Source organism: Salvelinus alpinus, chromosome 36 (genome assembly GCF_045679555.1).
Source record: "Salvelinus alpinus chromosome 36, SLU_Salpinus.1, whole genome shotgun sequence".
Lineage (NCBI taxonomy): Eukaryota > Metazoa > Chordata > Actinopteri > Salmoniformes > Salmonidae > Salvelinus > Salvelinus alpinus.
Genome location: NC_092121.1, coordinates 18175876 through 18320054, shown reverse-complemented (window position 1 = coordinate 18320054; position 144179 = coordinate 18175876). Strand labels below are relative to the sequence as shown.

Below are 144179 nucleotides of genomic sequence, written 5' to 3'. Positions count from 1 at the left end.
GCAGAACACACCTCACTTATCTGGTTCACTGTCTGTGCATGGCCTTCGTATCATCATTATCTGGTTCACTGTCTGTGCTAGGCCTAGTATCATTATTATCTGGTTCACTGTCTGTGCTAGGCCTAGTATCATTATTATCTGGTTCACTGTCTGTGCTAGGCCTAGTATCATTATTATCTGGTTCACTGTCTGTGCTAGGTCTAGTATCATTATTATCTGGTTCACTGTCTGTGCTAGGTCTAGTATCATCATTATCCGCTTCACTGTCTGTGCTAGGCCAAGTATCATACCTTTATTTAACTAGGGAAGTCAGTTAAGAACAAATTCTTATTTTCAATGACGGCCTAAGAACAGTGGGCCTTGTTCAGGGGCAGAACGACAGATATTTACCTTGTCAGCTCAGGGATTCGATCTAGCAACCTTTAGGTTATTAGTCCAACACTCTAACCACTAGGCTACCTGCCGTCCCAGCATCATCCTAGTATCATCCACTCGTCCGTGAACTGTCTCTGCTAAGCATAATTTCTCACAGCACTGGTACCAGAAGACCAGGGGACCACACTGCCTGTACTGAGCCCAGCAACATCCTAGTTGTGAAAGAATAAATACATTAATTAGATTTTTTAAATGCCTTACAGATCAGGTGTTCTCAAAGTGTGGGTCGCAAGGTTTTGGAGGGTCAGTGTACAACTGAAACAATTTAAAAATCACAATTATTTGTATAATTTTTTTTTCATACATATTTTAAGAGGCTACATATATCCTACAATTTGTATTTTATAGTTACACCTTTGCCTATTCAATCTGGTCACTAACATAGGCCTACGGCATTGCACCCTATTCTTGTCTCCAAAACACCTAATCTGTGCTTCAGAACCAAAACATTGTGCAACCTAACTGTTAACCAATGACCAGTCATCAGTATTGGTGTGCAAAGGCAGCTGTACATATACAGATTCGTGACCAGAAAGCACTTGTTTAATTTTCTCCTGTTTTGCCTGCTTAACTGAGGGACATTACAGATAAATGTATGTGTGGGGTACAGAGATGATGTAGTCATTCAAAAAATCATGTTATACACTATTATTGCACAAGTCCATAACTTATTATGTGACTTGTTAATTAAATTTTTACTCCTGAACTTATTTAGGCTTGCCATAACAAAGGGGTTGAATTCTTGTTGACTCAAACCGTTTCACCTTTTCTATTTTAATTCATTTGTAAACATTTCTAAAACCATGATTACACTTTGACATTATGGGGTATTGTGTGTCGGCCAGTTGCACAAAATCTCAATTTAATCCATTTTAAATTCAGGCTGTAACACAACAAAATGTAGAAAAAGTCAAGGGCTGTGAATACTTTCTGAGTGTGCTGCATACACTGAAGGACACGTGTATACAACCACTCGATCTAACAAGTATGACAGTAATGGTGTCTTGCTTGTTCACTTAATGCTTCATAGTTACAGTATAATGATTCATGCTTCCTGTACAGGTTAGCCTACAAAGAATAGCCATTGTATTAGCCCTGCATATTCAGCCCATGCTTTTCATGCTCCTAATTAAAGTGCATATCTCTATAAGTTCCACTGCATTGTCTTCTATTGTCTTCCATTACTTTTACATTCATGGTTTTTCTTCCTTTCTGATTCAATACTAGTTTGAGTGACAGTTTCTTGAAAGTATCAGAAACTTGGGATGTATTTTGTAGCAAGAGAGAGAGAGAGAGAGAGAGATGAAATAGAAAGGGTCAAAGCTAAATGAGTAATTCGTTATGAAATGTTGCTCCTCATGAAAGGATCTCAGTCTTCCGGTGTCCACTGGATGTGTGGTGTCATGAAGTAGACTCAAAGGAAAATCCCATTGTTAATATAGTGTTTGGCGCTGGAGGATTCCCCTTTATTTCTGTATACTTAAACATTTATCTCTGTGTCTTTGTGTCTGCTCCAAGCTGGATAGACTTTGCTCAGCATCGCAACTGGCGAGATAACAGTCTAGCTCTACACATGAATGTAAAACTGGAATAGAGGTAAATCCCAAGTTTCTGCTGCCTTCAAGAAACTGTCAATCAAACTAGTATTGAATCAGAAAGGAAGAAAAACCATGAATGTAAAAGTAATGGAAGACAATAGAAGACAATGCAGTGGAACTTATAGAGATATGCACTTTAATTAGGAGCATGAAAAGCATGGGCTGAATATGCAGGGCTAATACAATGGCTATTCTTTGCAGGCTAACCTGTACAGGAAGCATGAATCATTATACTGTAACTATGAAGCATTAAGTGAACAAGCAAGACAGCATTACTTTCATACTTGTTAGATCGAGTGGTTGTATAAATCAAATCACATTTTATTGGTCACATACACATGGTTAGCAGATGTTAATGCGAGTGTAGCGAAATGCTAGTGCTTCTAGTTGCGACAGTCCAGTAATATCTAACAAGTAATCTAACACATTCACAACAACTACCTTATACACACAAATGTAAAGGGATGGAATAAGAATATGTACATATAAATATATGGATGAGCGATGGCCATGCGGCATAGGCAAGATGCAATATATAGTATGAAATACAGTATATTTACACATATTGTCACGTTCTGACCATAGTTATTTTGTGTTTTCTTTGTTTTAGTGTTGGTCAGGACGTGAGCTGAGTGGGCATTCTATGTTGTGTGTCTAGTTTTCCCGTTTCTGTGTTTGGCCTGATATGGTTCTCAATCAGAGGCAGGTGTTAGTCATTGTCTCTGATTGGGAACCATATTTAGGTAGCCTGTTTTCTGTTGGGGTTTGTGGGTGGTTATTTTCAGTCTTTGTGTGTCTGCACCAGACAGAACTGTTTCGTTTCGTGTTATTCTCGTTTATCGTTATTTTGTTTGTTTGTTACGTATTCTATTAAAATTGATACTTTTCACGCTGCGCCTTGGTCCTCCTCTCTTCCTCCATACGACGAACGTTACAGAACCACCCACCACAATAGGACCAAGCAGCGTGGTAACGGGCAGCATCAGCAGCGGCCAAAAACACAAGACTCCTGGACTTGGGAGGAAATACTGGACGGCAAGGGACCATGGAAACAGGCTGGTGAGTATCGCCGCCCCAAAAGCTGAGCTGGAGGCAGCGAAAGCGGAGAGGCAGTGGTATGAGGAAGCTGCACGTAAGCGCGGCTGGAAGCCAGAGAGGCAGCCCCAAACATTTCTTGGGGGGGCACACGGGGAGTGGTGTTAAGCCAGGAAGAAGACCTGAGCGAACTCCCCGTGCTTACCATGGAGAGAGAGCGACCGGGCAGGCACCGTGTTATGCAGAGATGCGCACGGTGTCCCCAGTGCGTGTGCATAGCCCGGTGCGGTGCGTTCCAGCACCTCGTATCGGCCGGGCTAGGGTGGGCTTCGAGCCAGGTGCCATGAAACCGGCTCTACGCATCTGGTCACCAGTGCGTCTCCTTGGGCCAGGGTACATGGCACCAGCCCTACGTATGGTGTCTCCCATACGTGTACATAGCCCAGTGCAGCTTATTCCACCTCGCCGCACTGGCATGGCCACGGGGAGTATTCAGCCAGGTAGGGTTGGGCAGGCTCGGTGCTCGAGACCTGTAGTGCGCCTCCACGGTCCGGTCTATCCGGTGCCTTCTCCACGCACTAGTCCGCCTGTGGTAGCCCCTCGCACCAGCCCAGTACCACCAGTGCCAACACCACGCACCAGGCTTCCTGTGCATCTCCAGAGCCCTGTGGGTCCTGTTCCTCCTCCCCACACTCGCCCAGTGGTGTGTGTTCCCAGCCCGGTACCACCAGTTCCGGCACCACGCACCAGGCCTACTGTGCGCCTCAGCAGGCCAGAGTCTTCCGTCTGCCCAGCGCCGCCTGAGCTGCCCGTCTGTCCAGCGCCATCTGAGCCGCCCGTCTGTCCAGCGCCATCTGAGCCGCCCGTCTGTCCTGAGCCGTCAGAGCCGCCCGTCTGTCCTGAGCCGCTAGAGCTGTCCATCAGTCAGGAGCCGCTAGAGCCGTCCGTCAGTCAGGAGCCGCTAGAGCTATCCGTCAGTCAGGAGCTGCCAGAGCCGTCCGTCAGTCAGGAGCTGCCAGAGCCGTCCGTCAGTCAGGAGCCGCCAGAGCCACCCGCCAGTCAGGAGCCGCCAGAGCCGCCTGCCAGTTAGGAGCCGCCAGAGCCGCCCACCAGTCAGGAGCCCGCCAGTCAGGAGCCGCCAGAGCCGCCAGTCAGGAGCCACCAGAGCCGTCCGCCAGTCAGGAGCCGCCAGAGCCGCCCGCCATGCAGGAGCCGCCAGAGCCGCCCGCCAGTCAGGAGCCGCCAGAGCCGCCCGCCAGTCAGGAGCCGCGAGAGCCGCCCGCCAATCAGGAGCCGCCAGAGCCGCCCGCCAGTCAGGAGCTGCCAGAGCCGCCCGCCAGTCAGGAGCCGCCCGCCAGTCAGGAGCCGCCCGCCAGTCAGGAGCCGCCCGCCAGTCCGGAGCCGCCCTCCAGTCCGGAGCAGCCCTTCAGTCCTGAGCTACCTCTCAGTCCTGAGCTCCCTCTCAATCCTGAGCTACCTCTCAGTCCTGAGCTACCTCTCAGTCCTGAGCTACCCCTCAGTCATGAGCTACCTCTCAGTCATGAGCTACCCCTCAGTCATGAGCTACCCCTCAGTCATGAGCTACCCCTCAGTCATGAGCTGCCCCTCAGTCCTGAGCTGCCCCTCAGTCCGGAGCTGCCCCTCAGTCCGGAGGAGTTTCTTCAGTCCAGAGGCGTCCTTCAGTTCAGAAGCGTCTTTCAGTCCAGAGGTGTCCCTCAGTCCAGGCCAGGGTCGGCGGCGAGGGTCACCGCTCAAAGGATGTCACTGAAGCGGACAAAGACTATGGTGGAGTGGGGTCCACGTCCAGCGCCAGAGCCGCCACCGCGGACAGATGCCCACCCAGACCCTCCCCTATAGGTTCAGATTTTGCGGCCAGAGTCCGCACCTTGGGGGGGGGGGGGGGGGGGTACTGTCACGTTCTGACCATAGTTCTTTTGTGTTTTCTTTGTTTTAGTGTTGGTCAGGACGTGAGCTGAGTGGGCATTCTATGTTGTGTGTTTAGTTTTCGCGTTTCTGTGTTTGGCCTGATATGGTTCTCAATCAGAGGCAGGTGTTAGTCATTGTCTCTGATTGGGAACCATATTTAGGTAGCCTGTTTTCTGTTGGGGTTTGTGGGTGGTTATTTTCAGTCTTTGTGTGTCTGCACCAGACAGAACTGTTTCGTTTCGTGTTATTCTCGTTTATCATTATTTTGTTTGTTACGTATTCTATTAAAATTGATACTTTTCACGCTGCGCCTTGGTCCTCCTCTCTTCCTCCATACGACGAACGTTACACATAGGAGATGAGTAATGTAGGATATGTAAACATTATTAAAGTGGCATTATTTAAAGTGACTAGTGATACCTTTATTAAATCCATTCATTATGTATGCACGTGTCCTTCAGTGTAAATGTATTGCAATCATTTTTTTGATGTAGAGTATGTGCATACAGGATTACATTCCTTATAGATTTATACAGTATCTCACATTTGTAAATGTATCGAATGCTCCCTTAGCTCTGTTCCACCATTTATGAGTTCAGTCTATGGGAAGTTGCCATTCAAAGTTCTCCTTGGGTAAAGCTGAGAATGTATGCAATTGATAAAGACAGTCGGCCTATTGCACTTGTCCACCATCACAGCAGTGCTTCTTGTTGCAGAGATAAGGAGGCGGTTGCCTTGTGGGATCAGACGCCGTCAAATCACAGATCAGGACGAGGCTGTCGAGCAGGAAGAGAAGGACAGGAGGCAGGGAGTCTGTTAACCTATAAAGCGTTACATGGGCTTGCTCCTACCTATCTTTCCGAGTTGGTCCTGCCGTACATACCTATACGTACGCTACGGTCACAAGACGCAGGCCTCCTAATTGTCCCTAGATTTTCTAAGCAAACAGCGGGAGGCAGGGCTTTCTCCTATAGATCTCCATTTTTATGGAACGGTCTGCCTACTCATGTGAGAGACGCAGACTCGGTCTCAACCTTTAAGTCTTTACTGAAGACTTATCTCTTCAGTAGGTCATATGATTGAGTGTAGTCTGGCCCAGGAGTGTGAAGGTGAACGGAAAGGCTCTGGAGCAACGAACCGCCCTTGCTGTCTCTGCCTGGCCGGTTCCCCTCTCTCCACTGGGATTCTCTGCCTCTAACCCTATTACAGGGGCTGAGTCACTGGCTTACTGGTGCTCTTTCATGCCGTCCCTAGGAGGGGTGCGTCACTTGAGTGGGTTGAGTTACTGACGTGATCTTCCTGTCTGGGTTGGCGCCACCCCTTGGTTTGTGCTGTGGTGGAGATCTTTGTGGGCTATACTCGGCCTTGTCTCAGGATTGTAAGTTGGTGGTTGAAGATATCCCTCTAGTGGTGCGGGGGCTGTGCTTTGGCAAAGTGGGTAGGGTTATATCCTTCCTGTTTGGCCCTGTCCGGGGGTATCATCGGATGGGGCCACAGTGTCTCCTGACCCCTCCTGTCTCAGCCTCCAGTATTTATGCTGCAGTAGTTTATGTGTCGGGGGGCTAGGGTCAGTTGGTTATACCTGGAGTACTTCTCCTGTCTTATCCAGTGTCCTGTGTGAATTTAAGTATGCTCTCTCTAATTCTCTCGTTCTCTCTTTCTTTCTCTCTCTCGGAGAACCTGAGCCCTAGGACCATACGTCACGGCAAACCGGGCATGATGACTCCTTGCTGTCCCCAGTCCACCTGGCCTTGCTGCTGTTCCAGTTTCAACTGTTCTGCCTGCGGTTATGGAACCCCTACCTGTCCAAAACCTGCTGCTTTCAACTCTTAATGATCGGCTATGAAAAGCCAACTGACATTTATTCCTGATTTATTATTTGACCATGCTTGTCATTTATGAACATTTTGAAAATCTTGGCTCTCTCTAATTCTCTCTTTCTTTCTCTCTCTCGGAGGACCTGAGCCCTAGGACCATACGTCAGGACTACCGGGCATGATGACTCCTTGCTGTCCCCAGTCCACCTGGCCTTGCTGCTATTCCAGTTTCAACTGTTCTGCCTGCGGTTATGGAACCGCCACCTGTCCCAGACCTGCTGTTTTCAACTCTTAATGATCGGCTATGAAAAGCCACCTGAAAATTATTCATGATTATTATTTGACCATGCTTGTCACTTATGAACATTTTGAACATCTTGGCATAGTTCTGTTATAATCTCCACCCGGCACAGCCAGAAGAGGACTGGCCACCCCTCATAGCCTGGTTCCTCTCTAGGTTTCTTCCTAGGTTTTGGCCTTTCTAGGGAGTTTTTCCTAGCCACCGTGCTTCTACACCTGCATTGCTTGCTGTTTGGGGTTTTAGGCTGGGTTTCTGTACAGCACTTCGAGATATTAGCTGATGTATGAAGGGCTATATAAAATAAACTTGATTTGATTTGATTTGATTTGTGTGTGGTGTGTGTGTGTCTGTGAGTATTCACTCTTGTAATCATGAAGCGACACACTTATTGATAAGCTGCTGTCCTTGTCCACTGACACTGAACATCTGGCCTGACCTAGTATCCCCCAGCTAAGTGAACAGGGCTGAATGATAATCATATTTTAACAGCCTCCCCACCCACATTAACCTTTATGAACAGGTGCTTGTACAGACCTCTGTTTGTTTGTCTACCCTTCTGCATTTTCGCTAACATTGTTCTACGAGGTCTAACTGCTGCCTGGGGGCATTTTTTAGTACGTACTGTGACTATTAAACTCTCATACTTAGTGAGGATGAATGGAATTGTAGCACTTAAATAGGATTATACAAGTAAAGAGGAAATAGCTGTAAAATATGATCTTGCCTGTTGTTTTTCATGGTGCAGCATGTTGAAACCGACAGAATGGGCCAGAACAGGAGCACCTGTAACTTAGCAGCCGTGGAGGAGAGGTTTAAAAGAGGATGGACTGGATGTGCCTGTCCTGGTTCTGCCAGCCTAACAGTGACGAACAGCTACATTAATCAACCCCGTCCAGCAGACAAGGGGTGAGTCTAAAATGAACACTTCACCAAATTTAGCCGCTACTGAAAGGTTGCTTCCGCCTCCCCAGGAATACCCTGGCCCACTTCTCCCTCTCCCTCCATATGTCTCCCCCTGCACTCTCCCTCTCCATTCTCTCCCCCTGTATCTTTATTCAAGAGAATCTTCCCTTTGTTGATATTAAGGTTCACTTCCCTGAACAGTTACTATGCGAAAATATGAAGTTGGTTTTGGCAGACTGAAGCACTATATGGTATTGTTATGCTGATGACTTTGTGGTTGGATTGATTACACAATCTAGGCTACTTTGCATTGCTGCTTGTCATATCGAAATAATAGAGGCTACATTGTCAGGGTCAAAACCTATAACCTGTAAACAAGTGTATAGAAGAAGAGGATCTGATGCACCAATAGGATACCATTTATGGTGTAAACACAGAGTCTCCCTTTAGGGAAACTGGCTCCAGAGTGACCAATAGGATACCATTTACAGTGTAAACACACTGCACCACCAAACCTACCCAGAGCCTGGCTCCAGAGTGATGGGCCTGATTGTTCTGGGGAGATAAGACTCAGGCCTCTCTGATGTAGACAGCTTCCTTTCACACAAAGACACAAAGAAGCGGACTGCATTGATTTAGTATCGATTCAAGGGCCCAGACTTTGGAGATCTCTCCAGTTAGTTCTCGTCTAGCTGGGAGTGTGTTGAAGGAAGCAGATAATATTGTGAGAGAGGTGAGACAGCCAGATAACACAGTTAGAAAGCAATAGAGAGGAATTATATTATTGTGGAGCTATGATTTTCTCGCCCATCTGAAGGCTCCTGGTAGCGTCCCAATGGCCAATGAGATGTAATTTTGTCACGGTAGAATGAGCATCTGTCTGTTGAGCCTACAGGCTGCTGGTGGCCCGTTAGTTATGGTGAGAAAGAGTATGGCCATTTATCAGCTTGGGCGATTTCTTAAATGAGGACATATTGGGGCAGGTGACAGAGCAGCACGAGAGGAGATTAGGCCTGTAAATCGTCTGTAGCCAGAGAGCCGAAGTGACAGCAGGCATCTCCCCTGGATCTAATAGGAGCTCGGCTGTCTGTCTGTGGGCTCCTACTGCACAGGGTCTGTTGCACTATTCATAGTCAATTCCGGGGGCACTGGAGAGCAAGGAGCTGGTATCACGTTTTGAGGTATGACCCAGGTGCAGACAGTGTTGAAGAAACAAAAGCTTATTCTTTAAACAGGGGCAGGCAAACGACAGGTCAAGGCAGGCAGGGGTCAATAATCCAGAAAGGGTGTAAGGCACCGGAACAGCAGGCGGGCTCAGGGTCAGGTCAGGCAGAGGTCAGTAATCCAGAGTAGTGGGGCAAAGGTACAGGACGACAGGCAGGCTCAGGGTCAGGGCAGGCAGAAGAGTCAGAACCGAGAAAATAAAAAACAGGAGCAAGGAACAGGCAGGAGCAGGGAAACAAAACGCTGGTAGGTTCAACAAAACAAAACGAATTGGCAACAGACAAACAGAGAACACAGGTATAAATACACAGGGGATAATGGGGAAGATGGGCGACACCTGGAGTGGGGGGAGACGAGCACAAAGACAGGTGAAACAGATCAGGGCGTGACAGCTGGAGTACCTACAGTATCCACGATAGGGAACAACTGGGGACAGAAAGAAGGGAGTTGTCGCTGTTGTAATAATGGCATGCATGAAGGGGCCCTGGCAGAGTTTTTGTCATGGTTTCTAATGCTAAATCAGAACAAGGGAAACAGACAGTCCATCATGACAATGACCCAAATGTAGAGACTTTAATTCCACACAAATGTGAACTTGGAATTCAGAGAACTGTGTATCCCTAAAAACAAATGCAAAAACAGGAACCTCATTGTACAATGGATGTTTTCATTTTGCCAGATTTGTAACTGTGTCTGTTTACAGATGATAAATCCCACACTTGTATTTTGAGTATGACTGCAGTCGGCCTGTTATTAATTGGCGTAGGTTTTGCTAAATGGGGATACTTGAAGAACAGCACAACCTTGGCCATGCAGAGCATGAGAGATGTGACAAGGCCACTGATGAATTTAAAACAATAGAGTCGACCAAGGAAAGAGGATCATATATTAAGTCATACAGACAAGATAAGTATGGGGGATCAATTATATTTGCCGCAGATACAAAGGTTGATGGATTATGGCTGTTCCCAAACAATAAATTAAAATGCAGTATATTTACCTCTCCAAGTGCCTCTTCTGCAAAAACATGTGATTGGGGCAGTCAGCAGAATGGAATTATAAGTGTCATTGGCGGTTGGTTAAGACTCATTAAAGAGTTCTATAGTTGGGACCCTACTGAGTCTGTGTGCTTCTGAATAGCCCAGAAAATAAATATTGTGTTTCACCCATAATTTGTTCTCTCCCAGGGATTTATATTAAAGAGAAAGTGGGCGTGCGGCAATCAGCTAATGGCTAGGCTGGCCGCAAGCTGAAGGCTATTAGCTGTGGTGTTGCACGGCAATTAGCTTGTGATTGCAAGAGACAGCTGAGACATGGCTGGTTTTCTCTGTGGACGATCTACTGTAGCGTTCGACTTAATGGAATGCTACTTAAAATGTTGTTCTTTATTTTTACGAGTAAAACTTTACCAAACGCCATAACATGGACAAAATGTGTATTCCTTCACAGCTCAAAGGGACATTTGCAGATCTCTTTCACAAAACAGCTATGAATTGGCAGTACTCATTTAGAACTGAAAAAACATTCCCAGATAATAGTATGCTGTTGACCTCCAATGGATCATCATGACTCTGTCATCCATATGGGTCATTCATGTTCACTACTCTCCATTCTTCCCCCCTCTCCTTCTCTATGCCTCTGAACATAACATGTTCTCTGCCATCGAGCTGTCACCACTCAACTGTAACCATGAAACATTGCAATTTCTGCCTTTTAGAAACATGTGCAAGCTGTTTAAAAAAAATATATATATATGTGTATGTATGTATATGTATTCATATGTATGTATGTGTATATGTATGTATTTATATGTGTATGTATATGTGTGTATGAATGTATGTTTGTGTCTGTATGTACAGTTGAAGTCGGAAGTTTACATACACCTTAGCCAAATACATTTAAACTCAGTTTTTCACAATTCCTGACATTTAATCCTAGTAAAAATTCCCTGTCTTAGGTAAGTTAGGATCACCACTTTATTTTAAGAATGTGAAATGTCAGAATAATAGTAGCGAGAAGGATTTATTTCAGCTTTTATTTCTTTCATCACATTCCCAGTGGGTCAGAAGTTTACATACACTCAATTAGAATTTGGTAGCATTGCCTTTAAATTGTTTAACTTGGGTATAAACGTTTCAGGTAGCCTTCCACAAGCTTCCCGCAATAAGTTGGGTAAATTTTGGCCACTTCCTCCTGACAGCGCTGGTGTAACTGAGTCAGGTTTGTAGGCCTCCTTACTCGCACACACTTTTTCAGTTCTGCCATTTTGCCACAACTTTGGAAGTATGCTTGGGGTCATTGTCCATTTGGAAGACCCATTTGTGACCAAGCTTTAACTTCCTGACTGAGGTCTTGAGATGTTGCTTCAATATATCCACAGAATATTCCATCCTCATGATGCCATCTATTTTGTGAAGTGCACCAGTCCCTCCTGCAGCAAAGCACCCCCACAACATGATGCTGCCACCCCCGTGCTTCACGGTTGTGATGGTGTTCTTCGGCTTGCAAGCCTCCCCCTTCTTCCTCCAAACATAGCGATGGTCATTATGGCCAAACAGTTCTATTTTTGTTTCATCAGACCAGAGGACATTTCTCCAAAAAGTATGATCTTTGTCCCCATGTGCAGTTGCAAACTGTAATCTGGCTTTTTTATGGCGGTTTTGGAGCAGTGGCTTCCTCCTTGCTGAGTGGCCTTTCAGGTTATGTTATGTTACTGGATATAGATACTTTTGTACCTGTTTCCTCCAGCATCTTCACAAGGTCCTTTGCTGTTGTTCTGGTATTGATTTGCACTTTTCGCACCAAGGTACGTTAATCTCTAGGAGACAGAACGCGTCTCCTTCCTGAGCGGTATGACGGCTGCGTGGTCCCATGGTGTTTATACTTGCATACTATTGTTTGTACAGATGAACGTGGCACCTTCAGGCGTTTGCAAATTGCTCCCAAGGATGAACCAGACTTGTGGAGGTCTACAATTTCTTTTCTGAGGTCTTGGCTGATTTCTTTTGATTTTCTCATGATGTCAAGCAAAGAGTCACTTAGTTTGAAGATTGGATGTATTTCAAGGCCTCAGGTACACCTCCAATTGACTCAAATGATGTCAATTAGCCTATCAGAAGCTTCTAAAGCCATGACATCATTTTCTGGAATTTTCCAAGCTGTTTGAAGGCACAGTCAACTTAGTGTATGTAAACTTCTGACCCACTGGAATTGTGATACAGTGAATTATAAGTGAAATAATCTGTCTGTAAACAATTGTTGGAAAAATGACTTGTGTCATGCACAAAGTAGATGTCCTAACCGAGTTGCCAAAACTATAGTTTGTGAACAAGAAATTTGTGGAGTGGTTGAAAAACGAGTTTTAATGACTCCAACATAAGTGTATGTAAACTTTCGACTTCAACTGTACATACAGACACAAACATACATATACATACAGTACCAGTCAAAGGTTTGGACACACCTACTCATTCAAGGGTTTTTATTTATATTTACTATTTTATTTTTTTCCTTTTACTAGGATTAAATGTCAGGAATTGTGAAAAACTGAGTTTAAATGTATTTGGCTAAATTGTATGTAAACTTCCAACTTCAACTGTATATATATTTGCAAATAAATATATGGGGGATTGGAAGTGACGCAGACATTGATGGAAGCTACAATCTATCTGCAATATTGAAGCTGATATACCCCCTAAAAAAAAAAAAAAACATGCAAGCTGTTAGACTTTCCAGGAACCATTTTTTCTATGCGCAACACCAGTGTGTATGTGTGTGTGTGTGTGTGTGTGTGTGTGTGTGTGTGTGTGTGTGTGTGTGTGTGTGTGTGTGTGTGTGTGTGTGTGTGTGTGTGTGTGTGTGTGTGTGTGTGTGTGTGTGTGTGTGTGTGTGTGTGTGTGTGTGTGTGTGTGTGTGTGCTTGTGTGTGTGTGCTTGTGTGTGCGTGTGTCTTTGTGTGTGTGTGTCTGTGTGTGTGCGTTTGTGCGCATGTGTCTGTGTGTGCGTGTGTGTGTTTGATTGCTATATTTCTCCTTTCTCTTGTAACAGTAACACAATATGAAAGCCACAGCACAGATGTAGAGAAAGAGGGTCATAGTCGTGCTGATTTCTGTCTGGTGCATGCTGTCAGGAAGGAGGACAAGGGGAAAGCTCCAATGTACCAACAGAACTGTAGTGGAGGGACCAGGGCTCTGATGTACCAACAGAACTGCAGTGAAGGGACCAGGGCTCTGATGTACCAACAGAACTGTAGTGAAGGGACCAGGGCTCTGATGTACCAACAGTACTGTAGTGAAGGGACCAGGGCTCTGATGTACCAACAGTACTGTAGTGAAGGGACCAGGGCTCTGATGTACCAACAGTACTGTAGTGAAGGGACCATTGAATTTAAGGCTTCCTGTTTTATCTCCAACAACTAACTTGGCTTCAAAGATAATCTTGAGCTGAATGCAAAGAGACCAAATTAATACTCTTCTTCAAGCTATTGTATAAAGCCCTCAAAGCATTAAGTCCTGGTTTGATTAAGTCATTTAGATATTAGAAGTACATGAGATTTTGTCTTGATGATAATCCGTGGTCTCTGTGTAAATGCATTTTTCTTGTTATAAAAGTTTACCTCTTCCCGGTGACTAGAAAATGACCACCTCTACCTGAACTTTCTCTTAATCTATATTCCAATTTCACAGTGACTGGTGATACCTCAATATTGTATTATAAATCATGCTATATAGGCTTAATCTTTTATGGGTACCACACATTCACTAACACAAGCACACAAATATACGTGTATGTACTGATTACCGAACCAGTAGCACTCACGTCTGTAGCCATGAAATGCTTTGAAAGGCTGGTCATGGCTCACATCAACACCATTATCCCAGAAACACTAGACCCACTCCAATTTGCATACCGCACCAACAGATCCACAGATGATGCATCTCTATTGCACTCCACACTGCCCTTGCCCACCTGGACAAAGGAACACCTATGTGAGAATGCTATTCATTGACTACAGCTCAGCATTCACCACCATAGTGTCCTCAAAGCTCATCACTAAGCTAAGGACCTTGGGACTGAACACCTCCCTCTGCAACTGGATACTGGACTTCCTGACAGGCCGCCCCCAGGTGGTAAGGGTAGGTAACAACACATCCGCCACGCGGGCCACTCAGGGGTGCGTGCTCAGCCCCCTCCTCTACTCCCTGTTCACTCATGACTGCACGGCCAGGCACGACTCCAACACCATCATTAAGTTTGCTGATAGTGGTAGGCCTGATCACCGACAACGATGAGACAGCCTATAGGGAGGAGGTCAGAGACCTGACCGTGTGGTGCCAGGACAACAACCTCTCCCTCAACGTGATCAAGACAAAGGAGATGATTGTGGACTACAGGAAAAGGAGGACCGAGCACGCCCCCATTCTCATCGACGGGGCTGTCGTGGAGCAGGTTGAGAGCTTCAAGTTCCTTGGTGTCCATATCACCAACAAACTAACATGGTCCAAACACACCAACACAGTCGTGAAAAGGACACAACAAAACGTATTCTCCCTCAGGAGACTGAAAAGATTTTGCATGGGTCCTCAGATCCTCAAAAGGTTTTACAGCTACACCATCGAGAGCATCCTGAGGGGTTGCATCACAGAGGGTAGTGCGGACGGCCCAGTGCATATACCGGGGCCAAGCTTCCTGCCATCCAGGACCTCTATACCAGGCGGTGTCAGAGGAAGGCCCTAAAAATTGTCAAAGACTCCAGCCACCCTAGTCATGTACTTTTCTCTCTGCTACCACACGGTAAGCGGTACCGGAGTGCCAAGTCTAGGTCCAAGAGGCTTCTAAAAAGCTTCTACCCCCAAGCCATAAGATTCCTGAACAGCTAATCCAATGGCTACCCAGACTATTTGCATTGCCCCCCCCCCCCCCCCCCCCCCACAATGCTGCTACTCTCTGTTATTATCTATGCATAGACACTTTAATAACTCTACCTAAATGTACATGATTACCTCAATTACCTCGACACGGGTGCCCCCGCACATTGACACATTGACTCTGTACCGGTACCCCTGTATATAGCCCCGCTATTGTTATTTACTGCTGCTCTTTAATTATTTGTTATTCTTATCTGTTGCTTTTTTCGGGATTTTCTTAAAACTGCATTGTTGGTTAAGGGCTTGTAAGTAAGCATTTCACTGTAAAGTCTACACCTGTTGTATTCGGCACATGTGATAAATACAATTTGATTTGATTTGATTTAAAAGAATCTCCAACAACTAACTTGGCTTCAAAGATAATCTTGAGCTGAATGCAAAGAGACCAAATTAATACTCTTCTTGAAGCTATTGTATAAAGCCCTCAAAGCATTAAGTCCTGGTTTGATTAAGTCATTTAGATATTAGAAGTACATGAGATTTTGTCTTGATGATAATCCGTGGTCTCTGTGTAAATACATTTTTCTTGTTATAAAAGTTTACCTCTTCCCGGTGACTAGAAAATGACCACCGCTACCTGAACTTTCTCTTAATCTATATTCCAATTTCACAGTGACTGGTGATACCTCAATATTGTATTATAAATCATGCTATATAGGCTTAATCTTTTATGGGTACCACACATTCACTAACACGTGTGTGTACTGTGTACGGTAGCTCATTATTCATTTAACTGCCTTGTTACATCTTTCCCCTCACGGCTGCCCCACGCCATTCTGTTCTTAATGTAACCTAAAAGGTACACTTAGAGAAAAGGCTGTCCCCTTAGGAGAACCCTTTTTGGTTCCATGGAGAACCCTATCTGGTTACACATAAACCCTTTGGGGTTCCATTCCATCCAAAATGGTTCTTCAAAGGGTTCTCCTACGGGGACAGCCGCAGAACCATTTTAGGCTCTAGGTAGCATATTTTCTTCGAAGAATGTACAAGCCCTTTGATGTTACATGGTCTGATTGATTGAGTCATGTAGGCTGCGTTTAGACAGGAAGCCCAATTTTGCTATTTTCTTCACTAATTGGTCTTTTGACCAATCCGGTCAGCTCTGAAAAAGATCTGATGTTAAAATATTTGATGTGATTTATGAAAAGACCAGTTGGTGGAAACAAGATCAGAATTGGGCTGCCTGTCTAAACGCAGCCGTATAGACCTGTTTCTTTATCTGCATTGTCTTCTCAGTAAATATTGTAGTTGTAGTAAGTAGAAGAAACCCACAGCGTCTTTACTCTAAATGCGAATCATCAGTGAGAGCCATCCATCTGGGGCTTCTCAGTGACAGAGGCAGGGGTGTGAGTGACTTTCTTCAATAGGATCCACAATATTCCTGTCTCTGTTGATGATTCCTGGGGATGTTCCTGGGGAACTTACCCACGATGCAGCCCTTATCCTTGGGCCAATTCCTAGAACAGCGGAGGAGCCTAGTGAAGAAACCAAGATATTGTGTGATTTATTTATTTATAGTTTTTTGTCTACATTCTTTTTCGGCCCTCCCTCTTCTTCCAGTGTGCCATGTCGAGGTGCCTGGGAGAACAGCTTCAGTGCCATCAGCTTCATTGTGTACCTTACATGAAAAGAGAGTGAGATGCCTCCCCTACGGTGGATTAATGATTTATTGCACAGCCTTCTTGCTCTTCTCATCTCACTTGTAAGGGGGGGAAGAGAGAGTTTAACAAGCACGCTTGTTTTCACCCAGCCCTCAGATAGTCCCCATTTAGAGCTATGAGAAATGTGCCATGGTGCCACTCTGTGCAGCTGTGACCCAGTTCATAGACTCTCACCAGCACAGTGTCAGTGTGGAGGACACCAGATCCAGAGTGGGCACACACATTTGATTTTCTGGGGCACACACACCATCCCCCCACACTGGCACTGCCACAGCTTTCTATGGTGCCAACCTTCTAATGACAGACGAAGGCAAAAACGGCATTTGTTGACTTCTGATGTGGCCATCATATCTTATAAAAAAATTGTGAACTTAGTTATTTGTAATTTCTTAGCTTGTCAAGAGACTTTCTGTATTTAACAGCAGTTAATTCTGTATAAGACTAGTCATGGAATCCATTTTGGCAGAGGACCTACAACCTGGCAGAAGAACACTGCCCTTTAGAGAAAGACTGTATTCATGGTATCTGTGCCCAGGTACTCCAAGTTGGAGAAAGGAAGCGACTGCACCTGCTGAAACAGAAAACCCCATTGGGATTCTCACTAGCTGACAAGATTTAGCACTTAAAATACTGCATATTGACTTCATACAAAGTCTAAGGGATTAGGGCAACCCAATTTCACATTTTGAAAGGAACATCAAATAAAATGAGCTTATTAAATAGAAAAAATACTTTAAAAATAAAGTTTTAAATAGATTTTAACAGTAAGAGAGATGAATAGGGCAAAATAGCACCTTGCTGCTATGTCTGTGAACTCATATCTACCTTGTTAAAATGTTAACAATTAAGTCCATATTTTCCCTTTGAAAGTTTAAGAACTTGAAGTTGAATGCAGTCTTGACCATTCACTCTGTTCTATCTTGTCTCATCCTGTCCTCAACTTCAACTATTCTGAATAATAGTTGCTAGTGAAATATTGAAAATTATTTCCTTACCAGCATCTGATAACCATCCATTCTAATCCTTTAGTGTGATTAGATCCAAATTCAATTAGTTTCAAATGAACCCCCCTCTCTTCCTTTTTACTTTTCTGGCTAATTATCTTTCATTCATTGTGGGAACATCATATCTTTCATCAGTAGTTTAGAGAGTCTCCATTATTAGAGCCTTAGAAACAGCTGGCCATGGGGTTGGTTTACTATGGGCCTTCTGCATTTAAACTGGGGGATAACTTTACTGACTGTCTGGCACAGGTTGATTCTGTGTCAATACACTATTACACTTGCGTGGATGTACTCAGTCACAACCGTGTTGGAGCCAAAACCTCTCAGCATTTTATGGTTTAACCAATGATGCAATACAGTGCTCTCTACATGCCAAATTAATTCCTAGATCTATTTTTAGCTTCTTTAAAAAATCCTTTCCTACAGTAGCAATACAGTGATCTTCCTCATCTCTATATGAACTATGACCACACCATTCAACAGATTCAACAGTGCATTGGATATAGGAACAGCTTGTGTGTAGAGCTCAGTCATCCATGGGGATAGAGTTGTTGATGCACCTGTCAGTTCTGTGTCCTGTGCCTGGAGCTGTCTGAGTGGAGATACCTGCCCTTATTAAGACTCATGTACAATCACTGCATCTGGCTGTTGGGCCTGTGTGTTTTGATGTAATTTCTCCATTCCATACAACACAGGACTCCCCCTTGATGATCTTTTTCATATGACATTGATTTATAAGGAGGTTATTACAACTGACAATGATGGATAATGCTCCTGTATTTATGATAATTATATTGAGATTAAACATGTTTCAGAAATTTCAAATGTCAAAAACTATTAAAAAGTAAAAGAAGTGAAAGAAAGACCTGTTGCTATGGTTCCTTGATCAGTAATTTATTTGAAAGTAAACATTTGAAGAATGTGAGGTTTACTCTCAGGATATTTCCTCTTTACACAGACATAATTTTCTTCTATTTTGTCTTGCCTGTAGTTGACAACCTTCCAACAACTTCCATATAGCATAGCCAGCAAAACCTATCCAACAACATATCGTTTGTAAACACATTGCAACTACATGAAAATGACTCCTTAGTTTGCCTTGCCTGTCATGTGAAAACACAGTTTGTCACGCAGTTCAAGTTTCGCAATCAGAAAATATATAGCTCTCGAAAGGTCTCACAGGTTTCAAACAGGCTGTGTGATTGAAGTCTGTCAGAGCTTCAATTACCAGTGTAGATAAATGGAGAAAGCAGTGACATGGGAGCAAAGAAAAGACTGAAGTGGATCAAGCCAAGACCGCTGGGCTTCAGTGAGCCTGTCAATGAACTACATACTTCAAGAGAAAGCTTGAAAGTTTCCCGGGCTGAGAAACCATCCCCTAGAATGGCATGGTCTTAGTGCCTAATTGGGCTGATTAAAGGAACTCCTAAGCCGGCACTTTTGATTAAGTGGAGTGATGGGGGTGATAAAATACAGTTCCCGCTCAGCCCAGTCAAAACTGTTCGCTGCTCTGGCACCCCAATGGTGGAACAAACTCCCTCACGACGCCAGGTCAGCGGAGTCAATCACCACCTTCCGGAGACACCTGAAACCCCACCTCTTTAAGGGATACCTAGGATAGGATAAAGTAATCCTTCTAACCCCCCCCCCCCCCCCTTAAAAGAGTTAGATGCACTATTGTAAAGTGGTTGTTCCACTGGATATCATAAGGTGAATGCACCAATTTGTAAGTCGCTCTGGATAAGAGCGTCTGCTAAATGACTTAAATGTAAATGTAAATAAAGCCTGCCTGTCAGGTGGGCCAGGCCCATTAGATGGACAGAATGAAGGGGAGTTCACATTTTCCTCCATCACCACATCACAGGGAGAGAAGGAAATGAACACATCAATCGTTATGAAATCATTATGGGCTGTAGCCATCAAATGTACAGTTACATCTACAGTATAAACATCTACAGTATTTACTTCTACAAATATAAAGTTACATCTACAGTATCTACATCTACAACTATAAAGTCACATCTACAGTATCTATACCTACAAATATAAGTCACATCTACAGTATCTACACCTACAAATATAAAGTCACATCTACAGTATCTACATCTACAAATATAAAGTCACATCTACAGTATCTACATTTACATATATAAAGTCACATCTACAGTATCTACATCTACAAATATAAAGTCACATCTACAGTATCTACACCTACAAATATAAGTCACATCTACAGTATCTACACCTACAAATATAGTTACATCTACGGTATCTACAAATATAAAGTCACATCTACAGTATATACATCTACAAATATGAAGTCACATCTACATCTACAAATATAAAGTTATATCTACAGTATCTACTTCTACAAATATAAAGTCACATCTATAGTATCTAAATTTACAAATATAAGTCACATCTACAGTATCTACATCTACAAATATAAAGTCACATCTACAACTATAAAGTTACATCTACAGTATCTACATTTACAAATATAAAGTCACATCTACAGTATCTACATTTACATATATAAAGTCACATCTACAGTATCTACATTTACATATATAAAGTCACATCTACAGTATCTACATCTACAAATATAAAGTCACATCTACAGTATCTACACCTACAAATATAAGTCACATCTACAGTATCTACACCTACAAATATAAAGTTACATCTACGGTATCTACAAATATAAAGTCACATCTACAGTATATACATCTACAAATATGAAGTCACATCTACATCTACAAATATAAAGTTATATCTACAGTATCTACTTCTACAAATATAAAGTCACATCTACAGTATCTAAATTTACAAATATAAGTCACATCTACAGTATCTACATCTACAAATATAAAGTCACATCTACAAATATAAAGTTATATCTACAGTATCTACACCTACAAATATAAGTCACATCTACAGTATCTACATCTACAAATATAAGTCACATCTACAGTATCTACAAATATAAAGTTACATCTACGGTATCTACAACTATAAAGTTACATCTACAGTATCTACATTTACAAATATAAAGTCATATCTACACCTACAAATAAAAAGTCACATCTACAGTATCTACATCTACAAATATAAAGTCACATCTACAGTATCTACATCTACAAATATAAAGTCACATCTACAGTATCTACATCTACAAATATAAAGTCACTTCTACATTATCTACATCTACAAATATAAAGTCACATCTACAGTATCTACATCTACAAATATAAAGTCACATCTACAGTATCTACATCTACAAATATAAAGTCACATCTACAATATCTACATCTACAAATATAAAGTCACATCTACAGTATCTACATCTACAAATATAAAGTCACTTCTACAGTATCTACATCTACAAATGTAAAGTCACATCTACATCTACAAATAAAGAGTCACATCTACAATATCTACATATACAAATATAAAGTCACATCTACAGTATCTACATCTACAAATATAAAGTCACATCTACATATACAAATATAAAGTCACATCTACAATATCTACATCTACAAATATAAAGTCACATCTACAGTATCTACATCCACAAATATAAAGTCACATCTACAGTATCTACATCTACAAATATAAAGTCACTTCTACAGTATCTACATATACAAATATAAAGTCACATCTACAGTATCTACATCTACAAATATAAAGTTGTGTCTACAGTACAGTATGTAGCCTGCTGTATCTGTTTCTCTAGGAGCTTCTCGGAACTGACAAACCACATTTCATTCCTGATCTGACGCTAGAAGGTATCATTCATATAATATGCATAATCTAACAGCTCTCTAGTACATCTTGTTTTGGTCAACTCTTCATTATTCGCCGTATTTTTCTTTGAGAATAGTTTTCTTTAAACCAACGTTTTTCATGGCACAATACAGCACTTGTAGTTGGCAGATAGCATACCATTATCTTTAAAAGATATTGGAACAAAAGTATGATTCAATTTAAAAACAATAACAAGAAAAGGAGAGGAAGAGGCTTCTATGAGATCCTGAGGGCATGTGCCATAATTAAATTTGGATGCCACAAAAACAGTTTGTTACTTGGCTCTATTCCAATGACTTACTGTATGTGCTGTGTACTCTGCGACTTTGTCAGTGTGCCCCTGCACCCCTGCTGGGTCCGCCTGGTCCCTGTAGGCCAGAGCCTGCATGATCTTCTGGCCATCTTGATAGGACATTTTACATTGCCAACACACAGCAGGGCACACACAGACAAACACACACTAAACACAAGGGGCAGGTTTCTCTCGAAGGGCCGGGATGAAACAGAGCCTCTCAGTATAATTTAGGAACAGCAGTCTCTGAAAGAAATTGGGTAGTTGGAAACTTGGCATTGACAGGTTGGGGTGGGATGAAGACTTGACATGTGTGGAGAGAGTCACATTGAGGCTGTGGGTCTAAGGTATCTCTCACACCTGGTTTAATTGGTTGAGTCATTTCAGATCAGATTTACCCTTAAAAATGTGCCTCCTAGTTTTTACACATTTTGTAATGTGGAACTAATGCAGGCAAGTTGGGTAAAAATATCTTGCAAATGACTTCTGATCTGATCAGGACTTCAAATCAAATCAAATCAAACTCAGCAAATGGTATGTGTGAAAGCTACATTAGACCAGAGAGGATGTGCTCTCTCTCTCTCCTTCCCTACTATTCACCTCATCCACTGTCTGTCTTAAGTAGCACTCTGAAAACTCAGCCAGATGCATTTTGCAGAAGCTACTTAATAATGCCTTGTGATCTGAGGGAGAGGGAGCGAAAGAGTTAGAGGAAGAGAGAGAGAGACTGGGATATAAGAATAGCTGGTAGTTCAGGATTAACAGATAACTACTCTTTCATATGAACCATGTCATGACAAGATGCCCATTACATGAATCATTGAAGTTTCAATGATCTGTTTTGCTACTGCCGCAGACGTTGAAAAAAAACTGTCAGTTAAAAATCCAGAGCCCAAGAACAATCTATTGAGAAGACATGAGAGGGTATGGCCACTATGGGAACAGGCCTATTCCTAGTCATACTACTGTAGCTGCTTGGTTAAAGCTGTACAACCCTCTAAACTATCCCACTTCAACACCTCCTTACAATAACCATTGGCATTTCAATCAGTTAACTTCATTTTCTTCAATTCACTGACAATCGCGTATCTTATGAAATTCCCTTTGGCCCTAATTTTTATAAAAACATTTATTTGAAGAAAAAAAAAGTTTCATGCATGTTAAACTGTGTGCAAATTCCCCCAGAGACTCTCTTTCCACCAAGCATTGGTTTCCTCTCAATCCTGGTCCAGCGACAGTTTGTGATGTAATTCCAAAGCTGTGACATTTACGTCCAAATGGTAATTGATTCAGAGGAAGCTGTTGGTATGCAGCTACAATTTAACAACCCGTCTCAGGGGGTGTCAAGCTGTGGGAAGGAGAAACAGGAAATGAGTTGTACTGAATGTTAACCGAATGCCAATTTGAGACTGCCCACGTTCCACACCACAGAGAGGGCAGCCAAGCCCGGGCAACTGTGTAAGAGGAGATTGGAACAGATTTCTTGTTCTCCACGTCTTGCTTAGTGGCTTACCTTACCCTACAAACATCCAGGCCCAGCACAACCCTGGTAGTGAGACAACCCTGGTTGTGAGGCTACTATTGATTGGCTGCTGCAGGAATAAAGGAACCTAGTGCATGCTATCCAAGCTCTGTGCTGTGTTTACTGGTGCGGCATAGTCTCCACCACTGCAAAGCCACAACAGGGACAGACAAGCAACAGTAATCCTCCAACTTCCACTGACGCTGTCAAGCTTTTCCCAAGGAAAGTCTGGCATCAACCTCCGTACAAACCACCCAAGATTCCAAAAAATACTAAAAGAGTACCTCACAATTACTTCTCAACAGTATTGACCACGGTCATTTATAAAGATGACATCGTAAAGACGAATGCCGTAATGACGGGCATTAAACATGACCCGTGGCGATCATCAGCAGTGGTCATTTCGTGCTATTGTCCTCATTACACTTTTCTATAACAGCTGTGTATACCAATGTGCTTATAGCTACTCATTTATCATGAACCACATTAAGCGGCAATTAAGGAAACATAATGTTATCACGGCAGAAGAAAATTGTATATCTGTTCTCTTAATGTTGTTCAGAATGATAATAAGAGAACACTCATAATGGTCCTGTATACATTTTCACTGTGTCCGTGTGTCTGTAGCCTACTTGTGCTGGAGGTAATGGAATGTCAGTCTCAGTTAGTGAAGGACCAGGTTAGTGTAGAATTGTCTTTCCCTACAGTGGGGGAGTTATTAAAACAGTGTTTTCCTCCATACAACAACCAATCTTAGCTGCCATGATGCCTTCCCAGAAATGCATGTTTGTTCATCCAAAAGCAACTGTGACACACAGTGCTGCCTGTCCTCTGTCCCCCCACCCTCCCCTATTACTGTCTGGGGGTTTCTTTCTGTTTTACTAGTGCCTTTTACACTCACATATTTTGTTTCCTTTCAGTGTGTTTTGCTGCACTGAGATTCCACCATGTGTGAAGATAAACTCGTATAATGTGTTTTACCAATACAGAAATAAAATTAACCCCCAAGGTCGACAATATGTCCACATCCAATATGTCCACTTCGATTGTGCAATGATGTTGTTATGTCTCCATTAACTGTGTCCTGGACTTATCATGATGTTCAATACCCAAATAGTGAACTACATCACACAGTGTCACGTCAAGTAAGTAACAAATCAGTCCACATGGAAGTTTAACCGACCCTTCTACTATGCCCTTCCTCTGAATCACAGAGCACTGACGTGTTGGAGGGAGATAAGGTTTTGCTGGCGTTAACCGCTAACAGCACACCACACAGACAGCCACTCCTTTCATGGTCTGAGCGTGCCAGCAGCAGCAGCAGTTGCCTCAGTCAGTGCTGGCTGTGCAGCTTTGCTGGGGCTGATAAAGCGAAAGAGGGAGAGAGAGGCAGTGCTGCTACAGCTTTGCTCTAATTTTCCCCAGATTGGCTGCTGTTTCTCTTTACTCTGTCTCTCTCTGATAGCATGGTGTGGTGGAACAGACACAGGCCAGAACCGCCTCCGCCTCCTCCTCCTTCTCCCTCTAACCATAACACTCTCCCTCCGTCCCTCCATGCTCACTTTCTCTCCACATGCCACATGGGTCCAAACTTTCTTTGACACATCCCACTGGACCATGTTGTGGTTCTTTACTATGTGCCGGTGCATTTCCCGAAAAACGGCATGAAAGCAACCATATAGATACGGCAAAAGTGTTTGAAGTCAGTAACAACTATGCCGTTCTGGCTTCACTCTGAAATTGGAGATAAGGATTAGGCCACACAGAAGCTGCCTAGTATGCCCCAAATGACTAACTTTGATAACATCAGCTTTGATAACATCGGCTAATTTCCCCATGCCTATCTGCTCTTGAGAGGAGATGGCTTGGGCCTGTCAAAATGAGGGAGATAGTGTGCCATTACATATGTTCTCATTAAATTGAAAGGTGTATTGGTAGTTTGAAGTGGGTTTACTTCTACATCTCAGAGGACATTCATGTAGATCTAGCATAACCCTTCCAGACTCAATGATTTTGGGACTTTGGAATACATGGATGTGGGCTGATGGTACTTCTAGGAATTCAAATCTTATAAAATCTTATACAAATGTCTTAAACAATTTTATTTTGTTTAAGTATTTTTTTTATTTTTTTTTATTTTTGACAGTTCCATTATCTCAAAAATACCCAAACATTTCAACATTACACACTACTCTGTTTTGCATAAGAACTGGGGCAGACATTTTGGTTATGCTCTGAGCTGAAGCCCAAACAAGATCCACATACAGTCCCTGATTGAAAGAGCAGGTTTTTAGACACAGCAAACAGATGTGGTAAAGTAGGTGGGGCATATTCATGATGTCATAACAATGACACCTCATTATTGTCACTTAGTCTTCTGTTTGGAGAAAATATAACATTAGACAGTATTGTTTCCAATTAGTTGTTGTTTCAAGATGTTGCTCATTCCACTTAATTGGGAGAAAACAAGGGAGCAGAATTCCCAGGTTGGAACCCTAATGATTCCATTCTTCTGAGGAATGGTCTCATTATTCCTGAGCCAATGTCGACCCAGTCGTTACCTGTCAATGCTTTTTGCTGAGGCTAGCTTTCTCCGCCCTAAGCTGTTAAACATTAATGGACAATCCTTCTTCCCTTTGTGCTCGATATGACATCTGATGTGTCATTTTGACTGACAGAGAGTCGGGGGGCTAATTTGCAAATGCTGCCATCCATAGCATCCAGTGAAGAAACACATTTATCAAAAGCCCTGTGCCCTTTTCTTGTCTCCTTGTCATATTAGCTTCTGAACACTGTCAGGGCAGCGTGAAGTTTATGGATTTCATTTCAAAGGCCTCGCTGTTTTCATCATGCAACTCAACGTGTGGACAAGGTTAAAAAAGGCTACCTCATTCAACCATGGGCCACAAAGTAACTTACTGTGCTTGGAGAGTAACAGTAGCTCATCATAGCCTTATACTCATACTGTAATATGGGTCAAACACAACTGAAAGTACACAAACCTGTAAGATGAAAAATGAGGGGGGAAAGTACATCAAATATGTAGAGTTGTCTGAAACGATAGGGATTGTTAGATTTAGATTGCACAAGGTCTCCCAGGAAACTCCACTGAACTAGGGGCTGAAGTCAATTATGTAGGCCATTGTTCTTTTTCAGTCTCCACTGCCTCATCCAAAATTACATGGAGGTTGAACATGATGCAGTGCCTTTCATTGAAAATTAGGCTACTGCGGTTTCTGGAGCCTCCTATAAGTAAGTGTGTTAGCTTTAATGCAGCTTTTTCACTGAATATTAACCAACTGCTTTCCGTTGTAATGTGTGTTGTCTCTCTTTCCAACGAGCCACATTCCAGATTAGATATCAATGTCTTAGAAAATATAGTCACTTTTCTGAACACCAGAATGGAACATTCCAATAGCCTGGAGACAAACTCTGCTATCATGGCATGTTAAACTGTGTATTACCAGCATATTGTGGCATGTTATTGTATTACCTAAAGCAGATCATTCCCAATCTCTTGCATAATAGGGCATAATACAAGCCAACTATATAGAACCACCAACAATTGCAACACGCTGCTGTTACATGGTATGAGTGAACGCAGCGTTGTGCAGTAGAGCGAAGATTTACACCACCAACGTCGTACTCTTTAAAGAGAAAGCTCTAATGCAGTTCTAGAATGGTCCAGATTATTGAGTGCAGCCTGTAGGCATGACCGAGCACACTGCTGTCAGGGGCCGATTTCTAATTAACTGAGGTACCTGTATTGGTGACGTAGACGCGCTCATGTGGAGGGAGGAGTGGGGGATGGAGTCGGGTCGGAGCAGAGCGGGGTCTCACGCGGAGCTGAGGTACTTTGGTTCAGTCTGTGGCAGAGTCGAGATACCCAGTTGCCGGACACCATCAACGGGTAAGTGCTTTTCTGTTTCGTTGCTGTGTGATTTTGGTTGTCTTGTTTGTACAAAAGTTTCGTTAGATTCGTCTCCTTCTCTCCATGAATAGAGCTGGAGGAAAGTAAACTTCGTACAAGAAAAGATGGGGGAAACTACCAGCATTGAATATGTTAGGCTATTTCTCAGGAAAATTAGTTAAGACTTTTTATTTGTCTGCGTTATAACTTTGAAATGGACATTCAAAAATAGAAAGCATAGCACCAAGAACTACTCAAAGATATATCCGCATAGTGTCCGCGCTGGGTTGTGCTGTCCATGGTGCTGAAACAGTTCGCGCGTCTGCGAGGGAACGTTTGTTTGACTGAGCAGAATTGTTTTACGCGCGTTCATATGCGTCTGTTTAGTTGGCATTGATACGCAATTCATAAAATTAGATTTAATTTGGTGCAGATGGATATGTTATTTTTCTTATGCAAAATGTTTGGTCCTTTTTTTTCTTTTAACAAAGTATTTTTTTACAGTAGGAATTTACTGAACCCTCTGTCTTTCTCTCCTGCTTTCTCTACAGAAAACAATCAGCGTTCAACTGTGCAAGATTTAGAGCTTTGCTAATAAAGATATACTTATGGTAGATGGCATTGTCGGAGACAGCCGGAGGGGATTCTTCAGCCCATTTCTCAAGCTGAATCCAAATGACACTTCCTCCACCCAAAAGTCCCCTGATGACCACAGAACTCCACTTATATTCGGAGGATGCTGCACAATGTGTGACACGGTCGTCCGACTGCAATTGATTGGTGCAAGAAGCGTCCTTCCCTCAACCAGAGCATGACACTCTCAGCAGTGGACAGTTGGAAAAGGGCTTCGGAAATGAACCCCTGTGGACAGCCGCAAGACTGGGTCAGTGGCAGGAGCACGGCTAGGTAAAGAAGCAGAGCTCTTCGTGTGAGGAGAGAAAGCATACAACTAAAAAAAGTGGGGGGCAAACGATCGCATCAGAAAAGACATACAACCTCAAATCATGGGGATACAGCATCTTCTGCTTCTTTTGATTTACTTGGACCCGCTGAATGTACTGTGCGCGGCTACAGCCAACAAGAAGAAAAACGCTCCAAAGCGGAATCAGAAGATGAAGGAGGTGAACGGCACGGAGGCGCCTACTGCGGTTCCGCGGCGAAACACTCAGGTCCAGGCACCTTCGATCGCTACCCATGACACGTGCCTGGGCTACTATGACGTGAGCGGAGCGTACGATAAAGTGTTCGAGTGCAACAACACCGAGCACCGCTACTGTTGTGGAAGTTGTTTCCTGCGCTATTGCTGTGCAGAAAAAGGGAAACGCATAGAACAGAAAACTTGCACAAATTATAACACCCCAGATTGGATCAAAACGCAGCCTCCCTCCCCGGCACCAACAGGTGACACTTACGACCCTGACTTGGATCAGACTAACACAACGGTATACATAACCTGTGGTGTCATAGCCTTTATCATACTCATCGGAGTTTCTGCAAAAGTTGCCTATGACAAGGCAACCAAGCCCCCTCAGGAAATGAATGTCCATAGGTAAGTCACCCTGACATTCAGGTTAAGAAATAGTAATTTATTATGGGGGCCACTTTTTTCCTCTGTGTGTGTGTGTGTGTGTGTGTGTGTGTGTGTGTGTGTGTGTGTGTGTGTGTGTGTGTGTGTGTGTGTGTGTGTGTGTGTGTGTGTGTGTGTGTGTGTGTGTGTGTGTGTGTGTGTGTGTGTGTGTGTGTGTGTATGATTGTGCGTGCAATCACTGTTATGAAACACCAGCTTCAGTTTTCAAAGACATGAAAAGTCTGCTGATGACAGTAAACATGTGTACAGTGGGTATAGAAAGCTACATTAGATTTGTGAATAGACTAAATCATGAGCACTTCATGACCACATGTGTGACATGTGTGCAGCTATATGCTCAACTTTTGAATAGGGATGAAGACATAATTCACAATGATGCTCAATTTAATTCCTCTCTGGAAAATAATGTTACACCACCTGCAAGCCATTATGCAAAGGGAAACTGATCATTACAATCAACTCCTTTTCAAATACCTCTCTTATGCAGATATACACAATCCCTCAACTGACAGTCAACCCGATTCACCACTACCACCACCACTACTACCACTACCACTACCAACACCACCACAACCACCACCATACATTGGAACATTAAATGTCTCTTGTCAACTAAATTATTGCTCCGTTTTCATCAGCAGCACAAACAAACCTCCATGAGGCAGGTGTGGAATTGAATGTCTCTGTCAAAGAAAAGGCATCACATTCATGGTCACAGTATAACATTCAGGCTAGGAGCAAGGTTGGGTTGCTTCACTGCTAACAACCCAGAGGACATACTGTACAGATGTCACTCTCCCTTCTTTTGATTGACATTGTATCTTACGGGATAATGGCCCATGGATGGACTGCTGTTGGGAAAGTATGAGCTAAACACATTATAGTGGAATACATCTAACTGCTGAGGAATCAATGTCTCAATGTATTCATTATATTATGTCCCTATGAAAGGAATGAATGCATACTGTACCACTAATCCTTATAATCAAGCACTCTGAAGTCCAACAATTTCTAAGTATTTGGATTAGGTGCTGAAAATAGCATATCGCCTCCAAAATGATTGAAGCTGGTGATTTTTTCCATGACACATTAGAAGCCTTGACTATATTGTTAAGCACTTCCTAGAGCTAGGAGAGTAACTAATGTACTGTAGACTGAATTAAAAGACAGTTAACCTTCTGAAGTGGAGGAGTATGTTAGGGATTTTGTGCTCTGACATAAACCCGCCATGATGAATTTTGCAGATTAAGCCAGCAGCTATCTCATTCACTCACGGTGTTGTATGTGAGTAGTATACCTATGCTTTGCAAGAAAGCTATAACAAGACAGTACCCAAATAGATGGTTTGGGTGGAGAAACCACATGTGGTTAGCCAATCATTGTGGTTGTCTAATGGTGGTCTGGTGTCTATTAGCCCATAGCAGAGGGGGTTGTCTACCTGTTCAGCCAAAGCTAAGATCTTGATTAAAGCCCATGTGAGGCTAATTGTGCCTTGCTAGGACTGGCTTCTGTACCCTCGTTACCTGCTGGCTCCATAAAATCAAGGCAGTGATTGTTCTCAGAGTCCATGCAGCATTAATTTGTACCCATTCTTAAGCAAGCCCCTCCCATGGCATCAACCCTAGATAGAAAATGTATGTTTCTCCACTAGAGATCATTTGTACCACAATCCTAATGGATATAGTGGCTGGTCTAGCAGACTGGAAGACCTTTGTCCGGAGTTAAATGCAGCTTAAACTGTAGCGGTGGACAGATGTTCAGTATGGGGTAAGCTCCAAGGATGACACTGTCATCTTCTCATGACAGGGCTCTACAACCCTAGATCTGTCTCTCTTCCACAACATCCATTAACCCCAGCAACTGTTTTTCTGCATTAATACTTCTGCTGATAGATGAGTCACACTCACACTGTTGTTAGAAGTCCATACTTCAGCCTGTCAAATGTCATTGACTCCTAGCTGAACAATTCATATCAAAGCATTAGAAAGGAAACCTTTTTGTTCTGGTTCTGAAGAGAAATCTTTCAGGTGGACAGTTCTGTTGACAAAATATAGATACGAGAACAAGGCTTGGATAAGTGCCCCCCATTCATTTTTCCTTTCGAAAATTCATGGTTATGTCTACAACCTCAATAGCTATTGATTTAATAGTCACACCAAAAGATGGTGTCAAGCACAGGTCTTTGGTTTAAGAGATAATGTTCTCAGACACATTTTTCTGCTCGTAGTGACATTCAAATATACAATCCTTAAATGCAAGCCAAGCCATTACCTTGACAGTTTCAACGATGACAGTACAAGTAGAAAATATGATACCAATATCTGTCTGTCTCTAGTGTATTCCTACAGTTCTAGTCAAAGCTATTTCATGCAACCTACCAAACTTCTGAGGCTGTAGCAGTGCCTCCATCTCAGTACTCAGAACTGAGGAGACTGTGAGGATTTCTGGCCCCTTAATGCTCTCCTATCCTAGCCATGGGGCGTACTTTCAAATGGAGATGCTTACTGCCACCACCACATCAGTATGAGTGGTGGTGAGAGAGATGAGACAGATGCTGCCCAATTCAGATTTTTTTCTTTACTAATTGGTCTTTTGACCATTCAGATCAGCTCAAAAAATATATAATGTGAAAATATCTCATGTGACTGGTCAAAAGACCAATTAGTGTAAAATCAGAATTGGGCTGCCTGTGTAAATGCAGCCAGAGTAGGGATGACTAAACGAGGTGACATTGCATAGTGGACATTCAATAGCTTTTTAATGATTTATTTCCAACAATCATTTGGCACATTTGGTAATAATGATCTCTGCCGGGGGGAAAAATGAACTTCTGTGGCTGGCTTGAGACATCCATGCTGATAACCATGTCTAGAAAGCTGTATTGGAACATGGGATTAACTATATACTAGGCAATGGTTTAAATGTATTTAGCCCTGTGAAGTGATTCAGAGTTTTATCTCAGTGACTGTGGATGGATTGTGAGGGGAATGCTAAGGCATTGGCAGACCTTTTTTGTTTCTTCTGTGACCTTCACGGAGGCACAATAAATGTCGAGTGAAAGCCAAAGCCAGTGATTTGAGTGGTCTATATTGATCGCTTTCTCGAAAGCAAACCTGGATGCAATTTAAGATGGATCTGTTGCAAAAAAAGTATCTACTCTTAGATTGAGTACATATTAGGTTTTGTTATGCCAGTGAGAGTCAGTTCCAATACATTCAAAAGGGATTTCTAAATTGACCTGCATGCAGTGAGATTGAATATGTCATTTTTGAGCAATTTTACCCTAATATTGGGCAGAGAAAGCAGATTGGGTGAGGTAGGTGAGATAGTATGACTTTGCAATGTCTCTTGTATAACTTTAATGCATGTAAAGCACACCTACATGGATGTATTTCCTCTCCAGTGTCTGCTTCTACTCCATTAGTGGTTGGCATGTAAGTGATATCCTTCTCTCTGCTCACATTGGGAATATTCATTTCTTTGGTGTTCCTGACAACCTAATCTCTCATGGACAGACTATGTAAACCTAATTGATACTGGTACTGGTCCTCAAGCATCTGACCAAATTACAAAAGATTTTAGTTCTGCGTTAACCGAGATTACTGACAACCTGATAGGCAGGGTCAATGCTGCAATACTTTTCTAACATATTCATTCAGCCATGAATCATGGCTTGACAAACATTTTGTGGAGTTCAGGATCCAAGGGGAGTAGAAATTCACATTGGTTTCCATTTTCTTCTCCCCAATGCTTTTGAACCTATTTTAATTGGTAAATGGTCCGGTGCAGCAAAGAAAGACCTAGTAAAGCTGCAGCTGGCTCAAAACAAAGCAGCACGCCTTGCCCTTAACTGTACACACAGAACTAACATCAATAGCATGCATGAGTCTTTCATGGTTGAGGGTTGAGGAGAAATGTGTTACTTCTCTTCTAGTCTTTTTAAGAAATGTGTGTGTTGAAAATGCCTAACCACTTGTATAATCTATATGCATACACTTCAAACAGACATACTGTACATACTCCACCAGATACGCCACCAAGGGTTTCTTCACAGTACCCAAACCAGAGACAGATTTAATGCATCGCTCAGTTACTGTATGTTTAGAGCCATGTCATTGTGGAATGCTCTGCCACAAGACCTTACTCAGGCAAAAAGTAAGTTTAGCTTTAAAAAACGGACGAAAGAATGTATGTTGTATCACATCATTTCTCCTATTTCTAAAGATGTAATCTATTGTATATAAGAATGTGAATATGTATATATGAATAGTGTGTAAATACTGTTGTCTCGGTCCCTTTCAAATATATAACTCTTATTTTTATGTGCATTTTTAATTTGGATTTAATGTAATATCTTGTGTTTTTCTTGTCTATAACTGTTCTGTACTTTGTCATGTATTTGTACATTGTATGTGTACCCCAGGAAGAGTAGCTGCTGCATGTGCAGTAGCTAATGGGATCCTAATAAACTAAACTAATCCGTTTAGAATGCAGATGATAGACTTGTTGAACATCTACACCACATGCTCATAATAATTCAATCTCTGTCTCAGTCTGAAAATAATTGCAAACATGTCGCCATATCTGTAAACACATTCTAGGCTTCCTTATCTCTTTTGACAATGTAGAAATGTGTTAAAATAGAAAAAAAGAGAAGAAAAAAATCCCATTTCACTGCGGAGGCAAGTCCCTCTGATAACCAACAAGACTGAACTACATCCTCTGTCATGTGCTGCAAGTGCAGTGTAAAGGGAATTACAATTTATTTTCACTTCTCTTCTTTACAATATTTACTTTACTCCCTCGATGGATGATGGGTGTATCGTTTGAAGATTATTTTATACGTTCCCATTTCTTGTAGATGTTTTTCCCCTTCCCATACATAGGAATGTACTGGTGCTATTGAAACATGATTTACCTAAGAGATTTTGTAGGGGAGGAAACTGTGACAGGTCTAGACTTTGGGGCTTTCAAATACAATATTTTTTTTAAAGAACCTCTATTCCTCCACTGTGTGGGACTGGTTGAACGTGTTCCTGCTATACAAGACACAAAGTAGTCAACTGGGGCGATGAAAACCAGGTCGCCTCAGTCTGTGAAAAGGATATGGTTAAAGTGTGCCCATCCTAGAAGGGAAAGGCTATTAATACATAGCTCCCAAAGTCACAGAGAGTTATGGAAAGAAGTTGACTCAGGTCGACTTTGACACAGTTACATTACCCTTTCAGCTCTTTGAAGAAACCAATATGTCCACCATCCTCACCACTATACTTCAATGGGGACCAATGTTGAAAATGGTGATAGCAAGATGCTTTGTGCAGAGCCCTTAAAAATTGGTAACTTGGTAGTTAGATTCCCATTTGAACCTTAGTAGTGGGGGCGTATAGCTCTAGCAGAACGTTCTTCAAGGAACATTGATGAATGGTTTTAGCTGTTTTCCCTTGGCCTGAAGGGAAAGGCCCATCTGTACTCAGTGTGGCTCAGTATTGAAACCTGGCCTATTGGCCACCTTGGGTGTAATTACACTTTACACTGTGCCTTGTTCTGGAGCTCCACCAACACAATTGGAGCTGTATGTAACAAAATAAATTAAGTAGACCTTCTGGGGATGTTGAGAATAATGGTTGTCGGTGATTGAAAACAGGAAAGTATTTCTGGTTCTGTTTGTATAGTCTGAAAACGATAAAATTACATCTGTGTTTTTACATTTCTTTTGCAGAGCCCTTGCAGACATTTTGAGGCAACAAGGACTAAATAAGGAGAATGAAAATATTGCAGCGTTGGAGGGTTCACCCAAAGACATAGACACACCTCTCCGAACGTCCAAGAACCATTACACCCCAGTTCACACCATGCTAGCAAACCACGGTGGGTACCTGCACTGTTTTTACTTCACATATCCAAGAATATCTTGATTCAAACTGTATTTGTCCTAAGCATAGGTTCTGAAATGGTCTTTACCTCTAGTACGCTGCATGGTGCACTATGAGTTGAATCAAAGTCCTTTCTCTGTATAAAATCGATACCCAAGATGACAGAGTTACTATGGAAACAGAGGTTATGTTAAATAGTTAGATAAAATGAAAAGAGGTTCAATGTAAATGTCATGAGAACATAATAGAGAAGGTGTTATTAAAGCCATATTCTTTGCCCTCAGTTACATTCTCTGAGTGGTGGAGATCCAGTCTGAATTTCAAATATACAGTAGCGATTGGTAGGAATTATGGAGGTAGATCTATAGAAATCTCATAGAAACGAGACAAGCAGGGATGACTGAATAAGGAGACATTCTATTATGGACTTTCAATAGCTTTTTATGACTACACAGTAATCTCCATTGTACACACTTCTATGTAACAGTATATATAACTACTGTCATTATACTTGGCTGACATGTGTACAACAATGTTATTTCTATGGTATGCGACCTTTGCATTGTAAAGTGGGACCTTATTGCTTTCATTATTGGTCAAAATGGTCTTTGACACACGCACTGAAATAGATGATGGGCAGTGTTGGGGAAGCTACTCTGAAAATATAATTAACGAGCTACCAGTTACTTCACACTATTGTAAGTTAAACTACACTAAAGCTAACCTTCAAGTTACTTCTAAAAAGTAGTTCACTACAACCAAACTACTTAGCGAAAAATTATCATACCTGAATCTGAAATGTCACAGACTACAAATTGCAAGAACATATCACTCTGGAGTCAGATGTTAACAGAATGTGTATTCTGGCCTATTAAACTCAAACATGTGGAATTAGGCACACAAAAAGTGTTTCAAGTGAGAATTAGGCAGGTTTGATGCTGAAAAATAAAGGCAATTCTTGCCTACTTCACCAATATTTTATTTTTGCAAAAAAAAAGTAGTGTGTAGTTCCAGTAGTAAGCTACACCACTACATGGCAACAAAGTTGCCTACAAAGTTGCCTACAACATGAAAACACTACCAAGATTTGAATTTAGGTCAACTACCACAAAGCTACTGCAAAAATGTATTTAAATTGCTAGTTGAACCACATATAGTTCACTACTCCCACAAACTGATGATGGGGCCCTGCTACTTAAGTATATTTTTTAAAGACTGAAAACAATATATAGCAGTTTAGACAAAGGGCCTCGGCTGAGTCTATTTTCATGCTGGGGTTCCATAAGCCTACTCAGCATTGGCTCAAAATGGAGATGCAAATGAACATGTTCTTCGGGAGACACATGGCTTTTGTCCTGAGATAATTCTGTCTTGCATCGCTGTTCCTCCTTCTTTTATCCGGTCTCCAGATCCCTGCTCCGGGGATCGCTTGCTAAGTGCCCTAGTATGGTGTCCCAGATTCAGTATTATATTTCACTCTCGTGTCAAAGTAGACACTCCTCCTCATCCAGGGATTGTGTCAGAGGAGAACTGTTACGTGCTACACCATGGGATGTGAGCCGCTTTTCTCAGACTTGACTCGAGCCACAAAAGCCACAGCTGCTGGTATGTGCAGTTTATTAAATGAAACCACTGTAAGGGCTAGCCAACAGAGGTAGTTACAGTTATGTTTGCCTGAATTACAGCACTTAACACTTCAATAATTCTCATTGGAATCAATAACCACTTTGACTGCCATTTTACAGTTGCCCAAAATTAGGATTGTCTAACCCCTTATCGGCTTTCATCCCCTCTAACAGCTCTCACTGTGCTTCATTAATCCATAATGTTAACCCTAAAGTGACCTCAAGACTACCATGACACCCCAGTGTTTTACATCAAGATAGTGTGGGCAATGCTGGATACTTCCCTGGTGTTTTACATTAAGATAGTGTGGGCAATGCTGGATACTTCCCCAGTGTTTTACATTAAGATAGTGTGGGCAATGCTGGATACTTCCCCAGTGTTTTACAATAAGAGATTGTGGACTATGGTGGATACTTCCCCAGTGTTTTACATTAAGATATTGTGGACTATAGTGGATACTTCCCCAGTGTTTTACATTAAGAGATTGTGGACTGTGCTGGATACTTCCCCAGTGTTTTACATTAAGAGATTGTGGACTATGGTGGATACTTCCCCAGTGTTTTACATTAAGATATTGTGGACTATAGTGGATACTTCCCCAGTGTTTTACATTAAGATATTATGGACTGTGCTGTATACTTCCCCAGTGTTTTACATTAAGAGATTGTGGACTATGCAGGATACTTCCCCAGTGTTTTACATTAAGAGATTGTGGACTATGCAGGATACTTCCCCAGTGTTTTACATTAAGAGATTGTGGACTATAGTGGATACTTCCCCAGTGTTTTACATTAAGATATTGTGGACTATAGTGGATACTTCCCCAGTGTTTTACATTAAGAGATTGTGGACTATGCAGGATACTTCCCTAGAGGCTGACTATTTTGTTTGGGTTCATGTCAGTCCTGCAAGTGGTCTTCATCCCTTGTGGCCTCCTTTCTAACACGACTCATCTTTCTGTTGTGAAATACTGTACGGGTCTCTCTCAAGTCTGGCATCAGCTGTACTATATTGGGTTAAACTGGCCTTGACTGAACTAGCCTCAACATATACAGTATGAAGTTTCATTACATACTGTATTACAATGCTAGTTGGTGTCTTTGGTGGCTCATGTAGATTATATGTGGATATACCTGGGAATCTGCAGTAATACATGAGATCCTCATATGAATATATCTGTTTTTCACAATTCAGATTGTATTCTATGTTGTTTTATTTTCACACTTGGAAATATATTATGTTCTTACATCATTTTCTCATTGATGTTGGTTGGTCTCTGCTTGGACCCTAAAGTCTTCTGCTAAAGGAAAACCAGTTCAATTACCCTTTCGAGATAATGTATCAGTGTATTTCAGCATAAGAACACAATGTATCATAGTCAACGTCTCCTACAGTAGAACCTGAATTCAGCCCTTAGGCGCTGTCCTTAGAGTAGACCAAGGTTAGAAAGCTGATTATCCCCATCACAGCTTGTCAAACACTGGCGGAGATACAGTGCATTCGAAAGTATTCAGACCCCTTCACTTTTTCCAAATTTTGTTACGTTACAGCCTTATTCTAAAATTGATTAGTTCACCTCTGGCTGGGCCACTAAAGGGTATTCAGAGACTTGTTCCGAAGCCAATCCTGCATTGTCTTGGCTGTGTGCTTAGGGTCATTGTCCTGTTGGAAGGTGAACCTTCGCATCAGTCTGAGGTCCTGAGCACTGTGGAGCAAGTTTTCATTAAGGATCTTTCTGTACTTTGCTCTGTTCATCTTTCCCTCGATCCTGAATGGTCTCCCAGTCCCTGCCGCTGAAAAACATCCCCACAGCATGATGCTGCCACCACCATGCTTCACCATAGGGATGGTGCCAGGTTTCCTCCAGACGTGACGCTTGGCATTCAGGCCAAAGAGTTCCACCTTTGTTCTCATGGTCTGAGAATCATTTAGGTGCCTTTTGGCAAACTCTAAGCGGGCTGTCATGTGCCTTTTACTGAGGAGTGGCTTCCGTCTGGCCACTCTACCATAAAGGCCTGATTGGTGGAGGGTTTCAGAGATGGTTGTCCTTCTGGATGGTTGTCCCATCTCCACAGAGGAACTCTATGCGCTTTCAGAGTGACCATCAGTTTCTTGGTCACCTCCCTGACCAAGGCCCTTCTCCCCCAATTGCTCAGTTTGGCTGATCGGCCAGATTTAGGAAGAGTCTTGGTGATTCCAAACTTCTTCCATTTAAGAATGATGGAGGCCACTGTGTTTTTGGGGACCTTCGATGATGCAGAAATGTTTTGGTACCCTTCCCCAGATCTGTGCCTCGACACAATCCTGTCTCGTAGCTCTACGAACAATTCCTTTGACCTCATGGCTATGTTTTTTCTCTGACATGCACTGTCAACTGTGGGACCTTATATAGACAGGTGTGTCACGCCTTTCCAAATCATGTCCAATCAATTGAATTTACCACAGGTGGACTCCAATCAAGTTGTAGAAACAACTCAAGGATGATCAATGGAAATAGGATGCACCTGAGCTCAATTTCGAAGTCTAATAGCAAAGGGTCTGAATACTTATAAGGTATTATAAGGTATTTCTGTTTTTTTATGGGGTATTCTGTGTAGACTGTGTAAATGATTTCATCCATTTTAGAATAAGGCTGTAATGTGGAAAAAGGGAAGAGGTCTGAATACTTTCAGAATGCATTGTATGTGTTGTAGTTGTTTTCCCCTTATTATTCTAAGCCAAGAACACTTCATGAAGGCATACTTCGAACAGATTTAAAAAAAACTTGCACGTAAAAGCCTCTTTTTATTCAGCATAAATTGGACACAGTCAACTTCTTAAATCCTGAGAGTCATTAAGTATTTACTAGTTTCTTAGTATGAAAATCCCAAAGTAACAGTGATGGATAAAATGTTTCAGCAATCAGTTTACAGTATCCGTTGGGCTTGAAAACAGAACCAAACAGGCTTTAGAGAGCTCAGGCCTGTGTCAAACGTCAGTGTAATGAAGACCAGGGCTAATGGTCCCAGGTGTTCCTTCTCATTATGATCATTTGAAATGCGGTTCGATCTCTGCCTCTATGCCCCAAAGGTCTGAGTGACACTATTGACTTTGAAGTTGCTCTATTGAGATGAGGCTCTTGAACTATTTGCCAGCTAATGCAGACTGGCACTAACAGGAAGGAAGAGAGCTAGGGGAGGGGAACTCAATAGGCCTTTGTAAGACAGACCGTCATGTTGTTTCTCCTCTATTTTCAGTTTAAGCTGTCACTGTCTGATACACACTCACTTTCTCAGCCTACCTGCATCTTTTTGTGCACAACATTTTGGTGTTCGATTGGCAGGACAAATGGAGGTTGTCAGACTGCTGGCCGGCACTTTGACGGTCCATTGTGGACCTCTGCACTCTCAATTACAGGACTTGTTCCAGCCAGACACAATATATAATCTTGGAACAAATTATGTTACATAGTGATCTTTAAGACCAAGGAAATCCAGGATGAAATGTTTTGTTGCAAGGCACATTTTTTATAAACTGACATTTTATAGATACAGTACTACAATGCAGCTGTCATGATTATGAAGATAGATCCAATTACACCGTTTATGAATCAATTATATAAGGTCCCTCCATATTGCAGGTCTATGTGGGGTAAAAGTGTTCTACTGTATAAGTTGAGGATGGAATGAATCAGTTTTAAAACACAGGAGAGTGTCTCGGTTAGAAGGGTTCTGTAGAATCTCTCCACATCTTCAGGGTCAAGTGCCCAAGCCTGAAAGACATTTTGCCATCCAATTAAAGTTTGAATATTTTACCTGCTTTGGCAAAAGGGCAGGGCTTTTGACCCTGAATGAGCATCTTTGTTTAATTTGTGAACAATATGAGAAGGGAAGTTCTTCACTAGCTCCCCCAGCTCGCAGCTTTGGGGAGACCTTTTGCGGTGGTGATGATCCTGAGTTTAATGTGAGACCCTTCTTTCCCTCTGCGTCCCTGTTCCTTTACCAGTTGGCTGAGTCAAAGAGGGAGTGAAATACAGAGGCCTCCTCACTATCTTTCAGAGTACTGGCTGAACTGAACTAAGACTCCATAAAAGACAAACTCCCGTGAACACAGCTATTCAGCTAACTAAAGAATGAGGCTAATGCATCATACAATACGTTCATTAACTAGGGTGGTTGGAGTTATTAAGAGTGTCCCAAACTCTGACATGTGTACACAGTTGTTTGTGATTTCGTGTGTGAGGGTTGGAACGAAAATCAGCAACGAATATGCTTAGTGAATTGTCTCGGTCAGATAAATGGTGTTGGTCATCTCATGCTATCTTAACTCTGCATTTCTCCCACAGGGCACTACGGGAAAGAGAACTTCCGCCAAGGCCAACTTGATCATAACTTCATCTCCTCTGGATTCGTGACACTGGGACGACCGCACCTAAAAGGTATTGTCTGTTGGTCTGATGACAGTTACTATGTCTTCAAGAGTAAAGACAGCGTTGACGTACAAACTTCTAACACAAATCTCACTCTCATTTTGACCTTGCCTCTCACCTCCACACATTTCCTCCAGTCTTCGTCCAAAAAGACTTCTTCCGTTTTTCGAACCACTGTTTGAGTAGATCAGGGGGAAACAGCCCATGCAATTATTTGACTTGCTCACTTCTCAGCTGGCAGTCACCTTGGGAAATGGGACTGAAGCTTTTAGCAGAACAATAACGGCATTTCTCAAAGCTAATTGAAAAGAGAAAAGCCTCAGTGAGTTACTGCTTTGTTCAGATGTGAAAAGTACTCTCTCCTTTTTGTTATGTTTTTCCCCTTGACTGACTCATATAGGCATTTACACAATGGCCATGTGTGGATGAAATAACACTCAGCATTATCAGCACTGCATGCTGTACTTGTCACATCCTCCAACTCTTCTTCGTGCCAGATCACTGTGTACAGAACTGTCTACTGTACGAGAACAATGGAGTCAGTTAAGCTGAGAGAGTCTTGTCTCCGCTCTCTAAGGAGGCTTAAAATTATTGATGATAGTTGTACATAAGTGACTTCCTGTCAAATGCCAAGAAAACTACATTATGATATACACCTATTGAATTTATCAGTCGAAATATAAATAGACTGAATTGCAACATAGAAAACTAAATGTTCTTAATCTGGTAGTATAAGATGGTAATAGCTAGAGTTGGTGCATAAAGCTAAGTAGTAAACAAGTGGCTGTTCTCTGTCTTTGCAGCGCAGCACTCTGTAGACGATTTAGGGCAGCTGTCCTGGCAGGGAGATCTGGACGTTCCTAATATCTCCTACAGTATGTAACTCATTCTCACTATGGAGACCCCTGCTTCCTGCCGGAAAACAGCCACACACCTGCTTTCTGCTCCCGCCAGATAAGACCACTCTCACACACTTCACACACCTAGACCCTGTGCCCATAGAGTGGGTTTGACGGCTAATCGCACCAGCTCCTCATAATGCAGGGCATCAGAGCAGACGCCCTGCCACTATCATTAACCAGCCCAGTACAGCTTTCAGAAAGCATGGCTGTCTGGTGTACCTAATGCTGAACATAGACAAACAACTCCACAAGGAGGAGTGGAAAGCAGGCTTCAATGTCTGTGCTGGTCTGTTCTCCAAAGTATGAAGCAGTCATGGGTTCTGTAGATGATTAGGATAGACAAGGAGGGTGACAAGCATTAAAATGGTTGCTATGTCATGATTAACAGTGTGTGTGTGTGTGTGTGTGTGTGTGTGTGTGTGTGTGTGTGTGTGTGTGTGTGTGTGTGTGTGTGTGTGTGTGTGTGTGTGTGTGTGTGTGTGTGTGTGTGTGTGCGTGTGCGTGTGCGCGTGTGTGTGACGAGACACATTCTGATAGTGTTATTGTGTCTGCAATTTCATAACCACTTCTTGTAAATTTTAGGTGTCTGCAAGGTAAGTGGTATTTTACCAAGTGACAAAAACAAATACTGTTTTACATTTGCTTCTAATTCAAATTCAAATATTTCCTTGCAAATCCATAAGGTTTGTTCAATATGTTCATATCTTTATACAACGAATGTATGTGAAAATTAGGTAGGCTAATTGGGGTTTGAACAGCAATCCTCTGCCTTCCTGTTAGGCCACATCACTGCTGCCTGGTGTTACAGTAACTGTCATTACAAAGACGAGGACCTTTCCACCTCAAACAGCTGGCTGTCAACAGGCTCTCTGTCTGCTCCCTGTACCTCCTATTACTATCACCAGTTTTACCGCCGGTATTGGCACTGACCCAGTATATAGCTTACTCTCTTACTCTCTTATTTCTTATTTGTCGTGTTTTCTTTATTATATTTATATATATTGTTGTGACCTGCACAGACAGCTGTGTGTTATGTGTTATGCTGTTCGTTGGTTGTGTTGTACTTACCAGTACCCAGTGTTCACGGGGTCCGACATGCCAGTCAAACTGCTATCTGCCAACCACGGGAATGCCTGGAATGTTCTGGTACCGGGCATCCTGATGGTTGGTGGAGCGGCGGGTGGGCGGTGTGGGGGGGTTTGGCTGGGGGGTGGAGCATCACCAGTTTAAGACCATGCTTAGCCATTGTTCTCTCTCTCACGTCTGGTCTTAACAAGAGACAGTCACGGTTGATTTATACGGGTATCCTTATTTGGCGTGGGTTATGGCCAAACAGTAGCCTGTGTTCAGTTTGGTTATTAAATTTGGAATTTGTAAACTAAATTCTTTGTCTGGACAATTGTTCATTTATGATCTAGCCAGGTCATTACGATATATACAGTGCCTTGCAAAAGAATTCACCCCTCTTGGCATTTTTCCTATTTTGTTGCATTACAACTTGTAATTTAAATGGATTTTTATTTGGATTTCATGTAATGGACATAAACAAAATAGTCAAAATTTGTGAAGTGAAAAAAATAATAATAATAAAGAACGGAAAAGTGGTACGTGTATATGTATTCACCCCCTATGCTATGAAGCCCCTAAATAAGATCTGGTGCAACCAATTACCTTCAGAAGTCACATGATTTGTTAAATAAAGTCCACCTGTGTGCAATCTAAGTGTCACGTGATTTGTCACATCATCTCAGTATATATACACCTGTTCTGAAAGGCCCCAGAGTCTGCAACACCACTAAGCAATGGGCATTACCAAGCAAGAGGCACCATGAAGACCAAGGAGCTCTCCAAACAGGTCAGGGACAAAGTTGTGGAGAAGTACAGATCAGGGTTGGGTTATAAAAAAATATCAGTAACTTTGAACATCCCACAGAGCACCATTAAATCCATTATAAAAAAATTGAAAGAATATGGCGCCTCAACAAACCTGCCAAGAGAGGGCCGCCACCCAAAACTCACGGAACTGGCAAGGAGGGCATTAATCAGAGGCAACAAAGAGACCAAAGATAACCCTGAAGGTGCTGCAAAGCTCCACAGCGGAGATTGGAGTATCTGTCCATAGGACCACTTTAAGCCGTACACTGCACAGAGCTGGGCTTTACGGAAGAGTGGCCAGAAAAAATCCATTGCTTAAAGAAAGAATTAAGAAAATACATTTGGTGTTCACCAAAAGGTATGTGGGAGACTCCCCAAACATATGGAAGAAGGTACTCTGGTCAGATGAGACTAAAATGTAGCTTTTGGCCATTAAGAAAAACGCTATGTCTGGTGCAAACCCAACACCTCTCATCACCCCGAGAACGCCATCCCCAAAATGAAGCATGGTGGTGGCAGCATCGTACCGTGGGGATGTTTTTCATTGGCAGGGACTGGGAAACTGGTCAGAATTGAAGGAATGATGGATGGCGCTAAATACAGAGAAATTCTTGAGGGAAACCTGTTTCAGTCTTCCAGAGATTTGAGACTGGGACACAGGTTCACCTTCCAGCAGGACAATGACCCTAAAGCAACACTCAAGTGGTTTAAGGGAAAACATTTAAATGTCTTGGAATGGCCTAGTCAAAGCCCAGACCTCAATCCAATTGATAATCTGAGGTATAACTTCAAGATTAGTGAATAGTTATGCATGCTCAAGTTTTCAGCTTTTTGTCTTATTTCTTGTTTGTTTCACAATGAAACATATTCTGCATCTTCAAAGTGGTAGGCATGTTGTGTAAATCAAATAATACAGCCCCCCCAAAAAATCTATTTTAATTCCAGGTTGTAAGGAAACAAAATAGGAAAAATGCCAAGGGGGGTGACCCTGCTACAATACACCATACTGTAACCCTGCTACAATACACCATACTGTAACCCTGCTACAATACACCATACTGTAACCCTGCTACAATACACCATACTGTAACCCTGCTACAATACGCCATACTGTAACCTTGCTACAATACACCATACTGTCACCCTGCTACAATACACCATACTGTAACCCTGCTACAATACACCATACTGTAACCCTGCTACAATACACCATACTGTAACCCTGCTACAATACGCCATACTGTAACCTTGCTACAATACACCATACTGTAACCCTGCTACAATACACCATACTGTAACCCTGCTACAATACACCATACTGTAACCCTGCTACAATACACCATACTGTAACCCTGCTACAATACACCATACTGTAACCCTGCTACAATACACCATACTGTAACCCTGCTACAATACACCATACTGTAACCCTGCTACAATACACCATACTGTAACCCTGCTACAATACACCATACTGTAACCCTGCTACAATACACCATACTGTAACCCTGCTACAGTACACCATACTGTAACCCTGCTACAATACACCATACTGTAACCCTGCTACAATACACCATACTGTAACCTTGCTACAATACACCATACTGTAACCCTGCTACAATACACCATAATGTAACCCTGCTACAGTACACCATACTGTAACCCTGCTACAACACACCATACTGTAACCCTGCTACAGTACACCATACTGTAACCCTGCTACAATACACCATACTGTAACCCTGCTACAATACACCTAACTGTAACCTTGCTACAATACACCATACTGTAACCCTGCTACAATACACCATACTGTAACCCTGCTACAATACACCATACTGTAACCCTGCTACAATACACCATACTGTAACCCTGCTACAATACACCATACTGTAACCCTGCTACAATACACCATACTGTAACCCTGCTACAATACACCATACTGTAACCCTGCTACAGTACACCATACTGTAACCCTGCTACAATACACCATACTGTAACCCTGCTACAATACACCATACTGTAACCCTGCTACAATACACCATACTGTAACCCTGCTACAATACACCATACTGTAACCCTGCTACAATACACCATACTGTAACCCTGCTACAGTACACCATACTGTAACCCTGCTACAATACACCATACTGTAACCCTGCTACAATACACCATACGGTAACCCTGCTACAATACACCATACTGTAACCCTGCTACAATACACCATACTGTAACCCTGCTACAATACACCATACTGTAACCCTGCTACAGTACACCATACTGTAACCCTGCTACAATACACCATACTGTAACCCTGCTACAATACACCATACTGTAACCCTGCTACAATACACCATACTGTAACCCTGCTACAATACACCATACTGTAACCCTGCTACAATACACCATACTGTAACCCTGCTACAGTACACCATACTGTAACCCTGCTACAATACACCATACTGTAACCCTGCTACAATACACCATACTGTAACCCTGCTACAATACACCATACTGTAACCCTGCTACAATACACCATACTGTAACCCTGCTACAATACACCATACTGTAACCCTGCTACAGTACACCATACTGTAACCCTGCTACAATACACCATACTGTAACCCTGCTACAATACACCATACTGTAACCCTGCTACAATACACCATACTGTAACCCTGCTACAATACACCATACTGTAACCCTGCTACAATACACCATACTGTAACCCTGCTACAGTACACCATACTGTAACCCTGCTACAATACACCATACTGTAACCTTGCTACAATACACCATACTGTAACCCTGCTACAATACACCATACTGTAACCCTGCTACAGTACACCATACTGTAACCCTGCTACAATACACCATACTGTAACCCTGCTACAATACACCATACTGTAACCCTGCTACAATACACCATACTGTAACCCTGCTACAATACACCATTCTGTAATCCTGCTACAATACACCATTCTGTAACCCTGCTACAATACACCATACTGTAACCCTGCTACAATACACCATACTGTAACCCTGCTACAATACACCATACTGTAACCCTGCTACAATACACCATACTGTAACCCTGCTACAATACACCATACTGTAACCCTGCTACAATACACCATACTGTAACCCTGCTACAATACACCATACTGTAACCCTGCTACAATACACCATACTGTAACCCTGCTACAGTACACCATACTGTATCTCTAGCATCTCTCTTCAGTCCCTAAATTCCTTTCAAGTTAATTTCAAGTGTGTGTTATGATATTCTGATATTCTTTTCCCCATGCATTCACGTGGTACTGTAAATATGTATTCATGAATATCCATATGCGAATAGGGAGATATAACGGAGTCTACAATCAAGATAGTTACAAGAAAAACAACTGCTTAGTACAATAGGAATGACCTCAAATTTTATTGAGCAAAATCCTTTAGTTCTCTGTGGGGGCGTACACTCTACTGATACAGGCACTATGGGGCTGCATGCTAACGTAAAGTAGCAAGCTCATATAGCTCACAGGAGATAGTTTTTGTGGCTGGCTAGTGAAGTGTCTGTTGGAAGGCTTGTGCAGTGAGTGTGATTTATAAATGATATCAGTGAGTGGTTTGAATTGGCAATGTCTATCCATCTCCACTCTTCCATGATGGATTGGCCAGGCAGACGTGTCCATTTAGCCACTGTGGACCACAACAGATTTATTAGACACAGCTAAAGGCCAAGCAGCTGCCACAGAGGAAATCCTTCAGGAGATTCCACTTCATTCATCTAAATGACAAACATTGAATTGATAAAAGGTGTTTTTGAAGCTGGTGAAGATATATCTGCCAGCTGATATAAGTATCTCCACTTGGAGGAGTTTCTGAAGAGGGATGGGCTTCTTCCTGCATTGTTTGGAGGTCATTGCAAGGTTGTTGGAGAATTTGAGATAGAAAATCTTATTGTTACAATAAAACTATCCAAGATGTTTGACAGATTAGAGGTATATTGGAGTGGAACTGTCACACCCTGACCTAAGAGAGCCTTTTTATGTCTCTATTTGGTTTGGTCAGGGTGTGATTTGGGGTGGGTATTCTATGTTCTTTAGTTCTATTATTTGTATTTCTATGTTTTGGCCGGGTAGGGTTCTCAATCAGCTGTCTATCGTTGTCTCTGATTGAGAACCATACTTAGGTAGCCCTTTTTCCCACCTGTCTTTGTGGGAGGTTGTCTTTGTTTGTGGCACTATAGCCTTAAGCATCACGGTTGTTTTTGTATTGTTCATTGTTTTTGTCGGCATCATCCTAATAAAGAGGAATATGTACGCTCACCACGCTGCACCTTGGTCTACTTCTGTTGACGGCCGTGACAGAATCTCCCACCACAAAAGGACCAAGCAGCGTGGTAAGGGGGACTCATGGACTTGGGAGGAAATCCTGGACGGTAAAGGACCCTGGAGGCAGGCTGGGGAATATCGTCGTCCCAAGGAGGAGCTGGAGGCAGCAAAGGTGGAACGGCATCGTTACGAGAGAACACGGCTAGCAAGGAAGCCCGAGAGGCAGCCCCCCAAAAAATGTTTTGGGGGGGGAACACGAGGAGATTGGCTGAGTCAGGTTGGAGACCTGAGCCAACTCCTCGTGCTTACCGTGGCGAGCGTCGTACTGGTCAGGCACCGTGTTATGCGGTGGAGCGCACGGTGTCTCCAATGCGTGTTCCCAGCCCAGTGCGATACATCCCAGCTCCCCGCATCTACCGGGCTAGGGTGAGCATCCAGCCAGGAGGGGTTGTGCCAGCCCTGCTCTCCAGACCTCCAGTGCGCCTCCTCGGCCCAGTATATCCTGCGCCGGCTCTGCGCACTGTGTCTCCGGTACGTCTGCACAGCCCAGTGTGTCCTGTGCCAGCGCCCCGCATTTGCAGGGTGAAGATAACCACCCAGCCAGGACGGGTTGTGCAGGCTCTAAGCTCGAGACCTCCAGTGCGCCTCCACAGCCCAGTGTATCCGGTGCCTCTGTCAAGGACAAGGCCTCCTGTATGTCTCTCCAGCCTGGTGAGTCCTGTGCCTGCGCCCAGAACTAAGCCTCCTGTATGTCTCCCCAGCCTGGTGAGCCCTGTGGCAGCTCCACGTACCAGACTGCCCATACGTCTCCTCACTCCAATGATGATCCATGGCAAGAAGCCTCCAGTGATGATCCATGGCAAGAAGCCTCCAGTGATGATCCATGGCAAGAAGCCTCCAGTGATGATCCATGGCACGAAGCCTCCAGTGATGATCCATGGCAAGAAGCCTCCAGTGATGATCCATGGCACAAAGCCTCCAGTGATGATTCATGGCAAGAAGCCTCCAGTGATGATCCATGGCACGAAGCCTCCAGTGATGATCCATGGCACGAAGCCTCCAGTGATGATCCATGGCAAGAAGCCTCCAGTGATGATCCATAGCACGAAGCCTCCAGCGACGGTCTCCGGTCTGGAGCCTCCAGCGACAGTGCCCGGTCCAGGGTCCCCAGCGACGGTGCCCGGTCCGGGGTCGGCGACGAGGGTCCCCGCACCAGAGGTGCCACCAAAGTGGGGTGAGCCAGTGGTGGAGCGGGTTCTGCGTCCCGCACCTGAGCCACTACCGTGGATAGATGCCCACCCAGACCCTCCCCTATAGGTTCAGGTTTTGCGGCCGGAGTCCGCACCTTTGGGGGGGGGGGCGGTACTGTCACGCCCTGACCTTAGAGAGCCTTTTTATGTCTCTATTTGGTTTGGTCAGGGTGTGGTTTGGGGTGGGTATTATATGTTCTTTAGTTCTATTATTTGTATTTCTATGTTTTGGCCGGGTAGGGTTCTCAATCAACTGTCTATCGTTGTCTCTGATTGAGAACCATACTTAGGTAGCCCTTTTTCCCACCTGTCTTTGTGGGAGGTTGTCTTTGTTTGTGGCACTATAGCCTTAAGCTTCACGGTTGTTTTTGTATTGTTTATTGTTTTTGTCGGCGTCATCCTAATAAAGAGGAATATGTACGCTCACTATGCTGCGCTTTGGTCTACTTCATTTGGCGGCTGTGACAGGAACAGCCATAAATCAGAGTTAGAAATGATTTGTCCTCAAATGAGACATTAACCTTGCAAATTACTAATTGGTTGTGAAAATAAAAATCTTACCAAAGCTAAGTTATGTTACGAATGTAATAAATGCTAATCTGTTTGTCCTAACTGACTTAAGACAAAAATGGGAGGGCATTGGGCGTAGACTAATGTCGGTCGAATATTTCATAATATTGTTTCAAATGTAATTTCGTCATTCTGAACTCCAGGCCTTTTTCCTTCAAAAGTAACTCCTTTCACAAAACCAAACTGTTTTTGAGGTTAAAAAAATTATCCTTTGTCCATCGCGACAATTTCAGATATCAAGTGAACAAACATTACCCTTGTCTTAAGGATTTTTTGTGTCCCCCCCTCACCCCTACCCCTCTGGCTGTGACATCCACTGATGTGCATCCTGCTTAATTATTTTTTCATAAGTTGCTCCCTGATTTTGTCCCAGGGGGAATTGGTTTCTCCTCATCCCAATCCATTTAAGGTGACCTTGTCTCATAGGGACAGTGCTGCAGCCCTCCCACTCCCTTTTTCTCTAATCCCTGAGGCTCCACATTGGTAGGGGAAGTCATTTATGAACAAATTCTTATTTACAAAGATGGCCTAGGAATAGTGGGTTAATTAACTGCCTTGTTCAGGGGCAGAACAACAGATTTTTTCCTTGGCAGCTCAGGGATTCGATCTAGCAACCTTTCGGTTCCTGGCCCAACGGTCTAACCACTAGGCTACCTGCCGCCCCACTATATCACTAAGAGGCACAGTCAGAGGAGTAAAGGTGTACCACGCCCTGTAGTTAAGTGTTACGGTTCCAAGACAAGTGGAAAAGGAAATGGCTGGGCAGAGTGTCTTAGCTGTGACCTCTACTGTTCACGCCAGACTGGGAGGGTGTTAAAAGCTTGACCCCTGAGTAACCTCCCAGTAGCGCGAGCCGCCCAGGACTCCATCGCCCCTCCTGACCAGTCTACTGTGACCACTTCACTGTGCCCTTCGGCTGTGTGACAGCCAGGGGAGGAGGAGAGGCATGCCACGCATGGCCCTGCCAGCTTGATCCTAATGGACAGGCCTGAGCACCAAGACGGACTGTAATATTGGGCCATTGTGACGGAGGCACAGAACTCTCTACCTTCACACGCATACGACTCTCTCCCCACTATTATGAGTTTTCTGTCTAAAAAAAGACAGGTAGAAATTCTAAAGGATTTATTCATGGTGATATAGTTGATGGGAGAATATTCTCTTTGTTGCCTGTCTTTGGAAAGAGGCGCAATCCATTTTTATTTTAAGAACCAGGGTACTATTCAGAGTTAGCGCTCTTGCAAGACATCTAAAGTGCTTCTTGTTAAGGTCATGTCTGTTGTGACATAACAGTTTGTGTCATAGTGTGCCAAATGTTGCGTTACATATGAATATGTGAACAAATTGTTTGCAACTGGTATTTTAGATAATCTTGACATTCTTTTCGATCGTAATCCAAAATCAATCAGTCAATCAATGCAGCAGGGTGAAGGTAAATCATAGATGAATTCAGATGTATAAAAGATCCTTGTGAATAGTTCACAAACCCATAAAGGCTATCGAGCGACACTGCTCTCACTGACCTTGTTCCTTTCTGTTCTCAGCAAGAGCCACATTGGCACAAGCTGTGTTTTCCTTCTCTCTCCTGATGAGCATGTCTCTGAGCAGTGTACAGCCTCTGCTCTGTGCTGTAGGAATCTGGAACAGCCAAATGCACAATATGAATTGATTATAATCCTTATTCAGCCTGTCTATTAAAGAAGCAGGCTAAAGGAAGTGATTAGGTTGGCTTCATGAGTCTCATGCTCCCTTAGTCCCACATGCCTTTAACAGTGGCCTGGGTGGCTGTGGGCTGGGACTCAGCTCTCTATCCGCTAGCCTTCTGATTTTTCTTATTTATTTTATTTGTTTTATTTTACGTTTATTTAACTAGGCAAGTCAGTTAAGAACAAATTCATGTTTCTTTCTGATAAACACACTGATACCCTCACATCACCTCTAGTGATCCATGGTCATTTCATGCATTATGCACTGCTGTTGTGTGTGTTTGTCCAGTGAAATCACATTTGAAGTGCCTGAGATGGATCAGCATGTATGGTGTGTGTGCGCGTGCAAGAGCAATATGCATATTGATGCCATCTGAGTTTTGATGGTACTCTGCATTATGAATTGGCATGGAAACACCTAGATATGCATTCATTCATTGCTTACTTATCCCAAAGTGTCTTTATCTCAAATTGGAAATATAATTATCTTTCTCCCATCTCCATATCAGGAGTTGGTGCATTTATTCTTGAGGACGTACCACTTCAGAATAGAATCGCAGAGCCTCCTTGAATTCCAATGTGCCTGTTGAGCTTGAGTTAGGATTCAGTGTGTGCGACAGTGTTTACTATTCAGTTAAATGATTTTCACATTTGTATCATGTTGTATGAATGTGCTTTGTGAAAATGATACACCAACTTGCACAGCAATACAAACATAACTGTATAGCCTTTTGTAGGGAATTTGTATTTGTGATCTCACACATTAAAGCACACGTTAAGTGTGATGCAGGTAAAAGTCCTTGGGAGGCTGGTATACCTTATTATAGTTCTCCTCAGGTTTAAGAGACTCCTATTCATTCTATCCTTTACATAGCATTCCATTCATAACTGTCTGTATCTCTTACTATGTTGAAAAGCAAGGGCACTGTACGCTATAACGTTGTGATTATCTCTGTGTGACTTAATGTTATGAGCTCCTGAAGTGGCGGATGGTAGCCTAGTGGTTAAGTCAAATCAAATCAAAATCAAATCAAATGTATTGATAAAGCCCTTATTACATCAGCTGATATCTCAAAGTGCTGTACAGAAACCCAGCCTAAAACCCCAAACAGCAAGCAATGCAGGTGTAGAAGCACGGTGGCTAGGAAAAACTCCCTAGAAAGGCCAGAACCTAGGAAGAGACCTAGATAGGAAAAAGGCTATGAGGGGTGGCCAGTCCTCTTCTGGCTATGCCGGGTGGAGATTATAACAGAACATGGCCAAGATGTTCAAATGTTCATAGATGACCAGCAGGGTCAAATAATAATAATCACAGTGGTTTTCAAGGGTGCAACAGGTCAGCACCTCAGGAGTAAATGTCAGTTGGCTTTTCATAGCCAATCATTCAGAGTATCTCTACCGCTCCTGCTGTCTCTAGAGAGTTAAAAACAGCAGGTCTGGGACAGGTAGCACGCCCGGTGAACAGGTCAGGGTTCCATAGCCGCAGGCAGGACAGTTGAAACTGGAGCAGCAGTACGGCCAGGTGGACTGGGGACAGCAAGGAGTCATCAGGCCAGGTAGTCCTGAGGCATGGTCCTAGGGCTCAGGTCCTCCGAGAGAGCGAAAGAAAGAAAGAAAGAAAGAAAGAAAGAAAGAAAGAAAGCGAGTGAGAAAGAGAGAAAGAAAAAGAGAGAGAGAATCAGAGAGAGAGAATCAGAGAGAGAGAATCAGAGAGAGCATAGTAGCATAATTCACACAGGACACCAGATAAGACAGGAGAAATACTCCAGATATAACAAACTGACCCTAGCCCCCGACACATAAACTACTGCAGCATAAATACTGGAGGCTGAGACAGGAGGGGTCGGGAGACACTGTGCGTTGGGCCAGTAACTGAAAGGTCGCTGGGTCAAATTCCCGAGCCGAGTAGGTGAAAAATCTGTCGGTATGCCCTTGAGCAAGGCACTTAACCCTAATTGCTCCTGTAAGTCACTCTGGATAAGAGCATCTGCTAAAATGTAAAACATTCCCCCTGTCTTTATATTTCATTAGTTTGCTCATACAGTTGGAAACATCACACCATATTAAAGACAATGTCAGGCAGGTTATTTGAAGGATTAATTTACATCTATATATTGTATATACAGTGGGGCAAAAAAGTATTTAGTCAGCCACCAATTGTGCAAGTTCTCCCACTTAAAAAGATGAGAGAGGCCTGTAATTTTCATCATAGGTACACTTCAACTATGACAGACAAAATGAGAAAAAAAAATCCAGAAAATCACATTGTAGGATTTTTTATGAATTTATTTGCAAATTATGGTGGAAAATAAGTATTTGGTCACCTACAAACAAGCAAGATTTCTGGCTCTCACAGACCTGTAACTTCTTCTTTAAGAGGCTCCTCTGTCCTCCACTCGTTACCTGTATTAATGGCACCTGTTTGAACTTGTTATCAGTATAAAAGACACCTGTCCACAACCTCAAACAGTCACACTCCAAACTCCACTATGGCCAAGACCAAAGAGCTGTCAAAGGACAGCAGAAACAAAATTGTAGACCTGCACCAGGCTGGGAAGACTGAATCTGCAATAGGTAAGCAGCTTGGTTTGAAGAAATCAACTGTGGGAGCAATTATTAGGAAATGGAAGACATACAAGACCACTGATAATCTCCCTCGATCTGGGGCTCCACGCAAGATCTCACCCCGTGGGGTCAAAATGATCACAAGAACGGTGAGCAAAAATCCCAGAACCACACGGGGGGGACCTAGTGAATGACCTGCAGAGAGCTGGGACCAAAGTAACAAAGCCTACCATCAGTAACACACTACGCCGCCAGGGACTCAAATCCTGCAGTGCCAGACGTGTCCCCCTGCTTAAGCCAGTACATGTCCAGGCCCGTCTGAAGTTTGCTAGAGAGCATTTGGATGATCCAGAAGAAGATTGGGAGAATGTCATATGGTCAGATGAAACCAAAATAGAACTTTTTGGTAAAAACTCAATTCGTCGTGTTTGGAGGACAAAGAATGCTGAGTTGCATCCAAAGAACACCATACCTACTGTGAAGCATGGGGGTGGAAACATCATGCTTTGGGGCTGTTTTTCTGCAAAGGGACCGGGACGACTGATCCGTGTAAAGGAAAGAATGAATGGGGCCATGTATCGTGAGATTTTGAGTGAAAACCTCCTTCCATCAGCAAGGGCATTGAAGATGAAACGTGGCTGGGTCTTTCAGCATGACAATGATCCCAAACACACCGCCCGGGCAACGAAGGAGTGGCTTCGTAAGAAGCATTTCAAGGTCCTGGAGTGGCCTAGCCAGTCTCCAGATCTCAACCCCATAGAAAATCTTTGGAGGGAGTTGAAAGTCCGTGTTGCCCAGCAAACAGCCCCAAAACATCACTGCTCTAGAGGAGATCTGCATGGAGGAATGGGCCAAAATACCAGCAACAGTGTGTGAAAACCTTGTGAAGACTTACAGAAAACGTTTGACCTCTGTCATTGCCAACAAAGGGTATATAACAAAGTATTGAGATAAACTTTTGTTATTGACCAAATACTTATTTTCCACCATAATTTGCAAATAAATTCATAAAAAATCCTACAATGTGATTTTCTGGATTTTTTTTCTCATTTTGTCTGTCATAGTTGAAGTGTACCTATGATGAAAATTACAGGCCTCTCTCATCTTTTTAAGTGGGAGAACTTGCACAATTGGTGGCTGACTAAATACTTTTTTGCCCCACTGTAGATACACAACCTTTTATTAGGGCAGGGATATATGCTGTCTCTATCTGTATTAGGGTTGCGTGCTCCATAAGCTCATTAATAAGAGACATGCATTATTCATCAACTGCATTTTGATGGCAAGTTATAAAACAGCATTTTTTATGTAAACAGGGAAACAGTCGGACACTAGCGAGAGATGAGGAAACCACGCAGCCTTCAGCTTGGGGGTTGAAGTAAAGATGAAGTATAAGATCACTGGCAGGGCTTATTACCTGCTGGGCTGGAGCACGAGGAACCAGAGAAGAGAGGAAGGGTGACAATTACACAGCCATTCAGCTACAGGGCACGGCGTATGCTAGCATGAAATGCTATTAGCGGGCCGACAAAGTTGTGAATTGAATGCTATAATGATGAAAAAGCCCTCTATGACATATCCAATCATGTTAGGATGGAGATTAGTGTTATCTGCACTCCACCTGTCAATATCTATTATGAGGAGAGAGCAGCACAGGGCAGTGGTGGACATGGAATTGCTTCTGTCAGCATGACGCCAACAAGCTAGCCGACACCAGAAGAGCAGCAGTGACCATACCACACCTGTCTGAATACTAATACCAGGGAGAGCAGATCTAGCATGCATAGCAGGACAGCTACAGTACTGTGCTGTATGTGGCCCAGACACTCAGTGCTGCTATTGAAGAAAGGCTGTTGTTCTGTAAAGGGAGGTTCTGCCATTACGTTGAAGGGATAGCTCATTCAAAGCTGGACCAAAGCTGACACAAATGGAGCAAATGGCTGAGAGATACAAACCATCTGACACCCAAATGCCAAAACACTGCAAGAAGCCCAGGCGAGGCTGTGTAATTGGGGGTTTGTTGGCTGTGATGTGTACAGGGAGGGACAATCTCTTAGCTGATGTGGAAAGCCGATGGCGTGTCTACATTTTTCAGAATGTATTTACTCATAAATAGAGACACAGGTGCACACAAACACACACACACACACACACACACACACACACACACACACACACACACACACACACACACACACACACACACACACACACACACACACACACACACACACACACACACACACACACACACACACACACACACACACACACACACACACGCACACACACACATACACACACACAGGAATATCCACAATCAGCTCATCAGAGAGAGAGAAAACTGCAGTGAGTGCAAATCAGAACGAGCAATGAGATGTGTGTTTTGTTATGCACATCAAATCCTTTAGCTTTTCGGCATAATGGTGGTGGTGGAACATTGAGCTGCAAGCGACAAGCTCTCATTCCAGCCACAAATGGCTGGTAATTGCAGCTCGGTGGAATGGCGTCCCAAAATCACAATTGCGGCTGATCCATAATCATCATACACTCTCCGCTGGCTGCTTCATTAGACAACGCCTCAGAGTAGATTTAGAGTGACAAGAGGAAGAAGGACAGGTCCATACACTAGAGCAGTACATTTTCCCTCACATGTATACAGTATATATATATATATATATATATATATATATATATATATATATATATATATACACACTGAGTGTTCAAAACATTAGGAACACCTTCCTAATATTGATTTGCAAACCCTTTTGCTCTCAGAACAGCCTCAATTCGTCGGGCATGGACTCTATAATGTGTCGAAAGCGTTCCACAGGGATGCAGGCCCATGTTGACTCTAATACTTCCCACAGTTGTGTCAAGTTGTCTGGATGTCCTTTGGGTGGTGGACCATTCTTGATACACATGAGAAACTGTTGAGCGTGAAAACCCAGCAGCGTTGCAGGGAAGCACAGCGTGTTAACTCTCTCTCAGACCTGTAACACGAACATAGTATTGACATCCTAAACAAATCCATAACCCATTCAGAAACACAGCTCTGTGTTGTTCACATTGAAGACACCCTGATGAAGGGAGTTGTTGCTTAGGGATATGAAAAATCTAATATTTGTGGCATGAAGGAAAACGCGGGTTGACTTCAGAACTGTGCTATTGAATAAAATAGAGGTGTGAGAGCCGAGAGTGGGCCGGTATGACAGGCCTGTTATCACTAGACTGTCCCTTGGGTGTTGTCCTGGAAAGGAAGGAACCAGGCTTCAGCAGCAGGCAGTACTGACAGAGAGAATGAGAGAGAAGAAGAGAGAGATGGAGAGAGAAGGAGAGGGATAGAGAGAGAGGGCAGGAGAACCAGGCAGAACACAAGGTTTTTGGAGTTCTGAGGGGTGCAATCCCCAATAATGTGAGACATCAATCAGGACCATTTCCTCATGCTGTGTGGCCACTTTTTATTAAAGCTCATTAAGAGAATGCAAGGAGTCTTTTATGCTAATTTCCCGTTCATCATGTTGCAGTGTGATATCGGCAAGAGGCTGGTCCCATTAATCTGGCCATGGAGAACAGTGGCTTTGAAGGCCATATCTTATAATAGCAGCTATTTGTCTTCAAACAAATCATTGTGGTGCACGTTCTCATGAACTGTCGACACCGCCCATCAGTAATGGCATTTTCTAACACCAAAATCTTGAGAATCTTTATTTTTTATATAGCCAAGTTGATTACAACGGCAAACTATGATTTACTGGCAAAAAATGTTACCTTTCAACTATAAATGTTACCTTTCAACTATAATTAACTAAGTCAAATTAGAGTCTTATGCATCGGCTTGGGTTTAGATTATCACATATCAGAATATTTTTGGTGTGATGGGGTTCAATAATATAGAGTAAAATACAGAAACATGACTAAATAACATCTAAGATGTTTTATAGGAAAGGAAAATAAATAATTTGCCTTTATGGAGCAGTAATGATGCATTTAGCACTCTCATCTCCTCTTGTATCCTTATCATTTCAGGTGTCTGGACACTCTCATCTCCTCTTGTATCCTTATCATTTCAGGTGTCTGGACACTCTCATCTCCTCTTGTATCCTTATCATTTCAGGTGTCTGGACACTCTCATCTCCTCTTGTATCCTTATCATTTCAGGTGTCTGGACACTCTCATCTCCTCTTGTATCCTTATCATTTCAGGTGTCTTGATACTCTCATCTCCTCTTGTATCCTTATCATTTCAGGTGTCTGGACACTCATCTCCTCTGGTATCCTTATCATTTCAGGTGTCTGGACACTCATCTCCTCTTGTATCCTTATCATTTCAGGTGTCTGGACACTCATCTCCTCTTGTATCCTTATCATTTCAGGTGTCTAGACACTCATCTACTCTTGTATCCTTATCATTTCAGGTGTCTGGACACTCTCATCTCCTCTTGTATCCTTATCATTTCAGGTGTCTGGACACTCATCTCCTCTTGTAGCCTTATCATTTCAGGTGTCTTGATACTCTCATCTCCTCTTGTATCCTTATCATTTCAAGTGTCTTGATACTCTCATCTCCTCTTGTATCCTTATCATTTCAGGTGTCTGGACACTCATCTCCTCTTGTATCCTTATCATTTCAGGTGTCTGGACACTCTCATCTCCTCTTGTATCCTTATCATTTCAGGTGTCTTGATACTCTCATCTCCTCTTGTATCCTTATCATTTCAGGTGTCTAGACACTCTCATCTCCTCTTGTATCCTTATCATTTCAGGTGTCTTGATACTCTCATCTCCTCTTGTATCCTTATCATTTCAGGTGTCTGGACACTCTCATCTCCTCTTGTATCCTTATCATTTCAGGTGTCTGGACACTCATCTCCTCTTGTATCCTTATCATTTCAGGTGTCTGGACATTTTTTTTCTCTGTGTCTGGACACTTGTAATATGTGGCAGGCATGCAGGCAGACAGGCCGCCAGGCAGGCAGGCATGCAGGCAGGCGAGTGCAGACAGACAGTCAGCCAGGCAGGCGGGCAGGCAGGCAGACAGGGAAGCAGGCAGGCAGCACAGCGGTTCTATCAGACCAGATCTGTCCCTGGGCGAGTTGAGTCTTCATGGGGGGAGAGACTGCAGCTCGAGGCACATCATATTCTTCCATCTCTCTCCAGCCCCAGACAACAGGCTGGGCAAAAGGACTGTGGGTGCTGCCAACTGTGAAATTAATTGAACTTGTGATCCGAGGGGTAGGGACTAGTATTCACCCTGAGGAGGCATGTGTGTGTCCACGCAAACATTAGCCCATGACAAAGGAACAACAGAGCCCAGAGGCAATGCATCCCAGGTCAGTTTCTTTCCATACCAAGATGTCTATGGACATGGCTGGATTACTGCTCCAGTTGAATTGGGTGACATTGCAGCTTTTTCATTTGGCTCTTGTGAGGGATAACATTTTTGGGAAAAAAGTAGTGTTAAAATCTGTAGTGTTTAACATGTCAGATATTTTTCAATCATTAATATTCTTTCAATGATAATCTTTCAAAGAGCCACATTATTGTTGTAGGAATAGACTTTCAACCAGTAAATCAAGGGGACCAGAAGGTTAAGAACACCGCCTGAACACACGCTCACCATTTTGGGGATATAATAGAATTTTATCAGTGGACTCAATAATTCAATTACAGTACAGCCTGCTTCTGGTCACACTGATACATATTTGTAGGGGGCTGTTACATTTTAGTGGAAAATATATTTTTATTGTCTGCCCACCTGACACAGAGGGGATGGATGGAGCCTTGAAACAGACTGCTGATGCATGCAATGCGGAGAGTGGCCATCACAAGTGCATTGCTTTAAGCAGTTTGTGTCCCTCCAAAGGTTCCCAGAAATGCAGTCTCTGGCAGGCCCCATGGATACAATGCAATCTCTGCTGCCCCACATTAGATTACCCTGAAACCTACATTGAGGTCAAATTGCACCAGTCACACAGCAGCAGCACTGAAAGACTCTGCCTTAAGGTGGATGGTTGTGGTTTGAGTTTAGAAGTGACAAAAGGCTCTCTTCGGTCAAAAAAGTGTCTCAAATTGCAACCAATAGAGCATGATTTCAAGTATATATTTACATCCACTAATTCAGCTCAGTGTAAAGGACTTTAATGCAAGGATACATGGTGAGAGGAGCAATAATATAACAGCTATCTAGAACCTGGAAGGGTTCTTCGGCTGTCCCCATAGGAAATCCCTTTGAAGAACCCTTTTTGGTTCCAGGTAAAAAAACTTTTGGTCCCAGGTAAAAACCTATTGGGTTCCATGTAGAACTTGTCATGACTTTACCTTCATTAATCTGATAACTGTTATTTATTTAATCCACTAAATATGTTTAATTGTTACCCGATTAAATGAATCAACTAACTCAATAGGATTTGGGGCACCACGGAAGAAGTTGTTAAACGAGTTACCATCTCCCGAATTAAACTCTAGAAGATATATAAGTTATATATGGATAACAGTCATTTATTAAGCACTCTGGTCGAAAAGGGCGGTTCCATCACATTGACACGCTTTTCTGACCTCACTCGGGGTGTGGCTAGTTACTGTGCAAAGGATATGATTAGAAGTTATCCCCTATGACTCCTAAAATCCCATTCCTATCTTAACACAAATATCTTCATAATTTTTTATATCCTATGCACAACGTATTGGATGGAAACTTGACATATAAAGGGGGTATTCATTCCAAGTTACAGTATTTGGTCCATACAGTTTTTTATAACATCACAAAATGAAAAGCAATATCACATTCGTTTTCTACATCTCCCCACTGACCATTTCCCACATTCTTTATGATAGAATTTTTGTTCCATTATCCACTTTTTGGACGTCAGAGTTTTTGGCGGGTAAAAGTCTTCTGGAGACAAAAGACATCTCAATCCCAATACTAGAGAGACAGAAAGAGAGTTCTCTCCTGCTTAAATTTTACGACCGGGTGTGAAGGTGTCAAAACCCCCACCGTTCCCTCCTCCCCCCCCTTTGCGGGTGGGAGAGGGTCTGGTGATTGTCAGTCTTTGCCAAGCTGATCTGATCCATTGTGATCCTCACGTGTAGAAATGACAAAAGCCTTTCCCAAAAAGTGTTTCACCTGGAACCAAAAATGGTTATCTAATGGGGAGAGAATAACTCTTTTGAAACCCTTTTTTAAAAGAGTGCATAATGAAGGGTAACATTTTGTTGAAAACTGTCAAACCTGGCAAGTAAGAGCATCCTGATAAAAAAGGGTAATGCAAAGATAATGAGACAAGCCTTTAACAACTCTAAGTACAGTGGATTTGCAACATAATTAAGACAAACTAACAAGAGTGATATAAAAAGCTGTGACATTAGACTGGAGAATGAGTGGTAAAATACCCCTCTACTGCAAGAGTCTGTACTCCAGGCTAGTCTACAAGTCATGATTAACAACCTTAGTGCTTCTCCCTGATCTGAACAGTATTTCAGTTCAAAACTGACCACAGATCATTTGTCAAGGAGAGATTTTTACCTCCAAAAATGGCTTGTGCATACATTAAATATTAATACCTCTCCAGAATACATTGTTATGGAAAATTTTCAGGAAGGTAGTGAATGAGTTGCTTTACTAGGAATATGATGTTCATGTCTCAAGGCGATGCTGATCGAATATCATCTTGGTGTTGCTTTCCTGGACTAAGGAAAGGCAGCATGACATTCACTTATATACAGTGCATTCGGAAAGTATTCAGACCCCTTGACTTTTTCCACATTTTGTTACGTTACAGCCTCATTCTAAAATGGATTCAAAAAATAAAATCAATCTACACACAATACCCCATAATGACAAAGCGAAAACAGAAACTCGAAATTGAGCTCAGGTGCATCCTGTTTTCATTGATCATCCTTGAGACTGTTCTAAAATTTGATTGGAGTCCACCTGTGGTAAATTCAATTGATTGGACATGATTTGGAAAGACACACACCTGTCTATATAAGGTCCCACAGTTGACAGTGCATGTCAGAGCAAAAACCAAGCCATGATGTCGAAGGAATTGTCCGTAGAGCTGAGAGACAGGATTGTGTCTGCAGCATTGAAGGTCCCCAAGAAAACAGTGGCCTCCATAATTCTTGAATGGAAGAAGTTTGGAACCACCAAGACTCTTCCTCGAGCTGGCTGCCCAGCCAAACTGAGCAATCTGGGGAGAAGGGCCTTGGTCAGGGAGGTGACCAGGAACCCGATGGTCACGCTGACAGAGCTCCAGAGATGTGGAGAGCTCTCTGTGGAGATGTGAGAACTTCCAGAAGGACAACCATCTCTGCAGCAGCACCAATCAGGCCTTTACGGTAAAGTGGCCAGACGGAAGACGCTCCTCAGTAAAAGGCACATGACAGCCCGCTTGGAGCTTCCCAAAAGGCAACTAAAGGTTACTTTCAGACCATGAGAAATAAGATTCTCTGGTCTGATGAAACCAAAATTGAACTCTTTGGCCTGAATGTCAAGCATCACGTCTGGAGAAAACCAGGCACCGCTCACCACCTGGCCAATACCCTCCCTCCGGTGAAACATGGTGGTGGCAGCATCATGCTATGGGGATGTTTTTCAGTGGCAGGGACTGGGAGACTAGTCAGAATTAAGGGAAAGATGAACTAAGCAAAGTACAAAGGGATCCTTGATGAAAACCTGCTCCAGAGCACTCAGGACCTCAGATTGGGGCGAAGGTTCACCTTCTAACAGGACAATGACCCTAAGCACACAGCCAAGACAGCACAAGAGTGGCTTCGGGAGAAGTATCTGAATGTCTTTGAGTTGCCCAGCCAGAGCCCGGACTTGAACATCTCTGGACAGACCTGAAAATAGGTGTGTCCTGCGACGCTCCCCATCCAATCTGACAGAGCTTGAGAGGATCTGCAGAGAAGAATAGGAGAAATTCCCCAAATACAGGTGTGCCAAGCTTGTAGCGTCAAGCTTGTAGCATCATACCCAAGAAGACTCGATGCTGTAATCGATGCCAAATGTGCTTCAACAAAGTACTGAGTAAAGGGTCTGAATACTTATGTGAATGTAAGATTTCATTTTATTTAAATTATTTTTTGAAAACATTTCTTAAAACCTGTTTTTGCTTGTCATTATGGGGTGTTGTGTGTAGATTGATGAAGGGGGAAACGATTTAAGGGGGAAACGATTTAATCCATTTAAGAATAAGGCTGTAATGTAACAAAATGTGGAAAAAGTGAAGGGTCTGAATACTTTCCGAATGCGCTGTATAGCATTCAGAATATAGCGATATTTAATTAGAATGCTTGAATATGGCGTTCAAATATTATGACCTTCATGAACACAACCATCTGTGTTGCAAATGGAGGCTGCTTTACTTAATCAATTAAAACGTCTAAGCTTTTAAGCCGCATTCCTCCAAATATCTGAGATATGCATAATAATGACCTCATTAGAGAAGGCATGGCAGAGTGCTTGGGCATTGTGTTGGGGAGATTGGATGCAAAACCCACTTTTATCATTTGTAATCTATCCTTCAGAGGACCCCGAAGAAAATGAAGAAGAAAATGGAGGAAGGCAGATTGTAGGGGAACAAGAAAGCGTCAGGCTTTTCTTTGAGAAACCAGCCAGTCAGTTCAAAATTGAAACCAGACTGATTCATTCTAGGCACGAATGCAGCTCCAGCCATCTACGGTATTTGTGATGCAGTCTATTGCAAGGTTCATGAAAAGACACTTTATCAAGGACATGGGCTACAGCATCTACAAATAAATTGTATCAACTGTTACCAATTTTGAAAAAGCAGCTAGGCAAATAAATCAGAAGAAAATAGTGGTGTTCACTGAGAATATCTTAGATATTTCCCCTTTCACCCTAGACTTCTCCCAGATCTTTAATTTCTCTAACTTTAAATGTTTTGCAGCTGTGTTTTGGTCTTAAACATTTAAACCATTCATTGACATGTGCACATTTGATTTGACATCACACTTGTATTACTCAAACAACAACAAATATTATTTGACCTATTTTTTGTGATATCCAATTGGTAGTTAGAGTCTTGTTCCATCGTTGCAGCTCCTGTACGGACTCGGGAGAGACAAAGGTTGAGAGCCATGCGTCCAAACGTGACCCTGCCAAGCTGCACTGCTTCTTGACACACTGCTTATTTAACCTGGAAGCCAGATGCACCAATGTGTCAGAGGAAACACCGTACAACCAAAGTCACTAGAGCATGATGGGACAAAGACATCGCGGCCGGCTAAACCATCCCCTAACCCGGACGACGCTGAGACAATTGGGCGCCGCCTCATGGGTCTGCTGGTCGCGGCCAGCTGCAACACAGCCTGGGATCAAACCCGGGTCTGTAGTGATGCCTCAAGCACTGCAATGCAGTGCCTTAGACCGTTGCGCCACTCGGAAGGCCTAATATCAACAAATATCATTGTACCACAGTAACTATAGTTTGTGGATAGACATGCTCTCTGACCTGAGATCAGCCAGGTGACATTTAAACATTGATACATAGAAGAGTACTGTAAAGGAGACTTAGCTCTCATGTATTCCCCCATCATGTGTCACCCTCAGTGGGAGGTTTTCCCATTAACACTCAGATTACAGCACTCCATCATCTGAGATAATATTTCAAATAAATTGCATACAGCGTAATGCTGTGTTATATTCGGGAGGAGATAATCCTCTCAACAGCTCTCTGGTCTTACGGAGCATGATGCCCGATTTCCACTTACAAGTCTGTGTGTTCTTCATATGTGCAGTGTGGTAATGCAATATATAAAAAAAGATGTATCAAAAGTTCCTGCTTTACTTCGAGGCTGAAGCATCTCCATGAGCCAAACTAACAAATTCTCTCTCCTCTTCTTCAATGCCCTCTGACTCCAATCAACTCTTCACCACATCTATCTCCATAACATTATTTCACCCAGTGTTCCACAGAATACCAGGTATGGTCAACTTATTCCATTTCAAAATCGTGTTACTTGTGGTGCGTAGTGTATGGTGCTCAATGACCACTTTAAAGTCGTTCATACACAGCAGGAGATTGACAATTGCCAGACGTGCTAGACAAAAAGTGATCATCATAAGCCCTATTCTGCACCAGAGAATAATCAGGTGATGGAAAGGCCTATTCATTGTGGTGGAGGGAAGTGAATAAGAGTATCTTTCTTCAGTCATCTCAACATCTCAGTACTTAAGACAATCACCCCACTCCTACTCCACTTCTAAAGCTTAATCGTCATTTCATCTGATCCATTAGCTCCAGTCAGCAGATGAAAAGTCAACCTGAGGCCTGATCCAGTTGACCATGCCTTAACATGTCTCCTAATGGGATCTCAAACATGAATCACTTTCACATTCATCCCAAAAAATGACATTTACACTATTATAGCTTAAAGGCCCAATGCAGTTATTTTTAGCTCAATATCAAATAATTTCTGGGTAGAAATTAAGTCCATTACTGTGATTGTTTTCAATCAAAAAGTCAAAAAGAAACAAAAACAACTTCTTACCAAGAGTGGTCTGGGAGTGTTCTGAGTGGGGAGGGGAAACTCATTTACCACCTGGTGATGTCACCAGGCAGGAAGACATCACCATTCTCTATTGGACTTGATATCATAACCTTAAAAGGCCTCAGACTGTGGCCAAAGTTAGCTGTTAGCCCAAAAAGTCAGGCAGAGCGTACAGAATTTCATTAGCTTCTGTCTGTTCACGTCTTCTGAAGTTGTATGCATTGAGGCACTGTGCTGTAGTCGTATAGTCGTGTGGGCATCTCTTCTCTGAGCCTGGCATTGCATGCACAGTTAATTAAATGTGTTCACACTCTGGTTTGATAAATCTGTTATGTTATTTATGATAACCAAAATAATGCAGTTCAGCTCTACACATCCATGTTGGGATGTAAGAAAGCAGAAACAAACTCCAAATTGTAAATGTTTTTTTCACAGAAAAAAAACGTTTGAATATTGCCTAGCATTTTAAATGCATAACATTTTCTATACAACAAGAAAAAAGCCTCCCTCAAATTGTATAGACGTACTGATTACTGCATGTTAAATCAATGCGGTGTTGGTCTTTAGCAAATTAAAGCCATTTAGAATACGATTACACACATCACGATTTAAATGACTTCATCGGGATGCATAGGTGTCTGACATTTTGCCTTGGCAATGCCAGTACTCAGTGGAAGTGACTAGACAGACAATTAAAATGTCCTAGCCAAGGAAAAGGCTTAAAAACGCAGACTGACAATAAGACGCAATGAAGCCCAAGCCAGATAACGAGATCAGGGAGAGGAAATGAAATCTACAGTGAGTGCTGGCACTTGACCCCATTATTCAGAGTGAGCGGGGAGTTGTGTCTCGGCTTTATTGCCCTTTGCTCTGACTGCGTTCATTTGAGAAAATGATATGATCTTTGTTGCTGCTCATGGCCTAGTTTCAACACTGAAACGAATGAAGTTATGATTAGACACCTCATTGGAGATTTTTATTTGAAATTACCTCCGATTGGATTGTTTTAGACTGTTCAAAGTTGTTCTGTTTTACCACTAGAATCTACCAAACTTTCTGATTCATGTGTTTTTGAGGAAAGTTTTAAACCTAACAATTACCAACAATGACGTAACTTGTTTATTTAGGTGTGTGCATAGAGATCATACAATTTATAACATGTTTTTATTTATTTCTGTGGGTGTGTGTTTTTCAGGGTGCAGACTATCACAGCAGCTGTCGTTCTTATATCAACACCTCTATCAGAGGCTGTCACCATATATGAGGTTACCATAGAAACACGGACCAGGAAATTGTGTTTTCATACTGTTTGCAATAGATTGATGTTTGATATACCGTACTTGGGGTTGGGTGTGGACCTGAAGTTTACACTCAATATGCATGGTAATATCCCTCTGGTCCTGCCTGGGTTGTGTGCCGAGAGGCTCCAAGACATGTTCTCACAGCTGCAGCCAGCCTGTTGACATACTGTGTGGAATGGCTGGATTCTAATGAAACCAGGGGATCCACAGGCTTAATGAGGTGGAGAAATTATCGAGTTTTCCCACCACGCTCCCTGGGAAGACAGATGCTCAGTAGGCAGCGGTTTAGCTTTTCATGTAGGGAATGCAGAACACATTTCAATGCACACTACGTTGTCTGGAGTGGTTATTGCATGAAACATATTCTCATTACCAGGCCTTAATGGAAGATAGAGTGATCTAATGATAATTGACATTCACGTTGGCTGTGTTGCATCGGCTGAACAGTGGTACATTTTTGGCAAGGTTTGGTTACTGAGGGACCACAAATCCATTAAACTCTTCAATTGGTTGAGAGCAGTTATTTTTATAGCCTGCCACAAGAGATAATTCAGCCAACCATCTTGTGTGTTTCAATAACGTTGAATATGAGAGATCTCCGGATTTTCCACATTTGAAGGTTCTTATTATTATGTGGTCAAATAATTATCCTAAAACAAATGTTTTTAATATCTATTTACAAACGTATTATACAAGTAAACGCGTTAAATGATTATTTATATTAAACTTTATATTCTTAGTGTTACCAGCACCATGCTGCTACCAGCGGAATAATTTTGACCTAGTTGATCTTTGAAAAGGACTGATAAGAATTGGGTGGGTGTTTTTGTGAATCTTAGGTAATCTAGCAGAGGCCAGGACCAGCCCATGGCTGGCACTGTGTGGAAGACAAGTCAACAGAGTTTTGTGGAGTGTAATGCCAGGCCATTACCTGGAGCTGGGGAAAGCATGACTCACATTAGATTAGAGCAGTCCTCTTTCATGGTTCCCAAAGGAACACATTTGTCTTGTGGCACTCACAAAATATTGGCTAATTGTGACAAATGCGTCCTGCACAGCACAACACTTTACAATTTATACTGTACTCTCCTGTACAGCGCCCGTTCATTACTAGAATTCATTATGCACTGTGGACAGGCCTGGCGGACAGGCCTGGCGATTGAAAGGTACCAATTTACTTTAACAATATGCAGGGCATCCTTAATCCCTTGCTAGACCTCATCAATGAAATGGATGGCTGTGAATGCGGAGCCCATGCATCTTCAAACACCCTACTATATCAGCTGGGTTTAGAGGCCTGATTACAGAACTTGCTTAGTTGGCAACCTAAACTTTAAAATGGAAGTGCCAGACTTTATCTTTGGCTCTGCCTGGTCACTTTGGGGGCAGCTCACTTGTATATGGGTTCCAAAGTCATGACATCTGTGAGTGACTCGTGGCACTCACCCCTCCCCTTGCACCTTTCTATGGACCACAAGGTCCTGAGACGTGTTGTGTGTTATATAAGTGCTGTCCTGGCTCCAGACAAATCTTGAAATGAGCTGGTGAGATCAAGTTGCTGGGTCTGTGGACAGGTTGTTGGCACTGCGGGTCGATGCGGGTAGTGGTAGTGCAAATCGACCCCAAGCCTCCTCGCGCTGCACAGGCTGCCCTAGTTAAAGGGGTATTTTAAGACTTCCCAGACGGGTTTATTTGCCCTCTAACGGCGGTCTGTCTCTTTCTTAAGTTCAGCCTCTTCTTCATTCTGAAGCATCCATCTCCTACAGATTGAAGGAATCAGCGTAAGAAAGTCAGCCTCGTTGTACATATTGTGGCACCATGTACCTGTCTTCTCTCAGTGAATTGTACGCTATAAATACTGCTACCAAAACAGAAGGTCTCCCACTGGGCACACACTGGTTGAATCAACGTTGTTTTCACATCTTTTGAATGAAATAACATTGAACCAACGTGGACTAGACACTGTATAGACGTCTGTGCCCAGGGAGCTGTCACTGTCAGTGATTATCTGTTCTACTCAATAATATTGCTGTCTGCTAAACAAAGAATTCAAATGAAGTGCGTATTACAAGAGTGAGATTGGGAAGGCGACATTGTCTTGCAATGTTGAAGTTCTTGTATGATTAATGGTATGAAAAGTAATTGAATGACTTGCAAAAACTGCATGATACATCAATAACTGAATCCGAATCAGAAGGAAAATGTTTGATGCTGTGAAACATGTGCACATTTGTTGTTGAATACTGAATACTACATTAAGTATCCTGATGAAAAAGAGGAAAAAGTGAATTGATGATCGTCATGACCCAACACAGCAGTGGCTTTCAGTTAAAGTACACTGCTCCAAAAAATAAAGGGAACACTTAAACAACACAATGTAACTCCAAGTCAATCACACTTCTGTGAAATCAAACTGTCCACTTAGGAAGCAACACTGATTGACAATAAATTTCACATGCTGTTGTGCAAATGGAATAGACAAAAGGTGGAAATTATAGGCAATTAGCAAGACACCCCCAATAAAGGAGTGATTCTGCAGGTGGTGACCACAGACCACTTCTCAGTTCCTATGCTTCCTGGCTGATGTTTTGGTCACTTTTGAATGCTGGCGGTGCTCTCACTCTAGTGGTAGCATGAGACGGAGTCTACAACCCACACAAGTGGCTCAGGTAGTGCAGCTCATCCAGGATGGCACATCAATGCGAGCTATGGCAAGAAGGTTTGCTGTGTCTGTCAGCGTAGTGTCCAGAGCATGGAGGCGCTACCAGGAGACAGGCCAGTACATCAGGAGACGTGGAGAAGGCCGTAGGAGGGCAACAACCCAGCAGCAGGACCGCTACCTCCGCCTTTGTGCAAGGAGGAGCACTGCCAGAGCCCTGCAAAATGACCTCCAGCAGGCCACAAATGTGCATCAGCCAGGAAGCATAGGAACTGAGAAGTGGTCTGTGGTCACCACCTGCAGAATCACTCCTTTATTGGGGGTGTCTTGCTAATTGCCTATAATTTCCACCTTTTGTCTATTCCATTTGCACAACAGCATGTGAAATTTATTGTCAATCAGTGTTGCTTCCTAAGTGGACAGTTTGATTTCACAGAAGTGTGATTGACTTGGAGTTACATTGTGTTGTTTAAGTGTTCCCTTTATTTTTTTGAGCAGTGTATTTCACATAGCACCATTTTGTCTTCTGATGAGTTTCAGACAAATGTGATTTCAAAATCAAATCAAATTGTATTAGTCACATGCGCCGAATACAACAGGTGTAGACCTTACAGTGAAATGCTTACTTATAAGCCCCTAACCAACAATTCAGTTTAAAAATAAGAATAAGAATAAGAAATAAAAGGAACAAGTAATTAAAGAGCAGCAGTAAAATAACAATAGCGAGACTATATACAGGGGGGTACCGGTACAGAGTCAATGTGCGGGGGCACCGGTTCCATAACGCCACGGGTCCATATTGCACGGGTCCATATTGGTGTCCTTTTGAATAGCCTTTACCAGACTTACATATGAGAACATTTCATTAGCAGGGCGTTGTTAGAAATGGTCTCTCCCATTGTGCCCTGTTATTTGTGTCTGTTTCCATGCTCAACGCTCTCTCCTCTGACTGCCTCTGTGAATGCAGTTTTTTTTCCTTAAAATATCCCAAACAGGGATGTAAATGATGAATTTCCATATCTACCGTTGATTGTTTAATCTGACAGACTGATAATAGATGTTTAATGGAGTCAGCAGAGAGGGCGGTGTCAGCCAGTTCACTTCTTAAAGAGACCCATTATCTCTAACACACTTATGATCAGCGTTTCCGGAATGTTGCTGAAGACCTTTTGTAATTGGATTTACATTGCCTTCTTTGACTATTTGGAAGTCCTGACAGGTGTGGAGTGTCAGCTATGTAATTTTCAACACTGGTGGGTGGAGTGGTGTATACTGTACCCTATGAGACATGCTGTGTGTAAGACTGACTCAACAGGCAGTTCTTTGTTTTCCCCCAAGTTCCCCTTGGTACATTGTGTTCTGAGTTCTAAGGCAAAAGCAGACAGTACAGCTATGAGATTGAATGACCAGATAGATCATAGTCCTTTTATGCCTGTTGACTATTCATCTCCGAGGAGTCAAAACCCACAAAACCAATGGATAGATGTGCCTTACATCACAAAATGTGCAAAAAGGAGTGTGGTGGAAATATGAGACTTTGAGGAGTACCTGTAAAATCATCCCACTCATAGTCATAGGGGTGCTTTCGCCTCCAAAACCCCATGCCCTCAAGCCATTTTAGCCCATACAGTCTGTGTTCAAAGTCATCTTTGAACACAGCTTGATGTGGTGTCATTTTCTATTAACACAAATTTGCAGCACCCTCTATCTGATCAAACATATTAGCTACAGACCTATACTTTCTGTAAACAGTCTGAAAAGTACCTTGCTGAGCATGGTCTCTTTCAGTGGAAATGGGGTTTTCAGGGACATCTTGAAACAGGCAGCCTTGAAAAGGCACAGTGAAATGATCTCTTTCTGTTGTCTAATTAAAGAGCTGAGCTGTCTGGCTGGAGGAAGAGAGAGAGGGAAAGAGAGAGAGAACAAAAGAGAGACATAAAAGAGAAGAGCAACATTTGACCTGTGCAGGCATATTGACAGCAGAAGTCTTCAGACGGAAGACAACAAGAGCAGTGTAGAGATAGCAAGTACTTCAATTACCCTGCAGTTTGATGCCTTCCTAAACACGTCACAGCTCAAAACAAACCGTTCCCTGAAATTGTTGTTTGATTTCTTCTATATGTGTGGTTATCCCTTTACACTCGTGGAAATTAGCCCATGTGGACATGGACTAATTAAAACGTTTCTAACAGAAAAACTACACAAAGCATATAAACGACCATGGTAGCAATTGAAAGAGAACACTTTGGAGATTATGGGAAATTATCAGACCGAAGATTAGGACACAACAGTTCACCTGACACAAGACTGAATCAAAACGTTACACTGTTGATTTTATGTGCATTTTACATTAACTATACTTTTCACAGCATTTGTCAATAACGAAATCTGAAAATTCTCTAAAATACCAAGATCAGAAAAAAACTATTACAAGGGTTTGAGTGAGAGGTCTAAATGGTGGTCCCAGTGCCCACACACCTCTCCAAACTCCACATTTCCTGAGTAATTCTAACTCACTTTTATGACAAGGAAAGAGCCTTCAACTATAAGGTGCATTTCTGTGCTCTCCTAGTTTTCCCATTGAGGAACTGAAGCAAGCATCCTTGTAACTGCCCACACGCACTGGTTGAATCAACTTTGTTTCATCGTCATTTCAATTAAATGTGTAGTGGTTGGTAGAAAAAATAATGTCAAATTAGGTTATATCTACAGTAGCTTTGATTGGACTGATACATTCAAAATCTTAGCTAGCAGTCATCATGAATCAAGTCGACAATCTACTGGCAAATCCTTTTTAATCCTTGTCATATGAAGATAAATAATGGAGAGAAATTATAGATAAAATGTATCGGTGCTCATCGGCCATTGAACATAAACATTACACAACAAGTTTGAAATCGCAAATTCAACGATGAGTGGTTTGGAAGGAATCAGTGGCTAACTGCAAGCATTGCAAAGCAACCACTAGTCTGATATTTAGTGGAGTGTTTGTGTGGGACCCAAGTCTTGTTTTAAGGGTGTCTTTTCCAAGCTTAAAATTATAAACATTCAACATTGGTCATGCTGTCAATCCAGCATGACTTCTGCCGTGCTCAAAACAACTGGAAACTGGGAACTGGGAAATCTGACTTCAGTGAGATCAAGACAACTGGGAAATCTGAAAAAAACTAGCTCCGACAGAGAAAACGCTGCTTTGAACGGCATCCAACTCGGAATTGTAAGTCGGGAACTTGGGCCTCTTTCAAGAGCTACGACCTGAAGATCACTGGCGTCATCATGATTCAAGTTCGTTTTTTTCTGAGTTCCTAGTTGTCTTATAAGCACCATAAATCCAGAGAATGCCAGACTTTGATGACAAAATTTGATTACAAAAGTTGCCCACGAAGTACCGCCGCTCCACCTTCCTGTTCAAGTGAGCACAGCACAACAAGATGAGTCCAAAAATGTATTGTATGCTGCTGCATAATTTATGTAATATGCCAGGGAGATATGTATACTGTAACTAAGAAAGTAATAATAAGTGTATGTTGTGTAGTAAGCTGTTAGTAGTCCATGTGCCTCACCATAATAATTTGCCTATTGTTCTGACTTGGTGGTGCACATGTAGCCTATAACCTGTTTTAGAGAAACGTAATCATGGAATTTTGTAAGAGCTTTCATTCGCTGCTTATATGCCCCCTTTGTTTATCCTACAGTTCTAACTTGGTGTACAGGGAGAATACTGTAAGAACGGCCCATGTTCTGAATTCTGTTGCTGTACATTTCAAAATTGCTGAACAAATAGATTTACACACTAAAATCGCCAATGGCGGGAGGGATGGGGGCATCATCTTGTCGTGCGCAGTGCTCAAATTTATAACTTGGGACGGCAGGGAGCCTAGCGATTAGAGTGGTGGGACAGTAACCGGTTGCTTGTTCAAATCCCTGAGCCGACAATATGCTAAATCTGCCGTTCTGCCCTTGACCAAGGCAGTTAACCCCCACAACAGCTGATCCCCGGTTGCTGATGATGTCGATTAAGGCAGCCCCCTGCAACTCTCTGATGCCTAGGGGTTGGGTTAAATGCGGAAGTTGTGCAACTGACTAGGTATCCCCCTTCCCTTTCCCTAATGGCTGTCAGTCAAAACCAGATGAGCAGAGAACCTGAGCTCTGATGTCAGAACAGGAAGAACAGGGCTCCGGGCAGCCGAGCGGAAATGGAGGAAAACTCGCCTCCCTGCGGACCTGGCATCCTTTCACTCCCTCCTCTCTACATTCTCCTCTTCTGTCTCTGCTGCTAAAGCCAATTTCTACCACTCTAAATTCCAAGCATCTGCCTCTAACCCTAGGAAGCTCTTTGCCACCTTCTCCTCCCTCCTGAATCCTCCTCCCCCTCCTCCCCCCTCCTCCCTCTCTGCTGATGACTTCGTCAACCATTTTGAAAAGAAGGTCGACGACATCCGATCCTCGTTTGCTAAGTCAAACGACACCGCTGGTTCTGCTCACACTGCCCTACCCTGTGCTTTGACCTCTTTCTCCCCTCTCTCTCCAGATGAAATCTTGCGTCTTGTGACGGCCGGCCGCCCAACAACCTGCCCGCTTGACCCTATCCCCTCCTCTCTTCTCCAGACCATTTCCGGAGACCTTCTCCCTTACCTCACCTCGCTCATCAACTCATCCTTGACCGCTGGCTACGTCCCTTCCGTCTTCAAGAGAGCGAGAGTTGCACCCCTTCTGAAAAAACCTACACTCGATCCCTCCGATGTCAACAACTACAGACCAGTATCCCTTCTTTCTTTTCTCTCCAAAACTCTTGAACGTGCCGTCCTTGGCCAGCTCTCCTGCTATCTCTCTCAGAATGACCTTCTTGATCCAAATCAGTCAGGTTTCAAGACTAGTCATTCAACTGAGACTGCTCTTCTCTGTGTCACGGAGGCGCTCCGCACTGCTAAAGCTAACTCTCTCTCCTCTGCTCTCATCCTTCTAGACCTATCGGCTGCCTTTGATACTGTGAACCATCAGATCCTCCTCTCCACCCTCTCCGAGCTGGGCATCTCCGGCGCGGCCCACGCTTGGATTGCGTCCTACCTGACAGGTCGCTCCTACCAGGTGGCGTGGCGAGAATCTGTCTCCGCACCACGTGCTCTCACCACTGGTGTCCCCCAGGGCTCTGTTCTAGGCCCTCTCCTATTCTCGCTATACACCAAGTCACTTGGCTCTGTCATATCCTCACATGGTCTCTCCTATCATTGCTATGCAGACGACACACAATTAATCTTCTCCTTTCCCCCCTCTGATAACCAGGTGGTGAATCGCATCTCTGCATGTCTGGCAGACATATCAGTGTGGATGACGGATCACCACCTCAAGCTGAACCTCGGCAAGACGGAGCTGCTCTTCCTCCCGGGGAAGGACTGCCCGTTCCATGATCTCGCCATCACGGTTGACAACTCCATTGTGTCCTCCTCCCAGAGTGCTAAGAACCTTGGCGTGATCCTGGACAACACCCTGTCGTTCTCAACTAACATCAAGGCGGTGACCCGTTCCTGTAGGTTCATGCTCTACAACATTCGCAGAGTACGACCCTGCCTCACGCAGGAAGCGGCGCAGGTCCTAATCCAGGCACTTGTCATCTCCCGTCTGGATTACTGCAACTCGCTGTTGGCTGGGCTCCCTGCCTGTGCCATTAAACCCCTACAACTCATCCAGAACGCCGCAGCCCGTCTGGTGTTCAACTTTCCCAAGTTCTCTCACGTCACCCCGCTCCTCCGCTCTCTCCACTGGCTTCCAGTTGAAGCTCGCATCCGCTACAAGACCATGGTGCTTGCCTACGGAGCTGTGAGGGGAACGGCACCTCCGTACCTTCAGGCTCTGATCAGGCCCTACACCCAAACAAGGGCACTGCGTTCATCCACCTCTGGCCTGCTCGCCTCCCTACCTCTGAGGAAGTACAGTTCCCGCTCAGCCCAGTCAAAACTGTTCGCTGCTCTGGCACCCCAATGGTGGAACAAACTCCCTCACGACGCCAGGTCAGCGGAGTCAATCACCACCTTCCGGAGACACCTGAAACCCCACCTCTTTAAGGAATACCTAGGATAGGATAAAGTAATCCTTCTAACCCCCCCCCCTTAAAAGAGTTAGATGCACTATTGTAAAGTGGTTGTTCCACTGGATATCATAAGGTGAATGCACCAATTTGTAAGTCGCTCTGGATAAGAGCGTCTGCTAAATGACTTAAATGTAAATGTAAATGTAACGTCATGTATATCATTTTACTGTACAGCCACTGCGTTCCAATTAAAGCGCCTATTAATGACAAAATCTGCCATTTTCAACCCGTATAAAGGATGACAAGGGCTGTGAGTGGAAAGGGCTACTGAGTACTTTGGGGTCTCCCAGTGTAAGTAATGTGTACCTGTAACGGATGTGAAATGGCTAGCTAGTTAGCGGGTACGCGCTACTAGCATTTCAATCAGTTACGTCACTTGCTCTGAAACCTAGAAGTAGTGTTGCCCCTTGCTCTGCAAGGGCCGCAGCTTTTGTGGAGCGATGGGTAACGACGCTTCGTGGGTGTCAGTTGTTGATGTGTGCAGAGGGTCCCCGGTTCGCGCCCGAGGTCGGGGCGAGGGGACGGTTTAAAATTATACTGTTACATTGATGCTGTTGACCCGGATCACTGGTTGCTGCGGAAAAGGAGGAGGTTGAAAGGGGGGTGAGTGTAACGTATGTGAAATGGCTAGCTAGTTAGCGGGTACGCGCTACTAGCATTTCAATCAGTTACGTCACTTGCTCTGAAACCTAGAAGTAGTGTTGCCCCTTGCTCTGCAAGGGCCGCGGCTTTTGTGGAGCGATGGGTAACGACGCTTCGTGGGTGGCTGTTGTTGATGTGTGCAGAGGGTACCTGGTTCGCGCCCGGGTCGGGGCGAGGGGACGTACTAAAGTTATACTGTTACATACCTTTCAGGTAGAGACTGGGATGCAGATAATTATGTGCGATGAGTAAGCATGGTTTGTCGTAGCTCATAGGCATTGCTGAAAATGGTGTACCGCCACATTTATAAGTTTAATTTAACGCATAAACTTACGCTCATCATAGAGGTACCTTTATACGTATATTCAAGAACATTATTTAAATAGCTGTAATCACACAGAACATCACACAGATTTCTTTTGTGATGGATGTCTGGCTCAATCTGGAGGTGAAAAAAGCCTCTCAGAAATGCTTTTAGGGACACTTTGCTCTTTGATTTTCCCATTGAGTCGCCACATCAGGTATCTGACTCAGGCTCTCCTGAAGAAGAAGAGAAGGTTGCAGGGGGGATATGGTGATCAGGGAAATGCCATTACTAGAGGAGACCATAACAGAGAATGCTCGTTTCACTGATACTCACAAAGAGATGTGGCTTCTCTGGGGTTTTCTTGTGAGACATATTGTTCCTTTTCAGACAATGTTTAAGTAATATGATCAAGAACAGAGCTAAGCAATAATGGAGACTGACTGCTAATCATTGATGTCAATCTCATGAACTTCTGTTTGTGATTGACATAAGCATAATATAGATCATGACTATAGCTAGAGGGTTGTGGTCTTATCAGTAAATTACAAGGTTTCACAGAATTTTGTGTGTGTGATTACTTCATTCAGAGACATGTAGACATGAGTATTTCTGCTTCCTTCACAATCAGATCACATTTCATCCTCTCCTCTCTTCATCCCCCATAGCAGACAGCAAGCATATGCTCAATGTATCAACCTAAATTGTCTTTAGCTTCTCTATGAATGTCCCCTTATACTGCTGATTGACTTGGCTGCCCTTATCTGCCCACAAATATTCCTGATTCTCTTTGTTTAGTCATTTCCTGCTCCCTTCACCATATGTCTTTGGTAAATTTCACCCTTCTGACTGCCCTCATCCCCTTCACCTCTCTCCTCTCTGATCCTGTCAAACTCTCCTCTGCTGCGATGCACAGCCGTCCACCCACATCAGCCTCTTTCATGCACTCCGCCCTCCTTCTCATCATTTCTCTAGCCTCTCTCTCTCTCTCTCTCCTATCCCTCATCTCCCTCATTTCCTCTTGTCCCTTTTCTCATCTCAGCTTCTCTGATTGAACCTTTCACATTTCAGAATAAAAGTGTTCTCATGATACGCTCTCCCATATCATGAAAGCTAATAGTTTTTACCCCCCTCCCTCGACTCACCCTCAACCTGGCAGGACCTGTCTTTTCCTGTTTCCCTTGGAAATATTGTCTGTCCATCAACATCTCGGCTTCAACATGTATACATTTAATAAGCCTCAACCTGAGCACCTCACCTCTCTTCCCTGACCTCCATCACATGTTCAATGTCTTCTAATACTTCACTTGCTTCTTGACGTACCACTTTCTCTGATGTTATGCTCGTTATATTTTAGACTAATGCAGTCCTACTACGAAAACAAAAAGGACAATGTTCCAATGACAATGTTCTATGTGGATGGAATCAGTCCGTATCCTACCAGTCTGCTGTGAAAGCCTCTAAAAACATTATTGCATTTATCTATGTTCGATCAATATCTCCCAGTGCCATCTATCAATGTTTCTCCCTTGAATATAATCCACCACTGGTTCAATCACTTCCATCTCCATCTCATCAATACCATATTTTGAGATACAGATTCTCCCTTTCTGTCTCTCTGCCTCCCCATTGGTAAGGAGATCAGGTGATTATAAGAACTGTTATGAGGAGAGGAGTGGTTAGATATTTGAACAGTTATCAGGCCTGTGTTTCTCAGAGCTACTCCGCTGTTATTTAATTAGTTGTCACTCCTAAACACAGCATCAGAGAAGGGGTTACTGGGTAGAACACTGGACACCCAAACAAACACTCCTCCACCAAACAAGTCAATTAATGAGCCGCCTCTACGAGCCGACAGTAGCACATAGTTATCACCTTGATGTATGCACACTAATAAGTGCCTCTTGATGCCAAGTTTCTGTGGTTGTACATTTAGAAAGCATGGGGATAGAAGGGTGACACAACCCTCACCATGGGATGTGGAATGCCAGACGAGCTGCGGCGCATTGTGCCACCACCCGCTACGGTAGCATGGGGGACAGGCATATGGCGTCAATTATTTCCCTAGTATGCTAATTAAAGGGAGACCCACCACTTTCCAAAGAAGCCTCTCCAATCCTGCCAGTGTGCAGGATCTGTAATTAATATGGGCATAACTGCGCTGGAGTGCAGATTGCAGACACTGTTTATCTGAGATACTTAGAAGTGCGCTCATCATTATGGGCGAAGGCACATGAAAAGGCGACTAATCAACGTGGTCCATATTTTCTCGGGCGGCGCTCAAGTGTGGCCTTCTCTCCATCACTCGAAGTCTGGGGCTGCAGCTCTGGCTCTCACCCTATCAGAGGACAGCTCACCATTAATCACGAGTGTCTTAATAAACGCTAGCAGACGAATGTCATCCAGTGCAACACGTCACACGTAGCGCCTCACTGCGTTCAACGACTATTAATTAGCGGCATCATCGTCCCCAAATGTTTGCGGGCTGTGAGCGATCATTTCATTAGCGAACTTTAGATGGGAGATACGAGGTAAATATTTTGAAGACGGGATAACAAGATGAACAGCAAACAATTCATGCAGATACTTGGCCACGATAAACAAGTTTAAGTCTGTAGGACTAGTATCTATCACAGTCATTATGTAAATAGATACAATCACCTCGTCTACTCATCTTGTGGATTGATTGTTGCAGGATTGGTTACTCGCAGGAGGGCTGGGTAAGAAATTTGGTTGGGTAGGAAAAGAGGCCAGCCATCATCTGAAAGGCTGGGATAAAAAAAAAGTGAGATGAAGCAACTGATAAACAAAGGAATACTGAGCCAAGTCATCTTTCACTCCCTGAAAAAGTTGTAAAATAACACGAAGCATCCTGCTGATAGTTTCTATAAGTAATTGTCAAACGGTTGGGCATTGATGGCATATCACTATCCTTTATCGTGGAGTGTCAAGGTGAGTGAAGACTATTTTTACTAAGGGGGCTAAAACTTTCACATTGCTCTTAAAGTGCAGTTTAAAAGCTATCCTGTCCAGGGCTCAGTGTCAGATGTGATTCCCTCCAGTCCAGGGCTCAGTGTTAGATGTGATTCCCTCCAGTCCAGGGCTCAGTGTTAGATGTGATTCCCTCCAGTCCAGGGCTCGGTGTCAGATGTGATTCCCTCCAGTCCAGGGCTCGGTGTCAGATGTGATTCCCTCCAGTCCAGTGATCAGTGTCAGATGTGATTCCCTCCAGTCCAGTGATCAGTGTTAGATGTGATTCCCTCCAGTCCAGGGCTCAGTGTTAGATGTGATTCCCATAGTCCAGGGCTCGGTGTTAGATGTGATTCCCTCCAGTCCAGGGCTCAGTGTCAGATGTGATTCCCTCCAGTCCAGGGCTCAGTGTTAGATGTGATTCCCTCCAGTCCAGGGCTCAGTGTCAGATGTGATTCCCTCCAGTCCAGGGCTCAGTGTCAGATGTGATTCCCTCCAGTCCAGGGCTCAGTGTCAGATGTGATTCCCTCCAGTCCAGGGATCAGTGTCAGATGTGATTCCCTCCAGTCCAGGGCTCAGTGTCAGATGTGATTCCCTCCAGTCCAGTGATCAGTGTCAGATGTGATTCCCTCCAGTCCAGGGCTCAGTGTTAGATGTGATTCCCTCCAGTCCAGGGCTCAGTGTTAGATGTGATTCCCTCCAGTCCAGGGATCAGTGTCAGATGTGATTCCCTCCAGTCCAGGGCTCAGCGTTAGATGTGATTCCCTCCAGTCCAGTGCTCAGTGTCAGATGTGATTCCCTCCAGTCCAGGGCTCAGTGTTAGATGTGATTCCCTCCAGTCCAGGGCTCAGTGTTAGATGTTATTCCCTCCAGTCCAGGGCTCAGTGTTAGATGTGATTCCCTCCAGTCCAGGGCTCAGTGTTAGATGTGATTCCCTCCTGTCCAGGGCTCAGTGTTAGATGTGATTCCCTCCAGTCCAGGGCTCAGTGTTAGATGTGATTCCCTCCAGTCCAGGGCTCAGCGTTAGATGTGATTCCCTCCAGTCCAGGGCTCAGTGTTAGATGTGATTCCCTCCAGTCCAGGGCTCAGTGTTAGATGTGATTCCCTCCAGTCCAGTGCTCAGTGTCAGATGTGATTCCCTCCAGTCCAGGGCTCAGTGTCAGATGTGATTCCCTCCAGTCCAGGGCTCAGCGTTAGATGTGATTCCCTCCAGTCCAGTGCTCATTGTCAGATGTGATTCCCTCCAGTCCAGGGCTCAGTGTCAGATGTGATTCCCTCCAGTCCGGGGCTCAGCGTTAGATGTGATTCCCTCCAGTCCAGTGATCAGCGTTAGATGTGATTCCCTCCAGTCCAGTGCTCAGTGTTAGATGTGATTCCCTCCAGTCCAGGGCTCAGTGTTAGATGTGATTCCCTCCAGTCCAGGGCTCAGTGTTAGATGTGATTCCCTCCAGTCCAGGGCTCAGCTTTAGATGTGATTCCCTCCAGTCCAGGGCTCAGTGTTAGATGTGATTCCCTCCAGTCCAGGGCTCAGTGTTAGATGTGATTCCCTCCAGTCCAGGGCTCGGTGTTAGATGTGATTCCCTCCAGTCCAGTGCTCAGTGTTAGATGTGATTCCCTCCAGTCCAGGGCCCAGTGTTAGATGTGATTCCCTCCAGTCCAGGGCTCAGTGTTAGATGTGATTCCCTCCAGTCCAGGGCTCAGTGTCAGATGTGATTCCCTCCAGTCCAGGGCTCGGTGTTAGATGTGATTCCCTCCAGTCCAGGGCTCAGTGTCAGATGTGATTCCCTCCAGTCCAGGGCTCAGTGTTAGATGGGATTTCCTGTACATGAGTCACAAGGTCAGGCTGAAGGGGAGAGGAAGGCTTTAGCCTCCAGTTGACTGGAAGCAGTATGCCACCAGAGCATGATTCACCTCAGCCTAAGACAGTCAGGAGGCGATAGGGAAGGCGATACAGAATCGATTGAAATGGATCAAAGAGCCTCATTCCCGGGGGCCCATAATGGGACGACGTCATGTGAAACGCTAGACCAGCACTCTCAACCCGCTGTCATTGGCCTCTCTGAGGGAAGGGAGGATTGACAGAGAGATTCAGAGCCTCACACAGTCAGAAACACACTGATCTGTCATTGTAATAGATGGACCTCACAGCACAAAGCTGCAGTAGAGGTGCTCAGAGATCTCAATACTCACACTCAAGGTTGCTGACCGGTCTACCTAGGTACACAACTGACGTTATCTCTTCAAAACGTGGGTGAAAACAAATTAGCAGAGCTAAATGAAAGCAAATTTAACTGAAACGTGTAAATGTTTACACTTTGCATTCCATACCTTTGTGATTAAATGCCAGTGTGCAGTCAACCCAAGCTCATAATTGCAAAGTCATTTCAGTTGTTATTTTTCCACCTTGTTGTGTCTTCACAAAGCCTGGCATTTCTCCTTCATTAAAATGTTTTCTCACCTCCCCCATTAACAATTGCCTTATGCTGAAAATACAAATATAATTGCGGGAAAACATAGAAAGTAATTATTCAAACAAAAACATAAAGAAAGGGAAATGAAAAGGGAAATTAATTGATCATTTGTATTCGGTGGGATTTTTGCATCTCTTTCATGAAAAACCGACTCCTTTTATTTTTAATCAGCGTCACTGAAAATTAAATGAATTTGGTTGTTGAGCATTCTTGATTGTGGCTTATTCAATGAATATGAGAGCTCTTTAGTATAGACATCTGTTAGTAATAGAAAAGGCCATAGAAAGGGTGTGCAAAAGGCTGATATTAGTCTGTGATCCTCAAATCTTATCTAGGGAAGGTTATGGGAGAAATGTTCCTGTATGCCAAACATTTGGTCGGTTCTGGATTACCACTTAATACGTAGAGCTCAATGGCAAATTCTGTGTCTTTGAGCTTCATGCATTTCTTTTCAGAGTCAGAAAATAACCTTTCCATTAGAACTGATCCAATCCCATCAATTCATATCATATGACTCTGTTGTTTAGCCATTATAATTGCAGTTTTTTAAATGTTTTTTTTTTTTTTTTTTACACATCCAATCTATAGAGTGCTGTTTTTGCAAGTGGATACTGTATGCTTCTCTCCTATGACTCCTACATGATTCCAGGTGTTGCTGTTCTATTCAACTTGGATCCTTCAAGAAGATGATAAGATGCTAAGGCAGGGATAAAGGCAGCTTTGAATGATGTTACTTCTTTCAAATTGAAGGAGACATCAGATAAATCTGTGCTTATCCTTGCTAGCAACTCACGAGATCAACAAACTTCAGGCCACCAGAGGAGGTTTGGTAAAGTTGCAACATGTTTTTGGTTTATGTCATGTAACTGTTGATTTTTATGCCTCTCCCAATATGGTTGTTACTTTTTTACACTATGCAATTGTTGTATCACTGGGATCTCTTTGCAGTATGTGATGCAGAAAACTAACAGACGTTGTGATGGCATTGGCAGATGAGCTGGATGAAAAATGTCCTGACCCCCTAAAGATTTGTCAATGTAGGGCAGATACAGTTATAGACCAGCATTAGTTCAAGCTCATGTGGCTCAGTGTTTCTTAAAGCAACAGTGATGTATCCAGACATGCCTTGCAACCTGTTCAAAGTGTATCCAGACATGCCTTGCAACCTGTTCAAAGTGTATCCAGACATGCCTTGCAACCTGTTCACAATCTTTCATTGTGCCTCATGACGTGTGACACATGAAGTGAGGTTTACTCTCACAATACTGTTTTGTCTTCTCTTCCGAGCTTTATTGTTGTTTTGTCTGTAGAGTGACTAATATTCTTTCTTTGAAGCACAGGGATTCAGTTAGTCATCTTGAACTTAACAATTAGAAGTCCTGGATTTCTTCTGAATGTGTGAAGAGCTAGGATATTCACTTATTCAGAATTGTAGCAACAACTACACTGCTGTACACTGAAACAAAGCAGCACCTGCAAACCATAATCACACCCCAAAAACATCCTGCAAGCGTTGTGCACAATAGAACCTCTGGTCTCAGCGCATATCGATACAAAGCCCACATCCATGCAGAACCTGTCTGTGTTGATGGTAGGTTCTTGCAGTGCATCTGCCCCAGCAGGCTCCTGTCCCTCCCTCTACCACCGCAGGGTGTAAGGGGGAGAGATGAGGTGAGGTGAGCCTCAGCCCCAGCCAGCCACCCTGCAGGGCCCACATGACACTAAAGTTTACACACTGCCAGGGTAATGACACGGCGTGGGCTCTCATCGTTACAGGCAGTCCATCAGGTTTCACTGACAGGGGCAGAGTGAGGCTTTCAAAATGGATCTGGGTAACAGTGGGATCCCTTCTGTCTTGTCCAGCCGCTGAAACCTGGAAGGGTTTCACTCAGTGGTGCCCAAAATGCCTGCATTATGTTCAACCAAGCATGTTTGACATGTTGAGGTGATGTTAAACCATTAGATATGTAGTATGTATGTAGTTCCTATGTAATAAAGTTTGTTCATTATAATAACCAGAGATATCGGTTTGAGGGTTATGACAAAGTACAATGTGGACTCATAATAGTTAATGCGAACAATTGTTGGTATCAAGTAAAGCATTGACCTGTCACGTCTGGATGAAGACTTTCACACAACAAAGCCATTCCAAATGAGCTCTATTACAGTAGATAGACTACACCTGAAGTGCAGATGTGTATAACTCCAACAATACTGTTTTATGGCATTCATTATTTCAAATTCTCACAAAGCCCCTCCACTGACAGGCTCCAGAGCATAGAAATAAGAATGAATAGAACGGGCTTTCCCATTCAAGCCAATGATGGCATTATAGGGTGGGCATGGCGGTCTTTGCGAGTGTAGCCAGGAGTTTACCAGTAAAATTGCCAGATTTAGAGGTACCAAGCCTGTTCTATTCATTCTTATTTTTATGATCCAGAGCCCTGCAGGCAGTATAGCTGTTCGTCCAAACATTCCTGTATGTCACGCCCTGACCTTAGAGATCCTTTTTATGTCTCTATTTTGGTTTGGTGAGGGCGTGAGTTGGGGTGGGTATTCTATGTTCTATGTTGTGTATTTCTTTGTGTTTGGCCGGGTGTGGTTCTCAATCAGAGGCAGCTGTCTATCGTTGTCTCTGCTTGAGAACCATACTTAGGTAGCCCTTTTTTTCCACCTCTCTTGGTGGGAAGTTGACTTTTGTTTAGGGCACATAGCCTTTAGCTTCACGGTTTGTTTTTGTAGTGTTTGTTGTTTTGTTCGGCGTCTTTTTCCAAATAAAGATAAAATGTACGCTCAGCACGCTGCACCTTGGTCCTCATCTTTCAACGGCTGTGACAGAACTTCCCACCACCAACGGACCAAGCAGCGTGGTTAAAAGGAGGAATGGACATGGGAGGACATCCTGAACGGCAAGGGATCCTGGACATGGGAGGAGATCCTGGCCGGAAGGGATCGCCTTCCATGGGAACAGGTGGAAGCATTAAGGAAGGCGGAGGCAGCGACGAAAGCAGAGCGGCAGCATTACGAGGGAACACGGCTGGCAAGGAAGCTCGAGAGGCAGCCCCCCAATTTTTTGGGGGGGTGGCACACAGGGAGTGTGGCTGAGTCAGGGTGGAGACCTGAGCCAACTCCCCGTGCTTACCGTGCTGAGCGTCGTACTGGTCAGGCACCGTGTTATGCGGTGGAACGCACGGTGTCTCCAGTGCGCGTTTATAGCCCGGTGCGCTACATTCCAGTTCCCCGCATCTGCCGGGCTAGGGTGAGCATCCAGCCAGGAAGGGTTGTGCCAGCCCTGCTCTCCCGACCTCCAGTGCGTCTCCTCGGTCCAGGATATCCTGCGCCGGCTCTGCGCACTGTGTCTCCGGTGCGTCTGCACAGCCCAGTGCGTCCTGTGCCTGCGCCCTGCATCTGCAGGGTGAAAGTAACCATCCAGCCAGGACGGGTTGTGCAGGCTCCTAGCTCGAGACCTCCAGTGCGCCTCCACGGCCCAGTGTATCCGGTGCCTCTGCCTAGGACAGGTCCTCCTGTATGTCTCTCCAGCCTGGTGAGCCCTGTGGCAGCTCATACGTCTCCTCCCTCCAGTGATGATCCATGGCACGAAGCCTCCAGTGATGATCCATGGCAGGAAGCCTCCAGTGATGATCCATGGCAAGAAGCCTCCAGTGATGCTCCATGGAAAGAAGCCTCCAGTGATGATCCATGGCACGAAGCCTCCAGTGATGATCCATGGCACGAAGCCTCCAGTGATGATCCATGGCACGAAGCCTCCAGTGATGATCCATGGCACGAAGCCTCCAGTGATGATCCATGGCACGAAGCCTCCAGTGATGATCCATGGCATGAAGCCTCCAGTGATGATCCATGGCACGAAGCCTCCAGTGATGATCCATGGCAAGAAGCCTCCAGTGATGATCCATGGCACGAAGCCTCCAGGGAGGAGTCATGGCACGAACCCTCCAACGAAGGCCTCCAGTCCGGAGCCTCCAGCGACGTTCCCCAGTCCGGAGCCTCCAGCAACGTTCTCCAGTCCGGGGCCCCCAGCGACGTTCTCCAGTCCGGGGCTCGCAGCGAGGGTGCCCAGTCCGGGGCCCGCAGCGAGGGTGCCCAGTCCGGAGCCTCCAGCGACGTTCTCCAGTCCGGGTCCCCAAGCGACGTTCTCCAGTCCGGGGCCCGCAGCGAGGGTGCCCAGTCCGGAGCCCGCAGCGAGGATGCCCAGTCCAGGGCCCGCAGCGAGGGTGCCCAGTCCGGGGCCCACCTTTGGGGGGGGGGTACTGTCACGCCCTGACCTTAGAGATCCTTTTTATGTCTATTTTGGTTTGGTCAGGGCGTGAGTTGAGGTGGGTATTCTATGTTGTGTATTTCTTTGTGTTTGGCCGGGAGTGGTTCTCAATCAGAGGCAGCTGTCTATCGTTGTCTCTGCTTGAGAACCATACTTAGGTAGCCCTTTTTTCCACCTGTCTTGGTGGGAAGTTGACTTTTGTATAGGGCACATAGCCTTTAGCTTCACGGTTTGTTTTTGTAGTGTTTGTTGTTTTGTTCAGCGTCTTTTTCCAAATAAAGATAAAATGTACGCTCAGCACGCTGCACCTTGGTCCTCATCTTTCAACGGCCGTGACACTGTACCTGTTTCTGGACACGTTACAGACTGGAATGAAATGACTGGACACCTCTGAATTTCTGAGAGTCGTGTGACTTATCTACTGTACATCTGATTCATGAGTTGATGCATTTACATAGTGGTGGTGAGATATGGGAGTCCTGGGGCATGACATCTTCCCACTTCCTTACACACAACAGACAGGATGTGGGTGTTCTTCAGCAAACAACATCATCTGCGGTTGTTCACATTTGCTTAACTTTTTAAGACGTGCAACTGTAGGAGGTCCACTCTGAAGATAATCAATGGTGATGCAATACAAAATGGATGCACATACTGTATAAGAAAAACGGAATGTTACCAACGTTTATGAAAAGCCAAAGAAAAGCCAATACAACAGGAAGGCAGATATAGGAGTAGTCACTCCAATCAGTTTTGTAACAACCTTTAGAAACCTGAAGTATTCCAACACGTTTTTTGGGGACGGCCTGATTGTTAGACAGTTTGTAGATAGCAGGGAACCTCTTCTTTTCAGTGTAAAACTTTTTCCTTGGCAAGCTCAAAGCAGGTTAGTTTAGCTCAGCCATCTGAAGATCGTGTAATTGGTCCCTTGATCAAACAGGGTGATTGAACAGGGCAATACAGCTATAGTGTGAAGGGACATTGGGCACAAATCTTGTTTTATGTTCGTAAAGGATATTGGGATTTGGAATACCGGTACATTGCCATTTAATTGGATGATTTTGTCTATTGGTTGTTGTTCTACTCCGTTGTATTGTTTCTAAAAAAGCTATTCCTTTAGAACTGTGGAAAAATCCAGTTTAACAAGGTACTTTACCCTACTGTGCTGATTGCTTTGACATAAATCTCTCCAACAGGAAGCACTTTTCCCTGCAAAATGTATGTTATGCGCAGTTCCAGCTACTTATCCGAAACCAGAAGATGAAATGAAGGCTTGTGTTGCCACACATCTTTTTTGTAACTGTCACAACTCTCCATTAGCAACGGAAAGAAAGCAACTGTTGTTCTAACGCCACGGAGATGCTCTCCTGTCACTTCACGTTAAACATTCTAAAGAGTTCACATTTTATTTGAGTTTCTTTTGTGTTTAGGGTTCTAATGGGATGATCAATGAATTTGTTGAAATGCAAATAAGGTACAGTGTCCTGCATCTGCTGCTGTAGTAGAAGAGAAGCTGTGAACAACATTGACCAAATAAACCTCATCGAATAAAGGGAACATATTCACTCCCTTACATGACATGAAGTCCCACAGATGTCAGGAAGTTGAGGATTCTGATGAAATCTGTCTTCCCTCGTTCTTCGTTGCGCAAAAGGGAATAGCACAAAATGCCTGCCTTAAAATGTGAAAACTGTGTAGTAGAGTAAAGATGCACAAAATCCCATAGATCATCAGTCAGATATCAAAGCACACCACTGCTATCTCTGGACAGATCTCATACTTTGAATTTAGTAACGCAAAGACAATTTACTAAAATGTCTGTCAATGGGACATAGGTTTATGTGATCATTCACAGTGGAGTCCAGTCAGCCTGCATTAAAAGAGTCAGTGATCACAAAAATGAGGGAAAAGTTGATAATATTGTCATGTATTAACAGCCATTTATTTGACATGAAATGCACATAATGTGAATCTATGGTAATGTTTAATTTGATTTCCAAACCTAACCTTTTCATTGTTTTCCCAATAGGCAACCACCAACATGATTATCAACATAGTCACCTGGATCTTACCCAGGCCCACACACCTAAAATTGGTAAGGATATTTAAGGTTTGCATGTTCACATAAGTACAGTATATATAATATGACTGTGGTTGGTTGCTAATATTTCACTCTTTCCAATGAGTAATAAAAATGTTTAGATAGTAACTAACCGTCTGTAGAGATATATGGTAGATGGAAAGTACATTATGGATACTAACCATGCCCTTTTAAGTGTGAGATTATACTGCCACACAACACACAGTGGCTCTTGGGTATGCTACAAAGATGTTTTCATTTACCCCAATAAAGTTGAGGGAGGATTAGGTCATATTGATTTCCTGAATGCATGGTTTTATCAGCTCCAGTACGACACATGAACTTTGACTAAATTCAAAATAAGTCAAAATATGCTTTTTTTTTAAATTCAAGCGAGGGCAAAACAATTTTTCTTGACGGGAAATGAATAGCTTGGATAGCAAATGAAACGGGGTCTTGTGGAAAATGAATTATAATGGCATCTGTATGGCTTAAGTTATTGAAAAACTTCAATTACTTAAATTGTGCCTTATCTATTTTCCTAAATGAGATTTTCTATGAAAAGAGAGGTGCTTTTTAGCATGAAATTATTGAGTGGTCACAGCTCTAACACTGCAGTGAAACACCATGAGTTCAGAGAGAAAAGCTATTTGTGTATTGTTGCTAGATACCTCTCCATCTATCCTACATAATTGTCTGAGAACAAGAGGACTGCACTGAAACTCTATACCATGCTACACTGTCTGTTTCAACATCAGTGGAGCTGTGGACTCCAACCTCATGGCAGGATAGTTTTTGTATGTTTTGAGGCCAATATTTTCAAATTCAAAGGGACTTTTGAAAGTACTCATAAGTAGATAGATCTCTCCAACATAGACAACAAAGGATAGTTTTCAAGGTGGATCAAACCAGAGCTGATTATAAATAATTACTATTGAGAATGGCCACAATACATAGGAATCTGATTACTTTATTTGACTAGTACGATCATTATAAATAGCATAGACTTTCAACAACTAATTTGAAACAGAAAATGTCAGACACATTGGTTTGGTTATTAATACATACTATGAATAATGTTTGTTATTGTACTGATTCATTTTCTCTTACTTGGATTTGTTATGTAGGCCACAGACAAATGAGACATGGTAAGTAATACGCATATACACCTGCTGTACATGTGTATTCCCTTTCTCTTTTATGTACTGTATATGTCGACCTCTTGTTGTGACAGTGACGTCTTGTATATTGCTGGGGTCAAGGCGGGGGGTCACTCTTCCTTTTTGTTCAGACTGAATGAACCAGAGTTGACACACCAAACTCTCACTTACCTTCTCACTCTGCTCTGCTCTCTTTCTCTCTCTCTCTCCAGTATCTCTCTTTGTTGGGTTATCTGCCACACACTGTTTGCAATGGTAGAGTCTCATTAAGATCTGTGGTAACGCTTCAGAACCGGACCTTTGTTACACAAAATACACATTCTACTCCCTTCCATCTTTTCTTGCTCACACTCACATTCTCTTTCACTCTGTCTCTCTCTCTCTCACGGAATGCCTCACTTCTGTTCCACATGGTCCTTGGTGTTGTGGGTCCCTGTCCTCTCTATCACAGTAGTCACCCAATCCTATTCTTAATTCTTAAACCTGCCACTGCTGACCAGCACCTCAGAGGACTGGCAACGCCCCACCCCACCCTACTGCTGCTAACGCTCCAGCTGCCTGCGCCATGACCACTTGTCCCACATAACCATGGCCACAGCAGCCAGGCAGGCAGCATAGCTACCCGCAATGGCGCCACGCATACTAGTGACAGCCAGCGTGGCGAGTGTACTTGCAGTCGCAACCAATCCCAGCACACCAGAATTGCACTCTGAAATAACGTTTTTTTTTAAACCACAACAAATCATGTTAAATCCAGGTTAGAAGAGTCGAACATAACAGTCCCCACTTCATCTATCCTCACCCACATACCCCCACTGCACCCACACACCCTCCTCACACCCACACTCTGTATCCCCCTGTCTCCTCCAGTGAAGACCCCCTGTGTACGCGCCCCTCTCTGTGGCATCCTCCAGACTGTCTGATTGTAGCCTGATTGCACTGCGTCAATCTCTCCTGTCTCCCATGCAGACAAGCCCCAGCGCATGAACAACATCCTAACCTCGCAGACAGAGCCGTACGACCTGGACATGTCCTTCTCACGCTCCTTCCAGAACCTCACCCACCTGCCTCCCAACTACGAGCTGGCGGCAATGAGCAAAGCTGACTTAAGTAAATACTCCTCTCTCCACAAATTAAGTAGGTGGTCTTTCATTACATACACCATCATGTTTGCTTGATCTCCTGCCTGGACCCCGCCAGTCCACAGGGGGGAGAAAAGGTTGATCTTAACAAATTGTGTTGAAGTCCACATTGCATTCAAGAACTGTGATGCAATAGTAACCCTGTATGGATGCCTATTACAGGGATGCAAACATAAGTCATGAGCACAAAGTCATTGGGGTTATGAGCTGAATCCATAGGAAGACATCTCTGTGTGTGAGATGGGTTTCTTGAAATGCACAAGCACATTTTAAAGTCACTGGATTCAGCCCCATTGTCCCCATCTACCGACCCATTGACTGACATCTAATTGTCGTGTAATTTGGCTCCATCTGTGGCCCATGTCATGTAGCTAATGTCTGGTAATGACATATTAACAGCCATTTCTCCATACCCACATGAGTCTAGACGCCAACAAGATGGGACTAATGTCTCTGAGATGAGATCTGGGTCAGCCCGATTATTATCATTATACTTCCTCTGCATGATGGCTTGACTTTCACCATTCTCCATATCCCCTATGACAGCTGCATGATCTACAGTATGCTCCTCCTCTAGTATCCTGTGGTTGGTTGCATTGCATGTGTCATGCAAAAGCATTAGTTCCTTTCTGCTCGAATGTTCAATAGTACTGTATTAAAATAAGTAGGGTGTGGTGTTCTAGTGCAGGCTTGTATGTTATGCTCAGTGTGGACACAGATAATCAATGTGATGAAACCTTTGATGTGGACAACATTGATAACATCTGAATTGTCTATACTCAGCAATGCGTTGTACTGCTTCTTCATGTAGTACTGCTCAATAGAAACATTACCCACTGGGCACACACTGGCTGAATCAACATTGATTCCTCCTCAATTCAATGTAATTACGTTGAACCAACGTGGAACAGACGTTGAATTGATGTCTGTGCCCAGTGGGTAGATAGAAGACCATAAAATAATCCAAGGATTTCATAACCTTGATGAAAAAATTAATAATCTCATACATGTTATGCACCAATTTAAACTCCCTTCATAGTATGTTAGATCGTAGACTGTGTCTCTCCCTTATCAAACAAAAGGGGTCTTCTCTTAATGTCATAGGGCGTTGTAAACACACTGACATCACAGAGATGAATCAAATTAAACAAAAAACTGTTTGAGCTGGGACCCATAAACCCTAAAGTATTTGTCAGAAAAGGGAATATTTCAGTTCTCTACCTACCTACAGTACAGTGACAGCTCTTCTGAGAGGAGAGGTCCCTCATACCTTTGATAGATGCTGTGGCTTTGTGCAAGGAGAGAGGCTTTGGAAAAACGCCAAAACGTATATAATGAGTTGCTTTTTTAATGAAACCATCTGGAGAGATGACAACAAATCAAATTAATATGGTTCATTTGTGATTCTAAATGCACATACTGTAGTCTGTCTGGGATTCCTCCTCTTCCTCCTCCTCCTTCGTTCTCCCCTGTCCATCAGACAGGACTGGAGGGAGCCGGGGATGGAGATGGAGGACACTACTCTAACATAACCTGCTCAGACCCTCCAAGGAGCTAGCGGGTGGAGGGAAGGGAGGAGGCAGCAGGAATCTTATCTGGCTCGGTCTTCTCCTTCTTTCTGTAATCAACTTAAAAGGCATTAGAACACTCGTCAGAACAACAGAGTCCCTTTAATCCCCATGCCAAGCAAAAAGCTAAATGATATTATTGTGGGCCCCTTTCTCTTACCACGCCTTATCTTAATCCCCTCTAAAGATCCCTTTATAATTGATGTTTCACAAGTTATTTACAAGTGTATGTGCATTATGTGATTACTGCTCCGTCTGGGCCGGATGATGGCGTATTGGGATCAATAGCTACCACAGATGAATATACTCACCATATTGAATTTAATCTGGGAGAGTGGAGACTTTAGTTTAATTAAGGGTAAGGAAAGGGAAAGGGGATACCTAGTCAGTTAGCCACAGCTAGCAGGTTTGTGGTTTCACCTCACCTTTGAGACCTCATGCCCTCTCAAAATCGAATGCAAGTTAAAGTGCAACGTCTTATTCGAAGCAGCAAAGAAATGAATCCAGCATATATTTCTTTAACATAAAAGTAAAAAGGAAGGAAATACATTTGTTCTTTGTAACATCATGAGCATGGACACAAAACACACAAGGTTGACCTGCCTACGGATTGCCTAGTTTAGTGAGCTGTCAGACTCCATGCTCACCGTGATAAGAGTTACAAAGTTGCATCTTTCATACTAATAATGTGGCCTAATGCCCTATGTGAATTATTTACGAAAGGCCTAACATTTTTAACAGCAGTTAAAATGTCAAATTTAAATTGATTTTGAAATGTCAAAACTAAAACATCTGAGGAGAGTGGAATTGTCTCTGAGTACAACATGAAATCAACCCCTATTTCAACATGGCATAGTATTTTCAATGCAATGATGTCAATTCTAATGATTTGATCTATAGGCTTAGGATAAACTGAACCCTAATCCTTATAACTCTTGGCAACGAAGAGGAACTTAAATGAAGCTAAGGGACATGTCCTGTCTACTGTGGGCAAGCTATAGCCTCTGGGTCAGTGTTGTTGACATTTCTTACCATAATGTCACACCTAAAGGGACCCCTGGAGAAAAATACAAAACGCTATTGCCAGAAGCCTAACCCAGGTCTTCTTCATTAGTGATGCATGGCTGGGGAAAATAAATCCCTTATGGAGAGAAAAAAAGGTGATATTCTCTATTAAGGGCTTACTTGGTACATCTATCTCATCATGCCCATCTAGTTTTATTTATATATATTTCTTATTTTTTTTATTTAACCAGGTAGGCTAGTTGAGAACAAGTTCTCATTTACAACTGCGACCTGGCCAAGATAGAGCATAGCAGTGTGAACAGACAACAACACAGAGTTACACATGGAGTAAACAATAAACAAGTCAATAACACAGTAGGAAAGAAGAGTCTATATACATTGTGTGCAAAAGGCATGAGGAGGAAGGCAATAAATAGGCCATAGGAGCGAATAATTACAATTTAGCAGATTAACACGAGTGATAAATCATCAGATGATCATGTGCAAGTAGAGATACTGGTGTGCAAAAGAGCAGAAAAGTAAATAAATATAAACAGTATGGGGATGAGGTAGGTAAATTGGGTGGGCTATTTACAGATGGACTATGTACAGCTGCAGCGATCGGTTAGCTGCTCAGATAGCAGATGTTTAAAGTTGGTGAGGGAAATAAAAGTCTCCAACTTCAGCGATTTTTGCAATTCGTTCCAGTCACAGGCAGCAGAGAACTGGAAGGAAAGGCGGCCAAATGAGGTGTTGGCTTTGGGGATGATCAGTGAGATATACCTGCTGGAGCGCGTGCTACGGGTGGGTGTTGTTATCGTGACCAGTGAACTGAGATAAGGCGGAGCTTTACCTAGCATGGACTTATAGATGACCTGGAGCTAATGGGTCTGGCGACGAATATGTAGCGAGGGCCAGCCGACTAGAGCATACAGGTTGCAGTGGTGGGTGGTATAAGGTGTTTTAGTAACAAAACGGATGGCACTATGATAAACTGCATCTAGTTTGCTGAGTAGAGTATTGGAAGCTATTTTGTAGATGACATCGCCGAAGTCGAGGATCGGTAAGATAGTCAGTTTTACAAGGGTAAGTTTGGCGGCGTGAGTGAAGGAGGCTTTGTTGCGAAATAGAAAGCCGATTCTAGATTTGATTTTGGATTGGAGATGTTTAATATGAGTCTGGAAGGAGAGTTTACAGTCTAGCCAGACACCTAGGTATTTATAGATGTCCACATATTCTAGGTCGGAACCGTCCAGGGTGGTGATACTAGTCGGGCGGGCGGGTGCAGGCAGCGAACGGTTGAAAAGCATGCATTTTTTACTAGCGTTTAAGAGCAGTTGGAGGCCACGGAAGGAGTGTTGTATGGCATTGAAGCTCGTTTGGAGGTTAGATAGCACAGTGTCCAAGGAAGGGCCAGAAGTATACAGAATGGTGTCGTCTGCGTAGAGGTGGATCAGGGAATCGCACGCAGCAAGAGCAACATCATTGATGTATACAGAGAAAAGAGTCGGCCCGAGAATTGAACCCTGTGGTACCCCCATAGAGACTGCCAGAGGACCAGACAACATGCCCTCCGATTTGACACACTGAACTCTGTCTGCAAAGTAGTTGGTGAACCAGGCAAGGCAGTCATCAGAAAAACCGAGGCTACTGAGTCTGCTGATAAGAATATGGTGATTGACAGAGTCGAAAGCCTTGGCCAGGTCGATGAAGACGGCTGCACAGTACTGTCTTTTATCGATGGCGGTTATGATATTGTTTAGTACCTTGAGCTTGGCTGAAGTGCACCCGTGACCGGCTCGGAAACCGTATTGCACTGCGTAGAAGGTACGGTGGGATTCGAGATGGTCAGTGATCTGTTTATTAACTTGGCTTTCGAAGACCTTAGATAGGCAGGGCAGGATGGATATAGGTCTGTAACAGTTTGGGCCCAGGGTGTCTCCCCCTTTGAAGAGGGGGATGACCGCGGCAGCATTCCATTCCTTGGGGATCTCAGACGATATGAAAGAGAGGTTGAACAGGCTGGTAATAGGGGTTGCGACAATGGCGGCGGATAGTTTCAGAAATAGAGGGTCCAGATTGCCAAGCCCAGCTGATTTGTATGGGTCCAGGTTTTGCAGCTCTTTCAGAACATCTGCTGTCTGGATGGGGCGGAGCTGTTGGCCGAGGTTGGAGTAGCCAGGAGAAAGGCATGGCCAGCCGTTGAGAAATGCTTGTTGACGTTTTCGATTATCATGGATTTATCGGTGGTGATCGTGTTACCTAGTCTCAGTGCAGTGGGCAGCTGGGAGGAGGTGCTCCCAGGTTGACGGGAGCATAATGTGGAGTGTGGAGGTTGACAGGAGAATAATAACAAAACCAATTGATATTGCCAATCATTTTGCAGATTTTTTTACAAAGAAAATGTATTTACTGAGCAACAATGTAAACATACATTCTTCCAAACAAGCTATTGTCCAATGGATTGATGATCATATTATGAGCAACAAGATCTGCTCTTTTAGTCTGCAAACGGTGTCAGTGGAGGAGGTGTTAAACCTATTGAAATCATTACCTGATGGTAAATCTACAGGTTATGGTCTTATGGACAATTTTTTTGCTTCGCTGTGCTGCTCCCCAGATTGCAGTTCCACTGAGATACATATTTAATTGGTCACTGGAAAAGGGGATGTTTGCAAATGTATGGAAGCATGCGAAACTGTGTCTTATTCCGAAAGACTGCAAAGAACCCATTATTCCTGCCAATAGTCGACCAATTAGTCTACTCCCTACACCCAGTAAGATATTGAAGGGTATTGTGAGTAGACAAATATGGGAGTACATGGAAAAGAATGATCTGATTACAGCCAATCAGCATGCTTATCGCAAAAACCATTCCACTACCACTGCATTGGTTGACATGACTGACCAGTGGCTCAATGCTATGGATAATGGCAAGTTTGTGGGTGTACTATTTTTAGATTTCAGTGCAGCATTTGATTTAGTGGATCATGAAATAATTTTGACAAAATTAATGCATTATGGTTTTAAGGAGGTAGCATTGAATTGGGTACAGTCATATCTAACTGACAGGAAACAGACCACCTATATCAATGGTTAATTTTCTTCCCCTCATGTGTTAAACTGTGGAATACCGCAGGGCAGCTGCCTTGGGTCACTTCTCTATTTAATATATACCAACGACCTTCCCTATGCCTTAGCTGAAACTCAAGCTACTATATTTGCAGATGATACTACAATTTATGCAGCAAGACAATCGGTTCAACAGGCACAGCAGGCTTTACAAGGAGATTTGGAGAATATCAGGGAGTGGGTTTGCCAAAACAAACTTGTTTTAAACACCAAGAAAACCAAAGTTATGTTGGTCTGTTCCACTAGGAAAAGGCCAAAACAGCATGGGATACAATTAAGTATGGAAGGAGTACAAATTGAAGAAGTGGCAGAAACCAAACTATTGGGAGTGCAGCTAGACAACTGCTTATCATAGTCGTCACAAATAACTAATCTATGTAAAAAAAAATATTAAAACAGCATGCATAATCAGAAGGATAGCTAAATATTTACCAGGAAAAATTCTTCAGCAAATAACACAAGCATTAATTGAGAGTCAGGTGAACTACTGTCCTGTGGTCTGGGGAAATGCATCATCAAGTGAAGTTAGGAGGCTGCAGAATGCCCAGAACAAAGCAGCAAGGATTGTTTTAAGGTGGAGATATGGTTCTTCTGTTGCAGTCATGCGCAATGTTCTTGGTTGGTCATCAATCGATAAGATAATTGAAAGGAACATGCTTATTTTATTTCATAATATACATAATTTAAAACGGCCATGTTCTATTCACAAAGGTATTCAGTTGGTAAGAGACAGACATTCCGTAAATACTAGGAATAGATTGTCCACCATCTATGCGTTGTCCAGACAGAAAAGAGAAATAGGCAAAAGAACATTTCGATTTAGAGCAATAAAGAAATGGAATAAATTAACTGAGCAAACCAGAAACCTTTCAATATATAAATTAAACATTATTTTAAAACGATTTAAATATAATACATAGAAATGTTGTGGGACTATAGTAGATGAGTAATCAATATTTTTTAGATTGAGTATTTATTGGGTCATTATGTTAGTATATTATGTATATTTGTAATAGTGTGTTATATGTGGAAATGTGTTCGTATTATACATTTTATTTTAATGTTTAAGGACTCTTGGAAGATTAGTCCAAATGGGGACTAAAAGAGATCCAAATCAAATCAAATCTATCCAGGCGTGGCATCTATCTAAGGAGGAGGGTTTAAATATCCATACCAAAACAAAATCCTTATCATCCAAATCTTAGTCAAGCACAGTCTTGTCCTGACATTTTTAGACCACCTCTGTGTGTTCTTGAGGCCTTGGGAAATTAGCTTCCGCTGAGGTATCTAACCCCCAGAGATGACAGTTAGTCACAGTAGTTTCAGGGTGCCATCAATCTGATGTTGCCAGGCCCAGCCGGTCTAAAAGCCTGTTTAAAAGTCATTTGAGAGGAGCCCGCCGCTTTCCTCATGCAGATGTAATGACTTTAACATCAGGAGAGTGTTGGCACTCGCTGTAGAGCCCCTCTGTCAAACCACTGGCTACCCTGCAGTGCAACACTCGCATCACTGACAGTTTGATTGTTTTGCCTCGCGGCAGGCGTATAGTCCTTTCCACACCAGAACAGGAGTGGAATTATTGTGATGCGAGAGAGCCCCTGCCTTCTCCCATGAAAGCAGAAGGACAGAAAATGCAATCATAATCAAAGGGGAATTGTAGGAGTTGTCACAGTAGAACTGCTGAGCTGATCCAGCCAGGAGGAGGTATAGAATCATTCTTTATATAGAGTGTAATGTTTCTCCTGTCCTTCTCCCTCTCTCCTCCCCTCACTCCTTTCCCACTCAGGTGATAAGGACATAGATGAGTACTACATGCGGAAGCGACACCAAGACTTGGCAGGTCGGCAGATTCTGCAGCCGCCCCACATGGTGAAGCTGAACACAGAGCCCCACCAGCAGCACCGTCAGCGGCCTCACCGTGTCCAGAGGGCCATGTCCCAGGACCATGTGCTGTCCCCAGAGAGGACCCCACGTCATGGCTACGGCCTCTCGGCCTACAACATGGGCGTCTCTTCCTACGGCAGCCGCATTCTCTCAGAGGAGCAGCTGCTCTCCGCAGACCGCCTGCAGTCCCAGGACCCCCTGCTCTCGCCGGACAAGATGCTGTCGCTGCGGCGCTCCAACTTCCGGGAGAAGGCCATGTCGCGGGCCATGTCCCATGTAGACATCAACTTTGTGCCCACCACACCTGTCATGGACCGCAGTGAGCGCTACGCTAAGATGCAAAAGATGCACTCCCATCCCACTACCATCAACGACTCATACAACACGCTCACCGTCAACCACCCGACCACCAACAAGAGGCAGCAGTTTGCCTCACGACGGACACACACGGTGGACCATCTACAGTACATCCCAGGCCACCAGCACAACAACCAGTACCGCACGGCCAGTAAGAACGAGGTAACTGTTTAACGAGAGGGTGGCTGGCCAAGGATTCCTGTGTCAACAGACTGTCAACAGATGAAAACAGCAGATACTTCCAGAGGTGTGCAACCTCACCATAGGTCTTCTTTTCAAAGTAGCCAACAACTAACCCTTCTTGCTTTCAGCTCAAGCTCTCTGTTTCATTCAGATTTGGATTATCACAACTAGAATCAACAACCACAAAGACATCTGTACTTTCTCTATAGGGCAACATAAGGGCTTTGCACGTTGACACATAAGGAATGCTTTATGTGAGGTTATTCGTAAGACGACAATATTTTTTAAAAAGGGGAATTGGAAAGGAACTGGATCAACTTTATAAATATATACATATATTTACTATTTGTATTTTCAGTCCTTGTTATAGCTTTAGAGATTCTTATTGAACTTAACTGGTGTTAGAACTTCAAGAGGTGCCTCTCGAAATTGTTCCCATTTCAATGATGAAGTGGATTTGTGGGTTAAAAAGCACAATTAATGGTTTTTTTCTCTGTTGATTTATTCTTGTTTTTTGGTAACGGCCAGCACATATCAGCTTATTAGTGCATATAGTGGCAATTTCCGTTGCATAAATGATTGTAAATAGGCTATATTAGCAGAAGTATACACTAAATGAGAAGAGCTGGACAAGTGGAATTGTTGAGTTTCTACCCAAGAGTCTACAGTCTTTTCACAATTAAAGATCACAATTTCAGATTAGTCCAACCCCTCAACAAATACTTGATACTAACAAACATGTACAATAATGTGTGTGCGTATGTGTGTATATTTTTGTAACTGTGCTTGTAGGATGATTGTGTATGGCTAGGGTTGAATCAACCTCTTGCCACTGTTAATTGGCAGCTTTAGACTGTAGGCACACTACTCCACAGGTGACCATGTAAACTAATGCTTCTTTCAATAGCTTCATTTTCTGCACTCATTCCCTCGCTATATAATCCAAGTGTATGACATCCATTTTGTTTTGAGTTGGGAAAAGCTGCTTTCATTTTGATATACAGTATTGTTGTATATTTGACTCCATCAGAGTTGAATAATAGTAGTTGTTGTTATGTGTTTACAATTGTTACATTGTTGCAGGTGTGTTGACGTACCTGAAACAATCAACAAAGAGGACATCAATATAATCACTAGCTAAGCAAGGATTAAAACTGTGATTTTTATGTCCAGATGTTTTCATTAAAGCAATGCCTTATTGTGTGGAAGCCCATACTCATGTTCTTAATTGTACAATCACGCTTGTGTTTTTATGTCTTGTGTCTAACGTGTTGATCCGTAACCAGCTTTGTATGTCATTTTTTATCATGAATGATTTACCAGCAAAGGACAGAATCAGTTTCGGTGATATACCTCAGAATCTATAGGACACAAATTTTACAAGGATGAAATTCTTAAATTAACTAAATGTTCTTTGAAAAGAAGCAAAGGAAGTGATTATTTTAAGCAAAAAACATAAGAAACTAGATTTTTTTTTTCACATGATAAAAAAAAATGTCTTCCACATTATCGAATTCATCCAGACTTCCTTGTGGACTCCCGCCGTGTCCTCTTATACTTACAGAGTAACAGACACATCAAGTACATGATTTGTCGTTGTTTTTACTTTTCAACTATCTCTTCAGTTAACAAGAAAGTCCAAATATTATCGTAAAATCCTGGGTCATGGAAATGGGTATATAGACATTTACTGTAGAGATGTTGTTATATAAATTTGCTGGTCATTGACAATTTCAAACATTGTCACTGGTGTGCTACCTTAAATGTTAGGAGCTTGCATAATATTGTTACAACTTGTGCAGTGTGTCCATATTTAAGACTTAATTTTGCTTAGAATTTGTCATTACAACAGAGGCTAACATTGCAATTTTTCTTAGCAAATGATATGCGTATATCATTATATGACTAGCTATATTATACTGTATGTTCACATGCAATGTAGACACAGTAGAAATTGATGCACTTGAAATATTAAGAGCAATTATTACACTAGTTTCAAGCCCCTGTATCAGCTAAGATACTGAGAGGATAGCAACTCAAATGTCATTTATTTTGAGGTTCAAGTTAAGGCCAGAGTACCAAAAAAAAACATGATAGTTCAGTATGGAGTTTCATAGTCCTTGTCAAGCTCCAATGATAGTTTTATAGCCATTTTTTGTTGTTGTAGCTATGTCAGAGCAACAAAAAAAATGAGCAACGAAAAAATGACATTTGATGGCCCTGACTCTGACATGGTGGACCTGCAACACTGTGTTGTACTGATGTTACACCACCGGAATCTTACAGACATGTCTCTAAGCAACCATCTGTCTGGCTCAAATACATCCACCCCATTGCAGAGCTCCGGTTTTACTTTCCAGTCAGTCAATGATATTGCCCACAAGAAGCTTTTCCCACACACATGAGGCTAGAGCTCAGTTTTGGCAGTAGGTTCTGAGACTAACGTGCTGCTAAGTTGTTGCGTCCCAAGATCTGTCTGCTGTAAAAGCACTGTTTACTTTTGTTGCAAATATTCCTTGCCATTTATTAAGCTTGTATTTTTATGTGTCAATGTGGTATGAATGAAAATTCCTTTGTGTCTTTGTTGCACAAACAATGGAGGACTAATTTAAAAAGCTTCAAAGCAAGCAGTATACGACTGTTCCTGTGCAAATGTTTTTGTTTACAAATGAATTATTAAAGCACATCCCATGTGTATTGTACAAAACAATAATCAGTTTAGTAAATATGGAGTCTGGGGGAATTTTTTCACATATTCATTTAAACAATATTCACGAATTAAATTGGTAAGTGAATTGGTAATATTGGTATTATGTTTTGTTCATGGCTGAGGTATAAACATATAACTAACTGTAAAGAATGACAGAGAACCATAACCCACATCTACTGTATATATGGAATTATACAACTTGTTTGACAGTCTAATAAATGTAGAAACCTAAACATTTCAACATCAAATGTGCATATACCCCATAGTATAATATAATACTATGGACCTCCAGGTTAAGTTACAAATCGTTGTTATCCTGTCACCTATATTAACTAGACTAAATGCTACTCTGAGATTTCTGCAAGAAGTTGCCCAAATTGCAACCTCACCCACAAGGTCTTACACGCCACACATTTGGAATACACATGAAACAAGATAAAGAAACAACATCTTTATCCAATGCAGTGCATTGATGACAAGACCTGCTATAGTATATCCCTTTGTCCTTTGTCATTAAATAACGTTTCCAGTGCTCTTCCACTGCTGCAGTTTGTATAATTCTATTGGTAGGTAAAGTTGTTAACTACACATTAATGATTAAATTCAATAGGGGAGCATTATCAACTCTTTTTTCCCCTCCTCTTCCCCTGAGAGTTTTAATCTATTGTATTGTACTATCGACAGAGGTCATTGACCTAATGGCACTCACAGTAACAACAGAACACATTATGACTGCCATTACTCTGATGACACACATATTAATACCCACTGTTTCCAGAACAGCCAGTGCAATTTCAAAGCCTCTTTAAATTCATAGAGTCAGAAGAAAACATTTCGTCGCAACATGAAAACAAAAGCCTTGTGGTTACAATTGTGTACAGATAAATGGGAAACAGCTATGGTTTTCACTTTGTGTAGGACCCTCCCATTTGCATTTAGATGGGAAAAGGTCATGGCTATTGGAACATGTGAGGTAAGAAGGAAACAGCAGTGGTCAGACACATTAACAGACAGAAAGGAAAATGAATATGCGCAAATTGGTCCATGGCAGAGTACATTAATAACCAACTGAACTTGTTTTCCACTAATAGTTTTTAAAATGAAAAAAATAGTCCTGCCAAAAACGAACTTACAGATGTAGGATCAATTTGATTAATCTTTTGTTGCTGAGAATTTTCCTGCACCGCTTTACGATTTACATATATTCACTGAAAACCCACACTAACAGTATTGCATTTTCATGTAGTCTACTTTTGGCCAGCTAATAGCCTAACCACCAATCAAGCAACATTATAGAATAAATGTTCAACTCCTGTTGCTGCAAGATTATTTTGCTCTGACAATATAGGTCAAACATCTGTATATTCTAAGCAATACAACTCAAGGGAGTTCTCTGATATCAGAGAAGTTGTGGCTTTACCTCATGGTAAACAGTTCAAAGGAAATGCCACAGCCAACAGGAAAACGGCCATGTTGTTTCTGCCATGGCACTTTCATTCACTGCACATTTCGCCAGACTACTGCTTTTAGGCCAGGTTTTTTATGGAGTGACCTTTCTATCCTTCTGGGAAGAATTTGAGCAACATGACAACTTAAGAGTATGACAGACTTCTCGCTGTATTTCATTCCTCTGTATTACAGTTGGCATTTGTTGGTTAAGCTGACTTGTGAGGTGAAGGAATTCAGAGAACTGGGGTTGACCTTCTGTCTCACCACCTACGTACCTGATCAGATCAGAATCCACAACACCATGGAGAATAGGTTGTCTAGGATTGATAGCACAGTACAGGGTAGGAATACTGTGAGGAATGGAGACGGGGGTAGCACACTGCCCTGTCACTTACAGTAAAAACTCAAATGACAGGTGTTGACCAACCAGAACGGATATAGTAGCCATTTCCTCTACAGCAATTACACTTTAATAACCTATTCAGAAACATAGCAAAGATTGGACGACATTGATTGGATGTGTGTAATGTATGGGTCACCACTGCAGCTCCAGGGCTCATGGGTGCAATATAGGCTATGAATGTGGGTAACATGTAAATGCAGAGAGTAAATGTCGGTGCTAAGGGAGGCCTGTGTGTGAGGAGTGTCAACAGCATGACATTCAGCGCTGACCAGCCGACCATGGGTGTCAGATGATGAATGCACCTAATGGGGCCCGGCACTGCTCCCAGCACTGAATCCCCAAAGCTCACACATAGCCCCACACAGCCCCCACAGGCTGAAAGTATTGATCCCCCCAACACTGCCTCGCCACCACTTAAATGAGAGCAGTCAATTGGATACCGTGCAGGCTCGTAGGCGGCCAAGGTATTCTCTCTTGGGAATGGTGTGGTTGGGTGGAGGAAGAAGAGGGGAGAACGAGTGTAACTACAGTTGGTGAGGTTTGGTGTTGTAAAAGCCTGTAGGCGTCTATGATGATGTTCGACTTTCAGTTAAACCAATAATGAACCTTCAGTCAACTCAAGTCACCGGCCACTCAGCTGCTTAGCCAACCAGAACTTCCCCTCATCGAGTGGTAAATTAATGGACGATCATGAGAAGTGGCTGTATGCAGGTAATGATACATAATGGATATACTATTAGGGTCATTTCATAATGAGGTTTGACGAAGTGCCACCAGACCACGGGCGGCCAATCATGTTCTCTCATATCGTTGATCTGGGACCTCATCACCTTGGCTGCTTTCAGCCACAGTGTGAGGTTAAGAGCCTACTGTGAGAGAGGACTAAGTGGGAAAGGGCATCTGCCCAGCAAATTATGATGATGATTACTGTAATAACCCTAATTACAACAATCAAGGGAGTAATTATGGAAAACCTTTCTACTGTACAGCTCATGAGAATAGCTGTTCAATGTAGCACTGCAGTAAGAGAGAGGGGCTTAGGAGAAATCACATTACATAGACCATAATAATAAATAAAGAGTCATCACATTAACATTACAGCCGTGGGTTTCATCTTTGTAGCTATGCTGGTTAATATATTAAAATGTTTGCCTTGGGGTAAATTGAGCCAATGGCCATAGGGTGTAAGGTGAGCCAATGTTTGAGCCAATGGCAAGCTGAGCAAATGTAAGTGTTTTCTTCCCAGGCGTAATGTAAGGCATTATCGCTGGGATATGAGGTAACAACTGGGCCTGGCCTATGTGAAAAGTGTTTTGAAAAAGTACAATGTCTTTGTTAGGTGTTAATCCTGTGTTAATCCTGTGTTAGAAGATGCTTAAAATGATTAAAAGACAAAAAAGTGATTGTGGTCGTGTTGAATTGTGTTTGGGAAATAAAGATAGACATGGTTTTAAAAAGGTTGATTTAAAATTTAATTCAGTACAGAAATTTGTAGGCGACTCAACTCACCTTGTCCTAGGCTCAATTTACCCCGTACCCAGAGTAAGTTGTGCCAATAGACCTGTCACGCCCTGGCCTTAGTTATCTTTGTTTTCTTTATTATTTTAGTTAGGTCAGGGTGTGACATGGGGGATGTTTGTGTGTTTTTGTCTCGTCTAGGGTGTTTGTATTGTCTAGGTTTTTTTTGTAGAGTTCATGTGGTTGTGTTCATTGTAGGTGTTTATGTAAGTCTATGGTTGCCTAGATTGGTTCTCAATTAGAGGCAGGTGTTCAACGTTGTCTCTGATTGGGAACCATATTTAGGCAGCCATGTTCTTTGGGTATTTGGTGGGTGATTCTGTAACGCTCGTCGTAATCCTCCTCGTCTGAGGAGGAGCAAGGATCGGACCAAAGCGCAGCGTGGTTTGAATACATACTTTAATATATTAAACGAACACGAAGAACACTTGACAACTACAAAACAATAAACGACGTGAACAAACGAACGAAAACAGTACCGTGTGGCGAACAAACACAGACACGGCAACAATCACCCACAAACAAACAGTGAAAACAGTCAACCTTAATATGGTTCCCAATCAGAGACAATGAACAAACACCTGCCTCTAATTGAGAACCATATTAGGCCAAACAATAAACCCAACATAGAAACACATAACATAGAATGCCCACCCAGCTCACGTCCTGACCAACTAAACAAGACTAAACAAAGGAAATAAGGTCAGGAACGTGACAAGACCACTTTTTGTGAATATGCTATGTTTTCAAAACTGTAATGTTTCCATGAAATCTGATTATTTCCAGCGATACACAACATCCTAAAATATATATAGATATTGCTTTTAGAAAGAATATAATATTTCCCTTGACGGAGTGATGCTGAATGTAAAAGATGGTTAAACTTACCCCACTCCACCCCTACCTATTTCTTTGGCATTGCACACAACAGACTGCTATTGCCTAGTAATCATATTACATAGGCTATATTACATAGAAGTGTACACCTAAATGTGGGCCTACAACGTTTTGTATGCATTTTAATAATTATCTGCTTAGTCACATATGCTTTATTTGGCACGAGGTGGATGAGCATTACAAGGTGTACGTATAGTAGGATTGTAGTTTGCACTCTAGTTATCATCCTACAGATGGCAGTATTGCAGATATTTTAAAGAAGTTTATCGCAAATCCATAGGACTTGAATCGACAGTCTTAATGTAGGAAAACACTTCCTATTAGTAGCAAGTAGCCTAGTCAAAGACGCATCATTGCAATGTTGGCCCACAAAATTTTGTTACAGACCAATTGAACAAAAGTAAACCTTGAATTTGTAGATTTAAAATGTTCCTCTAGTGGCCAGAGTTGACCTATTTTAAGAAATTCCATTGGTTGGTTGATATAAAACCTCAGATCTTTGATAGGCTGATGAAGAATTTGCATATGTCATGTTATCTGATGGGACCAGCTACAATTTAGCGTTCTGTCACATGCAAGTAAATCAAGTCTGCTATGCATTTTGTGCAGGAGAACCTGTTTAAATGTAAATGTTTTCTTATGTTCGCAAGTAGGCCTATGGACCTCATGCATTTAGGTCAGAACACTCATAGAGATATATTACATCATATGGTGTTACATTATATTAGCACCTTTCTGACACGATGACTATATAAATACAGTGGAGGGGGAGGTTTTTGTCGATGTGCCCTTGGGCAGGGTGCTTGACCCTAGTTGCTCCTGTGGGTCGCTCTGGATGGGAGTGTCTGCTAGATTACTGAATGTAATGTAAATGTTGAGTGGCTTCACTGCAGATAGATTGTATGTTTTAAAACCCCCCCCCCACACACCCCCCCCACCCCCAAAATAAAATAAAAAATAAATGCATCTAAATATATGCATGTTCGTCTCTGTTTGAGCACCAACTGGTAGATTAAAAATACTCTGATTTTGTAGATTATTGAGGCACATTTTGGGGTGAGGAAAGTATGTATGAATCATTAAAAAAACAGGTTTGGAGAGCCTTTATACACAAAATATACTGATTAATCAGAAATACAGTGTTTGGCTCATCCTGAAAGTTGTCATATTCAAGTGCAATCCATTAAATATTGGATGTTGGAAAAAGTGTACAATAAGGATGAACAATAGTCTTATAAATCTACCTTAATCCTCACTAATCATGGAATTGTGATGTCAACGGTCCAGTAGTTGTGAACCGTGCACCAGGCTCCAGATTTAAACTGCTACATGTGGTCTGAGTTCCATAATGATTCAAATAGGCTATGTGTCCCCATTTATCGCACAACGTTAGTTTAATATGATCCAGCATTGCTAGCAATCGTCAGGAACATCTTGCACAGGTTGACAGAGGAAAGAAAGGTAAATGGGATGGAATGATGCCAAATGTAAGCTACAAATTGAAGAAAACTAACACTAGTCACAGATATAAATGTATGTGGGTATTACTGATGGTGGCTCCTGATAGTGGCTAACATTTAATATGATATAAATGGTAAAATGGATTAAAGTCCGGGCATATAATTTAAACATTCTAAAGTGCATTCATCAACTCGGCAGGTTCAGCCCTACAGAAGCTTCTAGCTTGGGTCTACAAATCTCATCCACGCAAATTATGAGGGCATACAATAAAAATTCTGAATAATGGCACAGCTATTTATAGCCTACTTCACTTTAGAAATGGGGCCGCCACACATGTCATGTTAATATGATTTTCAGTTAGCTTCCATATGACTGGTTTCACATTCGTCTCCAGGGATCATAGGGAAAAATCATCTAAAACAATTGCTATGTGTATTTACAATCCCCTTCTCCAAACAGATGACTTATTTAACTAGCTCTTATCAACAGCTCTTATCATTTTATAATTTACAGTGCTGTTATTTCTATCAGGAAAAAAAAGTAGATGCTTTTTCCACTGCTTTTTCCACAAAGTTGGTGGAATTATGAGGGCATTAAGTCAAGGTCAGAATACAACGTATCTGTAGACACACCTCCACCACACCCTCATTTCTTAGATCTCCACCCCGACCGAATAGTGTGTGAATAGCATGCTATTCTTATGCTTAAATTCAATGTCAGAATAGGCATAGAGAGAAAAGTGCAGTGGTGACCCGTCATTTAGGGCAGGTGGGGCAGAGCCCCACATGTTTTGAGCACCATATTTTTGGGTTACCTGTTTTGTCACATATCAGTTTGCAAACAATGTAAAAAAATATATATAAAAAAATCATTGAGTTAATAAAACCGCATACAAAGATGGTCTATTTTATGCTTTCTTTAGTAAGACAGTGTTACGGCTGTCCTCGCTGACAGAAGGTGTGGACCAAAACGCAGAGTGGTTAGTGTTCATTCTTTTAATAAAAGTCAACAAAACACTTCAAAATACAAAAAAACAACCAACGTGACAAAACCGAAACCGTCCTGTGTGGCAACAAAACCTCCACAGGAACAAACACCCACAAAACACAAGTGAAACCCTGGCTGCCTAAGTATGATTCTCAATCAGGGACAACGATTGACAGCTGTCTCTGATTGAGAATCATATCAGGCCGAACACAAAATCCCAACATAGAAAATCAACCATAGACAACCCACCCAACTCACGCCCTGACCAACTAAAATAAATACAAAACAAAGGAAAACAGGTCAGGAACGTGACAGAACCCCCCCCTTAAGGTGCGAACTCCGGGCGCACCAGCACAAAGTCTAGGGGAGGGTCTGGGTGGGCGTCTGTCCACGGTGGCGGCTCTGGCGCTGGTCGTGGTCCCCACCCCACCATAGTCAACCCCCCCCTTCCGTGGCCTCCTCCCAATATCCACCCTCCATGTCAATCCCACTATTCCAAAGGGCAGTAACGGACTGAGGGGTAGCACCTGACTGAGGGGCAGCACCGGACTGAGGGGCAGCACCGGACTGAGGGGCAGCACCGGACTGAGGGGCAGCACCGGACTGAGGGGCAGCACCGGACTGAGGGGCGGATCCTGGCTGGCTGGCTCTGGCGGATCCTGGCTGGCTGGCTCTGGCGGATCCTGGCTGGCTGGCTCTGGCGGATCCTGGCTGGCTGGCTCTGGCAGATCCTGGCTGGCTGGCTCTGGCGGATCCTGGCTGGCTGGTCCTGACTGGACGGCTCTGGCTGGTCCTGACTGGACGGCTCTGGCTGGTCCTGGCTGGACGGCTCTGGCTGGTCCTGGCTGGACGGCTCTGGCGGATCCTGGCTGGCCGGCTCTGGCGGATCCTGGCTGGCCGGCTCTGGCTGGTCCTGGCTGGACGGCTCTGGCTGGTCCTGGCTGGACGGCTCTGGCTGGTCCTGGCTGGACGGCTCTGGCTGGTCCTGGCTGGACGGCTCTGGCTGGTCCTGGCTGGACGGCTCTGGCTGGTCCTGGCTGGACGGCTCTGAAGGCTCGGGACAGATGGGCAGCTCAGGACAGACGGGCAGCTCTGACGGCTCGGGACAGACGGGCAGCGCTGGGCAGGCAGACAGTTCAGGCAGCGCTGAGCAGGCAAGCAGCGCAGGCGGCGTTGGGCAGACGGCCGACTCTGACCTGCTGAGGCGCACAGTAGACCTGGTGCGTGGTGCCGGAACTGGAGGCACTGGGCTGGAGACACGCACCACAGGGAGAGTGCGTGGAGGAGGAACAGGGCTCTGGAAACGCACTGGAAGCCTGGTGCGTGGTGCCAGAACTGGAGGCACTGGGCTGGAGACACGCACCACAGGGAGAGTGCGTGGAGGAGGAACAGGGCTCTGGAAACGCACTGGAAGCCTGGTGCGTGGTGTTGGCATTGATGGTACTGGGCTGGGGTGGGAAGGTGGCGCCGGATATACCGGACCGTGAAGGAGGACACGCGCTCTTGAGCACCGAGCCTCCCCAACCTTACCAGGTTGAATGGTCCCCGTAGCCCTGCCAGTGCGGCGAGGTGGAATAGCCCGCACTGGGCTATGCTGGCGAACCGGGGACACCATCTGTAAGGCTGGTGCCATGTATGCCGGCCCGAGGAGACGTACTGGAGGCCAGATATGTTGGGCCGGCTTCATGGCACCCGGCTCGATGCCCAACCTAGCCCTACCAGTGCGGCAAGGTGGAATAGCCCGCACTGGGCTAAGCACGCGTACTGGGGACACCGTGCGCTTTACCGCATAACACGGTGTCTGACCAGTACGACGCCCTCTCACTCCACGGTAAGCCCGGGGAGTTGGCTCAGGTAGCCAACCCGGCTTCACCACACTCCCCTTTAGCTCCCCCCCAAGAAATTTTTGGGTGAGCCTCTCGGGCTTCCGTGCTAGCCGCGTACCCTCATACCTCCGGTTCCTCTCTCCGGTTGCCTCTGCTCTCCTCGCTGCCTCCAGCTGTTCCCATGGGAGGCGAGCGATCCTTTCCAGCCAGGACCTCCTCCCATGTGTAGCAACCCTTGCCGTTCAAGACGTCTTCCCATGTCCATTCCTCTGTCTGTCTCTACTGCTGTCGCTGCCCTTCTCCACTCCGCTTGGTCCGTTTGTGGTGGGTGTTTCTGTTACGGCTGTCCTCGCTGACAGAAGGTGTGGACCAAAACGCAGAGTGGTTAGTGTTCATTCTTTTAATGAAAGTGAACAAAACACTTCAAAATACAAAAAAACAACCAACGTGACAAAACCGAAACCGTCCTGTGTGGCAACAAAACCTCCACAGGAACAAACACCCACAAAACACAAGTGAAACCCTGGCTGCCTAAGTATGATTCTCAATCAGGGACAACGATTGACAGCTGTCTCTGATTGAGAATCATACCAGGCCGAACACAAAATCCCAACATAGAAAATCAACCATAGACAACCCACCCAACTCACGCCCTGACCAACTAAAATAAATACAAAACAAAGGAAAACAGGTCAGGAACGTGACAGACAGCTCCAAAATGCAGGTGTTTCAGCCTAGCTCAGAGCTTTATGTGGTGGTGGGGCAGCCAGTGGAAAATATGGAGCATAGGGGTTGGTAATGTTCTCTAGTTGCATTGTGATTGGCTCAGTGTTCTGTCACTCATGGGGACACTACGTCACAGCCAAATCTAAGGGTAGGGCCCGAAAATTCAAGCCCTTTGGGTGCTGCCATAGAGTTACATTAGAAGTGCTCAAGGTCATTGGCCACAGAAAAAAATATGTCAAATCACATTATATCTACACAAGCTTTTATTGGACTGATCATGTCAACGTCATACTTTCACAATCTTAGCTGGCAGTCATCATCATGAATCAAGTCGACAATCTACTGGCAAATCCTATTTAATCCTTGTCATATGAAGAGAAATTATAGATAAAACGTATCGGTGGTCATCGGCCATTGAACATAAACATTACACAACAAGTTTGAAATCGCAAATTCAACAATGAGTGGTTTGGATGGAATCAGTGGCTAACTGCAAGCATTGCACAAAAATCACTAGCCTGCTATTCAGTGGAGTAGGTGTGTGGTCCTAAGTCTGGGTTTAGGGATCTCTTTGCCAAGCTTAAAATGATAAACATCCAACATTGGCCATGCTGTCAATCCAGCATGACTTCAGCCGCGCTCAAAACAACTGTTAACTCGGAACTGGGAAATCTGACTTCAGTAAGTTCAAAACAACTGGGAACTCTGGAAAAAAACAAGCTCTGACTGGGAAAACAAGTTTTGAACAGTTATCCAACTCGGAGGAATTGTAAGTCGGGAACTCTGGCCTCTTTCTAGAGCTACAACCTGAAGATCACATCATGATTCTACCTTGTTTTTTTTCAAATTCCCAGTTGTCTTGAAAGCCCCATAAATCCAGAGAATGGCTTTTTTTTTGCCCACAAAAGACCGTCGCACCACCTTCCTGTTCAAGTGAGCACAGCACAACAAGTCCAAAAATGTCTTGTATGCTGCTGCATAAATGATGTAATATGCCAGGGAGATATACAGTATATACTGTAGCTAAGAAAGTAATACTAAGTGTATGTTGTGTAGTAAGCTGTTAGTAGTCCATGTGCCTCACCCTAATAATTTGGTATTTTTCCCCTCTTAATTTCACCTGCTGTTCTGACTTGTTGGTGCACATGTAGCCTATAACCTGTTTTAGATAAATGTAATCATCGAATATTGTAAGAGCTTTCATTGTCTGCTTATATGCCCCCTTTATTTATCCTACGGCTCTGACTTGGTGTACAGGGAAAACTCTGTGTGTTCTGAACTCTGCTGCTGTACATTTCAAAAGTGCTGAACAAATAGTTATATTGACTACGTCTGTCCTAGCTCACTCATTAATGTCTTAATCAAAATTACAGATTGCCTCTTATCCGCTTGTCATCCCCTTATGCCATAGTTTGTATATCTCAATTGTCAATAGAAACCACATTTGTTTAAGCAAGTCAGATATATCAGCAATGTTTTTTTTAAAGGCAGTAAATGAGGCTGAATGAACTGTTTCGCTGCCAGACAAGGCTCCGCTGATAGCCAGGTGTAGCAGTGGTAAGGTGTTGGGACTGCTGTTGGGACATCTTTATGTAGGCCCTAACAGTTTGTGGGCACAGTTTGTCACCGTTATAGTACAATTAATGTATTGTTTAATGTTGTGTTGTGTAGTGGCTTTGCTGGCATGCATCTCTCCCCCCCAAAAATGGTTTGCCCCACCAAGATTTACATGCTAAAATCACTACTGGAAAAGTGCATAAAAAGGGAATTACGTTCCATTTACATGCACTTAACTCAGGTCGGAAATCCCCCCCTTAAGGGTTAACTCATGTTTAACAAAGTCGGTCATGAATTCTGTAATGTTGTGACTCAGAACCTGTCAAAACAACTGCAGTCGTATGGATTAATTATGCATGTACTGCTGAAGTCAAAAGTCTCGCAATTGCTTACATTTCTCCACTCTCGACTTCTCCACTACTCAGGAAGTGTTTTTAATTATTGTCAGTGGTTTCTGCCACCTTAATGAATACGCTGTCTGCTTTGTCTTATAGACAACCGCTTCCATTAATCACCACACATACATACACAGTCCACAATTCACTCTCCATCTGGTCCTCCTCCTCTCTCGCTCTCTCTATTTTTCTCTCTTCTCACTTCTTTCTTTCCTTTCATATTTTTTTTACCACAGCAAAGTCACTTTGAATTTCTGTGCTAAACTTCAAGTCAGGAGCTTCACCTCCCATCCAGACTTCACATGGCCAGGGTCAAGCAACGGATCAATGCACCTCAGACTGGAGATGAGGCAATCTCTCAAGTCATTGGTGTGTGATTGGCAGATATTTTCATTTGACCAAATGCCAGCAAAAATCATTCAATGAGAAGGCCCCACTCACCTTATGATGCAGGAACATCACCAGGAATGTGTTCAACCACTAGCATGCTATTTTGTTAACAACAAACTGATAGGTGTCATTCCTTGGTGTTTTTTTTTTTTTACAGTTTCTTATGTAATCCCAGGCAGGTAAATACATAAAACCCATTTTGTATACTATAAAGTGAGCTCCAAAGGTATTGGGCCAGTGACAAATGTTTTGTTGTTTTGGCTCTGTACTCCAGCTCTTTGGATTTGAAATGATATAATGACTATGAGGTTAAAGTGCAGACTGTCAGCTTTAATTTGAGGGTATAGCCTAGTAAGGCATTTTTTGTTTCATTATTATTTAACTCTGAGTAATTATTTATAGGCATGTTGTTGACGTGCTGTTGCTGATGTGTTGTTGAAAGGCTGAGTTCTCCTGCCAGCCTGTAGCGTGTCACACAACCTTCACAATCGATTTCTTAAATGGCAGGCTATAGCCTTGAAATAATAATATTATAAACAAAAGTATTTATTTCCGGCCCTTCTTAGGCTACCTGGCTTGTTCCTGACTGATTTAGAGTCAGTATGTTGTTATATAGCCTGTTGAAATGTCAAACATCAATTGATAGTGACAGAATCACACATTACTTCTCAAGCAAAGTACATTTTTTGAATCTCCTATCAAAGGTTGTAGCGCAGCCTCTGAATATCATAGAGACAAATCAAAGATATCTTATATGCATCTGTCACGTCTTTCGCCACATATTACAGCGTGTTTCTTACTTAAAGCATTGCGGACTAAAATGTTGTTACAGATCGCGTTATATAATCAGCCATTTCCTCACATACCCCCTCAATTCAGCCCTGGTTTTAACTCAACACACCAAGCTCTTCACTGACACTGGGATATTTAAGGAGTGCATGGAGACTAGGGTTGAATAGCAGGAACTGGGTTACCGAGATTTACCACCCAAACCCACCCCCTTTTCCAGGAATAAATAACTGTGAGAAACTGGTAAATTATAATACATTATTTATATGAACAGCATGATGTAAAATGGAACTGTTAAATCATATGCAATGTCTAAATCTGGCTTCTCTACGGCCTTCTCTCTGCTATCTGCATGATCAGTCATCAACGCCCAGGGTGGGGACAGAAAGCGCATCTCAGTCTGGAGCGCAGTTCACAATGCATTGAGACCTATCATCTCATCATGGTAACTTTTTTTCTTGTGACTGGTAGGCCTGCATTTGCTGCTGCAGCATAGTCTATGCTACAGTAATATAAGGACTGGGTGTGCGTCTAATTTACACATCTCCATCTGGCTTTCGAGGGTCACCTTATTTTTTGATTGTAAACATACATTTTTTGATTGCAGCTGCAGAGTTTTAAAACAGCCTATCACACGCCGGCTTCCAACCGGTTACGTAACCCTGCACCTTAGAGGCTACTGCCCTATATACATAGACATGGAATCACTGGCCACTTTAATAATGGAACACTAGTCACTTTAATAATGTTTACATACTGCTTTACTCATCTCATATGTATATACTGTATTCTATTCTACTGTATTTTAGTCAAATCCACTCCAACATTGGTCGATCTTATATTTATATATTTCTTAATTCCATTCTTTTACTTTTAGATTAGTGTGTATTGTTGTAAACTGTTAGATACTACTGCACTATTGGAGCTAGGAACAGAAGCATTTCGCTACACCCGCAATAACATCTGCTAAATATCTGTATGTGACCAATAAAATATGATTAGATTTTAGTCTTTCTCTCTCCATCAATTCCAAGATTGATATATATATATATATATATATATATATATATATATATACTATATATACACTGCTCAAAAAAATAAAGGGAACACTAAAATAACACATCCTAGATCTGAATTAATGAAATATTCTTATTAAATACTTTTTTCTTTACATAGTTGAATGTGCTGACAACAAAATCACACAAAAATGATCAATGGAAATCAAATGTATCAACCCATGGAGGTCTGGATTTGGAGTCACACTCAAAATTAAAGTGGAAAACCACACTACAGGCTGATCCAACTTTGATGTAATGTCCTTAAAACAAGTCAAAATGAGGCTCAGTAGTGTGTGTGTCCTCCACGTGCCTGTATGACCTCCCTACAACGCCTGGGCATGCTCCTGATGAGGTGGCGGATGGTCTCCTGAGGGATCTCCTCCCAGACCTGGACTAAAGCATCCGCCAACTCCTGGACAGTCTGTGGTGCAACGTGGCGTTGGTGGATGGAGCGAGACATGATGTCCCAGATGTGCTCAATTGGATTCAGGTCTGGGGAACGGGCGGGCCAGTCCATAGCATCAATGCCTTCCTCTTGCAGGAACTGCTGACACACTCCAGCCACATGAGGTCTAGCATTGTCTTGCATTAGGAGGAACCCAGGGCCAACCGCACCAGCATATGGTCTCACAAGGGGTCTGAGGATCTCATCTCGGTACCTAATGGCAGTCAGGCTACCTCTGACGAGCACATGGAGGGCTGTGCGGCCCCCCAAAGAAATACCACCCCACACCATGACTGACCCACCGCCAAACCGGTCATGCTGGAGAATGTTGCAGGCAGCAGAACGTTCTCCACGGCGTCTCCAGACTCTGTCACGTCTGTCACATGTGCTCAGTGTGAACCTGCTTTCATCTGTGAAGAGCACAGGGCGCCAGTGGCGAATTTGCCAATCTTGGTGTTCTCTGGCAAATGCCAAACATCCTGCACGGTGTTGGGCTGTAAGCACAACCCCCACCTGTGGACGTCGGGCCCTCAAACCACCCTCATGGAGTCTGTTTCTGACCGTTTGAGCAGACACATGCACATTTGTGGTCTGCTGGAGGTCATTTTGCAGGGCTCTGGCAGTGCTCCTCCTTGCACAAAGGTGGAGGTAGCGGTCCTGCTGCTGGGTTGTTGCCCTCCTACGGCCTCCTCCACGTCTCCTGATGTACTGGCCTGTCTCCTGGTAGCACCTCCATGCTCTGGACACTACGCTGACAGACACAGCAAACCTTCTTGCCACAGCTCGCATTGATGTGCCATCCTGGATGAGCTGCACTACCTGAGCCACTTGTGTGGGTTGTAGACTCCGTCTCATGCTACCACTAGAGTGAAAGCACCGCCAGCATTCAAAAGTGACCAAAACATCAGCCAGGAAGCATAGGAACTGAGAAGTGGTCTGTGGTCACCACCTGCAGAACCACTCCTTTATTGGGGGTGTCTTTCTAATTGCCTATAATTTCCACCTGTTGTCTATTCCATTTGCACAACAGCATGTGCAATTTATTGTCAATCAGTGTTGCTTCCTAAGTGGACAGTTTGATTTCACAGAAGTGTGATTGACTTGGAGTTACATTGTGTTGTTTAAGTGTTCCCTTTATTTTTTTGAGCAGTGTATATATATATATATATATACACTATATATATATATACATATACATTGTATGATATATATATATATATATACATACAGTGGGAGAACAAGTATTTGATACACTGCCGATTTTGCAGGTTTTCCTACTTACAAAGCATGTAGAGGTCTGTACTTTTTATCAAAGGTACACTTCAACTGTGGGAGACGGAATCTAAAACAAAATTCCAGAAAATTACATTGTATGATTTTTAAGTAATTAATTTGCATTTTATTGCATGACATAAGTATTTGATCACCTACCAACCAGTAAGGTTTGTTTGGCAATTTAACTTCCTTGTTAAATTGAATTAGACAACATATCCAATCAGTTGAGATTGGTTTGATATCATACAGTGTAACCCGTTGTAACAGAGGTGAGAAGGCGTGTGCCCTCACATGGAATGTTTTTTTCAAAAATTACTGGCGAACCTTCACCGCCAGTGGTCACTTATCCCTGAAAGCTGAAATCAACGGGATTTCCACATGGTGCGGGATTTCAGTGTGAACAAAGGAAAGATGGCTGCTCTCCCTTTTTTAGCTTAGCTACTAGTGCAAAGCTAGCCCTTCTTGTACAGGAATCTCACTTTCAAGCACAACAGGGTTCCCTTCATCAGACTCAGGTAGCATCAGGCTGGAATTTTCATGCCATTCAAAGCTCTAATCAAAGCTCTAATCAAATCCAGATATACAGTAGTTATATGCTTTTGAATGACACTTCTGGTTTTGTCAGGAGAAAAGTGATTTATTTTCAGGATGGAACATTTGTAAATTACCGGGAAAATATTCAACCCTAATGGTGACTGAAGGAATTGGCTGACAAAATCTATGGATAGTAGACTATAATCTTGTCTGTGAATAGGCTTGAATAGGAAGAAATAGGCTCCATCACAAAGCCCTCATGTTGTTAGTAGCCTAAAGTCAAATCAAAATGAAGACTGTTTAAATGAAATAGCTTCATTGTGGGCAACGAAACATATTGTTTTTAATTTAAATTATTTATAGCTGTAGCATGCTTACCTCTGGTCCGTATGCTTACCTTCGGTCCTCTCATATTCCCTTCTCATCTTCACACTCTCCCTCTCAAACTGAACAGGACATCAGTCGGCCTAGTCAGCGTGCACAGATATTGTTTCTTTTTTTGTTGTTGCAAATTGCCTCGCCTCCTGAAGTGCCACCATACACAGCACAATCATTGGTTTGGCAGCACAAAGCAAGAGAAGGGCAGGCCGAGGCTCATGATTGGGAATTGCAGTGTGTAACGTAGTGTAGCCTATTTTATATACATAATCCCAGCAGTTCAAAAACTCGGGAAGGAAGTACAATTTCTTAGGAAATGGAACTTTGCCCTGTGCTTCTCCGAGCATGCTCTTCGTATAACCTAGGCCTATAGCCTATAGAATAGGCTATGGATCATTTGACTGAGACCACACCAGGCGCAGTTGATATTGTGCGCCCAGTCGAGAATCAGGGATGAGGGGCATCATCGGGCACACATGAGGTACTATAATAACCAACTAATTCTCAAACCCTGAGCAATTTTGTGGGCTCCTGAGTGGCACAGCGGTCTAAGGCACTGCATCTCAGTGCAAGAGATGTCACTGGTTCAAATCCAGGCTGCATCACATCCGGCCATGATTGGGAGTCCCTTAGGGCAGCGCACAGTGTCGTCTGGGTTTGGCTGGGGTAGGCCGTCATTGTAAATAAGAATTTGTTCTGACTTGCTTAGTTAAATTTAAATGTTTTAATCAATTACAAATTACATGATCCTCCCCCAGATTAAATTTAAAAAATACTAAACCTTCCCCCTGACTGAAATTTAAAAAGCATGACCCTCCCCCATCTTCCTCCGGGTAACTGTTTTGTAAATTTCGATCTCTCCTTAACTGAGCAGGATTGTTTAAATCAACTACACTGTTTCTGATGGTAACAGAGGAGCAGGAGAGCTGGGACCTGTTTCCTCTGTCTAAAGAGAGAACTAAAGTCGAGGTGTTAGCCTCCATGTAGTTTAATATGCTGTAAATGGAGCGTTCACAGCACCTTCCTCTGTCAACAAGATGCGGGACTAACCAAGAAGAGAGAAAGAGAGAGAAATCCTCTCATGACTCACTGTATTACATAACTTCTTGTGGTTCCACTTGTGTGCACAGCATGCAACAAATACATTCTCATCAAGGGCCATGAAGGTCTTAAGAAGTGTGTTAACTCTATATTTTTTAATATTTGCAAAGGGGGCAATTTACTTTGCAAGAGCTCTCTGCTAGTTTAACAGCTCCCTTCTACGGCAGAACAATTTAATCTAGGGAACTAGGCTGAGATCCCTCAGAGGAATTCACTACGGGAGCACACAAAAGGAAAAATACTCTTGTACCCTTTTAAGTTTCTCTAAAGCAAACAACGCTGAAAGGCCTCCAGCAGATCGGTAGTTCAAAAGTTCACAAATCCAAGCCATTATTAATCAACAATGCTGGAGTGGAGAGTGCAACATGAGGCCTAAGACCCATTCACCAAGCACTAGGTATATTTAACACACACACACGCACACACAAATGCACACACAGGTTTATGAAATTCAGCTAGAATGGTTGGCATATATGCACAAAATTCCACTTCAATCTACCAAAACTCCTATCAAAGTCCCCATGTCCCATTTCACTATTCCCTGTGCAACAAATATCCGACTAACATTTGAGCAGATTGCATAGTAAACTTTGAGGAGGTCTAACAATTTTGCCTACACAATGAACATCCTGTTATCTCCCCAATTGCAACTGACATAGCAGTATTGTGGTGCACACGGTCTACACGTGTTGGAACCACCGTTCTGCCATCACACCATGATAATAGGTGTGAGATGAACAGCAGGTCTCACAGGGCGAGGCGTCCTAGATTCTGAAGACACTCCGTGACCTTGATTTCTGTAGGAGTGAAATCCATGGAGTGCGGATTATTAAAAAGCCTAAACACCACCTCTAAAAGACTCAACCTTCCTTTGTCACTCTTTCACCATTATGAGTCCACACTGGAGAACACACCTTTCATCTTATCTTAATTATTGAATGTGAAGAATCACTTTAGTATTGAGTCAAAGTACACTGAAGCTGCTCCGTCAAGTCTGGAGAGAAAAGGAGAGGGTAAAACTTAAGATCTTCTGAGAATAAATTGTATACTGACCTTTAAACTGGTTTTGAAGCTATGACTAATATGTTATTTGATAAACACCACAACACCACACAGAAGTAATGAATGTGCGTTTCCCATTGTGAAAAGATAACAGCGGTAAGGTCAAATTATTTTTTATTATTATGGCTGTGCTGTCCCTGAAGTCTGAAGAGGCTTAACAATGCTTAAAATGCAGGAAGACAGTTTGTAGAAGGCAAAATCTGATACAAAGGAAGAAAAACACTCTCATGAATTATTCAGTATCTTAGTCCCTCAGTAAACACCACTTTATAATGAACTGTGAGAGCAGAAAAATTAAGGCTTCCTAGAATATGTTAATACTGACAATGTTAAGCATGTTATTACGTACCACCAAAAACTGTTTCTCATAAAACAAATCCCCAGAGTACATTGACAAGGCTATAAATCAAAAAGCTGTGACTATCATATTTTAACCCAATATGAAATGTGTTACAGTATGATACTTAGATTGATTGCATGATATACATCAGTTATATTCAGATTAAGAAACAGATATATTATGTAATAACATGAGGAGATTTGACTTGAGGGGTCACTGTGATGACATTTTCATTCCCTTTTTGGTGAGGAAATAAAGAAATCTATTTTCTCTCAAAAAAAGGATGAAAATAAGAGACAAAATCAATATTATCGACATAATCCTGGGGCATGAGTGTTCCTTTGTCTGGACAGATCAGAATTGGAGCCTGAACAGAACAACAAAGTCTTTAAACTAAAATGTGAGTCTTCCACAGCCAAAGGAATTGATCAATGTGAAATATTACCCAAAAGGTTCGATGAGTAGATCAAACATTGGACCATTCTTGATACACAAGGGACACTGTTGAGCGTGAAAAAAACCAACAGCGTTGCAATTCTTGACACCCCGTTCAAAGGCACTTAAATATTTTGTCTTTCCCATTTACCCTCTGAATGGAACATACTGTATACACAATGCATGTCTCAACTGTCTCAAGGCTTAAATCCTTCTTTAACCTGTCTCATCCCCTTCATCTACACTGATTGAAGTGGATTTAACAAGTGACATCAATAAGGGATCAAAGCTTTCACCTGGATTCACCTGGTCAGTCTATGTCATGGAAAGAGCAGGTGTTCCTAATGTTTTGTATTCTCAGTGTATACATTTCATGGTGTTGTCCAATAACCGCCTTGCCTGACAACATCCACCATTAGGCTATATATCTAGGAAGAGTTTGATAGTTACCCGTTTTGACATGAACAACATTCACTTGTTGTCTTAGAACCATTTGTTGCTATTTGTAGGGTTTTGAATCATTGAGGCTATTGGTGCGATTTAAACACTTTGTAAATGGTTGTGAAAACAATCTGCAAAAAACTGTGAACGTCAGCCACCTACACATTTCAAGGATGAATAGATGCTGACAGCAATAGTTAGACTTTGCTGAATGGGAAGTCCAGCATAATCTAACAAGATGTGAAACAATGTAATGAATTCACCTCATGAGGACACACATTGGTTTGAGGGGACAGAAAGCCACATCACCTAGCCACCTCTTATTGTTATTGAAAGCTAGTCTCCAGGGTCTCTGTCTGGGCAGTGTAATATCCAACTGCCATGTTGCCTCTCACTTCAAAATGGAGGAAGTTGCACTTGAACACAAGGATGAACCTTCCCCTCAGACTGACATTCAAAAGCATTTGAAGATAAAAATACATCCACTCACAAATGTATTTAGAGAAGCCATTGTGACAGAGGCCAAGTGTTCAATATATACCAAAATGTTGGAAATTCCCTTTAAAAGCAATACTTTAGAGTGAAAACTTTATACTTACTTTCTACATCCTAACATAGGTATGTTTCTAACAGTTCCCTGTTAATTTAAAGTCTGCAAGGTTACATACCCCACAGAGAATACTAACAGGTAACAGTCTAGCTGCCATATTGGATTTTAAGCATGAGGCAAAATAGGCCTCCTTTGTCTTTATTAGGCTTCAACATCTGCACTGCCTTAGCCATCAAGCTGTCATTGAAGGTTAGCCCTGACTAAACTCTGAGCACCCCGTGCCCCTTTTGGTACATACAAGTCATCGAGGTCTGTAAGAATGAGGAGGGATGGTAGAGCACTTTCCCATGAGAACGAGGGACCTTCTCCACAATGCTGATGGGCATGTTGGATCAATACCATCGACTGGACCCACCGCTCACAGGGGGATTAGCATTTCAAAAGCTTCTATAGTTACGGCTAGGAGGTAACGTCCGCCGGGGGGGCTGTCCAAGGGAGACACATCCCTCGCCACAGTTTGGCAGTGTCGGATATCCACAAACAAACCCTCCTCCCCACACGGTTGGTAATATACTGTACCCTTTGACCTCTAGTGTCACAGGCAGACCTTTCCTCACTTCATGGGCATCCTTCAAGAGTATAAATCTACAGCACCGGCATGATAAAGTGTTGTTGGTCAGAGAACAGAGATATTTACAGGCAGAGATACGTACTTCTGGGTTGCCTGCACCTTGTTTATCTCTTTGACCCCTTATCGATTGCTCTTATTTCCCAAGGCTCAGGATGGTCTGACCCTTTGATGCCATTAGCCTTTCTCTTAATACCTGGAATTAGAGGTCAGATTCTCATGAAGCACAATCATAACTTGCAGTATATTGCTTTACCCAACGTGGACAGCTTGCAACCTCTGAATGAAACTCTCTCAACCCCACTTTGGTGCTGACACCATACCGGCTTTATTGCTTTTAAGGGGATTATATAGAGCAGAAAGGATTGCAGACAATAAAAGTTTGTTAACCACCAAAGGCCATTCAATCTTTTTGTTTGGGACTCCGAGTGGACTGAGGTCTGTGTGAATGGGAGTTGGATGTACGGCAGTCCTCTAAAATCGTATTGTCTTTGCTAAATTCATTTTCATTTTCAAGTGTAAGGCTGCAGAGAACATCGGCATCGGCACTCTTGAAAGCGTCTTGACCTCAAATGACATCTAGGGGATGCTGACAGTAGTGTAGGTTGGGCTGACTAGAGCTTCTCAGCCTCTCGCTCCACATATCCAGCAACACTGTGTGTTCCAACTGACAGTAGTGTAGGTTGGGCTGACTAGAGCTTCTCAGCCTCTCGCTCCACATATCCAGCAACACTGTGTGTTCCAACTGACAGTAGTGTAGGTTGGGCTGACTAGGGCTTCTCAGCCTCTTGCTCCACATATCCAGCAACACTGTGTGTTCCAACTGACAGTAGTGTAGGTTGGGCTGACTAGAGCTTCTCAGCCTCTCGCTCCACATATCCAGCAACACTGTGTGTTCCAACTGACAGTAGTGTAGGTTGGGCTGACTAGGGCTTCTCAGCCTCTCGCTCCACATATCCAGCAACACTGTGTGTTCCAACTGACAGTAGTGTAGGTTGGGCTGACTAGGGCTTCTCAGCCTCTCGCTCCACATATCCAGCAACACTGTGTGTTCCAACTGACAGTAGTGTAGGTTGGGCTGACTAGGGCTTCTCAGCCTCTCGCTCCACATATCCAGCAACACTGTGTGTTCCAACTGACAGTAGTGTAGGTTGGGCTGACTAGGGCTTCTCAGCCTCTCGCTCCACATATCCAGCAACACTGTGTGTTCCAACTGACAGTAGTGTAGGTTGGGCTGACTAGGGCTTCTCAGCCTCTCGCTCCACATATCCAGCAACACTGTGTGTTCCAACTGACAGTAGTGTAGGTTGGGCTGACTAGGGCTTCTCAGCCTCTTGCTCCACATATCCACCAACACTGTGTGTTCCAACTGACAGTAGTGTAGGTTGGGCTGACTAGGGCTTCTCAGCCTCTTGCTCCACATATCCAGCAACACTGTGTGTTCCAGCTGACAGTAGGAGTATATCCGTGGCCCATCTCAACCACTATGGAAAATGTCGAGTCACCACCGACTAATTAAATGAAAATATTTAGAATCTTCCAACTTTAGAATCTTCCGGAGTGAGTTCATCTAGGACTCTGATGGTGCCATACGGGCATAGCCTCTGCCATAAAGAAAGTCTTCTGTTCTGCCTGAATGGTTGTATTTCTCATTGAAAGAACTGCACTCATGCAGAACAGCAGTGACAGAGTTTAAACTGAGATGACACCTACAGGGCACGTCCCAAAAAGTTACCTAAGAAACTCACTTTCAAAAAGGCTATTTAGAATCCCTGGAACTCAAAATTGACTATGACCTGGAATCAAACATTTTTCAGAACTCTGTTTGCATAATGATTCTTATCTTCCCTGTCGAAGATCCATTCAGAAAATGTAATCCGAGACACATAACCTGAAGGGTTTGGTTTTACCCATGATAGTAACCACTCAGCTAGAGAGAGAGAAACATGCACTGACAAAGATGTAGAGATGGGTCTGATCCTTCACCATTACTAATAGATAAGGCCAGGCTCGTAAGAGATTTAAAGATTCAAAGAGGATATAATGAAAGACAGCTTTCTTAAACTTAATCCTCAGTGAGCCTCCATACTTTAATATAGAGCCAAACCATGTGGCAAGTCTCAGTTCAATCGGAAGCCATCAACAACCTTCAATGAACAATCCAAGGCAGACATCAGCAAAGAAGGCAAACAGAGCACCTTGAGATCAACCAGGGAGTGTGGCGGGCTCCATCCCTGCCAATTACCAGACTGGGAAAACAAATCTGTCAGAAATAAGACCTGCCTGAGCAATTGATCTGTTTATACAATCCACACCTTCCCAACTGCATGCATTAGTGCTCTCTCTCCCTCTAGGTTTCTCTCTCTGTTACTCCCTCTGTCTCTCTTTCTTTCTCTCTCTTTGTCTATCTATCTCCCTGACACACTTTAGCAGGGGTGGCACAGTGCAAGACATTGACTTCACAGTAGCATGGGAGCCAGGAACAAGAAGCATCAGGAGACTACATATGCCTCTCCTTTGAGTGCAACCTGGTCTCAGAGCATTTCGCATTATTCCTTACGTAAACCTGTGATAATCCATTTAGTATGATATGTTACATTTCGTATGGTATGTATTAATTTGTGGATGTCCATCACCCATTTCGTATGATATGTTATGAATTACAATTTGTATTATATGTTACGAATTTGCTAAATGTACAGTATGTTACAAATCTGCTAAACTTATGATATGTTATGAATTTTAGCTAGGTCGATAACGTTAGCTAGGGTTAGGGGTTGGGGCTAAAGTTAGGGTTAAGTTTAGGAGTTAGGTTGAGGGGTTAGGGTTAGGGGAAGGGTTAGCTAAAAGGGTTAAGGTTAGGGGAAGGGTTAACTAACATGCTAAGTAGTTGCAAAGTAGCAAAAAAGTAGTAGGTAGTTGAAAAGTTGCTAATTAGCTAAAATGCTAAAGTTGTCCATGATGAGATTTCAACATGCAACCTTTGGGTTGCTAGATGTTTGTGTTATACACTTACCCATCCACCCCGACAAACCACCCACCTTAAGTTTTTGCCTTAAGTAACCATCTGTCTTGTGTAACCATACCAAACGTAACCTATCATACTAAATGGAGTGTCCCGGATTTACATACACAATAATACGAGACTGTTGAGTGGTGTGCTACGTGTTTCTCTTCAGTAGCAATGAATAAATACGGAGGCCTTGTCAAAGGATATGGGAGAGCAATAGAGTATAAGTAAATCTAGCCTACCAAATAAATGTAATATGATCTATTTCCTTTGAGGAGAAGGTGAGACAGAGGGGAAACGCAGAGTTTGGATCAAACAAGTATAGGTGTACTTTGTGAATAAGAGACAAATGAATCTTCAAAACCTGAAGGGTCTCATCCCATGCAGCCTCTCTCAGCAGTCGAGTGGATAAGTTGAATTAATGCTGCGGCTGTTGTTTGCCCTCAACCAGGGAGCATGGCTCCTCCTGTGGGCCTTTCTAGCAAATGATGCAAACTTGCCATAGAGAATAATTAGTCTCAAGGTCACCTGGGTCTGCAGTGATAGTGAGACAGATCATTGTATTTTTCTGAATGCTATTTATGCCTGAGGCTGGGTGGATGTAGCTGACTGGAGGGTTCATCGATATTTAATGATGAGCTGTTTAGGATCAAGAGTCAGTGTGACTTTATTCGTCCAAATGTATTTTTCGCTTTCATCCTCCTTCCGCAAAAAACAGGGAGTCTTACCATGTATCTTTGATGCACATGTCTGCAAATAGTATACACACTACAATTGACCAGTCAACAGTCATGTCTTTTCTCTCTTCATCCATTTAACTAAGTTTATTGAGAGAATATGAGGTAATAATAAATTAATGTCAGTGTGTGAATACTCTAGGTGTCTACGACCAAAGTAAATGGACCATTTAAGATAGAGATTTTGCACCAGGATTCATAAATCTAATGCAGAGCCTATATAGCAAAACCTAGTAAAGACCAGCATTGCCCTCTAGTGGGCAATATTGCCTACTGCACCACAAATACATTTCTGACGACACAATATGGAATTTTTGTTCAACATTGTTAGAACACACCCAGTCAGGGAGCACGAGTCATTCACATGGTGCAGTCACGACTCATGACAGAGAAACATGAGAATAATTCAATAGAGAGCACTTGTGCAAATTTTGCTTTTCTATAGCAAATTCGAGCCAATTCGAATGAGCCATTTTCCCTGCCAAGGAGCTCTTTGTGAATCCTGATTGAATTAAACAAAGTGATTATGTTGCAAAGATCAATCGTCACCAACTGTCACCAAGTTTTTTCCCAAGTCAACATACAATGTGCGAAGCTAAACAAACTGTAAGCGATGAGATCGTAACAGGGCACTTCAATGGAACACCAATGAGGAAAGAATGTATATTGACTCAACAACCTGACGAAAGTCAATTATTAGCTATAGATGGGTGCATTACAAAGAGTTGGAGTTTAGACAATGATCAAGTATTGAAAATAACATAACCTACACTCTAACAGAAAACTGTCATTTATACTGTAATTGTTGTTATTATCGACAGTAATAAAAAATAAAAAAAATTTACTGCCTCATACTGTAAATGGTGGTGCATTGTGAGAGGCAAAAAACTTTTGACCACTAGTGGGTGCACGGTATTGTTGTTTCTGGCTCATTTACTTATTATGATGCGGGTCTTGTAAGAGGCTTTATTTGTTGCACCCACGACTGAGAATGCTGTACCAATATAACTGGTATGTGGTTATAATGCCCTAAGAACTTAAAATAGTTAGGGGACAGATTGGAGTCTTAAACCTTAAATGCCATGTCATTTTGGTCTGTTTGGCACTGTAGTCGCAACCAGTTTGGAAGCCTTTCTTAAGGTTCCTATAAGTGCAAGTTATATAAAACACCAAATATTAATTGATATGCTGTAATGTGTAAACACTTTACCTAGCAGCTAACCAAAATACTCTGAAATACAAACCCCTCCCCTCAATGAATGTCAGTTATCCATTCATTCATTCTGATTACGGTAGCATTTACTTGTTTACATTATAATACAGTCAATTTTACAGTATTGTACAGTGTCATTACACAGTACTTGCTTCGATACCGTATTTATATTACAGCAGGTAATATGAAATACAGAATTTTACTTGCCACGAGCTTCCTGTCAAATTCATTGCAACCACTTTATAGTATACCTTTAATTAAAAATAACACTGAAATTAGTACAGATTACAGATATTTTTGCACCTTTTGATGCATCTGCTGAGTCTTAGGGCACTTTCTCTAGTCTGATAATATATTTCATTTATCATTTTTCCCTGAACAATATTTGCATCCTCCAATATATGGATATTGTTTACATGTAAGCCTCATCCAGCACCCTTAAGATACTGGACACTGTGTATCACGGAGAGCTTAGTATTATAACAAATGCATGACCACTCACCCATCACTGTGATCTATATGACATGGTGAAGTGGCCCTCCCTTCCTATGAAAAGTCTGAAGCACTGGTGCATCTTTGTGTAAAAAGCAGTGCTTGGACTATTGCCTACTTACAGTATCTGTGCTCCTAACTAATTTATATTCTCCAACCTATTCTCAGCTGATACTATCTTTCAGTTTCTAGGGCCAGGACTGAAAGTGGAAAATTTTCATTTTCCTACAATGCTCCTTGGTCTTGGAACGAGCTGCAAAATACTTTAAAATTGCAGGAGAGGGTATTTCTTGCTGAGTTTAAAGGTCTGATAGAGTAAAATGTTGTTGACCATTGTGAATGTATTGTATTGTGCAGTGGGAACCGTCAAGGCCTTCTACCAGGGGGCCAGAGTTCCGGTCTGGAAGCACACTTTCCACTGTGCTTAGAGGGCACTTTCGGGACTGCAGTTTAGCTGAAGTTGAGCCCAAAAAGGTATTCCCGTTGATGGCCCCATAGAGAAGTCGAATTTAAAAAATCCACAAAATAAATTTTTGTTTTCACCTTTGTGCCACCTTTGGTAGTGCACAGGCGTTATAATCTTTGTAAAGCATATGGCAGCAACCACGAAATGGGAAATGCGAACGCGAGTAGATTAAGTTTAAAACAAGGGCGTCCATTCTGGAAGCAGTCTTCACTTCTTTTATACGCTTTTATACTTTTATACTTCTACACCTTCAGAGAAGGCCAAGGATTTATAAAATAATTGTTGTGTTTTTTAAATATAAATGTTGTTTAAATTTCTATTTTGACTCTCAATAATATTATTATATTATTATTTTAAATGACATTCTGATTTAATCTCTTCAATTTGTGTTGGATAGGAAATGGTTAAAACTGAGGAGAAAAAAGATCCAATCAGGGTTAGGGTTATTGTTAGTGTTAGTGTTTAGGGTAGGGATGTCCCAAGGATCCTGGATAGCACTGATCATTTTTATTTGGTGCTCTGGGGAGATAAATCTAGCTAGATAGGTCACTATTGGCAAGGCCCTCAGAAGCTTGATAGAAAGAACCTTCCATTCAACTGTATTAGAGCAGAATTTTGGAGTGACCGTGGAATCAATCAATCACATTTTTATTTGTAATGGGTGAGACTATTTTTACAGAAACCTATGGAAACTTCCACCTTCTCAAGAGCAGTAGTTTTCCCAAGGTCTAAACTAGCTAGTTTTTGTTGTAGACTTGTGTGCGATGGCGGCTTAAGTAACAGGTGTTTTCGAAGAGGATGTTGACGCTAATGTGTTAGCGTGGCCCTTCTCAAGATCAACTTTCAACAAGAAGTAACATTTCAAATGATCATCATCTGGTGATTGGAACTGTTATTTTTTCAAATTGCAGCTCACTTGTTGTTGTTAGCTATCTCTTTGAAAATAATGTGTTATGTGTGTGAAACATTGTTGCATTTAAACTTTAGATCACTGGTAACTTTGTGTGCTGAACATGATAACGATGTTTGCAATGGGAAGTAATGGTTGTACACTTAGATTTGGAATTGCTTAGCCTAATGTTTGTGTTTTTGTATTCTTATGATTGGGACTTACTGGCATATTCTTTAACTGTGTGTGACTGCTGTCTTTCTATTGGCTTATGTGTTTTACAAAAAGTGCGCTCTTCTACATGGAGTGCGCCGGTATTACAGTCGCTGTCCTTTCAGCATCACAAGCCTTTCAAACTCGTATCCTTTGATGTGTCACTGTTGTCGTTTTTGGTGATAGTGTGATAGTGATGGCGTTAGGCTACCATAGGTTGTGTAAGCAGTGTGGTAGTTGTGGCTGGTAACGTTAGTGTGGGTGATGTCTCTGAGTTTTACTTAATTTTTTTGTTTGGTACAATGTTTTGGAAGATTTTTTCCCCCACTGAAGGCCCAATAGCCACAGTTTACCGCTGGTATTATGCTCTTGTGTTGAGTGTACACGCGTACTACTTCCTAGTGACCTCTTGCCAGGTCCCCCTGCCAATGAGGTTTCTAACCTCAAGGGTATTTTCCTGGTTCAATAGAATAAAATAAGAAATACTAGAGGATTTCCATACAGAAGCATTGAGAAGTCACAGTGGTGGGTGATGACAGCCATTTCCAGTGCCCTGCCCTGCTTTCCCCTCTCATCTCTAATAGTCTTCCTGTACATTGATTTCTTCTCTCTCTCTCTTCTGGTCAGTTATAAAGGCTTTCAGACATCCAGATCAACAAACACTACCCTGTGGATCTGGGGAAGAGGTTTCTCTAACCACGACATGCATCTTCACATGAATTCTGAAGGCTCAACTCAATACTTGGGAGACTGGATGAAATCTCTCTAGGGACAGCAAGGCAAGCCCCTAGCCCAGGCAGGAAGCATCATCAGTACTAATTTAATACCAGCCATGGCAGATGCTGTGAGGGCTAGCATGAATAGGAGTCAGAAGGGTCTGTTGAGGAGGTGGAGAGACCATAGGGGGGGGGTGTTTTCTGGAGGTTATCTGCAGTGCATTCAGCTGGCCACACTGGGCTTGCGGTCCACAAACATCCACACCCAAAGCTTTTTATTCATTTTTTTTCTCTGTCTTTTGCAATGGTCTCTAAGATCACTGAGATACTGTTACCACCAAAGGGATAACATCAAAGCAGCAAGTTACTCAGCATCTCAAAGGTAGGTCTTTATCTGATCTCTTTAGATTTTGGCCTTGAGTTGTATTTTCTCAAGACTTGCCAAGAGCAAATACATTCTAAAAGTTGGTAATATGCTCTGTGCTCAATTTATGGCTTGGAAAGCAAGACGCAAACTTGAATTTGCAATCTGTTGTATAGTATTATATCGCCCCTTTATCATGACATTGAAGTATTAAGTGAAAGTGATATGATACACTGATGTGTATCACTGAGGTGATATGATATTGGCTTCATGTTGTACTCACAGAGGAGAGATCCAAGATAAAATAGGGTGCGTCCAAGAAGCACGAGGCAATTTCCTCTTAATGGATGCATTCTAACGCGCTCGTGCTGTTCACATTTTTATTCCATTTTTTTGCATTCCTTTTATTTGAAACAACAAGGAATGTAACGTGAAATGCAGACTTCGAAAATATGACACCAGTATACATTTTATTGTTTAGAGTAGAAGCTATTCCAACCTGGATCCCTCATCCTTTAGGTAATAATTATTTCCACTCTAAATTCCAGCTTCAGGTGAAAATAGACAGAAAGAGATAGGGATGTATGGGTCATTGTTGAACCTTCACCTTCTTCCACTGACTCCCAGGTGAGGAGGGGTAAGGCTAAAGGCTATGCCTGGACTACCAGAGAACATCCTCCTTGGGGAGTGCACCCTACAATCCCAGTCCCAGGAGCAGCTCACTCCCCAGACAGAAAGCACAGTGTTCAGCCTGTCCCGCAGCGAGTCCCTCTGGACCAACGAGTCGGCCCGCAGCACATGTGAGATCTACTGGTTCCCATTCCACCTCATGTCCACCGGGGGCAGCATCTTTGCCTGCGGCTTCATCCTGAGTGGCCTGTATTTTGCTGGCTACTGCAGGAAGGCCACCAACATCCTGGGCCCGGCCCTGGTATCCATTGGCCTGATGGTGCTGGTGGTGGGCGTGGTGCTGATCCCCATCACCAAGGAGAACAGGAAGCAGCCCACCATGAAGAAGCCCTTCAGTTACTACAGGCAACCAGTCTTTAAATTATGAGGTGGGCCGGGCGGGGTATCCCTGTCTTGTATGCTGTTTTCCTGGAGAGTCCTCAGGCTCAAAGTCTGGTTATCAGACCATTTAGTTTCCCAAAAGCACAATGGAGGATTCGATACTTCCCTGCTGAGCATGGCTACATGTTCACATGATGAATGTTTGCTCTAAAGACAATTAACTTGTAGGGGGACATGAACCGTTCTATTTTCTTCCACCACTACGGATGTATACTGTATTTTAATATCTGCATGACAAAGTATACATTATAACCAAGTTACAGGTGGTTCTTTGGCATTTGTTCTTAAGCATTTGAAAGTACTAGAAAATTACCATGCTGCCAAATAACACAATTATAAATGTAGTCCACTGCTTTTATGCATAATTATTAGAATGAGTGACAAGCAAATTGAGAAGAAAGGTGTGTGCATGTACATTGATGAGAACAGGATTGAATATTGACAGTATGCCTTTGTGGTAGGCTACTGATTCATGGATAATTCAATAAATAACATAAGTGCTTATTGGGGTGGCCTAGTGGTTAGAGTGTTGGAATAGTAACCGAAAGGTTGTAAGATTGAATCCCTTAGCTGACAAGGTAAAAATCTGTTGTTCTGCCCCTGAACAAGGCAGTTAACCCACTGTTCTTAGGCTGTCATTGAAAATAAGAATTTGTTCTTAACTGACTTGCCTAGTTAAATAAAGGTAAAATAAATAACATTTGGTGATGGATGCATTTTCTTTTCAGCTGCAGGCTATACTCATCACATCCACAGCCTTTACAGACTTCCAGGGATGTGTGTGTGTTAGATGTCATCTCTGTGACGGGCAGTGTGACACTTGACTGGCCCAACAAATGGAATGTTTTTAGTGCCAAGGGGAAGTGAAGAACATCACACTTTTCATAGCATTTGAATGTCCTTCTCGTGACTGGACTGAAACTTTGATTTCACACAACCTCAATTTTAGAGTGAATATAAAATACTATTAGAATAATGATGTTTCTGTTTCTGTTCAGAATGCCGTATGTGACTGACTAGGTTTGTCTAAATGTGGCAAATTATATCAACGTGGTCGATTTTGTTGATGTATAGGGTGGGAAGACTATTATGTCCACGACATTCCCTTATGTATTTTCACTTGTAGGTGAATACTCATTTGAATGGCAAATTACATTACGTCGAAGGAACTGAGTTGGCCTGCACACAAGCTGCATCATTTGCATCAAGCAACAACACCATATGTGAGACAACCACTTCTGGTGAATAGGCTACTGTAAAATAAGTGCGCCATAAGAAAGTATAGCTCTTTTTGTTTGTCTATTTTATGTGTTTGCTGATCAATTAAATTATAGTCTGTTATCGTGACAAATTACATTTTTGTTAAAGAAGAAGAAAATAATTGGTGTACTGTCTACCTTTCGCTCTGAACACGTCACGTTGGGGCGGCTCACAACAGGTGTGCTCTCTGGGTGCGAGAAGAATAGAAGGAACAGAATAGACGCACCTTCCGTTATTTTCAGGGTGTATCGACACAATGATGGACCATAGATGCATAGGCGGGTGTGTGCCGTTATTTTTTCTGGCTATTGGTTTTGATGTTATTGGTTTCATTATCCTGTTCATTGGAATTTTTGCCAATTTGCGTATCGATGGCAGGTTTTATGGCGATTTCTTGATTTACAGTGGTTCAATTATAATTTTCATAAGTTTGGCTTGGTGGATTATGTGGTACGTGGGAAATATACAGGTCTCAGAAGACAGCTTTGGAACAAGCTTAATGAAAAAGAAACGGAGTTTTGTACAGTTGGCCAGAAAGTTGTCAGAGAGGCTTTCCAAAAAATGCAAACCTGAACATGTAACCACAAAGTATGCCGAGGAAAACAAGGTTAAAGCTGTGACGCCTTCACCTGTTCACGTCGCCTCTCGAATAACCTGGGGGAAATCTTTCGGTTATCAGAATGGCGGCTATGACTCCAGCTTGGACTCCTTTCCGATGGAGAAGGAAAAACAGACACCAGATATATAGAACGTGGATGTGCAGACTCTCGCTAGGGGTAATGTTGAAAGGCTGTATTTGAATCAGCTGCTTAGTGCTAGGGCAACAAAACAAAACGGGGGGGGGGGGGGGGGGGCAGGACCGAGTTTGGGAAACCCTGAATTAGGGGACTGTATTGCCTAATTGTAAAATGAAAAGTAAAATGATCATCTGGAAAATGTATAAATCTGTATTCGGGAAGAAACATTTTCAGTCTATTGATTTGGTATTTTCTCATTTGAATTTCAAGGTTCTCCGTAGCACTTTCTGATCCCAAGACTACCTTCAACACTGTACTCTTCACGGAATGGGACTACAGACAATTCAGGACATTAATCAGTACTGCTCTGGACGTCAGTTCTTGACAACAAAGAATCATCATTATGGGGTGAAATGACCCATAGTCCTAGGGATATGGGCCTACTGTAGATATTGCTCTGAATGCATATTATATTGTTTTAGTTTTTTGGTTTATATATCAATTATTAATATAATCGCCATGTTATGTTATGTGAACTTTTTATGTTCTAGGATCAATATTATGTGGAAAGGCTATATTTTGTCATATAAACATATCGACATGTTAAGGTCCATTGTAGCCATTTTCTAGATTAGTCTCTGATGGAAATCCTAGAGGCCCCTGTCTGAACGGCAGGTAATTGAACACAGACTCTCCCCAAACCAGACCCAGAAATGCAATCACCTGCATTTTACCATTTTTGACACTAAATAAAAATAGTAGTCAGGCAGGTTTGCCTGTGCCACAACAATTGCATTGCCAAAGCAGGCCGTAAACCCTCAACAAAACGTTGTGTGGCCTGGGGCACTGAGCTTGGTTTCACCTGCATGTTGACATTACATGGACATTTGGGCTATACTCTTAACTGTTCACTGAGTAGGCTGATTTAGTTTTTATTCATGTGCACAAACTTCTAAAATGTATATTCCACCAGACTGCATTTTTTTTTATGTGATTTATTTTATATTTTACTTCTTAATATTCTTTAGATTTCAGTTGCCTTACCAACATATAGCTTTTATCTAACATGACTGACAATGAGCATGTGCATATCAAGTCATTGTACTCAGGGCGTTGCCTGTCTGTATGCTAATGTTACCTAATCCTGGCCTGTTGACTCTGCTTTGCGGTCCTTGGTTGAATAGGTATTGCACAGAGGTAAACCAAACTCTCACGACTGTCTGACTGGTCAAACAAGGTACTTAAAGGGTGAGGTTTTTCACTGCAGTTCCTCTTTCTGTCATGATGTAGGAAGCATGAAATAGTAAATAATTGTGGAATGCATCCAGCAGGCCTACTGCAGGCTAAATATAAACAGCTGATAGAATCACTGAAATATATCTTCCCAACATACAGTATCTTTTCCCACACTGTTCATAATGTTAGATGTTATACATATATGCTGATGTCATAATTTTCATATCAAATGCATTATTATTTTATTTTTTATTTTATACACAGAGGCATGGTGCATTAGATTTTTATTTATTTTAAATATACATCCAATGATCTTGATAAGTATACAAAATAAAAATAGTTATCTAATGAGATTATCCATTTCAAGCACTGTCATTACATTGCTGCAAGTCAGGGATTGCTAAGGAATAAGGTTGGACCATTTGGCTTTTAAGTTTTAATGGATCGTTCAGAGTAGTACAACCTGTTGATGTGGTTGGATACCAGTTTTGCTGCTGTTTCCTACAATGGAAGAATTTGAAGGCGTGCTGAAAATCAGAAGAATGCGACTTGCGTTTTAAAAAGGTTGTGGCTGGAAAGGCCTCTCCTCATTCTTGTAAAGTCCTCAGCCGACAGGAATCCAGACCGCGTCCATGTCCCTGCTATGGATACCTCTTCTATGGGTCGCTGTGTTTTCTTTCTCATCCTGGCTTTGGTCTTTGACGTTGTCGGTCTGATCCTATTTTTCCTGGGTATCTTTGCTTCTCTGAGTTTCTGGGACTTATTTGTGCTGTCGGGGCCCCTGCTCATCTTCCTCAGCCTGGTCTTCTGGATATTCTGGTACCTGGGGAGTCTCACAGTGCCTTACGAAGAGCTCATCTTGCCAAAGTGACACCTTAACATGGTCAAAGGTGACCCACCTGACCAATGGCTGGTCCCCCTGGACTGACAGCTTGACCCTCACAACTTTAAGGAGTTGACAGAATTCTGGATTCTGGGTGTTTGATCATGTTTCTCATTGGACTGTGAACCGGAGGCCCTTGTTTTCTTTAAAGAAGGTTTGAGCTTTAGTTCAAGCGGTGTGTGTCTGTTTCTGATGATGAATAATGAATAATGATGAAGACATGGCTGTTGTTTCAAAAAATATATATACTTTCCTCTGTTCAGGAACCTGTTGGACCCTGGAACAACTCCAGTTTGAAGTGAAGAATGGCATATGCACCTTATTCTACCCCTATGATGTAGAATGACAAGATGTCATGTACAGACAGCCAGGAGTTCATCTGTGCTGGGTTGAAGTGGGACATGAACTCTAAAGCACTTGGGTCCATCCTTAAAGACTGCATCAGCACATATATTTAACTCCTTTTATAGAATGTGTAAAATAATAAATATTTGTTAAAATAAATGTTAATTTTTTTATGTTTTATCCTCAAAAATAATATCAGAAAGAGAAGCTTCAAAATGTGACAGACTCAACATTTTGAATGACTCATTGACTCATGAAGTGCTTCGAGAGACTAGTCAAGGATCATATCACCTCCACCTTACTGGCCACCCTAGACCCACTTCAGTTTGCATACCGCCCCAACATGTCCACAGACGATGCAATCGTCATCACACTGCACACTGCCCTATCCCATCTGGACAAGAGGAATACCTATGTAAGAATGCTGTTCATTGACTACAGCTCAGCATTCAACACCATAGTACCCTCCAAGCTCATCATCAAGCTGGAGGCGCTGGGTCTCAACCCCGCCCTGTGCAATTGGGTCCTGGACTTTCTGACGGCCGCCCCCCAGGTGGTGAAGGTATGAAGAGACCCTAAAATAAAAGGTGACATTTTCTGTCGCCTCATATGAAACATTATATCTCTAATCCAAAGTATTAGAGTATAGAATCAAATTAAAAGTTTTAGCTTCACTGTCTAAATAAATACATACGGGAGTGTATTAGTAGTGAGGCTGCCTGAAACTAGTCTAACTAGCAATGTAGGTTCTGCTTTAGGATGTGACAGTAGATCCACCCAACCAAGAGACAAACAAAAAGAGTAAACATCATTCTCCAGCAATGACTAAGGATTTCTAAAAGGACGGCGACAGAGACAAGTCTAGCTGAATAAAGCAGGGAGACTACAGAATCATTTGACTGACATATCAACCCTAGTGTGCACTGTTTTTAGTGACATAAAATTATATTTGTGTGACATGACAGAGAACACAAAATAGTGTTATAGTCAAACTTATTACCTTAAAATTATACTGAACAAAAATATAAACACAACATGGAACATTTCAATGATTTTACTGAGTCACAGTTCATATAAGGAAATCAGTCAATTGAAATAAATTCATTAGGCCCTAATCTATGAATTTCAATTGACTGGGCAGGGCTGCAGTCATGGGTGGGCCTGGGAGGGCATAGGCCCACCCACTGGGGAGCCAGGTCCACTCACTGGGAAGCCAGGCCAAGCCAATCAGAATGAGTTTTATTACAGACAGAAATACTCCTCAGTTTCATCAACTGTCCGGGTGGCTGGTCTCAGACATTCCCACAGGTGAAGAAGCCAGATATGGAGGTCCTGGGCTGGAGTGGTTACATGTGGTTGTGAGGCCGGGTTTGACGTTCTGACAAATTCTCAAAACGACTTTGTAGGCGGCTTATGGTAGAGAATTTAACATTATATTATCTGGGAATAGCTCTGGTGGACATTCTTGCAGTCAGAATGCCAATTGCATGCTCCCTCAAAACTTGATACATCTTTGGCCTAATGATCCTGCTGTTTAATCAGCTTCACACATGTCAGGTGGATGGATTATCTTGGCAAAGGAGGAATGCTCACTAATAGGGATATAAACAAATTTGTGCACAAAATTTGAGAGAAATAAGCTTTTTTGTGCGTATGGAACATTTCTGGGATATTTTATTTCAGCTCATGAAACATGGAAGGTACATGTTGCGTTTATATTTTTTGTTCAGTATAGTAGCATCTATTGTAAGTACAGAATATTGCGCAATAGACGGTATACAAACATTCAGAATATTGATTCAGTCAAACTCAAACAAGTAACAATTACATGTGTGCTTGTGTTAGTTGTTGTATGTGTGTATACAATGTGTGTTCCCTTTATTCACTCTGAGTTGAAGTTTGACTAAGGAGAGGAAGTTTTCATTATGCCTATCCTCTGCCTCTCGCCCCCTGGGATTCCCCTTGCCCTAATCAGCACTCTGGGCAGCATTAGCTCCCTCTGACGCCCTCACGGAGAGTGTTATTAATGAGTCCATTTGGCTGTGGCCCCGGCCAGAGGTAATGGAGGAGAGGCATTAGAGCAGCTTCTCCTCAGGAGCAGTGGTATGGAAACCACGCTGATCAGAGCCTCGCGGGACCCTGGGTTTCCTGCTAATGCTCCATTTCAGGTTGCCATGGTGGCGTGAGTCATAAACATCAGTAGCACATTATCACTTCACACTCCAGTGGCAGAATATTATAAGGCCTTGACATGGAGAGGTGAGGCAAGAGTTATGTTGCCTGTTTTACACATTGTTTACAATTATGGGCTTGTCCATCAACCTACCACAAATATATACTCTAGCATATTCTCACACAGGTGAGGCAGTCTTTTAATACACCTGCGTATCACTCTTTGGTATACAAGCAGTTTGTATACAAATAAGTACAAGCTGTTACATACGAACCATAACAAAACAGAATAATCCTTTCACAAATATTTGCTCTTGTACCATGAAATATCAAATAATTTCGATTGTATGATTGCCAAATCTATTGAAAGGGTTACTGCCTACTGTATGTTGCCAGCATGTAAGAGATCCATATAGGAAAAATAAACATGTGTTGTAATGATCCACATTGTTCATATGGCTTCTGACTCGAACACAAACAGCTAAAATGGAGAGTGCACGTCACATTCTATGGCCTGCTAAAACAAACTGGGTTTAGCAAAACACTAGCTGATGCAGTACTGTCGTGTTTTTCATGTTACAAAAACAGTAACATAAGTCTTCAAAGCATTTCATGTTCATAAATAATGTTATGAAATGACTGAACATGATTTATCAAATCAGTTATTATGCCAGGATATGCATTATTCCTGTAAACCTCTGGTACAGTTTACCAGCATTCTGCTGCGGTTCTCCCATCTTGTGAATATTGTTAAGGAAGGTGCATGCCTCCCTCCAGTGGTAGCTGGTTATTCATATAGTTTATTAGTGCATTCATCTCAAAATAATAGTTTCTGTGGTGGTCTGTCCAGAAACAACCACTCACCCCTACCCCTGGCACTTGTGTAGCTCTTAAAGAATTTAGGCATTTGTAAAATAACAGACTTTCTATGCATCTTGGAAAAACAGAATCCATCGGATTTGGTTCCAGAGTAAAGATTTCAAGGTTCCCTGGTTTAAGTGTCAAAGGGGGCTACTCGTGGTCTGCTACCATGGGTGTGAATTGGATAGGTACTTGACTGGTGATACTATGGCACTGAAAGCTTTAACAAAGATAAACCAAAAAAGTACATTCCTAGCTCAGACCTAAAAAGGTCTTTATAGTGACTCTGGCATGTACACTGGTTCAGTGTCACCTTAATTATGCATGCACATAATGGTTCACCAGCATCCATAAACATCTAAAGAATAAGCTACAGACCAGCCAAAACAAGCATGTAACAATTGTTCTTAACCCAGAGCCTCTGATATTGTTTAAAACGTAAGAGTCTATACGTAAGAATACCTTTCTATATATGGAGCTGTGGAGCGGAACAAACTACCACAACAACTTAAAGCCATACCGACCATAACTTCATTAAAAAGGACCTCAAAAGCTAGCTGATGATTGAACAGTAGAACTATCTTCATGTCTGTACCTATGTAATAATGTATTTATGTGTAACGGTCGTCTTGTGGTGAATGAGCGGACCAAGGCGCAGCGGGTGATGAATACATAATGAATATTTATTTACAAGACGAACACTGACACGAACTACACTTGATAATTAACAAAATAACAAAACGACGTAGACTGACCTAAAACATGAGAACTTACATATACACGAAGAACGCACGAACAGGTACAGACTACAAACAAACGCTACAGTCCCGTGTGGTACGAACATACATACATACATACATACAGACACGGAAGACACTCACCCACAAACAAACAGTGAGAACATCCTACCTTAATATGGTTCTCAATCAGAGGAAACGTCAAACACCTGCCTCTAATTGAGAACCATATCAGGCAACACATTAAACCCAACATAGAAACACAAAACATAGAATGCCCACCCCAACTCACGCCCTGACCAACCAAACACATACAAAAACAAGAGAAAACAGGTCAGGAACGTGACATAATGTCTGTATCTATTGAATGTAAGAATGTTTCTATGTCTGTATCGACTGTATGTAATGTTTTTGCACCATGCACTTTAGGGACCTCAATGGAAGTAAGTCATTGACTTTTTAAAATTTTATTTAACCTTTATTTAACTAGGCAAGTCAGTTAAGAACAAATTATGTGCCTAAGGTATGGAGTTGTTTTTGCACCAGACCTAAGCCTTATTCCTCACCTTTGGCAGAGAGGAAGAGGCAAATTATCTTTGCCTTTAGAGCATTGATCTTGAAGAACCATAGGGGAAAGCAAATCCCCTGGGTGGGCCACTTATCCTATATTCTGAACCAGTGACAACCCATCACTCAGGGCAGGTCAACTGTTTGAGCCCCACCTGTTTAGCTAAAAATATATATATATATATATATTTTAATGTAGTTAATAAAGCCACATTCAAACATTGTCTCTTTTTTGCTTTCTTGAGTAAGGCAGCTCCAAAATGCAGGTGTTTCAGCCTAGCTCAGTGCTTCTGTGGTGGTGGAACAGTCAGCGGAAAATACATGGCGTAGGGGTTGGTAATGTTCTCTAGTTGCGCCGTGATTGGCTCAGTCTTCTGTCACTTATGGGGACACTACGTAACTACAAAATCTACGGGGAGAGCTTGAAAATTCAAGCCCTTTGTGTGCTGCCGTAAAGTTACATAATAAGTGCCCATCCAAGAAGGCTCAAGGTCATTGGCCACAGATAAAATTACATCAAATCACGTTATATGTACCGTAGCTTTGATTGGACCGATCATGTGTCACGCCCTGATCTGTTTCACCTGTCCTTGTGATTGTCTCCACCCCCCTCCAGGTGTCGCCCGTCTTCTCCATTATCCCCTGCCAGTTTGTCAAGCTTAACAGCGTTTGTCCTGTCAGCTCCTGTCTTTTTCACTGCCTCGCTTTCTCTCGTCCTCCTGGTTTTTGACCCTTGCTTGTCCTGACCTTGTACTCGCCAGCCTGACCACTCTGCCCGTCCCTGAGCCTGCCTGCCGTCCTGTACCTTGTCCCACCTCCGGATTATTGACCTCTGCCTACCCTGAGCCTGCCTGCCTTGACCTGTCATTGCCTGCCCCTGGTGTTACAATAAACATTGTTACTTCACACGGTCTGCACTTGGGTCTTACCTTGATTCCTGATATCAACATCATACTTTCAAAATCTTAGCTAGCAAGCTATACAAGCAGTCATCATCATGAATCACGTTGACAATCTACCAGCAAATCCTTTTCAATCCTTGTTATATGAAGAGAAAGTATATATAAAATGTATTGGTGCTCATCGGCCATTGGACATAAACATTACACAACAAAAATGTGTGGTTTGGAAGGAATCAGTGGCTAACTGCAAGCACTGCAAAGCAATCAATAGCCTGCTATTCAGTTGAGTGAGTGAGTGGTCCAAGTCTGAGTTTAAGGGTCTCTTTTCTAAGCTTAAAAGGATAAACATTGAACATAATGGGCCAGATAAGTTTGAATACATTGGCCATGTTGTCACTCCTGTCGTGTTAATCAGTGTCATTAAACTACCTCAACTGGAAACCTACCGGTATGTCATCTGTGCCCTTACAAGCACCTGGCATAGTGCTAAGAAAACACTAAGAATAAACAGTCCAACAGGTCCTCCACTACAATGCCAGACTTTGATGACAAAATTTTCCCACAAGGACCGCAGCGCCACCTTCCTGTTCAAGTGAGCACAGCACAACAAGGTGAGTCCAAAAATGTCTTGTATGCTGCTGCATAAATATGTTGTGTAGTAAGATGTTAGTAGCCCATGTGCCTCACTGTAATAATTTGGTCCCTTTCCCCCTCATAACTTAGCCTACGGTTCTGACTTGGCGTACAGGGAGAATACTGTAAGAACAGCCCATGTTCTGAATTCTGTCGCTGTACATTTCAAAAGTACTGAACAAATAGTTATTTTGACTACGTCCGCACTAGCTCGCTCATTTATGTCTTAATCGAAATTAAGTATTGCCTCTTATCAACTCGTCATCCCTTTATGTTTGTACATCTCAATTGTCAGTAGAAACCACATTTGTTTAAACGTCTTATGGCTGCAGGGGCTGCAGGGGCAGCCATAAGAAGAAGCTTGGATGAAAGGTACACAGAGGTGCCCATAGTAAACTGCCTGCTTCTCAGTCCCAGTTGCTAATATATGCATATTATTATTCGTATTGGATAGAAAACACTCTGAAGTTTCTAAAACTGTTTGAATGATGTCTGTGAGTATAACAGAATGTGGCAGGCAAAAACCTGAGAAAAAATCCAAACAGGAAATGGGAATTCTGAGGCTGGTCGATTTTCAACCAAGATCCTATTGAATTCACAGCGAGATATGGATGAGTTTGCACTTCCTACGGCTTCCACTAGATGTCAACCGTCTGTAGAACCTTGTCTGATGCCTCTACTGTGAAGGGGGGCCGAATGAGAGGGGAATTGGGCAGGTCTGCCATGACCTGACCATACTCTGACCATGCGCGTTCACATGAGAGGGAGCTCTGTTCCATCGCTCATCTGAAGTCAATGTAATTCTCCGGTTGGAACGTTATTCAAGATTTATGTTAAAAACATTCTAAAGATTGATTCAATACATCGTTTGACATGTTTCTACTGACTGTTACGGAACTTTTCGACATTTCGTCAGCTTTTAGTGAATGCACTTCCTGACGTTAGATTTGTTTATCAAACACGCTAACAAAAATAGCTATTTGGACATAAATGATTTGGCGGGTATCTGTATGGCTTGCTTTTGTGGCTGAACGCTGTTTTCAGATTATTGAATATTGTGTTTTGCCGTAAAGCTTTTTGAAATCTGACACAGCGGTTGCATTAAGAACAAGTGTATCTTTAATTATATATAAAACATGTATCTTTCATCAAAGTTTATGATGAGTATTTATGTTATTTGACGTGACTCTCTGCAATTTCTCAGAATATTTTGGAGGCATTTCTGAACATGGCGCCAATGTAAACTGAGGTTTTTGGATATAAATATTAACTTTATCGAACAAAACATATATGTATTGTGTAACATGAAGTCCTATGAGTGTCATCTGATGAAGATCATCAAAGGTTAGTGATTCATTTTATCTCTATTTCTGCTTTTTGTGACTCCTGTCTTTGGCTGGAAAAATGACTGTGTTTGTCTGTGATTTTGCGGTGACCTAACATAATCGTTTGTGGTGCTTTCGCTGAGAAGCCTATTTGAAATCGGACACTTTGGTGGGATTAACAACAAGATTACCTTTAAAATGGTATAAGATACATGTATGTTTGAGGAATTTTAATTATGAGATTTCTGTTGTTTGAATTTGGCGCCCTGCACTTTCACTGGCTGTTGTCATATCATCCCATTAATGGGATTGCAGCCATAAGAAGTTTTAAGGAAGTTAGCCATATCAGCTATGTCTTTAAAAAAAGGCAGTAAATGAGGCTGAATGAACTGTTTTGCTGCCAGACAAGTCTCTGCTGATAGCCAGGTGTAGCAATGTTAAGGATTCACTCCATGGTGCTGAAAAGAAAACAGTTTGTGGGAACCGTTTGTCACCGTTATAATGCAATTAATGTATTGTTTAGTGTTGTGTTGTGTAGTGGCTTTGCTGGCCTGTATCTAAAAACAAATTTGGAAGTTTGCCCCACCAAGATTTACATGCTAAAATCGACACTGTTTTGAACAACTAAGGAGAGGAGAGATAAGGAAAGCCACTATAGGATACTCCGATAGACCCCAGGTATGGTGTTCCAAGGTGATCGTGTAAAATGCCCTGTAAGAAAGATATATGTTACACAAGGTATAAAACAGTAAAAAGCAGGGGTGGGTAATAATTTTGGCTCCAGGGCTACAATGGGAGTTCAAAATTCAACGGAGGGCCGCACATATTTATTTTTGGTCCAATTTGTTTGTCAAAAGCAATTCGGGGGCCAGAAAAGAAGGCAGTTAGGCCTATTTGAAAATATATAAATCCATTACAATTCCTACATACTTTCTATCTAGTTTTATATGTTCAAGAGTGTGCAGGAGTGTTTAAAAAATATATATAAACAAATTATTATCCCCCTCCATTAATTTGTACAAAGAGCCAAGAAATTGTGTGTAGGGTTGTCTGACAAATCAAACATTATTTCTGATGTAAGCTGATGCTTCATGAAAAATATATTTGTCTCTCATTTGAAGGACAAGGTAGATATGCAATCCAAAGCCATACTGGCATACCCTGTTCAAATGAATGCCACTATCAGT

The 144179-nt window shown here is 42.8% G+C and overlaps 2 protein-coding genes across 4 annotated transcripts; both read left to right on the top strand.

The window, feature by feature from the left end:
- The first annotated feature begins 27107 nt into the window (after nucleotides 1-27107).
- LOC139564869 (protein shisa-6-like) lies at nucleotides 27108-101531 on the top strand. Of its 3 annotated transcripts, none has more exons than XM_071384704.1 (9): nucleotides 27108-27364; nucleotides 27916-28913; nucleotides 34672-34820; nucleotides 40776-40868; nucleotides 41663-41734; nucleotides 88324-88389; nucleotides 89502-89522; nucleotides 90504-90671; nucleotides 98168-101531. In XM_071384704.1, the coding sequence occupies exons 2-9, from the start codon at nucleotides 28369-28371 to the stop codon at nucleotides 98794-98796; spliced, it is 1743 nt and encodes a 580-aa protein (XP_071240805.1). In that variant the 5' UTR covers nucleotides 27108-27364; nucleotides 27916-28368; the 3' UTR covers nucleotides 98797-101531. The 3 variants fall into 3 exon arrangements, with proteins under 3 accessions (XP_071240805.1, XP_071240808.1, XP_071240806.1); XM_071384705.1 differs by having other exon boundaries at nucleotides 27109-27364; nucleotides 90504-90644; XM_071384707.1 differs by lacking the exon at nucleotides 41663-41734.
- Nucleotides 101532-129773: 28242 nt separating this feature from the next.
- Nucleotides 129774-134923, top strand: LOC139565115 (phosphoinositide-interacting protein-like). The gene is made up of 3 exons (XM_071385203.1): nucleotides 129774-130281; nucleotides 130891-133370; nucleotides 133602-134923. The coding sequence occupies exon 2, from the start codon at nucleotides 130916-130918 to the stop codon at nucleotides 131318-131320; it is 405 nt and encodes a 134-aa protein (XP_071241304.1). The 5' UTR covers nucleotides 129774-130281; nucleotides 130891-130915; the 3' UTR covers nucleotides 131321-133370; nucleotides 133602-134923.
- The last annotated feature ends 9256 nt before the right edge of the window (nucleotides 134924-144179 follow it).

Excerpts from the sequence above, each read along its gene's own strand:
- LOC139565115 (XM_071385203.1), top strand. The coding sequence starts at position 130,916 with ATGCCTGGACTACCAGAGAACATCCTCCTTGGGGAGTGCACCCTACAA.
- LOC139564869 (XM_071384704.1), top strand. The coding sequence starts at position 28,369 with ATGGGGATACAGCATCTTCTGCTTCTTTTGATTTACTTGGACCCGCTG. Across the intron at positions 28,914-34,671 it reads CAGGAAATGAATGTCCATAG|AGCCCTTGCAGACATTTTGA; the intron begins GTAAGTCACCCT and ends TTTCTTTTGCAG. Across the intron at positions 89,523-90,503 it reads CCACAGACAAATGAGACATG|ACAAGCCCCAGCGCATGAAC; the intron begins GTAAGTAATACG and ends TCTCCCATGCAG.